General features: G+C 45.0%; 1 protein-coding gene across 2 annotated transcripts; it reads left to right on the top strand.

The window, feature by feature from the left end:
- Window positions 1-17248: 17248 nt before the first annotated feature.
- On the top strand, window positions 17249-105533 carry FIS1 (fission, mitochondrial 1). Of its 2 annotated transcripts, XM_029580348.1 has the most exons (6): window positions 17249-17389; window positions 54676-54808; window positions 62705-62779; window positions 64479-64555; window positions 65013-65118; window positions 102589-105533. In XM_029580348.1, exons 1-6 carry the CDS (start codon window positions 17345-17347, stop codon window positions 102681-102683), a joined length of 531 nt encoding a protein of 176 aa, XP_029436208.1. In that variant the 5' UTR covers window positions 17249-17344; the 3' UTR covers window positions 102684-105533. The 2 variants fall into 2 exon arrangements, with proteins under 2 accessions (XP_029436208.1, XP_029436209.1); XM_029580349.1 differs by lacking the exon at window positions 62705-62779 and having other exon boundaries at window positions 17250-17389.
- The last annotated feature ends 38646 nt before the right edge of the window (window positions 105534-144179 follow it).

Raw genomic sequence — 144179 nt, forward strand, 5'->3', positions numbered from 1 at the left:
GATTGGGCATTCAAATGGCAGATGAAATTTAATGTGGAGTGTACTTGGATTTTCAGAAGGCATTTGACAAAGTTCCTCATGAGAGGCTTCTAGGAAAAATAAAAAGTCATGGGATAGGTGGCGATGTCCTTTCATGGATTACAAACTGGCTAAAAGACAGGAAACAGATAGTAGGATTAAATGGACAATTTTCTCAGTGGAAGGGAGTGGGCAGTGGAGTGCCTCAGAGATCTGTATTAGGACCCTTACTTTTCAATATATTTATAAATGATCTGGAAAGAAGTACGACAAGTGAGGTAATCAAATTTGCAGATGATACAAAATTGTTCAGAGTAGTTAAATCACAAGCAGATTGTGATAAATTGCAGGAAGACCTTGTGAGGCTGGAAAATTGGGCATCAAAATGGCAGATGAAATTTAATGTGGACAAGTGCAAGGTGATGTATATAGGGAAAAATAACCCATGCTATAGTTGCACAATGTTAGGTTCCACATTAGGTGCTACTACCCAAGAAAGAGATCTAGGCGTCATAGTGGATAAAACACATTGAAATTGTCGGTTCAGTGTGCTGCGGCAGTCAAAAAAGCAAACAGAATGTTGGGAATTATTAGAAAGGGAATAGTGAATAAAACGGAAAATGTCATAATGCCTCTGTATCGCTCCATGGTGAGACCACACCTTGAATACTTTGTACAATTCTGGTTGCCGCATCTCAAAAAAGATATAATTGTGATGGAGAAGGTACAGAGAAGGGCTACCAAAATGATAAGGGGAATGGAACAGCTCCCCTATGAGGAAAGACTAAAGAGGTTAGGACTTTTCAGCTTGGAGAAGAGATGGCTGAGGGGGGATATGATAGAAGTGTTTAAAATCATGAGAGGTCTAGAACGGGTAGATGTGAATCAGTTTTTTACTCTTTCGGATAATAGAAAGACTAGGGGGCACTCCATGAAGTTAGCATGTGCCACATTTAAAACTAATCGGAGAAAGTTCTTTTTCACTCAACGCACAATTAAACACTGGAATTTGTTGCCAGAAGATGTGGTTAGTGCAGTTAGTATAGCTGTGTTTAAAAAAGGATTGGATAAGTTCTTGGAGGAGAAGTCCATTACCTGCTATTAATTGAGTTGACTTAGAAAATAGCCACTGCTATTACTAGCAATGGTAACATGGAATAGACTTAGTTTTTGGGTACTTACCAGGTTCTTATGGTCTGGATTGGCCACTGTTGGAAACAGAATGCTGGGCTTGATGGACCCTTGGTCTGACCCAGTAAGGCATGTTCTTATGTTCTTATCGGGACAGAGGTGTCACTGTCGAACTTGAATGAGAGCTGGCGGCAATTGGAAAGTGTAGTAAGCAACGTAGAACTCTAGACCAGTGGTTCTCAACCTTTTTTCGGTCGGGACACACCTCACAGATGGTTCTCACATGCGTGACACACTGAACATGTGACCAACACCAGGCTAAATGTAAACAAACACTCTGCATTCCAGGGGAACCCCCTCAACCCCCAACAATGGGTGCAGAGCAGATCTAGGACATTCCCCGTTCAATTTACCTTACAAAAAATGATATTTCTGGTGACATCTCAATAATACTCTCTCCTGCCAGGTGCAATAGCCCTACTTATGAAAAAACAGTAATTTACCACCAATGCATGTTCTATTGAGAAAACACTAAAAATAATATTGATACAAATGCCTACATGCTAGTAAAATACTTCACCTTGGTCACACACATAGAATCAACCTTCACCAAGTACAGAAAGACCACAAATTACAAATATGAAAACAGAAACTGGAATGGAAACCCTAAAAAGCCACTCTGCATTCTGTGCAAAACAGAAATATAGCACCTAACAGACTTCCAGGATCTGCAATAATGTACACAAACTAATGCGCACAAAGTTATACCTGCATTATGGAACTCAAACAGTAAGATCCCTACCTATGAAAAGGCAGCAGTGCAAAAGTTACACCAGGCCCTAAACACCAATACACCTCCTATTAAGAAAACAGAACAAGCCAAGCTGCTATAGATCCCTACCAAGAAACTACAAGCTTGCAGAACACAGACAGACCCTTACCAAATACAGAACAAAGTGACCATAAAGCTAATGTTTTTGTTTTTGCGTTGTTTTACTGCATACAGAGTTTGGCTTCTTGCTGTTTCCAGTTCAGTTTTTGTCTCCACATTTCTATTTATACATTCCTCGAGAAATATAAAATAATTCTAAAACTAGAATATAATAAATGTTTCAAAACAACTGATAAATGGAACATCCAATCATTAAAAATTTTCAAAATTATTAAAAATTCTCCAAACACCAATAAACTATTTCTAAAAGCAGACACATTACATAATACCTAATAATTAAAATGGCAGTCAATCAAGAAAGATAAACTTAAAAATCCACCTTTACTTACCCTCTCCAGTAACTCTTGTACTCCTTTCCATTTTAGGCCAATAGCACATACCAGAAGCAGCAAGGGCTGCTGAAGCTCTGTCCTCACGTTCTTCTTCCTTAGGGCCCATGACTAGTCTATCTCACACACACACACACACACACACACACACACCAGTCACCTGCCTGACCAATCTACCTTTCTCTCTCTCACACACACACACACACACACACACACACCAGTCATCTGCCTGACCAATCTCCCTTTCTCTCGCTCACACACACACACCCCAGTCACCTGCCTGACCAATCTCCCTTTCTCTCTCTCTCACTCACACACACACACGCACACACACGCACAACCAGTCACCTGCCTGACCAATTTCTTTTGCTCACACACACACCAGTCACCTGCCTGACCAATTTCTTTTGCTCACACACACACCAGTCACCTGCCTGACAAATTTCTCTTTCTCTCTCTCTCTCTCACACACACACACACCAGTCACCTGCCTGACCAATTTCTCTCTCTCTCTCACACACACACACCACCAGTCACCTACCTGACCAATTACTCTTGCTCACACACACACCAATCACCTGCCTGACAAATTTCTCTTTCTCTCTCACACACACACACATACACCAGTCACCTGCCTGACCAATCTCTCTCTCTCATGCTCACACACACACACACACACACACATACCAGTCACTGCATGACCAATCTCTCTCTCACACCAGTCATCTGCCTAACCAATCTCTCTCTCTCTCACACACACACACACATACACACACCAGTCACTTGCCTGACCAATCTTTCTCTCACACACACCAGTGACTTTCCTGAGCAGTCTCTTGCTCTCACACATTTCTCTTACTTACACACACATTCTCTCAAACACTTACACACATGCTGACTCACTCTGTCTCACTCACCCCCACCCACAGCACACATAGCAGCTACAGCACAAGGTAGGCGTTATGCTGCTATTAAAAGCAGAGTCCTGACAGGCTGGAAACTGCAGCAGGAGTGACCTCCCCAGTCCCACAGAGCTAAGAAGGCAACACTCAACTGTTTGCTTGTGCTGCAATCGATCGCGGCACAGAGCAATCAGCTGAGATTATAATTTTATTATTTTCACCCCACCCCAGCCTTTTTTTTTTTGCAGTTTGATTATTATAATTTAATATTTTCTTGCAGGTGTTGAGAGAAGGGAGGGCAGTGCCGTGCTCTTTCTGCAGCAGCAGCATGCATGGCATTTTCTACTTCCCGCGTGCCCGGTAGACATCACTTCCTCTTCCGGGCCACAGGGCGGGAAGAAAAAAAGGTTACGTTCCTGTTGCCGGCTTCCACAATCACTGCTGCCATTCCTGTCGGGGCTTGAATGTGCTGATAGCCCGGGCAGGAATGGCAGCAGTGTTCGTCTTGCTGAGGTGAAAGGGGGGAGGGAAGAGCAGCGAGTGCGCGACACACGAGTGTGCGCGACACACCGGTTGAGAACCGCTGCTCTAGACACAAAGGAGTCTATAGCGTAGTCATCTGTAGCAAGGATCAGGGCATGGAGAAAGCAGGCGTGGTCAGATGTATGGTCAAGGCACGGAGAAGGCAGGCGTGGTCAAGCATAGCAGTGGTCAAGGCACGGAGAAGGCAGGCGTGGTCAGGCGTAGCGCAGGTCAAGTCACGGAGAAGGCAGGCGAGGTCGGACGTAGCAGAGGTCAGGCTTGGAGAAGGCAGGCAAGGTCGGACGTAGCAGAAGTCGGCACCAGGAGTCAGTCAAAGTACAGACGAGACGAACGAGGACACAGGAACTTGAAGACATTCAGGAACACGGAACGAGGAAGCACGGAGGCAACGAGTACTCAGAACCAGACAGGGAACAGAGGAGACCTGTTGCAAAGGCAACCCTTCAGTGCGAGGCCTGAGTATATATATACTGAAGGATATGATGTCAGCATCCAAGTCCCAGCCAGGTTCCCACTGCGGGCCCTTTAAACGGTTTACTGATGTGTGGTGCTGCTGGCAGCATCTTTCTGCGAACCCCGTGGAGAGGCCCGACGGATGGAGGCATCCTAGCTGGAAATTCCAGGAAGTGAAGCAGGGCTAGAGGCCCACTGCTGCAAGCGACGGGGAGCTGGAACCTGGTGGTTGCTTAGAAAGGTGAGAGGGCCGCACCGCGGGGCTGCCTCGAGCGGCGAGCATAACAGTCGAGCAATGTAGAAGGGATGGTAGCCAGAAGAAATGCAAATAGTATCCAGACTTCACTTACTTGATGACCCAGCAGTCCTTGATAGCCTTGGATTCTGTCCCCATTGGGATGGAGGACCGTTGAGTGGATCAAAAACTGGGCCCAGGCTTATGCTGGACCGGTTGCATTGTCTTGGGTTGATTGAGCTCCCTCTGGTGAGGCCTGACAAGCACCAGTTATTGACGTTGTGCTGGAGGGGCTGGGAGGCAGCACTATTGATAAGGATGGAATGGGCGTCTCTGAAAGTTCAGTCTTTTTTATGAAAAGGAGTGTCTTCAAAATGAAGGCTACACAACAGTCATAGGGAGGGATTGAACGGCCACATTCTGTTCCTTTATTTGAGTGACTGTATCTCTGAGCTTTTTGCCAAAAAGGTTATCCTGCAGACAAGAGAGTTCTGCTAATTTTTTTGTGTATATCTTTCCTGATGCTACTGCCTCAAGCCACGCCATACATTGAGGTCTAATGGAGGCTGCTGAGGTATACAAGACGGAATCCAACAACTCATAGACCAAATGTAGAAGATGTCTTATACATTCCTGTGCATCCAACAGTGGTTGGGGTAATACAGTACAAATGGATTTATTACATATGTCAAAAGCTCAAGGTTATCAATATTGTTTGGTAACTATAGACCGTTTTAGCAAATAGGTTGAAGCCTATTCCACATGCACCAATACATCTGCCACAGTGGCAAATATTTTATTAAAAGAAATATATCCCTAGGTGGAGAGTACCGGAATGATGTGAGAATCAGAATTTCATAATAAGGCGCCGCTTCAGATTGTCCCGGTCCTCCGCTTACACTATTGCCGCCGTTGCTGCTGTGCTCCGAGGGAGTGAAGGCCTGCGCGATCGGCGCCCAGACCCGTCGGGGTAAGGCCTCCTTGTCTCCCCTCCCCCTGCGAGCCCAGACACCGATCGCGCCTCCAGCCAGCCGCGCCGCCCATCCTCGCGGCTCTGGGACCCGCCCACCACCCAGGGGACATCCAATCAGCAGCGGAGAGGGAGGTTTAAATTTTAATACCTGCAGGCGCCGCGCGCCGGCGTCGCGCGCCGAAGGAGCGCGACAAAGGGGCTTGCCCCTTTGTGCGCCCCTTCGTGCAGCCTCTGAGTCTCAAGAAAAAGTAGATAATAGAAAAAAAAAAAAAAAAAAAAAGTAACAGTAAGAAGGATATTCATCTCCTGACCTTAACCTCAGTCATCACCCCCTCTTTCGGCTGAGAATCTCCCGACTACAAAGGGAAAGTACCCGCCCTCCTTTTGACCAGAGACCCTCTCTGAATCACAATCCTCTTTCAGAAACCCATAATCAAACCTCCAGCATCCAGCAATCGGACTTCACTTAACCTCCAGCTCCCTTCACTCGGACTACACTCAATCTCTACCATCCATCACTCGGACTACACTCAATCTCCAGCTTACTTCACTTGGTCCTCTCTCAACCTCAACCTCCAGCATCCATCACTCGGACCCCACCCTTTGTGCAGCCTCTGAGAACAGAACCTGCTTCATTGGCCACGTCTTTCTCCTTTCATATCTTGAAAAGAACTCAGTTTTTCATCCTCAAAATTGTAGGTTTACATAGGCAACAAGATTCAAGACAGCTGAGTTAACATCAACAATCAACATGCTAACTGGTTTCCCAATCCCCTTACATCACCATTTTTGCCATGGTTCATATTCCATTCCAATCATCAGGAAATTACGCAATCATCAAACTAAACCTCTACCACAACATTACAACCGTCAACAAAGGCTAATTCCAATAATGATTTCACCAATCACACAATTCCTGGGCCTTTCTCTTCTATCCCTAACACTTTTCAATGCACAATCGCTTTCGAAAAAAACACACATCTTAAATGATTACCTTACAGAAGTAAACCCTGATATCTGTGCAATCACAGAAACATGGCTTAAACCCACAGATATAGCTCTATTAAACCAACTACCTACTCAACTTTACAATTTTTTCTCCATCCCTAGACTCAAAAGAAAGGGAGGAGGTCTTTTCCTAGCATCCAAGAAAGAGCTAGGTTTAACTTTACAATATTCAAACATCACATCGAACATAGAGTTTGCAGTTTTTAAATCCGAGCATCTACAAATTGGTCTATTCTATGCTCCTCCTGGAACTATAGACTCTGACCCCTCCCCGGTCATTGAACTTACCGCCAAATATTTCAACCCAGATAAACCTGCCATTTTATTGGGAGACTTTAACATACATGTCGACGCTTCACCACAAACAACAAACTGTGTTACCCTACTCTCATCACTCAGCTATATGGGTTTCACACAAATAATAAAAAGCCCAACCCACAAAGCAGGCCACACGTTGGACCTTATTTTCATTAATCAGTGTATCTTGCCCCCGGATTCACCCTCTTGTTTTCCTGTCCCTTGGACGGACCATCAAATTATTAACACGACACTCAAACTCTCAGGACATCCTCCCACTTCATTCCCAAAAACCACTATTCAATTCAGGAAACCCTGTTCCACAGACCTTCTCAGCAACCATCTCTCTAATGAATTATCTCAACTTGATCTCTCCAACGCTTCTACAGCCATATCTTCATGGTGCAACATCACCAATAAAATCGCTGATCTAACCTGTCCTTCAATCACCAAAGTAGTACAACCTTCGCCTGACAACAGGAAACCCTGGTTCACCACTGAACTGAAGCTGCTTAAACAAGAACTAAGAAATAAAGAACACACATGGAGAAAAAACCCATCCCCCACAACATTAGCTGTATACAAAACCACTCTCAATGCCTACAGGATCAACATTCTTAAAACAAAGAGAGATTTTTTCTCTAAAAAAATACATCATTTCATCTTTGATTCGAAAGCACTCTTCTCCTACGTTTCTGCCCTCACTAAACCATCCCCACCTACCATTCCAGATGATCAAGCTCTCAACAAAGCCTCCGAACTAGCTGATTACTTCAAGGAAAAAATTGATAAATTGACTGTCTCTTTCTCTTCATCTAGTTCTTCTACTCCATCTCCACCCAATACTCCACCCAAACTAAATACGACTCTAGAAACTTTCGAAACCACATCAGCTCTTGAGATTGAAAATATTCTCAAGAAAATGAAACCATCCTCTCATCCCTTAGACACAATTCCAAACAACCTCCTCATCGCTATAAGGAATACCATTTCAAAGCCAATTGCCAATATCATTAATTGCTCTCTTTCCCAAGGTCTAGTTCCTGACCAACTTAAACTAGCAATTCTTAAACCTCTTCTTAAAAAACCTAATCTTCCGGCCACAGATCCAGCTAACTTCCGCCCAATAGCCAATTTGCCAATGATCGCCAAAATTATGGAAAAGATAGTCAATAGACAACTATCAGAGTACCTTGAAGAAAACTACATTCTCGCACCTTCCCAGTACGGTTTTCGTAAATCGTTAAGCACTGAATCCCTACTTATCTCTCTCACCGACAATATTCTAACTAATATGGATAAAAAACAACCTCACCTCCTTATTCTTTTAGATCTCTCTGCGGCCTTTGACACTGTCAACCATTCATCCTTATTACAAGGTCTGATAGACATAGGCATTAAGGGAACAGTACTCAGCTGGTTCAAGTCCTTCCTGGTTAATAGACAATTCAAGGTAAAGATAAATAACAAAGAATCACACCCGGTCCCAGCAAATCAAGGAGTCCCTCAAGGTTCCTCCCTCTCTCCAACCCTTTTCAACATTTACCTTCTCCCTCTCTGTCGACTTCTTAAAAATCTAAACCTAACACACTACATTTACGCGGATGACATCCAAATAATCATCCCAATCTCAGAATCCCTTCACAAAACCTTGATTCACTGGAATAATTGCTTGCAACTAATCAATCATCTTCTATCCAGTCTCAGCCTCATTCTCAACAACAACAAAACAGAGATCTTAATTATCAATCATGACGTTAATAACAATCTAATATACCCAGCTGTCCCACTCAATTCTACCACTCCTATAATTAATCATTCACCATATGTACGTGATTTAGGCGTCATGATAGATAATCAGCTTAACTTCAAAAAATTTATAAGCACCACCACTAAAGACTGTTTCTATAAACTTCTTGTCCTGAGAAAATTGAAACCACTTCTCCACTTCAATGATTTTCGGATGGTTCTACAAGCCATTATACTAACAAAAATTGACTATTGCAACTCACTCCTTTTTGGCCTACCAACCTCATCCATCAAACCCCTCCAGATGATTCAAAACTCTGCAGCTAGAATCCTTACCAATACGAATAAAAGAGACCACATAACCCCCATACTAAAACTCCTCCACTGGCTGCCTATTAAGCAAAGGATTCTCTATAAAGTATACACAGCAATTCATAAATCTATTTACAATATATCCCCACTCCACTTAAGCACCCAACTACGTTTTCACTCTTCAACTAGACCTATCAGAGGAGCTTATAAAGGCACACTCTATGTTCCTTCAACAATATCCTTACATCAGAAACGTACCATTTCTTTAGCAGGACCTGTCCAATGGAACATGCTCCCACCAGACATCCGCCTTGAGATCTGCTTTGCTTCCTTCAAAAAGAAAATTAAAACCTGGCTCTTTAGCCAAGCTTTTCCAGAACTTTGATTATTTTTACCTCCAGCTATCAAGATTTTCTCACCATCGCAATCCCTTTTGCAGATCACATTTATCTTAGACAATTACGCCTTATTTTATGATTTGATTTCTCAGAGACTTTGCAAGTTTATCAGTGTTATTATTCGAATCTGTTTTCCAAGTTCTATAACCTTGTTATATGTACCGCCTCTTGGCATAATTTTTATGTTTCAATGTAAACCGATGTGATCTATATTTTAATACAGGAACACCGGTATATAAAAATCTAAAAATAAATAAATAAATAAGGTAATTGAGCAAGTAACTGATGTAAAGGATATGAAACATAGACTACACTGTCCGTACCATACACAGTCATCCGGAGAGGTGAAATGGATGAATCAAACTATTAAATGTAGACTAGGTAAAGCTGTAAATGAAACTGGGTTACCCTGGCCAGAGGTATTTCTAGCAGTTTTACTTAGTATCAAGGGTATAACAGCTCGAGCCACAAATCTAAGTCCATTTGAAGTATTTACTGAATACCCTATGCCAGTACCTCTAGCTCCAGGGATTAATTTAATTGAATGTGATTTATGTTGATTAACTGATTCAATGATCACATATTACAAAATACTAACAAACTATTTCTAGAACATCTCACCAAGTCAAAGAGGTCCTGCTAAATCCCAGAGTGGATATTGCACATGGAATACAATCTGGTGTTATCGTTCTCATTCAAATTTTACTTCGAGAAACAACTCTTGAACCTCAATGGGAAGGGCTTTGTTAAATTCTTCTCACCACATCCACAGCTGTAAAAGTCAAAGGGGTTATGCTGTTGGAGCCAGGTAATGCCGAGCACCACAGGATGAATGGCCTTTGGAATTACGTAGAAGGAGAGGCGTTCCAGATGATGTGGATCGATAGGGCATTCCACCGGGACAATGAGGTGCGTGATCCTTCCCAGAAGGGGGTCCCTGCGGATGGAGGAAAGGGACAGGGGACTCGGACATGGATAGGGAGGGATAAGCAGCTGCTCCATGATGTCCTGCATCAAAAAGTTCCCTCCTGCTCCAGAATCTAATAAGGCTAGATTCGGGAAATCACGTCCCTCCAGGGAGAGTGTCACAGGGAATATTAATGGGGGAACGGGCGTGGTCAAGCCCGGGAGTTTACCGGATGGATGGAACAGTGAGTGATTTGGTGACTGGAGCCTCCACAGTAAAGACAGAGGCCTACCTGATGATGCCTCTGCCGTTCTTCAGGAGACAAGGGCCCTCGACCCAACTGCATGGGCTCCTCAGAAGGTCCTTCCGAGGATGGGGGAGGCTGCGAGGTGAGGGGTGTCGAGAGCGGCTGGAAGCCACCGTATGCCTCCTCAGGCCCTGTAGATCATGTGCCCTCTCTTGCAGCGGCAGTCTATCCTACCAGCCATCTCAATGAGGGCATCCAGGGAGGTGGGGATTTCCTGGGCCGCCAAATCGTCCTTGATTTTCGGGGATAGTCTGTCCAGGAAGATAGATCTAAGGCAGGCCTCTTCCCAATGGAGTTCAGTAGCTAGTGTTCTGAATTCGATGGTGTAGTCCATCAGTGAATGTTCTCCCTGGCGGATATGCAGAAGTTCAGTGCCTGCAGCTGCCAGTCGTCCTGGGTTCTCATACACGGTCCGGAACAAGTCTAGGGACTAGGGAAGATCCTGCAGCATGGGATCAGGGTGCTCCCACAAAGGGGAAGCCCAGACCAGAGCCTTGCCCTCAAGTAAGAACAGGATAAATGTGGTTTTGCACTGATTAAGGAACTCCTGACACTGTCGGAGGTCACCAGCATAGCGAGGAGGAGCAGGCAGCGGAATGAAGATGGTAGCACCATCAGATGGCTCGGTGTGGATGGAGGTGCTGCAGTTGTTGCGACCACAGAGTCTAGGTGAGCATTGAGGCATTACATGGAGGCTACCAGTGTCTCCAGGACTCTCTGCTGTTCTAAGATCTTCTGAGCCAAGCCTGGAATGGCTTGCAGGGCGGAGGCCTCCGCTGGATCCATGGCCTTGGCTTACTGTTCCGGGTTGTGGACCCCTGGGCCGAGGGGGAGTTGGCACCACCTTAGCCCCACAGGTCCACACCATCGGCAGGCGAGGCCATAGAGGAGCAGAGACCCCGCTGGAGCTTCACCACTACCAGCCAACTATCCCCTCAGGTTGAGCCCTTGTGTGCAGGGGCCGGCTGGTTATGTGGAGTCTCTGGAAGTCCCGGTGGAGTGGTGACGCTAGCCAGAGCCAGGTGTGGGGTCCAGACACAGGAAAGGGAAGGAATTCAAGCAAGGGTAAATGCTGGTGGCGAATCTCGTGGTCGGTATATAGGCTATGGTTGTGGCAGGCGGTGAATCTCATGACGGTTATCCAAGCTGTGGTCATGGCAGACGCTGAATCTCATAGTCGTATCCAGGCGAAGGTCAGGGTCCAAAGGCCGTCCAATCAGAAAACGGGGCTCGGTAATACCCTCCAGGGAGGAACAAGAGGAAAAGCCAAGAAGCCAAGGCAAAGTCTGCAGGCCAGACCTTGCCTTAAATAGAAAAAGGTGCTGGTTAGCTGAAGGGAGGGGCCGTGGCAATTTCCTGCCACGGTCCCTTTAAATCACAGGAGGTGGTGCGTGCAAGTGCCTAAGGGGATTGTGGAGAGGGAGGAGCCCGAGGCCGTGAATTGGGAGACAGCAGAGCAGGGGGGCCGGCCGTGACTGCATGGCGAGGTGTCAGAAAATATGTTATTAAATATGAAAATGTGTAGTCAGTAAACATTAAATTAGTATTGAAATATATAAGCATTGATTCTCTTATGCCTTTCTTAGGCCCAGCATTAGACAGGGGCCTCTTTAGGGGGGGGGGGGGGGCGATGCTTTCCAAGTATGAACACCTGTGACCTGGAGGAGCTTACAGAGGAAATGCAGAAACCATCTTGTTATCTTTGCACTTAATTAGGAAAAAGCAGGAGCTTTCCCTGCCTGCCTCTGTCTGGGGGAAGCAGGAAAGGCAAATTTTAATGAACTTTGGAAACTTTCTAGCTTCAGACTCCTCTGTTTTAGGAAGGGGGGGGGGGGAAATGTGCTCTCTTTTGAAAGAGAAGGAGCAGGCTAGCCCCAACCTGGCTTTTGTGTTATTTAAATGACTGTTAACAAAGAGAAAGCAGACTGCAGGTGGAACTTATAACTGACCGAAGGAAATCTGGTGAGCAATATACATTTTCTGCATAATGAGAACCCTTTTAAGCTAAGTACTATTATTTCTAGCTAGTATTAACAAGATATGTATTAGAAATGCTTTGATTTTACAAAAGAAATGTCTTTGGTAGATGTCTATTTGATTTCTATAGTCTCTGTTACAGTTGTTTCAGTACTTACACTAATAGTTATGCACTGCCTAATTAGATTGAAATTTGAGCTCTGCTCCACCCCATAAAGTTATTTAGAGGTTTTTAAAGTTAAGATTGATATTTCTTTTTATCTGGAATAAAGAGAAATTATTTTTAAATACATTCATTCTGGTTTATTTCTCTGCATGTTACTTTATTTATCTGGTGCACTTCTCTAAAGTTAGGATCCACATTCCTGTATAAATAATAAACTTCTGTCTAAAGAGCAGAATGGTTAAATTGAATCAGGTAAGGTTGGAGCAGAGCAGGACCGTGCCTTATTCTTTTGACAGGGGAGCCCGAGAGGGTCCGCGTCGACAGCAGCTCCCTGCCGCCGCCAGAGTACCAGGGCCCACCTGAGCCACGGGTAAGTGTGAGAGGCCGGTTTGGGGGGGGGGGGTGTTTGCGACCGGCAAACGCAGCACATATTGATGTATGTTTAATCCTGGCAGCCTGAGACAGGAGAACTTGAGTTGCCAGCCTATAGTTCTGCTGCCAGGCAGGTTTTCCCTCTGTGCATCAAGGGGACCTAACTTAGCCCCTTCCATAGGCCCTCCCAGCCACTGTCAACCACCCAATGGTTCCCCTTGTAAAATATTTCTTCCTCTATGCCACCCCTCCCCTATCTATCGTCTCATATTCACAAGTTAAATGTTCTCTCTAAATTACTTTGTAAATTAACCTTCAAAGCTATTATGTACATTTAGCTTCCTAACATTAGCATTTAAGTTACTATGTTACAATATAAAATAAGCAGCCTTTGCATTATTTGTGTTCAGTTACCTGTAAACCGAGGTGATATCTTGATCAAATGTTGGTATATAAAAACTAACAAATAAATAAGTAACTCAGATATCTGAGTTACTTATTTAAAAAAAAAAACAAAAACAAAAAACAAACAAACAAAAAAATAAAAACAGGGGTGGGTAAGAGTATGGGGTAAGGGTGTGGCCTGCTTGTTACAGCGGTTGCTACCCCTAATTGAGCTGGACGTTCACTTGGATGCAGATACGGCGCTGCTCTCTAAATTGGTGGTGGGGTGGAGGGGAATTAGGGCTGGAGGGTACTGGAAGCCAATAGTAACAGATGGGAGAGAAAAAAAGGGGAAAAAAATGGATAAAGTGTGTAGCTTGCTGGGCAGACTGGATGGGCCGTTTGGTCTTCTTCTGCCGTCATTTCTATGTTTCTATGTTTCTAATTGTGTCCTATCATGAATATGTTTGTTCTTCTGGGTTTTTTCCTGGCCTCTTTCTGCCAGTACTCCTTGTTCGGGTTGTGTCTCCATTCTATTTTCTGGTGTGCTGGTTATCTTCCTTAGCCTCACTCTAGTTTGGCATCCCCCTTTCCCTTCAGAGTTTCCACTGTGGTTGTCAGCTGTTCCTGGATCTGCCCTGAAGGTAAAAACATCGGGAGCCAAGGATATCCCAGGCATCCGAAAGGAAGGAGACATTTCAGGTTCGGCTCCACAAATTCCTTGGAGTCTTTTCCCCTGGGGTGGGTCCCTGAAGTTCCCATCGCCAAGATGTCTTAATTTTCTTTTGGGGGGGGGGAGGGGAAGGGGGACTTTACCTACTGCCATGACATTATATTGTTTTGTCATGCCAGTTGAGAGTGGGTTGGAAGGGGGAGGTTCTGAATGAGCCTGGCTGAATCCTAATTTAAGCACCTGCATAATAAGGCAAACCCCTTCTTCCTCTTTCCTTATCCTTCTCATTTTGCTTTGTTCTGGGGTTCCTGGGCTAGTAACCCCTTCTTGAGGTTCCCCTTGTGATTTTCTAATTTGGGGTTCTGTTGTATAATCTCTTGATTCAGCGAGGAACTCTCTAACCTCTAAAACGCTATTCTCCGAGGATACCTCTAGATTACTGAGGCTTTCCTCTTCTCCTGAAGAAGGGTGAGACAGCTGGATATCTTCAGGGTTGTCAGTCTTAACTCCTCTCTCATTCTCCACTGCGTCTTCTAGTGCTGTGGAGAGGTCATTGGAAAGAATGGGAGGAGGTGGTGTCGCCACTCTGTGAGCTAGAAGTGGTCGCCTCCACTTCTTGTTGACTGACGGTTTCTAAGTTGTTTTTTCCTGAAGTTCTAGTGTTTGTAAAAAATCTTCACTTTGGGGATCAGGCACAGCCACATTGTGACTTCCTGAGGTATCCCTAATTTCCTCTTCTCCTCCTTCCTGGAGTGTGTGGGTCTCTAACCCTCATTCTTCCCAGGGCTTTCTCCCTTTTCTGTCTTTAGCTTCCTGCCATCAGACTAACAAAAATCAGAAGAGGGCCAGGTTTTCCTTTAAAGGCCTGGACTGGTGGTGCTACACCTTGTTGGAAGGTTTTGACTGTCCTAGTGATTTCTTTCCACTCTTCTTCAATTTGCCTGTAAGGCTTAAGGAAGGAAAGAGTTCCTTCACCCAGAACCTTTAGCTGCTGGCCATGTTATTATTTATTTTCTGACATTCGATCTGAGATATCACATTGGTTTACATTCAGGTACTGGAGGTATTTCTCTATCCCCAGAGGGCTTACAATCTAAGTTTTGTACCTGAGGCAATGGAGGGTAAAGTGACTTGCCCAAGGTCACAAGCAGTGACAGCAGGACTTGAACGCTGGTCTCCTGGTTCATAGCACATGGCTCTAACCACTAGGCTATTCCTCCTCCCCCATGTTTGGGGCGTGGGACTCTAGTTTGCCCCTTCATTAGTTTGTGAAGGGGGCTGAGGCACTATTGCCTGTGCCTCCTTTTTTTTCCATCTTTGGTATTTCCTTTCAATTTAGAAAGTATTTTTCTTGCTTCAAAATAACCTAGTTTTGCAGCCTAACAAAAGCCAAGCTCTGAAGGAACTTTAAAGGGATAAAGCAAACACAAAATGGGGGTTAAAAGAATGAGGAAGGAATCAAAAAACAAAACCAGGACAAGGATTACCGCTCCTAAACAAAGCCCTTGGCTTTTGCTGTTACTCTCCCCAGATTTGAGCCCCACCTGCAGCTCAAAAAAAGTAAATTCAACCCCTTACGTTCAGTTGTTTGAGAACTGCAGGAACTTTGCAGGTGAAAATGGTTTTCCGAGCAGAGCAGCAGCAAAAGCAGGGAGGGGCAGGAAAGGGAAGGAGGTTTGGTGGAGGGAAAGGCGAGCTGCTTTGCCAGGCAAGGGGGTCCAGCAAACTCCCTCTCTCAATTCCTGGAACACAGCATAGCCCTCAGCTCCCAGGGCCTCCACGGATTTCTGCAGCTATAGCCATCTGCAACTATGGCCCTTTAAATGTCTGGTTTTAGCGCATTAATATCGTCTTGACTGCCCGTATATAAAGAGCATTTAAAGAGCCTACAGAATTTCTGTAGGCTCTTTAAATGTCTGGTTTTAGCGCATTAATATCGTCTTGACTGCCCGCATATAACCCACATATACACCTTGCAGCATCTTTATTTGAGACCTCGGTCTGACTTCAGTTGTTTGTTGCCTCCCGCGATGTCCCTGGGGAGACAAAACCCTGGGGAGACAAATCCCGCCTGGGACTCCTTGCTTTAAAGCTTTCTTATTAAGATAATCATTGCTTCGCCGCAACTTGAGCTGCTGATTTATTCTTCCTAAGAATTTTTGGAATTGGTCCCCCTGACGCAGCCTGCCGCGAAACACGGTCGTGTCGGGGCTTCGTATGATTACTTGCCTTGTACTCCACAATTTAAGTTCTGTGCACTATTGTTGAGTGCACAAATTAAAATATTAGTGTTCTGGTTAAAGTGGTATTGTCCAGTTTAATTGTTTGCTGCACATTATTCTGCTGTGATTTAATTAAATGTGTGCCTTTTACTCCGCCCCTTCTATATATGTATGTAATGACAGGAGGGTGTGTGTATAAGACTGTGTGTGTATGGGGAAGTATATAGGTGAGTGTGTATTACAAAGGCTTTAGTTGTAATAGAGAGCAAAACTGCATGAGAGGCTGGAGTGTTTATGAGGATAGTTGAAATACATTTTCTAAAAAATATTTTATAAAACAAAGTATATTAAAGGGGTGTTTCAAAGCCAAGTAATGAGTGGATCGACAACTGACAGTAATCTGTAACCTCCATCTCCCCCTGCCTCCCCTCCCAAAGCATGAAGTTTAATGGGGTGTCCAGTCATGGTCCGTAGAAAAGTTGGCCACCCTACTGGATAACTCCTAATCTTGCATTAATTCACAGGCACACATAGCAAATGAAGGAGAGTTTATTTGTTGATTTATCCTTCATGCATGTACATTAAGTAGTATCATAACTGGCCAGGTCACCTGCCCGAGCATAGGACGCGCAAAGGATGGTCTAGGATGCCCTCCCACCAGCCACCATAATCGCATAGCTGCAAGGGCGACGGTCAGCTGTGTCTGCGTGCGCACAAGCATCTTGGAACGCACAGATTTCCCCGTCGCTGACGCAGTGACGTCACCCCCTCTCTCGCTTTGCTCCGTTTCCAGCAGCCGATGATTCACATAGCGGCAACGCTGAGACTGCCCCAATTTTCTTTTTTCCGTCAGCTGATAGAATCGCCATGGTAACGTCGCAACAACGCCTCTATTCTACCCCTGCATCCGGTAACTGGCTGAAATAACAGTGGCAGCAGGTGTTGGGGAGGGTAATGGATGTCACGTGGTTTGTGAGTGCTTCCGAATGGCGCATTGGCTGCTGGGAGTCGGCGCTTCCGGGGGTGGGGACAGAAGATGGAGGCTGTGCTGAGCGAGGTAGTGGCGGTGGAGGATCTGCTGGTGAGTGTATAAAAAGCAGTAGTGTTGCGCCCAAGGGAGGAAGATTGTTCAAAGTCGTGATTGCTTGTTAACATCTGCAACTGATAAATATTTGTCATAACTTTCCCCTAGCCCTTGATTCCCATCCGCTTACCTTTATGAGATAGCTCCCTGTTTGCAGGGGGAGGCTGGCTTAGTCCTGGTTTTGCTCTTGATGTAGGTTTTATTTCTTTAGAATAGGGATTACATGTCACTGTATGTAATAGGTGGAAAACCAGGATCAGCTATGTAGGTCTTATTTCTTTAGAACAGCGATTACATGTCATTGTATGCAATAGGAAAACCAGGATCGGTTTAGTTTATTCCTACAGACATGGAGCTGGACTATAACCCAATCCACCGGCTTGCTGTCCAGTTTTGCGCCGATACATCTATTGTTTGGGCAGTTTGTTTACAAGTTACGAACATCCGGTTGAGCTGAGCTTGCAGCTTCCACCTTTCCATGTCCCGAAACGATTGTGGGAGCGGAGAAAAAGTGAGATTCCTACAAAATCTATGGACCCTGGGTAGAGGGCCTGCCACAAAAGTCTTTTCTCAACTTCTGCCTTCTCAGCGCTGCTCCTATTCGTCTTCTCACACGTTTCTCTTGCCATCATCTTTGATGCTCGCCCATTTCTCTTGCCTGAGCACTATGCATTTCAAAGTGGAACCCTGAACTGTGTGGGAGAGGCACCACCAGGAGGAGCTTTTGAAGAAGGTTTGGAGTACAGAGCTGCTGGGGAGGGGAGGAGGGTAAACGTTGACTGATTAGATGAGGGAGGAGGAAGAAATGGTGATTCAGAGTAAGAGGGGCCTGGGGAAAATTAGAGGATCAGGCAGAGAAAAGGTTTAAGGACACACAGTCCAGTTGAGGGGAGGACACTTGAATGAGGTCTGCTGGTATTTGACCTATGGGGAGAGGGAAAGAATGTCAAATTATGGGGGAGTTACAGAGTCCTGAGGAAGTGAAGGAGCTTAGATTCAGATGGGGCAAAACTGAGAGCAAGTAAAGGAATGTTGGGGTAAAAGGACAACAGGTGATTGAGCTGATGGTGGAGGGACAGAAAACTACAATGAGGTGATGAGAATGGAAGGAGAAGATTTGGAGGGAAGGGTAGAGTTGGAAAGTGAAAAGGTAAACATTGGGAAGAGGCAGACTCGGTGAGAGGAGTGAAGAGAGGATTTGGAAGGAGGGGATTGTTTCTAGTTATGGTATGTGAAAGAGGTGGTAGTCCTAATAAGAACATAAGAAATTGCCATGCTGGGTCAGTCCAAGGGTCCATCAAGCCCAGCATCCTGTTTCCAACAGAGGCCAAAACCAGGCCACAAGAACCTGGCAATTACCCAAACACTAAGAAGATCCCATGCTACTGATGCACTTAATAGCACTGGCTATTCCCTAAGTAAACTTGATTAATAGCCATTAATGGACTTCTCCTCCAAGAACTTATCCAAACCTTTTTTGAACCCAGCTACATTAACTGCACTAACCACTTTTTTTTTTCATACTCTTTTTTTTTTATCCCAAAACCTCTCTTGACTCCAGTCCATTTTCCACATTTCTCTGTCTATTCTCAGCCTATTCTTCCACACCCTTTCCTCAACACCTACCCTATCCTCAGTGCTTTGCTTGCAGTTGTGTATAAAATATTTTTTACTTCAGAAAGTTGTAGGAAATTAAAATATAGAAACAGATACACAAGGACTACAAGGCTCAACTAATTTTCCCATCCTCTTTATCCAGCTAAACTAGTCCAGACATATGAATTATGCTCACCAACCATGAGATGGAGACAGAGAACAAAAGTTTTATGACATCAACCCTAATAGGGTCTCATGCTGCCCTCAGCCTGACAATATTTTCTGTCTCAAACAGATGGTAGGCAAACATCCTATTCTGTGTCTGAATCTGGTTTTAGGCTAGGAGAAGAAACTGATAGATAAGGACATTCCTGGGGTGATGCCCTCTCTCATCTGCTCCTGAGGTGAAAGTTGTGTGCTTCCTTTGCCAGGGGCTGCATTTTGGAACAGATTTTCTAACTTCGGTTGTGAAATTGCTCTTTTCTACTTATTTTTCTTTTTCTTCTTCTCCTTTGGATCTCTTATTCCACAGCCTCTCCTTCCTGCAAGAAAGAAAAGAATAGGATTTTTGGGTTCTTTATTTCTATTTTGGTTCCTTGTGCAAATTACTAAAGTTAAATAAAAAAGATGGACTATGAATTGTTTTTCAAGGAATTTGCTAGAGGTGAAGCAAAGCTTTGGGAGCTCTTGTAGAGCACAGGAAAAAGATCCTGCTATGCACCCTGTGTGGAGCATGGTGAGAAATACATTTTGTGAAAGTTGAGTGGGAGAGACTCGGGCACGAGTGATTTTGGTATGGGTGGGAGGAGCGCATCGGCGAGGTCAAATGGTCAGGCTGTTCCTGCCAGCATGTTGGGTGCTACAGCAGAAACAGCAATCATCTTGGAACCTCGGGAAAGAGGAAGCACAGAGTAAGGGCCTCTCTTGCTATTTCCCAGACTTCTGAAACATAGAAACATACATAGAAATGACAACAGAAAAAGGACCAGATGGCTCATCCAGTCTGCTCAGCAAGCTTCTTAAGGTAGTAACTGCCACTCTGTGTAGTTATCCCCAAGCCTTATAATAACCCATAAAAATTACAGCTAGCAACATTTTTTATTGGGTGATGAGCTTTCTTGAAAATTCAGACAGTACTGCGTGACGTCCTATGCTTATGGACTTGGCTGTAGCACAGTCCTTTGCTTTTCTCCTTATGTCTGCATATCAGTACCCCATTTTCCCCTGCCGTAAAAGTAGGGATCAATGTTGCAGTTGTTTAAGGATTTGTTTGGTGAAGATGGTGAGTTCCCCTGAAGCAGAGAGCAGTTGAGCACGCTCTCGAAACGCTGCCAGTGTCGGGTTGTCGGTAGAGTTTCCCACCTACAAAAAGAGCTATGTAGCTTTGAACATAACGAAATGAGAGATTAACTAAAATAAATTTTTATTTGCAATAAAAATATAAAAAATATTGGGCTTTAATAGACACCGTTCCCATGATACTGTTTCCCCGCAGTGGTTGTGGTGGTTGAGGTGCAATTATTTGAGGAATTGTTCTAACAATTTAAAATAAGACTTTACTTGCTGTTTATTTTTATTGCTAATTTTAGAGGTTATAGCTCATTCTTTGTGGGGTCTGGCAGCAGTCTCATTAAAAGCATCAAGGCATTTTGATTAAGGGTGATAATCTCCATGCCTTTTGCTAAGAGTAGCAACCGCCACACCAGCAAGTTACATCCCTGCATGCTTTTCTCATTTCTGTCCCCCAGCCTTTAGAGATCCACATTGTTTTCCAATGCCCCTTTGAATTCTGTGACTGTTTTAGTCTTCACTTCCTCCGGAAGGACATTCCAGGGATCCACTACCCTCTCCGTGAAGACATATTTCCTGATGTTGGTTCTGAGTCATCCCCCTGGAGTTTCATTTTGTTACCCCTAGTTCTATTGTTTTTCTTTCCAACGGAAAAGGTTCAAAGTTCATCCTTCATTAAAACATTTTAGATATCTGAAGGTCTGTATCCTATTTCCCCTGCATCTCCTCTCTTCCCGGGTATACATATTCAGATCCTTCAGCATCTCCTTGTAGGTCTTCCAATACAGACCCCACACCATTTTGGTCACCCTTTTTTGGACCACCTCCATCCTGTCTCTATCCTTTTTGAGATACGGGCTTCAGAAATGAACACAATATTCCAGGTGAGGCCTCACCAAGGACCTATACAAGGACATTATCACCTCTTTTTTTTTTTTTTTTTTTTTTTTCTTACTGGTTATTCCTCTCTATGCAGCCCAGCATTATTTTGGCTTTAGCTATTGCATTGTCACATTGACTCCCTATCTTGAGATCACCAGACACTATTACCCCAAGATCTCTCTCTTGGACCATGCACATCAGTCTTTCATCCCCCCCTTCCCCCCAATCACATACAGCTCTTTTGGATTACTGCATCCCAGATGTATGACCGCACTTCTTGCCATTGAATCTCAACTGCCAAATCTTCACCCATTCTTCAAAGCTTTCTTAAATCACTTTTCAATCTCTCTACTCCTTCAGGCTTGTCCACTCTGTTGCAGATCTTAGTATCATCTGCAAATGACAAACTTTACCTTCTATCCCTTCTACAATGTTGTTCACAAAGACGTTGAACAGAACCAATCCCAAAACCGATTCCTGCGGCACTCCACTTAACACCGATCTCCCTTTAGAATAGGTTCCATTTACCATTACAAGCTGTCTCCTATCAGTCAACCAGTTTGTAATCCACGCCACTACCTTGACGCTCACTCTCAAGCTTCTCATTTTATTTACAAGCCTCCTGTGCTGGATGTATCAAAAGCTTTGCTGAAATCCAAGTAAATCATATCGAGCGCTCTTCCTCGATCCAGTGCTCTAGTCACCCAATCAAAAACATTAATCCGATTTTTCTGACAGGATCTTCCACTGGTGAATCCATGCTGCCTTGGGTCCAGCAACCCACTGTATTCTAGATAGCTCACTATCCTTTCCTTCAGCAGAGTCTCCATTAATTTTCCCACTACCGAGGTGAGGCTAGCCAGCCTGTAGTTTCCAGCCTCCTTTTTGCTACCACTCTTGTGAAGCAGGACCACCACCGCTCTTCTCCAATCTCACGGAACTACTCCCATTTCCAGGGATCTATTGAACAGGTCTTTCACTGGTCCCGCTAGTACATCTCTGAGCTCCCTCAGTATCATGGGATGTATCTCATCTGGCCCCATGGCCTTGTGTATTTTCAGTTTGCTTAGCTCCTCCCATACGTTTTCTTCTATAAACGGAGTTCATCCCCATGCATGGTCTTGTCAACCAGCAAAGGTCTTTCTCCAGGTTCTTCTTTAGTGAACATTGAACTGAAATACTTGTTTAATATTTCTGCCATTTCTTCATTTTTCTCCACACATTGTCTCTAATGTAGCAGCCTAGTGTTGTGGCTGCATAACTAGCTGGCAGTATCTCTATCCAAGACACAGCTGCCTAAGTTTTCTTTTAAGAGGAATCTATTTGGTGAACATCTCAAGAAGTTTGTGAGGGCTTTGGAAGAGTCTAAGACTTCCAGGTTGCCAGAGGGTAAACCCAAAGGAAATTTTCTGACACTCGCCAACTAGAAGTAACAAGTGAAGATGTAAGGATGGAGACTCTGCCAGTGTTGCAGGCATTTGAAGCTCATAAGGAAGGTTTGAGATCCAGTCTTTGGTGCAGGAATAGGCAGACGTTAGGGTTTAACTTCCTTCAGGTCTGAGTGTAGTCAGAGAAGGCTATGCCTTGGAATCTACTTGACTTATTTCAGATGAATTTATGGGGTCCCCTTGTCATTCCACTCAGAAGCAATTGGCCATAACATTAGTGCTTGAGCATCTCCTTTACTTAGGGGCGATTGCCCCAGTTCCTGTATCCCAGAAAGATCTGGGAAGGTATTCTATGTATTTCATAGATCCAAAACAAGTGTTTTTTTTTGTTCTATTTTGGATTTGAAGACAGTTATGATAGCGGTACAGCAAAGGGAATTCCTCACATCCTTGGATTTGAAGAAGGAGTATCTTCATTTCCCAATAAGGTAGGGTCATCAGAAAGTTCTTCACTTTGTGGTACTGGGGACTTCACTTCCAGTTTTGGGCATTGCTCTTTGGTCTGGGCTTGATGTCCTGATTCAGCAGTGGCAGGTATGAGGCTTTCTCTAGGTGTTTCCATCTTGGCCCTTCGTGGGCAGAATTGTGCAGAAGATTTTAGTGGTTCCTGATCGACCAAGGTGCCCCTGGTATGCAGATCTGGTAGAGATGTTGGAAAGGAATCCACTGGGGTTCTGTCCTGGGTTCTGTTCTTCTAGGGACTGGTGGTACATTAAGACCTACTGTATCTCAGTTTTGTCTTATGGTTTTGTGCTTGAGAGAGTGTGTTTAGTTAAGAAGGCGTATTCCCAGGGGGGGTTGTGAATACTCTTGAAGAAGAAGGTTTCTGAGTCATTGGCTTATATGTATCTTGAGGATCTTTGAAGATTGGAATACAATTAGAAGAGTCTGCCAAAAAGCTTTGTTGCCATCAATTTTTTATTTTCTTTAGGAGGCTTGAGTAAGGGTTACCCCTTAATTCTCTGAAGGTACAGATAACTGCATTGTTTGTTGCAGAGAACATTGGCTTGGGTAGATATTTGTCTTCCATCCAGCTGTGTCTTGGTTTCTCCAAAAGGTGAAATATATTTGGCTCCTGTAAGATTTAGTCCCTGCCTGTAATCTGATTTTGATTTTCAGATTTCTAACTAGTCAGCTGTTTGACCAAATCCTCTCTAATAGGCTCAAACATATTACTCTTAAATCAGTATTGGTGTCTGTGTATGTTACTGATTTGTAATTTTTTTTTATAATTTAATGTATTTGATTATTGTAAATCACTTTCAGTTGTTGAAAAGCTGATCCATAAGTCAAAGCAAACTAATAAATATACCAATGGCATAGACTCACTTCTCCTGTTGGCACTAGTCCCATGGCTTGCTTCTTCCAGCAGTCTGGGCCTGCATTTGTTCCTCCTAATGGCCCATGCCTCCTCCCTGCGGCAGAGCATCAGGCCAGTACCACCTGCTGCTTCTGGTGTTCTAGGCCCACACCCATGCCTGCCTCTCATGCCGTCAGTGTGTGCTGAATGTTTTACTCCCCAGGGCCCATTACTAGGAAGTAACATCACTTGGTGCAGACTGCAGTCCAGAAGGCACCAACCAGGAAACTGTGGTTAACCAGGCACCTGGGATTTCTCCACCTCTGTATCAGGGCCTTTCCATAAAGACATTTTGTCTGAAATTTGGTGCGAGAATCTCTTATTGAGGTACCATCTCTTCTGCCAAGTTCAACTGGAGCAATATCTCCCAACAGGTAGAAAAGTATTTAGAAAAGTTAGGAACCTGCTAAAAGGTTTTGGGTGCCAGGGAAATTTTTGTTGGTTTTTGTCTTTCTTTTCCTTTTTGTTTTGCTTTTCTTTGCCCTTCTTTCTCCCTTGCACTCTTTTTCTCCCCCAACGTTTCCTCTCCAAGCACACATGCTTCCTCAGCTTCATCCCTTCCCTCCAGTTTTTCCCCTCATCTATCCAGCAACAGCAGTCATGATTCTGCCGAACACTACTGGCTGCAGCCAATGTGACTCCCTCACTCTATCGTTAGCCTAGCCAGTGGCAGCTGCCCCAATCTCTCATCGGCATGGACCCTGCTGACATCACTTCACTTCTCTTAAGCATCAGACTCTGAATTCTAGGTTTCCCTTTCTTCCTGCTAGACCAGTTCATTACCCTTGGGATTCCCCGTTCCTCAGCTGCTAAAGATGGATGTCACCCTCCCCCCATTATGAAGTCACTTTTTTACATAAAGGGGGGAATGGTTGGATGTCCTTGCCTATAGTCTCTGTCTCCTGCAACTGCGAACAAGGATAGACAGACTCAACGGATATTCCCAGAATCAGGATGTGGCCCTGGCCTGGGGGAGTGTGAAACTCCTCAGATAGCAAACTCTCAGGGGCAGATTTTCAAAGGCCCGTGCGCGCCTATTTTGTATAGGCCGCCGGCGCGCGTAAAGCCCCGGGACGCGCATAAGTCCCGGGGCTTCCTATCGGGGGCGTGTCGGGGGGGTGTGTCGGGATGACGCGGCGTTTAGGGGGCGGGGCATGGCATTTAGAGGGCGGTGACGTGGGCGTGGTTTCGGCCCGGGGGCATTCCGGGGGCGTGGCCGCGGTCTCCGGAACAGCCCCCGGGACCGGACCACGGAGTGGGGCAGCCGGCCGACGCGCGCAAAGTTACGCCTGCTTTCAGCAGGCGTAACTTTGCCGACAAAGGTAAGGAGGGGGTTTAGATAGGGCCGGGGGGGTGGGTAAGGGAGGGGAAGGTGGGGGGAGGGCGAAAGAAAGTTCCCTCCGAGGCCGCTCCGAAATCGGAGCGGCCTCGGAGGGAACAGGCAGCGCGCGCTGGGCTCCGCGCGCGCATGTTGCACAAATGTGCACCCCCTTGTGCGCGCCGACCCCGGATTTTATAAGATACGCGCGTATCTTATAAAATCCAGCGTACTTTTGTTCGCGCAAGTTTTTAAAATCTGCCCCTTAGGGTTGATTTTCACAGAGCAGCTTCCTCCCAGTGGCTTCTCCCTGGTCGTAGGCACCTAGGGCTTATATCCCTGCTGCTGAGAGACTGAGGATTCCCCCCTAGGAGGACTCCTCTCCCTTGGGAGTGGAGGATCTGGAGGGACCTGGCCTTTCCACAATTATTGGAGCTTGAGTTCTCTCCCCCATCTCAATATATCTCTCCTGTTCTCTTTCTCCAGATGGCTCCCTCCCCTTGAGCCTCTACCATTCCAAGAGGAAGAATAAAGCTAAGTTAAAAGAAGGGAGTGGCCAGACAAGTGAGAGGGGCCTCTGTTGGGCTGCACCCAGCAGCAGCTGTAGGTGGCCTGCAGTAGCACACTCCCTAGTGGTGGTAAATAACCTGGAGGAGGAAATGCAGTGCCCTGTCAAAAGATTGAATTGAGCTGCGTAGCAATTTTTAAAATTGTGGTATGCCTAAAAAAAAAAAATAAGCAACACAGTCATTTGAGTGGTTCACTCAGGGCCCAATACCAATGGGAGATCCTGCTCTATCTTGGCATAGGGCCTAGCCCTTGAGAAGGCACGGCTGTTGAAACAGGATACTCGTAGGTATTGGTGGGCACGATGTTCAAGTTATTCAAGAACTCAACCTCCTTGGCCTATGTCAGGGTCTGGAGGTTATTTGAGGCAGGCTGCAAGAGAATATGATTTACCTATGAATGGCGGATGCATTATGAATTCTTGACTTTCTACAGAAGGGCTTGGGCAATTCACTGACATAACTGGTGGTAGCCATATCACGCTTCAGGGGCTGCATTAAAGGCATCCCAGTTGCTTCGCACCTCAAATGTGGTGCGCTTTTTGAGAGGGATGAAGCAGATTCGGCCGCTTTTTAGGCTGATCTTCCTTCAATGGTATCTTAATCTGGTACTTAAAGCCCTGGCAGGAGCACCTTGCAAGCCCTAGAAGAGGGCTTATTTCAAGGATCTCTTGTTAAAATTGGCCTTCTGTTTGTCCAGATGCATTTCGGATTTGCAGGCTCTCTCAAAGGGAGTGTGAATTCTGTCTCTGGCAGCTAAAGAACGTGGAAATCTCAAAGGTAATGCATTGGTCTAGCAAAACTCAAGGAAAATTATCGAGCAAGAATAATTTCACCATCCTGCTACCCAAAATGTTTTCTGCCTTAGCCCCTATATTTATTTCTTTATTTATGTGCTTTTGCATATTGTCATTTTGTATTCAATCACTGCAGTTTACAAGAAATAAAATAATAAAATCAATACATCATAAAATTAAATTACAATAAATATTTTAGTAAAAAACTAATTACAATAATTAATATAATAAAAACACAAGTATGAGATGTAATTGGAGAGCAGGGCCATCAATGATTAGCAGGAGCATAAAATGCAAGCAAACTAGAAAACATGCCTGCCTTTGTTTATATAGTTAAAATAATTTATACACCACCTAGTCAGGAGTTCAAGGCGGTTAACAATAAAATCCATCTATAATAATATTACATAATTATAATTATAGACACAGAACTCAGCCTTAAGCAACACATATCAATAAAAGTAAGAGAAGGCTATGCCAAACTAATGGTACTTAGAAGACTAAAACCCTTGTTAACTCAAGAACACTTTCGTACAGTACTACAAGCACTAATATTTGCTAGCACAGACTACTGTAACACACTTTTACTAGGATTACCATATACCACAATCAGGCCACTGCAAATACTACAGAACTCAGCTGCCAGAATACTTACTGGAAAAGGCAGAAGAGATCATATCACCCAAACACTTGCGGATTTACAATGGCTCCCAATAGAATAAAGAGTGCAATTCAAAACACTATGCACAATTCATAAACTACTAAATGACAAAAATGCTGACTGGCTAAACACTGCACTACGATTACATGTCCTTCAAAGAAATCTCAGGTAGGCCAATAAAGCACTGCTAACCATACCCTCAGTCAAAACAGCAAAGTTGACCCAAGTTAGAGAGAGAGCACTATCTTTGGCAGGACCATTATTATGGAACACATTACCACTTGAGCTAAGACTAATGAAAGAATTAAAACTCTTCAAAAAAAAGCCTAAAAACTTGGCTTTTCAAAAAAGCATTTCATAGTGAAGGCGCTGAATAACAACAAATGAACACAGCTGAAAGTCACCTATATATATAAAAATAAAAATTGATTATTTTATTTTACTCATAATTAAATATTAAATTAAAAACAGTAAACACATACATGATTATCCCAACAATCATATAAATGGTAACCCCAACCCACTTCTCAATTAGGGTATATTACTGAACTATGTAACCATAAAATATTGGCACACTATGGATAACGTATAAACCAAACCTATTTCGTGCCTAAATGTAAACCGTTGTGATGGTACATTGCTAAACGACGGTATAGAAAAGTTTTTAAATAAATAAATAAACATAAAAACAGGAAATGGGATACACTAGAAGTGTACCTTTTTCCAAATTGTTTTATCTGGTAAATTTCATTGGCCTCCACCTCCTTCACTATTTGTTTATACTTTTAGAATGCTGGTTTTTTTCTGTTTTTACTTTTTCTTCTACTTTGGATCATAGTGGTCTCTTTCATGAACTCGCACTCACTACATGAGCAAGTTGAATCTTGCTTTAGTTACTGTCTGTGTTGTGCATCCCATGAGAACATGAATCTCACTCTTCACCTAAGCTTTATTGTGTACAATCTCAATCTCTCATATTTACTCTTAATGCTCTGCTTAATGGTGACTCTGCTCCCAACATAAGAGACTTGGGCATTGTTCTGGGGGAAGTAGATTCCATTGGTATGGTCCAGCAGTGGACCGGGCTCGTTTCTGAATAGAGGTGTGACTAGCAGATTTATTGGGGGGAGCTTGGAGAGATCCTTTGTATGCCGATCTGATCGGTCTTGTTGAAGCGTGAAGTTCAAGTGGTATTTTGAGTTGGAGTGTGGATTGATGGTAGATGGTTTTGTGGATGATGGACAGGGTCTTGAACAGTATTCTATAACTGATGGGTAACCAGTGTAAGTTTGTAAGGATTGGTGTGATGTTGTCCTTACGGCAAGAGTTTGTAAGGATCCTGGCTGCGGCATTTTGAAGCATCTGTAGTGGTTTGGTTGAGGAGGATGGGAGGCCTAGAAGAAGCGCGTTGCAGTAATCCATCTTTGAAAACAGTATGGCTTGTAGGACTGAGCAGTAATCGTGAAAGTGTAGGAGGGGTCTTAGCTGTTTTAGAACATGTAGCTTGTGGAAGCATTCCTTAGTGGTGGTGTTAATGAACTTTTTGAGGTTCATTCTGGTGTCAAGAGTAGCTCCGAGGTCTCTCACCTGGTTTACTAATGGTGAGAGTGGGTTACTGATAAGGGGGTTATTGTCATTCGGAGAGACGAATAGTAGTTCTGTTTTGGAAGTGTTAAGAACCAGATTGAGACTTGCGAGTAGACGATTGATGGAAAGAAGGCAGTTGTTCCAGAAGTTCAGGGTGCTGGAGGTGGGATCGGTGATAGGGATTAGGATCCTGCACATCGTCAGCGTATATAAAGTGAATTAGGTTAAGACTTTCTAGTAGCTGGCATAGGGGAAGCAGATAGATAGATATTAAACAGTGTGGGGGATAGCGAGGAACCCTGGGGTACGCCATGATTGGAAGGGATGGGCTGGGATTCTTTGTCATTTATTCTCACCTTGTAGTTCCTATTGTTGAGGAAAGATTTGAACCAATTGAGTGCTGAGCCTGTGATGCCGATTTCCGCCAGACGGTTGATGAGGATTGCATGGTGTCGAACGCTGCGGAGATGTTGAGAAGGGCCAGAAGGTAGGATTGGCCTTTGTCTAGGCCCATCAGGATGTTGTCTGTTAACGAGAGTAAAAGTGATTTCCTGGCGTGTAGCCAGATGGACTCAGAACAAATGGGATAGTATCCGCGTGCTAGCAGTTGGAGAAGGATCTGACGTCAGCACGGGGGTGTATATATCCCCACAGGAAGCGTAGCTATTCAGTAATTTCCGTCTCCAAAGCAGTTTGGAGTGCCTGCACGCTAGTTGAGCGTGCTTTCCAAGACTACATGGATTTACTGGCGGACAAGTCCAACGCTCAAGTACTCAGATACTTCAGCCGCAAGCGCGACCCGTGCTCACACGGAATCGATGCCCTGGTTCAGCCATGGCCTCCAGGGACCCTACTGTACGCCTTTCCTCCGTGGCCTCTGCTAGGCGCTGTCATCCGCAAGATTCAGAGACACCAGGGCCTAGTTCTTCTAGTGGCTCCAGACTGGCCAAGAAGACCCTGGTACGCGGACATGAGAAGACTACTGGCAGGGGAGCCCCTTCCCCTGCCTCCTCTCCGGGACCTTCTACATCAAGGTCCCATTCTTCACGAGGATCCGGCTCAATTCTCTCTTACGGTATGGCCCTTGAGAGGGCTAGATTAAAGAAGAGGGGTTACTCTGAGCCCGTGATTGATACCCTCCTCCGAGCTCGCAAGTTTTCCACATCCCTCACATACATCTGGATCTGGAGAGTATTTGAAGCATGGTGCGACACTCACGGCACCAATCCACATGCAACCACAATCCCTATTGTGTTGGATTTCCTGCAGGATGGACTTCAGAAGGGTCTCTCCCTCAGCTCCATCAAGGTTCAGGTGGCTGCGCTGTCTTGCTATGGTCCCAGGAGGGATGGCAAGACCATCGCCAAGCACCCGGATGTTTCTCGCTTCCTGCAGGGGGTCAAGCATATTCGGCCACCACTAAAGTGGCCTGTGCCTTTGTGGAACCTCAACCTTGTTTTGGATTTCCTCGTGGGATCCACCTTCAGACCCCTTCGGGGCCTGTCTCTTCGTTCTCTAACCTTGAAGATGGTGTTCTTGCTGGCTGTATGTTCAGCCCGCCGCATCTCAGAGCTGCAAGCATTATCCTGCCGTGATCCCTTTCTCAGAATCACTCCGGAGGCTATCCATCTTCGTACGGTTCCCTCCTTTCTACCTAAAGTGGTTTCACAGTTTCATCTTAATCAAACCATATCCTTGCCTACCACGGCGGGTCTGAAGAAATCTGAAGAAGGGCGTTTATTACGCCATCTCGACATTGGCAGATTGCTGCCCAGATATTTGGAACTTACACAAGACCTACGAAAGACGGACCATCTGTTCGTCCTGTACAGCGGGAAGAAGCTAGGTGAAGCGGCCTCTCGGCCCACCATCGCCCGCTGGATTAAAGAAGTTGTCAGAGCAGCGTACGTAGAGGCTGGGAAGTCTCCGCCTCTACAAGTCAAGGCTCATTCTACCAGAGCACAAGCAGCATCTTGGGCAGAATCCAGGATGCTATCGCCTGCGGAAATCTGTAAAGCGGCGACGTGGTCCTCCCTCCATACCTTCTCCAGGTTCTATCGGCTGGATGTCCAGGCCAGGGAGGACTCGGCATTTGCGAGGGCGGTACTACATGGGCCTCAGGCAGCCTCCCGCCCAGGCTGGGAGTAAAGCTTTTGTACATCCCATTTGTTCTGAGTCCATCTGGCTACACGCCAGGAAATGTTGGGATTACTACCTGATAATCCCCTTTTCCTTAGTGTAGACAGATGGACTCAGCATCCCGCCCAGCTGCCTGCGTACATGGGTATCACCGATTCAAGGTAAGCCATGTCATCTGTTTCCATAAGAGCGTACAGTCTACCAGGTGTCCACGCCTTCCGGTTGGGAATGCTGGCGGTCTCCAGCTACTATCAATCGGTCAGGGGAATCCTGTTTCACTTTTTAACTGAGCGTCAGTACACACATCTATAACAGCTTTTGCAAGGAAGATTACTGAATAGCTACGCTTCCTGTGGGGATATATACACCCCCGTGCTGACGTCAGATCCGTCTCCAACTGCTAGCATGCGGATACTATCCCATTTGTTCTGAGTCCATCTGTCTACACTAAGGAAAAGGGGATTATCAGGTAGTAATCCCAACATTCCGTGTTTAAGCGTTTCTAATCGCAATGTTTTATTTGATTTATATTCTGCTTTTTCAGGTGCTTCAAAACGAATTACATTCAGGTACTGTGGGTATTTCTCTGTCCCCAGAGGGCTGACAATTGAAGTACCTGATTCACTAAGGGGTAGATTTTCAAAGGGGTATGCACGTACGATACGCGCGTACCCCCCAAAAATCTACCCCAAACCCCTCCGCGCGCCGAGCCTATTTTGCATAGGCTCGGTGTTGCGAGCAAGTCCCGGGGCTTGCATGGAGGGGCGTGTTGGGGGCGTGCCGCGAGTGATGCGGCGTTTCGGGGGCGGGCCCGGGGGCGTGGTGCCGGCCCGGGGGCATGGTCGAGGCCTCCGGAACAGCCCCCGGGTTGAGTGATGGCGTGCCAGCAGCCCGCTGGCACGCGCAGATTTTTGCCTGCTTTCCGCAGGCGTAAATCTGCCAACAAAGGTGTGGGGGGGGGGGTAGATAGAGCCGGGGGGGTGGGTTAGGTAGGGGAAGGTGAGGGGAGGCGGAAGGAAAGTTCCCTCCGAGGCCGCTCCGATTTCAGAGCGGCCTCGGAGGGAACAGGCAGCTCGTGCTGGGCTCGGCGCGCGCAGGTTGCACAAATGTGCACCCCCTTGCGCGCGCCGACCCCGGATTTTATAAGATACGCGCGGCTACGTGCGTATCTTATAAAATCCAGCGTACTTTTGTTCGCGCGTGCGGAAATTTATAAAATCTACCCCTAAGGATTTTTCCCATATTTATTTATTTATTTATTTATTATCTCTTTTATACCGATATCCGTTCGCACATCGCATCGGTTCACAATAAACAAAAACTTTTGGGCGGGGCCCTTACATGTAACAGATAACTTAGTGAACTAGGAAAAATACAATTAACTTTTGGGAGGAGCCCTTACATATAACAAACATCAATGGGTAGATGCAATGCAATAGAACTGTAACTATAACTATATACATGAGAGTGCACAGTACAAAATCAGCGGACATAAGGCGTTCATAACAAAATAACATTGTAAAATTCACAGGGGGGTTTTATGTAATAGGGGGTGACATGGGGTAGGCTTGTTGAAAGAGCCAGGTTTTAAGTTTCTTTTTGAAAGTGGGGGTATATGTCTCCATGCGAATATCATGGGGCAGGGAGTTCCATATGGTGGGGCCGGCAAGAGAAAAGGCTCTGTTTATAGTAGAGGAGAGTTTAAAAGATTTGATAGATTGGGCACGAAGTGTTCCTTGGAGGGCTGGGCGGGTAGGTCTCTTGGAGGTGCGAGGTAGGAGGGGGGGATTAAGCCAGTTGAGGTTGGAATTTAATAGACTCTTGTGTATGATAGATAGTGTTTTATATAGAATTCGTGACTGTATAGGGAGCCAGTGTAGTTCGATAAGTGTGGGAGTGATGTGATCTCTTTTCTTTGTGTTTGACAGTATCCGAGCGGCGGCATTTTGTAGGAGTTGTAATGGCTTAGTGTGTGTTGCGGGAATGCCAAGGAAGAGTGCATTGCAATAGTCAATTTTCGATAAAATAATAGACTGGAGTACTGTACGGAAATCAGTGAAGTTTAATAGGGGTCTGAGTTTCTTTATCGTTTGTAGCTTAAAATAGCAATCCTTTATGATGGATTTAATGAATGGTTTAAAAGAAAGGTGATTATCAATAATGACTCCTAAATTACGAGTGTGTGATGGGAAATTGGTAGACGAGTAAGCAAGTGGGATGTCTGGGAGCGGTTGCCTATTAGATATGATTAATAGCTCAGTCTTGTTGGAATTTAGAGCTAGGTGCATGTCCTTTAGGAGTTGGTTGATGGAGGAAAGACAGGATTCCCAGTTTTGTAAAGCAGTTTGGATAGAGTCAGAGAAAGGGAAGATGAGTTGCACATCGTCAGCATAAATAAAATGCTTGATGTGCAGGTTAGTGAGAAGCGTGGTAAGGGGAATCATGTATATATTAAATAGCGTCGAGGAGAGTGAAGAACCTTGGGGCACACCTTGGGGAAGACTGATGGGATCAGATTCATAGTTGTCCACTATGAATCTGATGAATCTAGTTGTCCACTATGTTGTCCACTATGAATCTAGTTGTCCACATAGGCACAAACAGGCCGATGCAATATCTAGCAGGAAAAACAGGCGCTCATGATTGACCTCCTGCTTCCCTAAAGCGCACCCATCCACCTCTCCCAGGCACGCAGTGCAGTAGGCTAATGAGCCGCTGCGTTACAAAGTAAGCACTAGGGGAAATTGTGTGTCCCTAGCACCTCCTCGGGATCGGGCGGATGCCCAGGAGAAGTGGCTATGTGCAGGTTAAAAAATGGATGCTCAATTTTACGAACTCTTCCTAACCTGTGCACAGCCATGGGTTAGGAAAATGGACTCTCGGAAATTGATCATTCATTTTCCTAACTTGCACACTATCAAGACACCTTTTTTTTAAATTTTTTTTTCATGTTGCTGCTTTCTGAAAAGCAATATTTTCTGCTTTTTTGTTAAACTTTTGGGGCTCCTCAAAACTTAACGCTAGCCCTGGGGCTGACGTTTTGTTTTGGGGGTTAAAATGTGCACATCATTTGCATGGTTATTTTTTACATAAGGGGGTATAGCAAATAGCTTCATTAACATGAACAACTTCCGTCCAATCGCCAACCTACCATTCATAGCTAAGATTATGGAAAAATTAGTCAACACGCAAATCTCAGATTACCTCGAAGACAACAAAATCCTCTTCCCCTCACAATATGGATTCCGCAAAGCGTCCAGCACAGAATCCCTCCTGGTATCACTGACAGACTACCTGATCCTGGGTCTTGACAAAGGTCATTCATTCCTACTGATCCTGTTGGACCTCTCAGCCGCCTTCGATATCGTTAACCACGCAAGCCTCATAAACCAACTCACATCCATTGGAATTGCAGGTACTGCCCTTACATGGCTCAAAACTTTCCTCAACAACAGAGGCTACAAAGTGAAAATCCACAATAAAGAATCCTCCCGTCATGACGCACCTATAGGAGTCCCACAGGGATCCTCCTTATCACCCACCTTGTTCAACATATACCTACTCCTGTTGTGCCAGCTCCTAACAGATCTTAAACTCAAACACCTTATCTATGCAGATGATGTTCAGATAGTAATTCCTCTCAAAGAATCCCTCGCCAAAACCCTCGAATATTGGGAATCTTGCAGAACAAAAATCAATGACCTACTCTCCAGCCTGAATCTCATTCTAAACGCCTCAAAAAGCGAACTAATACTTATTGCACCAGAAAACAATAACTATTCCAGCCACTCATCAAACATCCCTTTATCTTCTCAAGTCAGAGACCTAGGAGCCATAATTGACAATAAAATGAACCTGAAAGCTTTTGAAAACCGCACCACGAAGGACTGCTTTCACAAACTCCAAGTATTGAAAAGGATAAAACCACTCTTCCATTTTCAGGAAACATAAGAAACATAAGAAAATGCCATACTGGGTCAGACCAAGGGTCCATCAAGCCCAGCATCCTGTTTCCAACAGTGGCCAATCCAGGCCATAAGAACCTGGCAAGTACCCAAAAACTAAGTCTATTCCATGTAACCATTGCTAATGGCAGTGGCTATTCTCTAAGTGAACTTAATAGCAGATAATGGACTTCTCCTCCAAGAACTTATCCAATCCTTTTTTAAACACAGCTATACTAACTGCACGAACCACATTCTCTGGCAACAAATTCCAGAGTTTAAGTGTGCGTTGAGTAAAAAAGAACTTTCTCCGATTAGTTTTAAATGTGCCCCATGCTAACTTCATGGAGTGCCCCCTAGTCTTTCTACTATCCGAAAGAGTAAATAACCGATTCACATCTACCCGTTCTAGACCTCTCATGATTTTAAACACCTCTATCATATCCCCCCTCAGTCGTGTCTTCTCCAAGCTGAAAAGTCCTAACCTCTTTAGTCTTTCCTCATAGGGGAGTTGTTCCATTCCCCTTATCATTTTGGTAGCCCTTCTCTGTACCTTCTCCATCGCAATTATATCTTTTTTGAGATGCGGCGACCAGAATTGTACACAGTATTCAAGGTGCGGTCTCACCATGGAGCGATACAGAGGCATTATGACATTTTCCGTTTTATTCATCATTCCTTTTCTAATAATTCCCAACATTCTGTTTGCTTTTTTGACTGCCGCAGCACACTGAACCGACGATTTCAATGTGTTATCCACTATGACACCTAGATCTCTTTCTTGGGTTGTAGCACCTAATATGGAACCCAACATCGTGTAATTATAGCATGGGTTATTTTTCCCTATATGCATCACCTTGCACTTATCCACATTAAATTTCATCTGCCATTTGGATGCCCAATTTTCCAGTCTCACAAAGTCTCCCTGCAATTTATCACAATCTGCTTGTGATTTAACTACTCTGAACAATTTTGTGTCATCTGCAAATTTGATTATCTCACTCGTCGTATTTCTTTCCAGATCATTTATAAATATAGGGGCGGATTTTCAGAGCCCTGCTCGCCTAAATCCGCCCAAAACCGGGCGGATTTAGGCGAGCAGGGCCCTGCGCGCCGGTAAGCCTATTTTACATAGGCCTACCGGCGTGCGCAGAGCCCCGGGACTCGCGTAAGTCCCGGGGTTTTCGGAGGGGGCGTGTCGGGGGGCGGGCCCGAACCGCGCAGCATTTTCGGGGCATGTCGGGAGCGTTCCGGGGGCGGGCCCGGGGGCGTGGCTACGGCCCGGGGCGGCCTGGGGGCGTGGCCGCGCCCTCCGGACCCGCCCCCAGGTCGCGTCCCAAGCGCGCAGGAGGCCCGCTGACGCGCGGGGATTTACGCCTCCCTCTGGGAGGCGTAAATCCCCCGACAAAGGTAAGGGGGGGGCTTAGACAGGGCCGGGTGGGTGGGTGGGTTAGGTAAGGGGAAGGGAGGGGAAGGTGAGGGGAGGGCAAAAGGAAGTTCCCTCCGAGGCCGCTTCGAAATCGGAGCGGCCTCGGAGGGAACGGGGGTAGGCTGTGCGGCTCGGCGCGCGCCGGCTATACAAAATCGATAGCCTTGCGCGCGCCGATCCAGGTTTTTAGCAGATAAGCGCGGCTCCGCGCGTATCTACTAAAATCCAGCATACTTTTGTTTGCGCCTGGAGCGCAAACAAAAGTAGGCCTATTCGCGGAGTATGAAAATCCGCCCCATTTTGAACAGTAAGGGTCCCAATACAGATCCCTGAGGCACTCCACTGTCCACTCTCTTCCACTGAGAAAATTGCCCATTTAATCCTACTCTCTGTTTCCTGTCTTTTAGCCAGTTTGCAATCCACGAAAGGACATCGCCACCTATCCCATTACTTTTTACTTTTCCTAGAAGCCTCTCATGAGGAACTTTGTCAAACGCCTTCTGAAAATCCAAGTATACTATATCTACCGGTTCACCTTTATCCACATGTTTACTAACTCCTTCAAAAAAGTGAAGCAGATTTGTGAGGCAAGACTTGCCCTGGGTAAAGCCATGCTGACTTTGTTCCATTAAACCATGTCTTTCTATATGTTCTGTGATTTTGATGTTTAGAACACTTTCCACTATTTTTCCTGGCACTGAAGTCAGGCTAACCGGTCTGTAGTTTCCCGGATCGCCCCTGGAGCCCTTTTTAAATATTGGGGTTACATTTGCTATCCTCCAATCTTCAGGTACAATGGATGATTTTAATGATAAGTTACAAATTTTTACTAATAGGTCTGAAATTTCATTTTTTAGTTCCTTCAGAACTCTGGGGTGTATACCATCCGGTCCAGGTGATTTACTACTCTTCAGTTTGTCAATCAGGCCTACCACATCTTCTAGGTTCACCGTGATTTGATTCAGTCCATCTGAATCATTACCCATGAAAACCTTCTCCATTACGGGTACCTCCCCACATCCTCTTCAGTAAACACCGAAGCAAAGAAATCATTTAATCTTTCCGCGATGGCCTTATCTTCTCTAAGTGCCCCTTTAACCCCTCGATCATCTAACGGTCCAACTGACTCCCTCACAGGCTTTCTGCTTCGGATATATTTAAAAAAGTTTTTACTGTGAGTTTTTGCCTCTACAGCCAACTTCTTTTCAAATTCTCTCTTAGCCTGTCTTATCAATGTCTTACATTTAACTTGCCAATGTTTATGCTTTATCCTATTTTCTTCTGTTGGATCCTTCTTCCATTTTTGAATGAAGATCTTTTGGCTAAAATAGCTTCTTTCACCTCCCCTTTTAACCATGCCGGTAATCGTTTTGCCTTCTTTCCACCTTTCTTAATGTGTGGAATACATCTGGACTGTGCTTCTAGAATGGTATTTTTTAACAATGACCACGCCTCTTGGACATTTTTTACTTTTGTAGCTGCTCCTTTCAGTTTTTTTCTAACAATTTTTCTCATTTTATCAAAGTTTCCCTTTTGAAAGTTTAGCACGAGAGCCTTGGATTTGCACACTGTTCCTTTTCCAGTCATTAAATCAAATTTGATCATATTATGATCACTATTGCCAAGCGGCCCCACCACCGTTACCTCTCTCACCAAGTCCTGTGCTCCACTGAGAATTAGATCTAAAATTGCTCCCTCTCTCGTCTGTTCCTGAACCAATTGCTCCATAAAGCTATCATTTATTCCATCCAGGAACGTTATCTCTCTAGCGTGACCCGATGATACATTTACCCAGTCTATATTGGGGTAATTGAAGTCTCCCATTATTACTGCACTACCAATTTGGTTAGCTTCCCTAATTTCTCTTAGCATTTCACTGTCCATCTCACTATCTTGACCAGGTGGACGGTAGTATACCCCTATCACTGTAGTCTTCCCTGACACACAAGGGATTTCTACCCATAAAGATTCAATTTTGTATTTAGTCTCATGCAGGATGTTTATCCTGTTGGACTCTATGCCATCCCGGATGTAAAGCGCCCCACATCCTCCCGACTGCTCCTCTCTGTCATTGCGATATAATTTGTACCCCGGTATAGCACTGTCCCATTGGTTATCCTCTTTCCACCATGTCTCTGAGATGCCAATTAAGTCTATGTCATCATTTACTGCTATACATTCTAATTCTCCCATCTTACTTCTTAGACTTCTGGCATTAGCATACAACATTTCAAAGTTTGTTTTTTGTTTGTATTTTTATACTGCTTTTTAATTGATAGGGATAAGTTAGAATTTTTTAGCTCAGGTGAGTTTTTAGTTACAGGCACTTGGACTACTTTTCTAATTATTGGAACCTCACTGTCGGGATGCCCTAATTCTAATGTATCATTAGTATCCTTTAAAGATACCTCTCTCCGAACCATGCGCTGCTGAGCGACTGTCGGCTTTCCCCTTTGTTCTAGTTTAAAAGCTGCTCTATCTCCTTTTTAAAGGTTAGCGCCAGCAGTCTGGTTCCACCCTGGTTAAGGTGGAGCCCATCCCTTCGGAAGAGACTCCCCCTTCCCCAAAAGGTTCCCCAGTTCCTAACAAAACTGAATCCCTCTTCCTTGCACCATCGTCTCATCCACGCATTGAGACTCCGGAGCTCTGCCTGCCTCTGGTGACCTGCGTGTGGAACAGGGAGCATTTCAGAGAATGCTACCCTGGAGGTTCTGGATTTAATCTTTCTACCTAAGAGCCTAAATTTGGCTTCCAGAACCTCCCTCCCACATTTTCCTATGTCGTTGGTGCCCACGTGTACCACGACAGCCGGCTCCTCCCCAGCACTGTCTAAAATCCTATCTAGGTGACGCGTGAGGTCCGCCACCTTCGCACCAGGTAGGCATGTTACCAGGCGATCCTCACGCCCACCTGCCACCCACTATCTACATTCCTAATAATCGAATCACCAACTATGACGGCCGACCTAACCCTTCCCTCCTGGGCAGTAGGCCTTGGGGAGATATCCTCAGTGCGAAAGGACAATGCATCACCTAGAGAGCAGGTCCTTGCTACAGGATCCTTTCCTGCTACACCTGGTTGGTGCTCTCCCATTATGAGACCTTCTTCCTCCAAGGCAGCACCAGGGCTGCCAGTCTGAAGTTGGGACTTGACTACTATGTCCCTGAAGGTCTCATCTATATACCTCTCTGTCTCCCTCAGCTCCTCCAGGTCTGCCACTCTAGCCTCCAGAGATCGGACTCGTTCTCTGAGAGCCAGGAGCTCTTTGCATCGCATGCACATGTACAACTTCTCACCGGTGGGTAAAAAATCATACATGTGACACTCGATGCAAAAGACTGGGAAGCCCCCCTCTTGCTGCTGGACTGCTGCCTTCATCTCAATTTTGATCAGTTCCTAGTTAAGTTTTAGGTTGCTATGGGAGTAGGAATGTGTCTAAGTTCCTTTAAATGTATTAGTGAATTCACTATATGTCTGGTAGTGGCCTACTGGGGTCTGATCGAATTCTCAATAAAGTTTTTGTTGATGGTTTTTTTTTTTTTTTTTTTTGTGCAAGTGGCACCTGCCTATAAATTAAGGGATGAGCTTGGGGTGGGTGGGGGAGGGTTGGGAAATACAAACAGTCTAACTTTAGTTAGTCAGCCTGAGTGACTCAAAGCTCCCTTGATTAACAAATTTTGTTCCCTATTCAAACCTAATCACACTACCTCAACACCTTTCCAAGGTGAGTAACTGAGCTGAACTATTCAATTTTTTACTTTGGTATATACTGCTCCTAGCTTATTTCTAGCTTCTGGCTACTTTTTTGTGGGGGTTTTTTTTTTGTGGGTTTTTTTTTGTTTTTCAATACAATGCACTCAGTTATTATTAAATAAAACACTTAGCTCTTTAAAAGTCTGGAGGACACTTTAATAGGACTTTAGAACTATTCTACAAGCAATAATCTTCGCAACATTAGATTACTGCAATGCCATCCTTCTGGGCCTTCCATCTTCATACACCAAACCCCTACAGATGGTGCAAAACACGGCTGCAGGAATTCTCACAAACTCCAAAAGAAGAGACCACATCACACCAATCTTAAAAAATCTTCACTGGCTCCCCATTCACTTCAGAACCATCTACAAGTCCATCCATTACCTTACAGCTCTGGACCTTCAATATCCATTTAGCCTACATATCTCCCACAGACCAACCAGAGAAGCCTACAGAGGATCCCTCCAGGTACAGAACACAAAATCCACCCGGCACACAACTTCAAGAGACCGGGCTTTCTCGACTGCAGGGCCCTCACTCTGGAACTCCATCCCCACGAATCTGCGCCAGGAACCCTGCTTACCAACGTTCCGGAAGAGATTGAAGACTTGGTTATTTAAGCAAGCCTTCCCAGACAACTCTTAACCACCTCCAGTTCCACCCAAACAATGCAGCCTCCTGGCAATGTAAATAATTAACTTATGTTAACCTATACTGCTCTCCTCTTCTTCTCCCAGTTTTATTACCTTGTTTCATTGTAACTGCAACCCTGATGCACCAGTTTATAGTTTTTATTGTTCTATGCACCCCTTGTTCAAATGTAAACCGGCATGATGTGATCTGTTCATGAATGCCGGTATGGAAGAAACCTAAATAAATAAAATAAATAAACATGGCATTTATATGTGATGAGCGCTATTAGCTATGCGCTGCTTTGCATGCGCGTTTTGGACGTGTTGATCCCCTTATTGCATCAGGGGTTATAACGCGCATCCAACAGCTGGTTAAGCTGTGCGCTAGCCTGAGTGCATGGAATTGCATCGGCCTGAAAATGGGAGAAAAGCCTTAATGAATCTGGCCCTAAGTTTGAATCAGAGGCAATAGAATGACATGACTTATCCAAGGTCACAAGGAGCGGCAGCAGGATTTGAACCCTGGCTTACTTGATTTGCAACCCGCTACACTAACCACTAGTTGGAGGCATTTCACACTATACTGAGAATGCCATTCAGTAGTGAGTTAAAATAATTTGACTGGTGATTAGTGCATGAATTATGGTAGCTAGGTTGTATTGATCAAGGTTGTTGGTGAATTTGGTATAGGTGTACTACCTTTTGAGATGTGGGATTGCATTGAGAGATTTTGGGTGAGTTAAATCCCAGAGCTTCATACTGATTCTTTGGGCTGAAGTGGGGAGGGGATTTCTGATAGATAAAGTAGAGATAGAGGATGACCTGTGGCTTAGCCATAGGAAATCAGATTTGGAGGGGATTGATTTTGTGATTTCGGAGCTATTAGGCTACTGTCATAATACAGTTATTGAGATAGGATCCAATCAAATCTTTTTCCTTTGCCAGTTTGGACACAGATATGTAACATTCAATTTTGAAGGACTAAATAAGATGACTGGATGAATGTAAATATTGAAAAGCATCAGGGAGAGAATAGAGCCCTCTGGCACTCTACAAGTGAGGGTTTGTTGGCTCACAAGATGGATTGTGTTTTGTTGGACAGAAAAGATTCAGATCTTTTCAGGGTAGTACCTTCAATGCCAATATTTCCTAAATGCAGACCCAGAAGTCTGTGATCGACTGTGTCAAAGACTGCAGAAAGATCTAATAAGACTAGGATGGAGTCACCCTCTTGGTCTGCATGTTGTTGTATTCAGTTCTGTGGAATTCCCTGAAGCCGGATAGGTGAGGATGCAAAATATCCTCTTTGAGGAGGTTGAGTTGGAAGTAAACGACTTTTTCTAATTTGGATAGAAAAGGAGGTTTGAAATAGGATGATAAGTGATTCATTATTTTGAGATCAGAGCCTGGTTTCTTCAGAATAGTTTTGATTCTGAAGAAACCCTTCTGAAGGTAGGGAGCTTTGAAATGACGTTAATTATGGTGGATAGCCATGGGGCTAGGTCCTGTTTTAGGCTGCAGATTAATCTGGGAGGAATTGGATCTAATAGGCTCATGGATTGACTGATTCTTGGAGGATCTTCTCTACTTCTTGTGGGGTGATGGTTCTGAAGTCAGACAGAGTGGGGCTGTCAGGGAAGAAGAGAGGGTGATTATGTTAATTGAGGTAGAGGGAGAAGTATCAGAGGAGGAACATATAGTCTGGATTTTATCCATGAAGACTTAACAAACTTTCCTGCTTTGTGGCCTGCTGTAATATAGTGGTGGTTTGAGGTACTAGTTTGAAAAGTTTACCCATATGGTGCATAGATAATTCTAGTTGATTGGAGATGTAGTGGGTTGTTTTGTTTTTTTTGGCTTGTCAAATGGCTGTGTTGCTGATACAAAGGTTGGTGTCTATTTTGTGTTTTTCGCCCCATGCTCATTAAAGTTTATAAGTTTGGCACTGTTCCGTTTTACAGCCTCTTGTTTTGAGGCTTTGAAGGAAATACCCACAAGATGGCACCAAAAGCTTACAGTTTAGCTCCCTGCGTCAATATTTCTCTGTGCCCAGTGACTGTCTCATGATCGGGTTCTGGTATCAGGTGTCCCAGGGCTGTTAACTATTACACTCGTTTCAGTTTTAATTATTGTGCGCTTGGCTAAGGGCACATTTTTCACTAAAGTCTGGTGCCAACATGTCTCTTTCTTGCTCTACTTGTATCCTTGTCATATATTGGTAAAAAAAAAAAAAAAAATGTTTGTAGCAGAATCTACAGATTTGAAGGAATCTGACAAGGACCTTTGAAATTAGATTGCGACTTTTAACTCGTTTTGCATAAGACACTTGTTTTTATGTCCCGTGGGAAATTCCCAGGAGCTAGCTTGTCTGGGCATCTAAAGATTGGCCTGGGCGCAAGAGGACCCACTGCTGATGTGGCAGACCCAGTCTTGAAGGGAGCCACTGAAGCCTGGGCCTTCTCTCTGCCCTGTGAAAGGGCCTGAAAGGAGATTTATTTATTTATTTATTTATTTATTTTTAATTTTTATATACCGATGTTCCTGTAAAGAATACATATCGCACCGGTTTACAAGGAACTGAACAGTCGCCTCCAGGGCGGAAATACATTAAAACAGTCGCCTCAAGGCAGAATACATTAACACAAGTATACAGGAAAACTATTAAAAGAGAATACAAATAAACCTAAAATGGAGGGAGGGGGGGGGGGGCCTAGAGCAAAACAGAAAAAAATGTTTAAACAGAGACAAAACAAATTGAGCAAAATAAAGGAACAACATAATAATTTTTCTTGCTTTATCTCCTAAAATGTTAACTGGCACCAAAGTTTTGTAAGTGCTCTTAGCTGGATTTCAGCTGATAAGACTCCATCAAGGCATCGGTGCCAGATCAGCATTGAAAAACTAATCATTGTAAGTACCATCTGCTGCTGAGAAATACTCCTCTGACTATGTTATACAAGAGCTCTGAGTTTATCTAAGCCCATTCAAGTGGCTTTCAAGCCCCTGAGGCAGCTCTTCGAGCAAAACTCGGCCAGAGTTGGGCAAGATTCAATAAAGTCTATTTTGATATCGATCCAACCATTTGTGTTTGTTGCTGTCAGCCATCTTGGATCGATTACCGATTTGCTTTCTTGGACTATAATACTTTTAGAAAATTTCCTCTATAGTTTTTCATTGGAAATTTGAGGGGGGAGGGGAAAGAAGAAATAACAAAGGAGAATTTAAGGCAATACTATTACAACTATTATGGTCTTTTAACACTCTGCTTTCTATTTTACTCCGATTAAACATGGTCTATGTCCCCCCTATCTAAGAACAGTCTCAGTTGTTCGGGCATAAAGGAAATATATGTATTTCCAGCTGATTTTTACAAAACATTTACAAGGAAAACGTAATAGGAAACTCGCTCCCTTGGCCAAGACCTCGGGGCGCATATCTAGAAACATTTTTCTTCGTTGTTCAGTAGACCTCGAAAGGTCTGGATAACCTTTACCACCCCACCCATAAAGACATTATTAATATTTTTGAAATACGCTTTCATCAACTGTCCCATTTCCGATTCTGTGAAAAAGGAACTAAAGAGTCGCCCTTTCTGAGACTTCCATTTTTGAATTTTTCAAATATTGTCTTAAATTTCCAAGCTCATCCTTAGTTTCCCCCGATGATATTTTGGGGTTGTTCTTTCTAGGTGGCAGAAAAAGTATTTTCTTTACAGGCGGCACCATCTCTCTTGGTATCTTTAGGGTCTCCATCACATATCGCTTGAAAGTCACCAGAACTGGTTCTCCTAATACTTTAGGAAAATTAACCATCCTTTTTTTTTTTTTCTTTTTAATTTTCTTTTTAATGAATTTTCAACAATAATGACATTTATTACAATGTTCTCAGAAAAATACAGAGATCAAGAAAGGAAAATATCCATGTCAATAAACATTATCATGTTTAAAAAAAAAATAATTTTTCATCTCTGAAAATCATAGGAAAAAGGGGAGTAAAAAATGTTAAGCAGATATTACAGGAAATAACCATTTATATATTAGGTTAGCATAAGACACCCGCTGCTATCTCTTTATATTACCTAACCTCCCCTGGAGAGCAAATTAGGAGTGAGAGTCCAGATATTCTCGGAGATGTGATGGTTCTGAGAAGATATATTTAGTATTTTGAAATACAAGTATACACTTGCAAGGAAATCGTAAATTAAACTTTGCTCCTCTGGTTACAACCTCGTTTCTCATGAGAAGAACTTTTTTCCTTCTCTCCTGAGTTATTTTTACAACATCAGGAAAAACCCGCACTTGCTGACCATGCAATTGCTGATCTGAATTACGAAAGAAAAGTCTAAGTACGGAGTCTCTTTCTGATGTAAAAGTCACCAATAAAGTTGCTCTTGATGTGATAGGAGTCTCTGATGATTTTTTTCAATAACTCTTTTAAGTTTAAGGATGACACCTCCTCAATTCCTTGCAAGTTCCTTTTCCTTTCGATCATTAGGCGATGATATGTAATATACTTTAGAAATAGTTGGAATAGCAGTCTCTTGAAACTTCAGAATCTTTATGAAGTAGCTTTTAAGCAATTCTTTAGGTGGTGTAAAACGAGACTTAGGGAAATTCAGAAACCTCAAGTTAGATCTCCTCATGACATTTTCCATCACTTCCATTTTATTTGAATGTAAGGTTTCAGATTTAATCAAGTTAACTTGAATTTCTTTAACTTTCTTTATTTCTTGTTCCATTTCTGTCATTGATACTTCCATAAGAGTTGTCTTGTTTTCAAGGCTTTGCACTTTATTAACCTGTTCTTTTAACATTGTAGTAATAGATTTAATAGATTTATCCATACCTAATAGCAATTTCCATACCTCTTGCAGAGTTATTTTTTCTGGCACAGTCATCGTACACATCTCACTTGTATCCGAAATTGTCACTCCTACCTCCCAGGAGATCTCTCTCGTCAGCTTCTGGGTTCCTTCCCTTCTGATCCTTGACTCCTCGGCCCTTGAAGCCCTGCCCTGGGCTCTCCGAGTCGGTTAGCGTTCCGCTACCAACTCTCTGGGCCGGTAGGGTCAGTGGGATGGCTGGGATAGATGGTTTCCCAAAATATTCCTCCGGTCTTTTTGGAGGCCCAGACGGTGGACTGGGAGTTCTAGGTGCTCCGGGGCTGAGGGATGTTTCCTCTGCCATTGCGGTCAGCTTCTGCTTCTCGTCGAGCACGCAAGCATCCCCTCCCTCCGGTCTCACTGCAACGGGCCTCGCAAAGACCTCCTCAATCCACGGTTGTCTTCTGTTTGATGTCATTGTAGAAGTAAGTAACTCACAAACCCGAGCCTTTCTTTTAGTATGTGGCATCTTGGTGTAGAAAAGATTTTAGCTCAGGAAAAAGTATGGAAAAGGCTCAGGAAGAAATTTTACCGTGGAACAGAGGTGTCTGCGTGTGCTTATGCAGGCGCCATCTTGGACCCCCCAACCATCCTAACATTCAGATGTCGAAGGTAATTTTCTATAGACTCAAGTCTCCTTTGTGATGTTATGCAATCCTTCATAAGGGTTGTATTAAGCACTTGAGTGTGATTTAATTTACCAGATATATCTTGTATAAGGTTTGCATGATCTTGCAATTTCTGCGTGTGCTCTTTATCCACTGAATCCAATTTCTTCTCAAAATTGCCCAATTTATGAGACTGAACTTTAAGGGTACGAGCCATAACTGCCATTAGATCCCAAATGGATTCTAATGTAATCTCCGGATTCTCAACTCCAAGGAATCCAAGATGTTTTCTCCTACCTCCTCCTATCGTGGTCTTTCTCTCGCTGTTTCCAGAGAATCAACTCCTGCTCCAACAACCCCTCTCATTGGAGTTTCTCGACCAGCTATCAGGAATGGCGGGACTGTCCCAGCTACCGCCTGGTCAACGGAACCACCACACTGTGCTTGCCCAGCTGCAATTTCATCAGGAAGCCCAGCTCCATTGAGAACGTGGAGGGGAGAGCTGCACAGCGGTCCTCTGGGATCTGGCAGGCTTAAGGTGATTTCGCCAGGTGAGAGAACCGCTCCTCTCGGTTCTTCCGCAGCGGTGCTCAATGCCCCCACTACAGAGCCAGGAATCGCAAAGTCAGTGATGTAACACTGTCCCACAGGACCGGGTGAGTCTGGTGCGTAGACTCTCGCCTTGTCCTTCCGCTTATGAGATATTCTTGAAGGAATTTGCAGGGAATACAAGATCCGGGGAAACAGAGAGTGGAGCAGTATTGACTTGGCATCCTCAAGCCGCGGCCATCTTGACTCCTTCCATCCTTACCTCCTATTTCAAGTGTGATTTCCCTGTTGAGGTATTTGAGCAGGGCCTTTGACTGGAGACACAAGATTCAATCTGCTTTGTGGTGCCCTTAATATCTAACTTCCCCTTGAATACATATTGTAAAGTCCAGAGGGTTTTCAAGAAGACTATTTTGGTCTGGCTAGAGAGCACAATAGCTCTTGGACCAAGTGGCAGAGTTAATGAAAACATGTTTTTGTTTCCTTGGTGCCTAAGGACAAGGAAGGCATTTTTCATAAGAACAAAAGAAGTTGCCATACTGGGTCAGACCGAGGGTCCATCAAGGCCAGCATCCTGTTTCCAGCAGTGGCCAATCCAGGTTACAAGTACCTGGCAAGTACTCAAACATTAAATAGATCCCATGCTACTAATGCCAGTAATAGCATGGATATTCCCTTAATCTACTTGATTAACAGCAATTTATGGACTTCATCAGGAATGTATCAAAACCTTTTTTAAACCCAGCTACACTAACTGCACTAACCACATCCTCTGGCAACGAATTCCAGAGCTTAATTGTGCGTCGAGTGAGAGAAAAGTTTCTCCTGTTTATTTTAAATTGGCTACTTGCTAACTTCATGGAGTGCCCCCTAATCCTTCTAGTATCCGAAAGAGTTAATAATCGATTCATCATGATCTTATAGACCTCTATCATATCCCACCTCAGCTGTGTCTTCTGCAGTCTGAACAGCCCTAACCTCTTCAGCCTTTCCTCATAGGAGCCGTTCCATCCCCTTTATCATTTTGATCGCCCTTCTCTGTACCTTCTCCAGTGCAACTATATCTTTTTTGAGCTGCGGCGATCAGAATTGCACACAGCACTCAAGGTGCAATGTCACCGTGGAGCGATACAGAGGCATTATGACATTCTCCATTTTATTCAGTATTTCCTTCCTGATAATTCCCAACATTCTGTTTGCTTTTTTGATCGCTATAGCACACTGAGGGCCTGATTCACTAAGGCTTTTTTCCCATTCTGTGTTTGAGAAAACAGCTTAGAGAATCTGGCCTTCTACTATGACACGTAGATCTCTTTCCTGGGTGGTAATTCAAAATGTGGAACCTAACATCGTGTAACTACAGCATGGGTTGTTATTCCCTATATGCATCACCTTGCACTTGTCCACAGTAAATTTCATTTTCCATTTGCATGTCCAGTCTCCCAGTTTTGCAAGGTCTTCTTCCAATTTCTCACAATCCTCATGTGAGGATTCTTTGAAGTTTCTCAAATGGAAAGTAGTATTCCTTGTTGTGATCATGTCAGCCTGAAGAGTCAGTGAGCCTCAGGCATTGCTTCATTACTCTCCTTGTATACAATCCTTCCACAATAGAATGGTACTCTGCACCAACCCAAACTTCTTAGCAGCTTTTTGTATAAATCAATCCTTTGTGTTACCCACATTCTTTCCAAGACTACATGCACATAAAGGTGAGAGCCATTCATTCCTTACACTGTAAGACCTCTGGCCTGCTACCAAATGAAAATTTGGCCACATCGGCAAGCCTTGCAAGTAGTCGTCTCTTATGATTCTAATCAACTGGGCATAGCAAATGCCAGTCATACATTTTCCAATTGACTAGCAGACTGTATCATGCATTTTTACACATTTGCTGGCCTTCAGATTACAGATTTGACTAAGGCTCATCAATTGAGAGCCATGGCTGCATCTGTGGTTCATCTATGAGCCATGTCAATCAAAGATATCTGCAAATCTGAAACTTGGTCATCAGTGCACATCTTCACATTGCATTATTGTCTGGACAATCTATCACAAAGTGACAGTAAATTTGGATAACCAGTTTGTGTAGTCTGTTCACCCAGGAGTCTACTCTTTATTATTGTTATTAAGTAAGTGTTCTACTGCAGTCTTCAGCTTGGGTCATCCCTCATGTCATGGTATTCAGCCCTGCTTTTCAACAGAGAAAGCAAGTTGCTCACCATAAGCAGTGTTTTCGGTAAACTGCAGGATAAATTAGCTATGCTAAATACCCACTATTTCCCTGGAGAGTCGACTATGTAACTAAAATCTTAGCTCTAAAATCGACCGTGGAACTCACAAGGCAACACCCACATGGGAATCTGGGCACATGCTCAGTAGAGCAAAAACTCTATGAGCTAAAAGAGAGGAGTCCGCTTGGCATTGTTGGATGACATCATCCACATGTAATGGCTAATTCATTCTGCTGTCTATGGAGAACACCATTTGCAGTAAGAAAACTTGCTTACCCTGTAGTAATAAAGCTAAGGGGTAACTTGCATGCATCAGCGATTAAGCCAAAACAGCATTGAAAAGACTGCATTGTGGTTCCAAGAAGATGTGGAGGTAACCTGTATGGAGTAGCAGTTATAAACTTTAGTTACAACCCTAAACACCTTGCTGGGCAGACTGGATGGAGTGTTTTTTATTTATTTATTTTTATTTTAAGTTTTTCTATACCGGCATTCACAATAGATATCGCATCATGTCGGTTTACAATTAACAAGTGGATAGGTAACAAAAAAGGTAAAAACTAATATTTATCTTAATAATAATAATAATCGTAGTAATAATAATAATAAAACATTAAACAAGAGAAGGCTAAGGTATGCAGTTACAATAAAACAAGGGAGTAATACAACTTGGAGCATAGAAAAGAAGCAGGGGATTAAATCGAAAGAACGTAAATGCCAGTCAATGTACTTAAGGCATTAATGAATTGTGTTTATGATATAGGAATATTAATTATAAGGTAGGGATATTAGTTGCCGTGAATAAGGCAAAGTCTGAGTGCATAGTCTGTCAATAAGCTGGGCTGAATTAGCTATGACTTCTGGGTGACATCATTAAGCAACATTCAACGGAGTTGCCTCTCTAACAGGCCGATACAGTACAGTGAGCTCTGGTGGAGCGCACTGTTAACCCGCATTTGGATGCACGTTTTCGACGCGCTAACTTTACTTCTTATTCAGTCAAAAACGTGCGTCCAACCCCCCCCCCCACCCCCGAAACTAATAGCGCCCGCAGCATGCAAATGCATGTTGATGGCCCTATTAGTCATTCCCACGCGATACAGAAAGCAAAATGTGCAGCAAAGCCGCACATTTTACTTTCAGAAATTAGCGCCTACCCAAAGGTAGGCGTTCATTTCTGCCAGCACTGGGAAAGTGCGATATTAAGTCTTGTTGTTAGGGATAGGCACATGAACTACGTTTTGCTTTTATTGGAACCTCTCTGTTGGGATGCCCTAACTCTCCTCTTTCATTAGTATCCTTCAAGGATACATTTCTCCGAACCATGCACTGCTGAGTGACTGTCAGTTTTCCCCCTTGTTCTAGTTTAAAAGCTGCTCTATCTCCTTTTTGAAAGTTAGTGCCAGCAGCTTGGTTCCACTCTGGTTAAGGTGGAGCCCATCCTTTCAAAAAAAAAAGTCTCCCCCTTCCCCAAAGGTTTCCCCAGTTCCTTACAAAACGGAATCCCTCTTCCCTGCACCATCGTCTCATCCACGCCTTATTGAAACTCTGGAGCTCTGCCTGCCTCTGGGGAACCTGCATGTGGAAAGAAACCTGGATAAAGGTGAACCAGGGGAAAGAAACCTGGATAAAGGTGAATCGGTAGATGTAGTGTTTTTGTATTTTCAGAAGGCGTTTGACAAAGGCCCTCATGAGAGGCTTCTAAGAAAACTAAAAAGTCATAAGATAGGAGGTGATGTCCTTTCGTGGATTACAAACTGGTTAAAAGACAGGAAACATAGAATAAGATTAAATGGTCAATTTTCTCTGTGGAAAAGGTAAATAGTGGAGTGCCTCAGGGATCTGTACTCGGTCTGGTCCTTTTCAATATATTTATAAATAATCTGGAAACGGATTTGTCAAGTTAGGTTTCGAGTTTGCAGATGACACAAAATTTATTCAGAGTAGTTAAATCTCAAGCTGATTGTAATAAATTGCAGGATAATTTTGCAAGACTGGAAGATTGGGCATTGAAATGGCAGGTAAAATTTAATTTTGATAAGTGCAAAGTGATGCATGTAGGGAAAAATAACCCATGCTGTAGTTACACAATGTTAGGTTCCATATTAGCAGCTACCACCCAGGAAAGAGATCTAGGCGTCATAGTGGATAACACATTGAAATCTTCATCTTGCTGTGCTGCAGCAGTCAAAAAAGCAAACAGAATGTTGGGAATTATTAGAAAGGGAATGGTGAATAAAACGGAAAATGTCATAATGTCTCTGTATCGCTCCATGGTGAGACCGCACCTTGAATACTGTGTACAATTCTGGTCGCCCCCTCTCTATACAGATATAGTTGCACTGGAGAAGATAACAGAGAAGGGCTACCAAAATGATAAGGGGTCTGGAACAGCTCCCCTATTAGGAAAGGCTAAAGAGGTTAGTTAGGGCTGTTCAGTTTAGAGGAGACAGTTGAGGGGGGATATGTTAGAGGTCTAGAATGGGTAAATGTGAATGTGAAGTAGAACATTTAAAAGAAATCAGAGAACATTATTTTTCACTTAACGCACAATTAAGCTCTGGAATTTGTTGCCAGAAGATGTGGTTAGGGCTATTAGTATAAATGGCTTTAAAAAAGGTTTAGAAAAGTACTTGGAGGAGAAGTCCATTACCTGCTATTAAGTTCACTTAGAGAATAGCCACTGACATTAGCAATGGTAACATGGAATAGACTTAGTTTTTGGGTACTTGCCAGGTTCTTATGGCCTGGATTGCCCACTGTTGGAAACAGGATGCTGGGCTTGATGGACCCCTGGTCTGACCAAGTATGGCAACTTCTTATGTTCTTAAAATCATGAGTGGAATAGAATTGGTAAATGTAAGTTGGTTATTTACTCTTTCAAAAAAAAATACCAAGACTAGGGGCACTATGCAGTTAGTAAGTAGCACTTTCAAAACAAATCGGAGAAAATATTTTTCACTCTGCGCACAATTAAGCTTTGAAATTCATTACCGGAGAATGTGGTGAAGACAGTTAGCATTGCTGGGTTTAAAAAGTAGACTTAAGAAATATTTACTACTTATCATTGCATGATAGTAGCAGGGGATTTATTTACTGTTTGGGATCCTGCCAGGTACTTGTGACCTGGAATGACCACTGTTGGAAACAGGATACTGGGTTTAATGGTCCCCTGCTCTGACCCAGTGTGGCATGTCCTTATCAAAAGTGCAGGTTGTGGTTACCTGTGCTGTGGATGAGGATGTATACACATGGCTGCTAAGAGAAGCCTTTGTCTTTGTCTCCTCTTTGAGAAAATCTTTCTCTTATGGCAGAACCCTTTGGACAGTTCAGGTTTCACGGCTGATCTGGTTAATCTGCTGTCTACAAATCACATATTTTTGTTCAATCAAATTTTAACTCTGAAAGTGCCTGAAAGGCGACATAGAAATCAAATAAATAATAGCCTAATTTGATTTGTGTGTGCTTCTGACAGTGTGACAAGATCATTCACTATATAATGTGCAGTATTTGAGTTGTGTGTGCTTCTGACAGTGTGACAAGATCATTCACTATATAATGTGCAGTATTTGAGTTGTGTGTGCTTCTGACATAGTGTGACAAGATCATTCACTATATAATGTGCAGGATTTGAGTTGTGTGTGCTTCTGACATAGTGTGACAAGATCATTCACTATATAATGTGCAGTATTTGAGTTGTGTGTGCTTCTGACATAGTGTGACAAGATCATTCACTATATAATGTGCAGTATTTGAGTTGTGTGTGCTTCTGACATAGTGTGACAAGATCATTCACTATATAATGTGCAGGATTTGAGTTGTGTGTGCTTCTGACATAGTGTGACAAGATCATTCACTATATAATGTGCAGTATTTGAGTTGTGTGTGCTTCTGACATAGTGTGACAAGATCATTCACTATATAATGTGCAGTATTTGAGTTGTGTGTGCTTCTGACATAGTGTGACAAGATCATTCACTATATAATGTGCAGTATTTGAGTTGTGTGTGCTTCTGACATAGTGTGACAAGATCATTCACTATATAATGTGCAGTATTTGAGTTGTGTGTGCTTCTGACATAGTGTGACAAGATCATTCACTATATAATGTGCAGTATTTGAGTTGTGTGTGCTTCTGACAGTGTGACAAGATCATTCACTATATAATGTGCAGTATTTCTGGTTTCTAAGAATTGACTTTCTCTCCTGTTCAACCTTCTTCCATCCCCTTTATAAACCTCCATCGATTGTGGTCAGGGTAGTCCCATTGAATTGGGTTCTTTATTCCCTCAACATTAAGGCCACACAAAGACTTCATAGGACAGGAGTGTTGAAGATCTTCTTTCTTCTGATATGACAACATCTGTAGAAGGGGGGCCTGTGAGGTTTTGAAATGTCATGGTCAGTGCCAGCTTTAGCTAATTCTTATATTTGTGGCACAGCCTGCAAAGCCACCAGTATTTTGTAAGGCCAATAAGCTCTCTGCCACACAATCATGTGAGGGGAAGAGTTTTGCTTTGAAACCATCTGTGCCAAGTGAGAGCTATTACACACAAGCTAATTAGTGTTGTTTGCTGGCTTGGCCTGACTGGAGAGTTGTGCAACCTGTATCTTCTGGAAGTCACTGAGCATTTATTTCTAATCCGGTCCTGCTGTACTTTTCCATCGCTTGCTTTGGCACATGTTCCCTCTGTCTTGCACGTGCATTGTTTTTTGTTTGTTTTTTTTTTGCTTTCTTCCGTTTAAAGTAGTGATTGTCTCATCAGGTTGGACATTGATCCTCTTGTTTATCAGTGAGAGAGCTCAATTGTTCGCCACAGGCAAAGTATCGGGCAGTATAGGGTTCACAGGCACACAAGATGGTGTAGCCTTGTGGTAAAATTAGGTGTGGAATGTGAGTTAGGTTCGGTACAGATCCCTTAGACTGCCCTGGATTTCTGAATTATTTTTTTTTAACTAAGGCATTGTGGTCCCTGTACGCTGCTTGTATGTGGATATAGCAGAGACTACAAATCCCATTGTTCACTTACTTGGTGATGCTGTATAAAGGGAGACCCACCTTGTACATGGGCTGTGAGCCTGTGCATTATAAAGACCTGCCTCCTACTTAGGCTTTGATTCTGTGCATTGTATAAAAGAATCCTGCTTCGTACTTGGTCTGTGCTCAAGTTGTTATTTTGTGCATTTGTGAAGGAGATCTACCTTCTGCTCAGCATGTTAGCTTTTGTTCATAGCGCAGCATGTTACCTGTCAGCAGATAAGGCCCTGGTTGGCCCTGCCTTTAGTATTGCCACAGACCCTGCTTGATCTTTGGTCCTTACCCTTCCTCTTGTACCCCAAGTAGGCTTGAGGTCTCTTGCTAGTTTGGTTGCTCTCACCTGTGCTAGTAGGTGCTTCCAGGTAGCCCCTAGCCTCTCAGTAAAGAATTGTTTCCTCACATTGTCTCTGAGCTTCCCTTATCATCTTTTGTTTTAATTTCCTTCATTATCCCTTTTACTCCCATGGTTTTCTTTTCTCCTGATTGTTATAGTGATGACTCCCAGGAGCGTCTTCACTCCTGAATTCACCAAATCTTACCATCTTTTGTCTCCTCTACTTTCTTTGGCAGAAGTTTGAAAAGAAATACAACGCTGAGGTTGGCAAAGGCACTGTCTCTAAGAGCACCCAGTTTGAATATGCCTGGTGCCTGATCCGCAGCAAGTACGGTGATGATATCCGGAAAGGAATCCTCCTACTAGAAGGTGAGGGACACAACCTTGCTGACAGCTTGGAAGGGAGGGGGAGCATGGGAGGCTCAGCAGCAGTAGAAAATGGATTTACTGCATGGGGGATGGCTGATAGTGTGGGCTATAAATAAAACTGAGACCAAGGGAGTAAAGGCCACGCACAGTGGGATGAATTTTCAGAATGTTGTGCATAAAAATTAGCATATATGCACATAAGTAGCTACTACTTCCGTATTCTCTGTTTTATAAAAGTCGAAAATATGCGCATATATGTGCATAAAAGAGCAGTCTGGGGCATTCTGGGGTGGGGCCAACACTTGCACATGTTGCTATTTTAAAAGACGCATGCATTTGTCAATTTAACTTAATTACATTTACACCTGCTTATTATCTGGTGTAAGTGAAATTAAATGTTTATTGTGTAATACTGACTGAGTGACCTTGGAAGGTAGTTAAGGCTGAAGAACCAGGAAGGTCTTGATGACCTATAGAAGGATTGGACAAACTAGTAGACTAATTGGTAAATTGGTTAATTTCATTTACATGTGCATGTTTTAAAATTGGCTGACTTATGCAAGTAAGTCCTACTTTACTTTCAAGTGTAAAATATATGTGCACATATTTTTCAAATAGGCACTGAAAGTACACGCATTAAGAGGTGGATTTTAAAAGCATTGCTCTCACAAAAATGCCCACATACTCACAATGTGGATTTTAAAAACCACGAAGTACACGCATATATACCGCTGCGTGTGACAAATATAGGGCGGAATGGGTGTTTCAGGGTGGTTCCAACAGTTTCCTAGCACCTAGACAGATGGGTTCAAGACCAGTGGGTTATGCACCTCTGCCTGCAGATGGAGATAGAGCAAACTGATGTCGGAGTATAGATACTCCTGCAGCGACATCAGCCTGCCAGTATTCTCCGTCTCCAGTAGATGGTGGATGTGCATTTCCCTACTAGGGATTGCTGTAGATTTTGGAAAAAGAAATAAAAGGAAGATTAATTCGCCCCACTCTTCTGCAGTGATACCAAATTGTCCATCCCCCAGTTGAGAATTCTTGAGGTGATTTCTGTGGTCCCTCAGATAAGTCCCTCAGATAAGTCCCTCAGATAAGTCCCTCAGATAAGTCCCTCAGATAAGTCCCTCAAACCTCTTCTCTACTTCTCTGATTTCCGCACAGTACTTCAATCTATAATTTTCTCAAAAATTGATTACTGTAATGCACTCCTACTTGGTCTCCCTGCTACCCACGTCAAACCTCTACAACTCCTTCAAAACGCCACTGCACGCATCCTAACCAATGCCAATAAGAAAGACCATATTACTCCCACCCTCATTAATCTCCATTGGCTTCCCATTCACTCACGAATTATTTACAAGACCCTTACCCTCATCCACAAAAGTATTACTAACGAACATTACAATTGGCTAAACCCACCTTTCCTCCCTCGTACCTCCACAAGACCCACCCGCTCCTCTCTCCGTGGTACCCTCATTCCTCCTTCCATAAAATCCACAAGACTCATCTCCACCACCAATAGGGCCCTCTCCCTCGCAGGCCCTTCCCTCTGGAACTCCATGCCTCCTGACCTACGTACCGAAACCTCCACACCCACATTCAAAAAGAAACTCAAAACCTGGCTCTTCCTCCAAGCTTACCCCCAATCATCTTCATCTCTCACTAACACCCTAACCGGATCACCACCTCTCACCAGTACTCCCCCTCAGGACCTACACCCGACACCCACCCCCTCCAAGGACCCTCAAACCTAAACAAAAAAAAAAAAAAAAAAAAAAACAAACCTTGTATATAACCTATGTATATATTAATTGTCCCTTGAACCCTGTACATATCTTTTCCTTCAGTTTTCCTTTTTCACCCCTCCCCCCCTCCTTTTTGTCCCGTATATCCCTACCCTTCCCTCCCCTACTTATTTATCTAGTTAATTGCCATGTTACTGCATTATGTTAAAAACTGTTCCTTGTAAAGGCCTTGCCTATATATTACTTGTTATAAGTTATCTGTAAACCGGCACGATGTGCAAACGGTTGTCGGTATATAAAATCAAATAAATAAAATAAATAAATAAGTGCCTTGGTCTGGTAGCTGGTTTTTCAACTGGTGTGGACTTAGCTGCTTGGACAGCTGAAAGGCAGCAGGTGCAGGAAGCTGAATGAGGCAGTCCCCCCACAGCTGGAGACTGTCTCTGTACTCAGCCGGGAAAGGCTGAGCTCAGGTAAGATTCAAAAAAAGAAAGTGTGTGTGTGTGTGTGTGTACAGAGATGCATAAGGAGGAGGGGGGGGGTTTTGTGTGTAGGACTTCCTTCTTACCCAGTGTCAGTGCTCGGTGTGCCATTCCGACATTCGTCCCGATCCCAGGGAGGTTTAAGGGACATGGGCAGCCTGGCGGGTTGAGCAACCTCTATCGGCCAGACCCTGCTTTGAAGTTTTTCTCCTATGCGCCGCGTGGTAGGCCATGGCAGTGTTTTGTGCGCTTTGCCTTTGTGCTTCATTTGCCCTCTTCAGGAGCATCGTTTCGGGCAATGTATCTGTCTGTGCATCCAGTTTTTGGACGCTTACCAACCAACATCATCAATTCGTCCATGAGCTCTGGTTATGTACCTGACTCGCTTAAACAGGCAATTGTCAAACCAATATTAAAGAAGCCAAAACTCAACCCCACCGACCTGTCCAACTACCGCCCCATCTCAAACCTTCCTTTTATTTCTCAGCTCCTTGAAAAAACTGTAAATAAACAACTTACTGATACCTCAAGGACAATCAAATCCTTGCCTCCTCGCAGTACGGCTTCCGGAAATACCATAGTACAGAGACCTTACTACTCTCCCTAGCCGACCACCTTATCAAAAGTTTCGACAAAGGGCAATCGTATATCCTAGCCTTTCTAGACATCTCATCAGCATTTGACACTATCAGTCATAATATTCTTTTACAACGCCTAACTGAAATCGGCATAACAGGTGTTGCCCTCAACTGGTTCAAATGTTATCTCAGTAACAGAAACTTCAAAATTAAAGTAGGAAATCACGAGTCCAAAGCTATCCCCCTCAATCAAGGAGTCCCACAAGGCTCCTCCCTCTCTTCAACACTCTTCAATATATACATCCTTCCGCTGTGTCACCTTCTATCCAGTCTCAAGCTTCCACCTTACGTCTAAGCTGATGATGTTCAAATACTCATTCCCATTACTGACTCACTCCCAAGCGCTTTGAACATCTGGAATTCCACTCTACTATCAATTAAAAAGCTTCTCACCACCATCCACCTTTCATTGAACACTGCAAAAACGGAAATCATGCTCATGTCACCCCAAAATCACCCTATCTCATCCCTCCTTCCTCACCCACCTATTTCATTCTCCCAACAAGTCCGGGATCTAGGGGTCACCCTTGTCGCTCACCTTACTCTGAAGAAATTTATCAATAATACTCTGAGAGAGGGATTCTTCAAACTACATACCCTCAAAAAACTTAAACCATTACTCCACTCTGTTGATTTTCGCACAGTACTTCAAACTACTATTTTCTCCAAACTTGACTATTGTAACTCCCTTCTCCTAGGTCTGCCGAAAAGCTCTATTCATCCGCTTCAAATTCTACAAAACTCAACTGCCCGGATCATAACCAACACACTCAGAAACGAACACATAACTCCCACTCTAAAGGAATTACATTGGCTCCCGATTGCTTCACGCATCCAATATAAGACCCTCTCTCTCTTACACAAGGCCTTACACAACCCTGAAATGAATTGGTTCAACGACTCCATTCACCTCCACCAGTCTACGAAGCCCACTAGACACCAACATCTCGCAACCATGCAGACTCCCTCACCCAAATGCACCAAACTGACCTCTACCAGTGCTCGTGCGCTCTCAGTAGCCGGGCCTGCCCTCTGGAATACAATGCCCCTAGAGTTACGCCAGGAAGACTGCTTTAAAACATTTAAACAAAATCCTAAGACTTGGCTCTTCACAAAAGCATACATCTAGTACTCAGCAAATTTCGCCCACCCTCTACACACCCTCAGCCCACCTTCAGGTAGTCTCAGAAAAATACAATGCTATTGTACTGTTCCTTATGTCATACTGTTTATTGTATCTTGTTGTATTTGTATCATAATGTATATAACTGTTACTATCTGTTCTCATAACCCTTATTATTATTCATCCCCCCCATGTACCATTGTTGCTAAGTTACTAATATTTGTTCGATGTAAAACGCCCTCCAGGCGTCTTACATCGATATCACCTCGGTTTTCACTGTAAACTGAGGTGATATCCCTGATGAACGTCGGTATATAAAATTTCTAAATAAATAAATAAATTTCAGCTGATAATTGATCGCTGGGGCCTTCTGTTCCTAGACCTGCTGGTGACTTCTCGCAATGGAAAGGTTCCTAGATTCTTCAGTCGCGGGAGAGATCTGAAGTTCTTGGGTATCAATGCTCTTGTGCAGGTGTGGTTAGAGGACAAGCTGATGTATGCCTTTCTTCCATGGCTCATGTTGGGTAGAGTAGTTTGGAGGGTTGAAGGCCTCAGAGGGGTGGTGCTTTTGCTGGCATCGGATTGGCCCAGGAGGCCATGGTATGCAGATCTGCAAAGACTCCTGGTAGACTCCCCCCTTTGTCTTCCAGTGCACAGGAATCTGTCGCAGCAGAACCCAGTCCTTCATGAAGATCCGACTTGGTTTTGGGTTACGGTATGGCCCTTGAGAGGGCTCGCTTGTTGAAGCGTGGATATTCTACTGCGGTAAATGCCACCTTGCTACGAGCATGAAAATTCTCCACTTCCTTAGTCTATGTACGAGTTTGGCGAGGTTTTGAGGCTTGGTGTGAGGATCGAGGAGTGCTTCCTCGTTCAGTTAGGATCCCGCTCATTTTGGAATTTTTGCAGGGTGAGTTGAATAAACGGTTGACCCTTAATTCCTTGAAGGTATAGGTATTGGCCCTTGCCTGTTTCAGGGGTCAAGTGAATGGTGAATCCTTATTGTCTCATCCTGATGTGGCCCTTTCTTGAGGGGGTGAAACATCTTCGTCCTCCCTTGTGGTTACTGGTACCCTTGTAGAGTCTTAATCTGGTTTTGGACTTTTTGGCGGGTCCTATATTTCAAGTGATGCGCTCCCTTTCCTTGAGCTTTACTGACTTTGAAAATGGTGTTTCTGGTGGCAATATGTTCTGTGCTTCGAATTTCCAAGCTGCAGGCCTTGTCTTGTCAGGAACCGTTCCTTTGGGTGACTCCAGGAGCGATTCAACTGTGTTCTCTTCCTTCTTTCTTGCCTAAAATGGTCTCAGATTTTCATTTGAATCAGTCCATTTCCTTACCGTCTCTGAATAAGGAAAGAGATGCAGAGGAATATCACCTTTATGTCCCTTGGATGTCAAGAGATGTCCTAAGGTATCTGGAGGTTTCTAAATCTTTCCAAAAGACAGATCACCTGTTTGTCCTTCATGGTGGAGGTAAACAGGGCAAGCCAGCTTTGCATGCTACAACAGCTCGCTGGATTAAGGAGGTAGTCACGGCTGCGTATGTGGCTGCTGAAAATCCATTGTCTACTCAGGTTAGGGCTCATTTCACTAGGGCTCAGGCAGTGTCATGGACGGAGGTTAGATTGTTGTCTCCTGTCGACATTTGCCGAGCTGTGATGTGGTCCTCCTTACTCACCTTTTCCAGGTATTATTGTCTGGATGTGCAGTCCCGGGAGGATGCAGCCTTTTGCACATGCGGTTTTGACTGGACCATGGGCAGCCTCCCACCTTTTTCAGGAGTAGCTTTGGTACATACCATCCTGAACCCTGGGTGCTAGGAAATGAGAAATTATTACTTACCTGATAATTTCCTTTTCCTTAATCTAGACAGATGGGTTCAGCTTCCCAGCCTTGGCTGCCATATGTTTGTATTATAATCTTCCTGTATGGCTACGTGTAACTAAGTGTTACTCCAGTCCTTAAACTATTGTTAATGTATTTCTTGTCTGAGCTCAGTGTTTCATGTTGGCTGAGTATTGAAATGATTATCTGATTTTAATCAAGTTTTTGCTAAACATAAGAACATAAGAAAATGCCATACTGGGTCAGACCAAGGGTCCATCAAGCCCAGCATCCTGTTTCCAACAGTGGCCAATCCAGGCCATAAGAACCTGGCAAGTACCCAAAAACTAAGTCTATTCCATGTAACCATTGCTAATGGCAGTGGCTATTCTCTAAATGAACTTAATAGCAGGTAATGGACTTCTCCTCCAAGAACTTATCCAATCCTTTTTTAAACACAGCTATATTAACTGCACTAACCACATCCTCTGGCAACAAATTCCAGAGTTTAATTGTGCATTGAGTAAAAAAGAACTTTCTCTGATTAGTTTTAAATGTGCCCCATGCTAACTTCATGGAGTGCCCCCTAGTCTTTCTACTATCCGAAAGAGTAAATAACCGATTCACATCTACCCGTTCTAGACCTCTCATGATTTTAAACACCTCTATCATATCCCCCCTCAGTCGTCTCTTCTCCAAGCTGAAAAGTCCTAACCTCTTTAGTCTTTCCTCATAGGAGAGTTGTTCCATTCCCCTTATCATTTTGGTAGCCCTTCTCTGTACCTTCTCCATCGCAATTATATCTTTTTTGAGATACGGCGACCAGAATTGTACACAGTATTCAAGGTGCGGTCTCACCATGGAGCGATACAGAGGCATTATGACCTTTTCCGTTTTATTCACCATTCCCTTTCAAATAATTCCCAACATTCTGTTTGCTTTTTTGACTGCCGCAGCACACTGTACCGACGATTTCAATGTGTTATCCACTATGACACCAGATCTCTTTCTTGGGTTGTAGCACCTAATAAGGAACCCAACATTGTGTAATTATAGCATGGGTTATTTTTCCCTATATGCATCACATTGCACTTATCCACATTAAATTTCATCTGCCATTTGGATGCCCAATTTTCCAGTCTCACAAGGTCTTCCTGCAATTTATCACAATCTGCTTGTGATTTAACTACTCTGAACAATTTTGTGTCATCTGCAAATTTGATTATCTCACTCGTCGTATTTCTTTCCAGATCATTTATAAATATATTGAAAAGTAAGGGTTCCAATACAGATCCCTGAGGCACTCCACTGTCCACTCCCTTCCACTGAGAAAATTGCTAGTCTGTCCACAGTTGCTTTTGAAGAGAATACTGGCAGGCTGATGTTGCTGCAGGGGTAGATATACTGTGACATCAGTTTACTCCGTCTCTATCTGCTGGTAGAGGTGCATAACCCACTGGTCCTGAACCCATCTGTCTAGATTAAGGAAAAGGAAATTATCAGGTAAGTAGTAATTTCTCATTATGCACACAGCTCCGTATTTTAAAACCGGAGACTGTGGCACACATCAACTTGTTATCTACGTAAATTTACTGCTGCTCCAGATGAGGAACAAGTCTATAGATCTCGAGTTTTAGGGCTTACTCAACAAGGTGAGGAGTCTGGGTCAACTGGGAGTTGTGCAGGATCAAGGACCAGAGGAGTCTGGAAGACCTAGATTTTAACTGGGCAAACTGGTGGACTAATTGGAAAAATTGGGTTGTGCTTCATATTTTAAAACCCAAAAACGTCCTATGGAAGACACGCACTAGCTGTTTTGAGTAACCTCTTAAAATTAGGAGCATGCTTACGCGTGGTGGGTGTATTTTAAAGCATACACGCACGATTTAAAATTTCAGCATATCTTTGCTCACGCACAGATACGCGCGTGTATGGGTGCACAAGCATTCATTTTAAAATTAGCCTGTAAATGCATTGATATATGTGGTTTCAATGCAGTGCATATAAGCCTACATATGCATGAAGATTGCAGGGTAAAGATACACATTTTTTTTTATTTATCATTTTTTAAGCAGTTAACAAGTCAAATCACTTGACAAGAAATGATATACAGGGAGTCATACAACTGAAAGAAGAAAACAACCAACAAGGTATATATAATCCCAATAATACCTTTTTAGACCACTACTACAGAGAGTGTTCCAATTGAAATTCAGTGAAGAAAATTTTGATACACAAGCATAAGTAAACAGCCACCTCTTGCTGTTTACTATCTATTGTCGGAACAAAATATTAGGAACCAGTTACAATGGGAGCTGGATCCTGTCCAATTCTATCATTCAGAAAAGTATTCAGCTGAGACGGGTCAAAGAAAACATATTTAACCCCAGCGTGCTTAACACATTTGCTTGGGAAATATAGCCAAAACATTGCACCCAAACTGAGTACTGCAGGGCGCATTATCAGGAAACGCCTTCTTTTTAACTGTTACTTTAGCAACATCCGGGAACATTCTAATTTTATATCCTAGAAACATTATATCTCTATTTTGAAAAAATATTTTTAACACAAAGACCCGGTCTGAATCCAAAACAGAAGTGGCAATTAAAGTTGAAGATGTTATTACTTCTTCCTTTGAGCTCTCTAAAAAAGAGGATAGATGAGATAAATTAACTGGAGCAGTATCCGCAGGCCTGTTGTCGTCTTGTAGTGATATTTTATTCGGCAGATAATATGCTTTAGAAATCAGTGGGAGAAGTATCAACGAAGCATCTCAACGGGTGTTGTAAACTTTTTAGGAAAATTTAATATCCTAAGATTACACCGTTGTACTCTATTCTCCAAATTTTCCATTTTGTTCTGCAAGAACAAATGTCCAGCTGATATGGTATCTACAGATTTCTGCATAACTGTCCCCTTAGACTCCAAAACTTCCACCTGCATTTTAACATCAGACACTTGACTCTTCGAAGTATTAACCAGGTCATGTTTCTGAGAAACAAATTGAGAAACTTGATTTGAAAGTTTTGTAATTGCTTCCCAAATTATATCTAAAGTTATATTTGGAGGTTTTGTTAAGGAAACTATTGTTACCTCCAAAACCGGTACAGTAACTCGTCCAGCCGTTGTTGATGTTGGCGATTTATATTCGACAAGGAACAGTCTGCTCCCTCTGCATGCACCTCCATGCCGGCCCATCCCGACGCCGCCACTGCCAATCGGTCTTGCTCATCTCCGCGTGACAGGAGCAGGCTGTTGACGTCAGCCTCACTCGCGGGGGGCTGGGTTGAGGAGGAGCCCGACTTGGTTCCGGCGAAAAAAATGACTCCAATTCCGGACTGGTAGCGGTGGAGCACCGATTCGCTGCCCTCCCAAGGATAACTCCACAGGGCCCTGCGATAGCTCCTGGTTCCGAACGACATGGTGGTTCATTGGGCCTGAAAACGGCGAACCCTCCGAAGCTTCAGGGACTGCTCTGGCCTTTCCTTTTCTTTTCCCCATATAGTAAGTATTTCAAAAACGTTTGCAGCAAAATTGTAAAGGGAAGAAAATCCTCTTGGAGCATAGCAGGTTAGTGTGCGGCCATCTTGGAAACACCCCCAAGATACACATTTTTTAAAACAGGCTATGTGCAGGTTGTAAAATAGTGTGGTAAAACTATGTATTGCCATATGCGTGCATATATGTTGCCATATGCAGTGGTTTTGAAAGTTATCCTCCCTGTATTTATTGTATTGAAATTCAAATTCATCTCTTTATATTTTGTGACTCCTTGTTCCTGATCTGGACTCTTTCAGTTTCCTGCACAGTGCATAGCAAGAACTAACTATTCTCTTGTGTTATTCTTAGAGCTGTTACCCAAAGGGAACAAAGAAGAACAAAGGGACTATGTATTTTATTTGTCCGTGGCCAATTACAGACAGAAGGTGAGTTCTAGGTTGTAACATTGCTTAGTTATTGAAATATTATCCTCTACGCCTCAGATGGAAATCAGCTACAAGATAGTGGGGACCCTTGTGTACAGCCTTCCCTCTGAGCTGCCTCTCATCATTCTTTTCTGTCTCCTACACTTGCTTGTCCTCGGATAAACCCTTCCCTTCTCTCCCTGCTGCACCCTTTTGCCCTGGCTGCCTTTCACCTTCTTGCTACCATGCACAGTACCTCATCAGATCATCTTTAACTACAGTCAAGGAATGTGACTCGTGGTATTTCTTGAGTTCCTGACTTTCCCAGATTTATGGTCATAGGACTCCCAGCTTCTGGAGCCAGCTTTTTGTCTGCTGCTGGCTATCTTGGCAATTGGTACCTTGTGGTCAAGCCAGGAAATGGTAGCTTGAAGATTCCAACTCCAGTAAGAATCTGTTCTTTCTCTCTTTCCTGCAGGAATATGAAAAAGCACTAAAGTATGTCCGGAATCTTCTAAAGACAGAGCCAAAGAACACACAGGCACTAGAGCTGGAGAAACTAATTGAGAAAGCCATGCAGAAAGGTCTGATAAATGTTGTTAACGTACCATGTATATCCTGACCACACAGGGACAGGTTGAGAGTCTCAGCACTGTGTGGCTTTATATAAGCACTATCCTGAGTCCAAAAGACAAATGATCAATCCTAGGCTATTAAACTTGAGATGTTGCCATGACTGTTAGAAACTGGCAGGTATGACAGCAGAGAAACAGGTCAATACTTGCCTTGTTTCTTAAACACATCTGCCAAGCACCCACTCCGAGGACAAACCTATTGGCAGCCCTCACACATAGGTGGCATCAGATGGAGCCTGGCACGGAAGTTTGATTTCAAAGTTTCCAGAAATTTTGAGCATGTCCTATTGGGCATTTACAGCATGCTATATTTCCACATGACCACATTGGGACCCCTTCAATCACATCTTTTTCACAGAACTCGCAGGTTGTGGACTTTTCTGCTCATCAGGAAAATTTTGCTTTCCAGCAATGCAGGAATTATACTTTGTGGGGCCCCACCCTCTCTCCTTATCCCTTAGTCATCTTTAGGAAGGTTTTTGAGCATGTGGTTTTGTTCATTTTCATTGGCCACATGGTGCACCATAGCCAGTGTATCAAGGCAGCATTGGTCGCAGTTTTTCTGCCAGAGTTGTTTGAGTGTGTTAATTTTTTAATTGATTCTCCAAATGAGGAAGAAAGCCAGTGAATTAAAGTAACCCCTGGGTGAATGGATCATTTCTCTCATATGGAGCCTCATGATAGATAAATTATTTCTCACAGGACAAGCAGGATGGTTGTCCTCACAAATGGGTGACATCGAGGATGGAGCCCACCACGGAAAACTTCTGTCAAAGTTTAACAGAACTTTGACTGGCCCCTACTGGGCATGCCCAGCAAGGCACTGACCCTGCAGCCAGCAGGGGTCTCCCTTCAGTCTTTTTTCCGCGCAGCAGTTGCCACGCGGTGAAAGGAGCTCTCTACCACGTTCCTGACAGGAATTCGGTTTTTCTTTCCGAAGAAAATTTTGCCCCTCAGGGGTCTCCCTTCGACAACTTTTTCTCACCTTCGCGGAAACCGGTAAGTTTTTTGCCGTTTTTTCATCGACTGCCGTCGATTTTGGCCCTTGAGGCCTATTGGCACTTACCGATCCCGCGGCTAAATTTGGCCTTAGGCCATGGCGACGGGGTTCCGTCGTTGTCCGGACTGTACCCGGACTATGTCAATCACAGACCCCCATAGGGTTTGTGTATTGTGTTTGGGTAGTGAGCATGATGTCCTGACTTGCACCAAATGTGCCTTAATGGCACCTAAGGGTCGCAAAGCCAGGATGGAGAAGATGGGGCTCCTCTTCCATGCACCCACCCCAACGCCATCGATAGCATCGACGTCATCGGAACCGGCACCGTCGAAGTTGCACCACCATCGTCAACCCTCCGGTGACCGTCCACCATCGATGACTTCTCGGCCGTCGACTCCTGTTCCCTCCCCGGATGGGCGAGGAGATCGAAAGGACAAGCATCGCCATCGACGGCACAAGTCTCGGCCCGTCGAGGATCCACAGTCATCGACCTCTGAACTGGCCGAGCCACCGACTAAGAGGCCTCGATCAGACTTGGCACCGTCCACGTCTCGTTCGCAGGCATCGAGGAAACCCTCACCCTCTCGGGGTGTGGGAGCCGTGATCCCACCGGTTACGGTGGTCCCTCCGGCTCTTCCTCAGCCTCCCTCTCCCGTCGAGCCGGGTATTGTTACCCCTGGTCTCCGGGCAGAACTGGACCGGCTGGTCCAGGAGGCCATCGAGAAAGCGATGCAAAGGTTCCAACCTCCACCGGCACCGATTCCGGCACCGATTCCGGCACCGACTCCGCCACCGAGGAGGGAACCGGCCACCGAGCCTCTGGTGGAAGCGCTGGCACCGCTACTACACCGTATGGAAGCACTTGTACAAGCCCTTCCATCGATGATCCAAGTAGCACCGATAACTCCACCGTCTCCGACAGGATTCTCATCGGCAGAAGAAACACCGTTTCTGATTCCCCCTTCCGGGGTGGTCCCATCGGTGCCTTCTCGCATATCTCCACCGATTTATCCTTCGGCTCCATCGATTCCAAAACCGGCACCGATTCCATCGGCAACCCCGAAACCCTCGATGCCATTCCCAGTACCGATTGCAGCACCGGTTCCTTCAAGGTTTCATTCGATGCCTTCGGATCCTCAACCAGGTCCTTCAGGGCTTCAACCCCCACATGATCCCTACGATACCTGGGGTGATGATACATCTTCTGACACAGATCTACCTTCTCCACCATCTCCTACAGAGAGTAGAAAAAGATATCCTCCAGAGGATCTCTCCTTTATAAATTTTGTAAAGGAGATGTCAGAACTTGTACCCTTTCAGCTGCAATCTGAGACCGATGACAGACACCAGATGATGGAACTGCTTCAATTTTTGGATGCTCCAAAAATCATCGCTTCCATCCCCATTCACCAGGTCTTTCTGGATCTTTTAAAGAAAAACTGGGAGTCTCCTTCATCTGTCTCACCAGTGAACAAGAAAGCTGACTCCACATACCTCGTCCAGTCAGCACCAGGCTTTCAAAAGCCTCAACTGGATCATCGCTCTGTTGTGGTTGAGTCCGCACAAAGAAAGGCCAAGCGTCTAAAGCCACACTCTTCCACCCCACCTGTCAAGGACAATAAATTCCTGGATAGTGTGGGCCGGAAAGTGTACCATGGAGCTATGTTGATTTCACGCATAGCTTCATATCAACTTTACATGACTCAATACAACAGAGCCATCCTTAAACAGATGCAAGACTACGCTGATACATTACCTGACCAATACCAGCCACAGCTTCAGGCCCTTCTTAACAAAGGGTTTGAAGCTGGGAAGCACGAGATCAGAACAGCTTACGACATCTTCGATGCTTCCACAAAAGTTTCAGCTACTGCTATCTCGGTCAGACGTTGGGCTTGGTTAAAGTCATCCAACCTTCGCCCAGAGGTCCAGGATCGTTTAGCGGATTTACCCTGCTTAGGGGACAATTTGTTTGGAGAACAAATTCAGCAAATTGTAGCTGAGTTAAAAGATCACCACGAGACGCTGAAACAACTTTCTTCTGTTCCGTCTGAGGTTTCCTCCAAACAACCACTTAAGAAAGACTCTAAAAAGTCGTTCTTTCGGCCACGTCGTTACTATCCTCCATCGGCCAGGCCTCGTCCAGCTCGATCCTCTACCAGACCTCAGCCACGTCAGCCTAGGAAACAAAGGCCTACTGTAGCCCCTCCTCCTGGGCCTGCGGCTGGCCTTTGACTCCCCTGTAGGGAGCACATGCCAAACCCCTCTTCCAGACATCCCTGTAGGAGGTCGACTGTACCATTTTTTACAAGCTTGGCTGCAGATCACCTCAGATCAGTGGGTGCTAGCAATTATTGCACAGGGTTACCACCTCAACTTCATAACTCTTCCGGCAGACTCCCCGCCTCTTCAAGCGTGGAGTCTAACCACCCATTTGGCTCAATTACAACAGGAAGTATCTCTTCTTCTACAATCAAATGCTATAGAACCCGTCCCTCCCTCTCAGCGAGGGAAGGGATTCTATTCCAGATACTTCCTACTACCAAAGAAATCAGGGGGACTACGTCCCATTTTGGACCTTCGAGCCCTCAACAAATACCTTCAAAAAGAAAAATTCAAGATGGTAACCCTGGGCGCACTGCTCCCTCTGCTACAAAAGGGGGATTGGCTGTGCTCTCTCTACCTAAAGGACGCTTATACTCACATAGCGATCGCACAATCCCATCGCAAGTATCTGCGATTTCTGGTAGGCCGCGACCATTATCAATACCGTGTATTGCCTTTCGGTCTGGCATCTGCTCCATGAGTCTTTACCAAATGTCTCGTAGTGGTAGCAGCATTCCTACGGAAGGAAGGTGTCCACGTCTACCCCTACCTGGACGATTGGCTAATCAGGGCCTCCACCCAACAGATTGCTCAATCCTCCCTCAAATTGACAATTCAAACACTCCTTTCCTTAGGGTTTCTTGTCAGTTACGAGAAATCTTGCTTAGTCCCATCTCAAACCTTATCCTTCATTGGGGCAGACTTGGACACCTTACAGGCAAAGGCTTACCTTCCTCATCAGAGGGTTCATACCCTAATATCCCTGGCTCGCCAGCTCCAGTCTCAACACACTGCCACGGCTCGCGAATTCCTCATTCTCCTAGGACACATGGCATCCTCGGTTCAAGTCACTCCCATGACCCGACTAGCCATGAGAGTAACACAATGGACTCTACGACACCAATGGATTCAAGCTTTTCAGCCTCTGTCCTCCATAGTCACTGTTACACAAGCGCTGCGCCTGTCTTTAACCTGGTGGACGACTCAGGTCAACCTCCTTCAGGGCTTACCTTTTCTCCCACCGGATCCGCAAGTAATCCTAACCACCGATGCTTCTCACATCGGTTGGGGAGCCCATGTGGACAACTTCCAAACCCAAGGGTTATGGTCAAAAGAGGAAGCCGAACACCAGATAAATTTCCTGGAATTTCGAGCAATCCGCTATGCGCTCAGAACTTTCAGAGATCATCTATTCCATCAGATAATCTTAATCCAGACGGACAACCAAGTGGCCATGTGGTACATAAACAAGCAGGGAGGCACAGGATCCTTCCTTCTGTGTCAGGAGGCTGCGCAGATTTGGGCAGAAGCCCTCTCCCACTCTATGTACCTCAGGGCCACTTACCTGCCGGGAGTAGACAATGTATTGGCAGACCAGCTGAGCCGTGTCTTCCAACCACACGAGTGGTCACTCAACCCTCTCGTAGCGACCTCTCTGTTTCGAAAGTGGGGTTTTCCCCGCATAGACCTCTTTGCGTCCCCTCAGAACCACAAAGTGGACAATTATTGCTCTCTCATTCGGAGCCAGCACTCTCAGCCGAGAGATGCATTCTCCCTCAAGTGGACGACCGGTCTGCTCTAAGCATTCCCTCCACTTCCTCTTGTGTCAAAGACTCTCGTGAAGCTACGCCAGGACGGAGGAACCATGATCCTGATAGTACCTTACTGGCCACGCCAAGTATGGTTTCCCATACTCCACGATCTCTCCATCCGCAGGCACATTCCTCTGGGAAAGGACCCGCATCTGCTCACTCAAAACGACGGATGCCTCCTCCATCCCAACCTCCAAGCCTTGTCCCTGACGGCATGGATGTTGAAAGGTTAGTTCTTCAACCATTTAACCTTTCAGATTCCGTTTCTCGTGTCCTGATAGCTTCACGAAAGCCTTCCACAAGAAGATCTTACTCATACAAATGGAAAAGGTACACATCATGGTGCACTTCTCAGTCCCTTGATCCCCTTTCCTGTCCAATCTCTAAATTCTTGGACTATTTATGGCATCTCTCTGAATCAGGTCTTAAAACCTCTTCTATAAGAATGCATGTCAGTGCGGTAGCCGCCTTCCATAAAGGTATTGGGGGTAGTCCTATTTCAGTACAACCCCTGGTCACACGTTTCCTTAAGGGCTTGCTCCATCTCAAGCCACCCTTGCGTCCTCCGGCCCCATCCTGGGACCTTAACCTAGTTCTTGGTCGTCTCATGAAACCACCTTTCGAACCTCTGCACTCCTGTGACTTGAAATATCTCACTTGGAAAGTGTTATTCCTTTTGGCTGTTACTTCAGCTCGCAGGGTTAGTGAATTACAGGCCCTAGTTACCTATCCGCCTTACACTAAGCTCCTGCAGGACCGGGCGGTACTCCGCACTCACCCTAAATTTTTGCCTAAGGTAGTTTCGGAGTTTCATATCAATCAATCTATCGTACTACCTATCTTTTTTCCTAGGCCCCACTCCAACTCTGGAGAACAGACTCTGCATACCCTGGACTGTAAACGGGCTCTAGCTTTTTACCTAGACCGTACAGTTTCTCACAGGAAGAGCACTCAATTATTCGTCTCTTTCCATCCTAACAAGTTAGGACAACCTGTGGGTAAGCAGGCTCTTTCCTCCTGGTTGGCGGACTGCATCTCTTTCTGCTATCAGCAAGCTGGCATTCCCTTTCAAGACCGTGTTAAAGCACACTCTGTGAGGGCCATGGCGACGTCAGTGGCACACCTTCGATCGGTGCCGCTTCCGGACATCTGCAAAGCTGCAACCTGGAGTTCTCTCCATACCTTTGCAGCCCACTATTATTTGGACAAAGCTGGAAGACAGGACTCCATCTTCGGCCAATCTGTCTTGCGTAACCTTTTTCCAACCTGACGTACCAACACCCTTCCACCTGCCCGGTAGGGTGCGGATGCCCTTTCCCAAATTAAACCCCAGTTGTTGTGCCTGTTGCACGCCGTTGGGTACATTTGGTGCAAGTCAGGTCATCCTCAGCTCGGTACTCACCCATTTGTGAGGACAACCATCCTGCTTGTCCTGTGAGAAAGCAAATGTTGCTTACCTGATGTAACAGGTGTTCTCACAGGACAGCAGGATGTTAGTCCTCACGAAACCCGCCCGCCACCCCGCGGTGTTGGGTTCGTTTTATTTTTACTTTTTAGGCACTGCCTGTAGCTTTGAAAATCAGACTGAAGGGAGACCCCTGCTGGCTGCAGGGTCAGTGCCTTGCTGGGCATGCCCAGTAGGGGCCAGTCAAAGTTCTGTTAAACTTTGACAGAAGTTTTCCGTGGTGGGCTCCATCCTCGATGTCACCCATTTGTGAGGACTAACATCCTGCTGTCCTGTGAGAACACCTGTTACATCAGGTAAGCAACATTTGCTTTCTTTTGCCTGGGGGCTAACCATGAAATTCATGGATGTCCTGTCTGCATGTCTACTAGAGGGCAGTGTCCTGGTTTGACCTCATGGAAAAGGCTTTGGTTTTGTAAGTCTATGCTATTGGCATCTCAGATATCTACGTTGAGGGTCGAAAGAGCTGCACTGACTGCGTATTGACATCCGGAGGGGGGGGGGGGGGGCGGCAAGTCACTCTCTTTCAGTATCAAGGACCAGGGAGACAGGCTGCTGCCTGGCTTCTCCCACCTGAAGAGAGCAAAGGGTTCAACCTCTTTGGTACCAGCCTTGTGGAGCTCTGATGATGATCATAGAGTGAAGACCAAGAAGCCTCAACATCAGTCTTTGATATGCATTGCTGGACGTGGGGACATTCGGGTGGCTTGAAAACCCCCCTCCCCCCCCTGTGGGAGGAGACTCATTCTCCATTCATTCCTGGAAATCCCATCGGTCTCCAAGGGTACAAGTAAGTGTGTGTGTGTGTGTGTGTGTGTGTGTATATATATATATATATATATATATATATATTACACATACACTGAATCCTCCTGGGCGTACAACTAAGGCTCTGAGGACTTCTCCGATTAGGAAGAGTCTATAAGTCTCTTCTTGGACCCTTTTCCTTCACAGGAAAGGAGACAGTCTCCCCCAGATTCTCTCCTTTTCCACTTTTGTTAAGAGAGTGGCAGATGCTATTCCATTTACATTGCAAAAGGAGGAAGTGACCAGGGCAATGATACTTGATATCCTCCAGTTTGTGGAACCTCCAAAGGATATTTTAAGGCTTTGCCCATCCATGAGATGCTTCAGGAGGCACAGATGAGAATATGGGAGAATCCCTTCTATGGGTCCCATTAATAAGAAAACAGATGTGATATATCAAGTTCAGAAGGCTCCCAGATTCAAGAAGCAGCAACTGCTTCACCAGTCAACAATGGTTGAATCTGCTCTCAAGAAGACCAAGAGGTCAAGAGCCAATGGATATTGTGCTCTCCTGATAGCAGATGGGACAACGGAGTCAGATTTCAAAGCTGATGTCACTCTACATATATCTGTGCAGTAAGCTTAGCTCTTCAGTATTTCTCCGTCTCCACAGCAGATGCAGCCACTATCCCACACACTAGAATAGTGTTAGTAATTAGAACAAAGAAGAAAGAAAATCTACCTTCAAGAAGATCGAGCCCCGCTCTCCTGCGGTGAAACCTAAGGGTCCCTCCCCCAGTTGAGAATTCCTGAGGTGATCTCAGATATCCCTCAGAGGTATGCCTTGGTCCCGGCATGGACTTAGCCCCCAGAGTGGCTTAAAGGCAGCGGATGCACATCTGAGCGTGGCAGTGAAGGTAAAACCCTCCCGGTAAGCGACGAGACCAGGTAAGAAGGAAACTTTACATTTAGGTCTCCGGTCTCCAGAACTCGGATCGCCGTACTGACTCTGCTTCCAGCGAGTTAAAAGGGAGCACCGATCAGGTTGAGCAGCCTTGGTTAGGCTAGGCCCGGTGCAAGGGTGCACACACGTGGAGACCCTTGTGGGGGGGGGGGGGGTCGTCAGCGCCATTTTCCTTTCCCCTCAGCGGTGCGCGCAGGACATTCTGGCAACTGATGCGCATAAGTTGTGCGCATCCCATAGTTGCACGCATACCTGCGCGCGCAACGGTGCACACAACTCGGGGCCGAGCGCACTACGAGCCGCACGCACACCGGAGCGCACTTGGTGCGCATAACTACGGCCGCGCACAAATTCTCGCACGCAGTGAAACTTGTGCGCCTAGACAAAGATTCAATGGCACCGGCGTCTAAGAAGACCAGAAGGCACTCTCTTGCACAGCCTGCCACATAAGAGCCGCGCAGACTGAATTGGAGTCCTGCCTGTGCCCGCAGTGTGAAGAAGCCCAGGGGGAACGGACCCCTGCTGTCGGAGGGGTCAGGAACTACTGACGAATGCTCCCCAGACCTATGTATCTCCGACACGACCTCCCCACAGGAGGACACCTCTGGGGCCCCTACTCCACCTCCCACTGGGATCAACATGGACGCAGGGACCTTCTCCTGGGTGGAATTCTTCAAAGGGCTGCAAACAGTCGCCGGAAGCACAAGATCCTCCAGGCACTGTTCGGATGCCTCGAGACAGGCCTCGCCTGACCAAGAATTTCCCTGTTAGGGTCCAGACACCTCAGCGATGAGTGACTCCCTGGAAGAAGGAGAAAATCCTCCAGGGATGGAACCATACCGAACCATGCTTCGCATCTTCCACAAGGACGAATTATCAGCCCTTGTTTCTCATGTGGATAAAGGTGAACCGGTAGATATAGTATACTTGGATTTTCAGAAGGCGTTTGACAAAGTTCCTCATGAGAGGCTTCTAGGAAAAGTAAAAAGTCATGGGATAGGTGGTGATGTCCTTTCGTGGATTGCAAACTGGCTAAAAGACAGGAAACAGAGAGTAGGATTAAATAGGCAATTTTCTCAGTGGAAGGGAGTGGACAGTGGAGTGCCTCAGGGATCTGTATTGGGACCCTTACTGTTCAATATATTTAGAAATGATCTGGAAAGAAATACGACGAGTGAAATAATCAAATTTGCAGATGACACAAAATTGTGCAGAGTAGTTAAATCACAAGCAGATTGTGATAAATTGCAGGAAGACCTTGTGAGACTGGAAAATTGGGCATCCAAATGGCAGATGAAATTTAATGTGGATAAGTGCAAGGTGATGCATATAGGGAAAAATAACCCATGCTATAATTACACCATGTTGGGTTCCATATTAGGTGCTACAACCCAAGAAAGAGATCTAGGTGTCATAGTGGATAACACATTGAAATCGTCGGTTCAGTGTGCTGCGGCAGTCAAAAAAGCAAACAGAATGTTGGGAATTATTAGAAAAGGAATGATGAATAAAACGGAAAATGTCATAATGCTTCTGTATCGCTCCATGGTGAGACCGCACCTTGAATACTGTGTACAATTCTGGTCGCCGCATCTCAAAAAAGATATAATTGCGATGGAGAAGGTACAGAGAAGGGCTACCAAAATGATAAGGGGAATGGAACATCTCCCCTATGAGGAAAGACTAAAGAGGTTAGGACTTTTCAGCTTGGAGAAGAGACGACTGAGGGGGGATATGATAGAGGTGTTTAAAATCATGAGAGGTCTAGAACGGGTAGATGTGAATCGGTTATTTACTCTTTCGGATAGTAGAAGGACTAGGGGACACTCCATGAAGTTAGCATGGGGCACATTTAAAACTAATCGGAGAAAGTTCTTTTTTACTCAACGCACAATTAAACTCTGGAATTTGTTGCCAGAGAATGTGGTTCGTGCAGTTAGTATAGCTGTGTTTAAAAAAGGATTGGATAAGTTCTTGGAGGAGAAGTCCATTACCTGCTATTAAGTTCACTTAGAGAATAGCCACTGCTATTAGCAATGGTTACATGGAATAGACTTAGTTTTTGGGTACTTGCCAGGTTCTTATGGCCTGGACTGGCCACTGTTGGAAACAGGATGCTGGGCTTGATGGACCCTTGGTCTGACCCAGTATGGCATTTTCTTATGTTCTTATGTTCTCAGAATCTGAAGACACTGGGCATTCTGGGCACTGACCCTATGGCGGAACCAAAGAAGAACTCTATCTTGGTGTCCCTTCGCAAGGCCTCATGCTACTTTCCTATGTTGAAAGTTATCCAGGAACTGATTGACCAGGAATGGAATGCCCCGGAGGTCAGCTTCAAAGGGGGGGCAGTCCTTGGAAGCCCTATACCCCCTGGAACCTGCGGCCAAGAAGCGCCTGCGTTCCCGATAGTGGACGCTATGGTCTGTGCAGTCTCAAAGCGAACAATTATTCCCGTTGAGGGAGGAACAGCACTGAAGGACAGATGATTGGAGTCCATCCTTAAGCAGGCCTTCACAATAGCAAGGACACTGCAGATTGCTTCCTGCTGCGCACTGGTGGCACATGCTTGTTTACTCCTCTCGAGAGACGCAAATACAGCCGAAGAGATGATGAAATCTGCTGCATCCTCTCTCACTGATGCAAGCTCAGACCTAGTGCGCACCTCAGCCAGAGGCGTTGCCTTGGTAGTAATAGCCAGAAGACAACTATGGCTACAAAATTGGTCTGCGGACGCAACATCTAAAGCAAATCTCACAAGAACCCCCTTAAAGGATCTCTCTTGTTCAGGAGCAAATTGGAGAAGTTAGCCAACAAATGGGGCGAATATCTAGTGCCCCGACTACCAGAAGATAGAGGAAGAAAGACCCCAGCATTCCTCCCCCAGAAGAACCAAGGGCAGAGGATCGCAGCGCTTTAGACCCTACAGGAATGCACAGTTCCAGGTACCTCGCCCCTCCGGAAGGACCCAGTCCTTTCGGAACAGACACACCAAGAGGGGAGCAGGACTGGGGGGCAGGCTCCAGCCATACCCCACAATGAGACGAGACTGGCCCATCCACAGGATGAAGCCATAGGGGGTCGACTTGCCCTCTTCTACCAAAGGTGGGTCAAGATAACGTCTGACAAATGGATCCTAAACATCATTCGAGAAGGGTACTCTCTGGAGTTCTGCAGCATCCCTCGAGACAAATTTGAGACTCACCCTGCCACTCCCACTCCAAGAGACTCAGTCTGAAGGCAATAACTCCGTTGCCCATGCCCCAGCAAACTAATGGGTGCTATTCCACCTATTTTATCGTTCCCAAGAAGGAAGGGTCATTCCGACACATCTTGGATCTCAAGAATGTCAACCGTCATCTACGGATGCCACACTTCCGCATGGAAACTCTGCACGTTGTGATACTGGGTCACCATTACCAGTTCCGGGCACTACCCTCCAGTTTAGCAGCTGCCCCCAGGATCTTCACCAAAATTATGGTGGTCGTAGCAGCATCACTGAGGAAGGAAAGGATCCTGGTACATCCTTACCTGGACGATTGGTTGATCAGGGCAAAGTCTTCAGAGGAGAGCAGGCAGGAGAGTCAAGAGCTTACTGCAGGAGCTCGGATGGGTCGTGAACACGAGTGAAAGCGGTCTACAGCCCTTTCAGCCCCTAGAGTACCTGGGGGGGGCCTGGTCCGACACCAAACAGAACAAAGTCTTCCTTCCCCTTCCGAGGAGAAGGAAACTGATTGAACAATTACAACAATTGATGACCAATGCATGCCCCAAGGTATGGGACTACCTTCAAGTCTTCGCCTTCATGGTATGAACCCTGGAGGTCGTCCTGTGGGCAAGGGCCCATATATTTTTTATTTTATTTTTTATTTAAAACATTTCTATACCGGCCTTCATGAATGGGATTCATATCAGGCCGGTTTACATGGAACAGGGGAAACCAGAAGTAAAAATAAAACCAACTAAACATAAATAAGAAAGGTCGAAAATTCAAAGTTACAATAAACAGGGGTATTGAACTTGGGAGCTAGTGTAGCTAGGAATAAGTGAAGTAGGAGTAAGAGCGATAGAGATTAACTAGGTAATTATCAATTAATATGTTATGAAATTATTAGATATTAAGTTCCTTGATCTGGGTATGACGAGTTAATTTGTGTTAGGGGAAGGCTTGGAGGAAAAGCCACGTCTTAAGTTTCCTTCGGAAGGTGTGGAGGCATGGTTCCAGTCTTAGATCAGTCAGTAGTTTGTTTCAGAGGACTGGTCCTGCTGTAGAGAAGGAACGTTCTTTGGTGGTTGTTAGCCGGGTGGATTTGGTAGGTGGGACTTGCAGCATTCCTTTATATGCCTCTCTGATGGGCCTGTCTGAGGCATGGAGTTTGAGTGGAGCCTGTAGGTCTAGGGTGCGTTGTTTGTGGATGGTTTTGTGTATTATGGTGAGTGCTTTATGTTGAATTCTGTATTTTATTGGCAGCCAGTGTAGGTTACGGAGGATAGGGGTAATGTGGGCGCTTCGGTTAGTGTTAGTTAAGATTCTGGCTGCTACATTCTGGAGCATTTGTAGCGGTTTTGTTGCCGAGATGGGGAGCCCCAGGAGCAATGCATTGCAGTAGTCCGTCTTTGAAAATAGTGTAGATTGGAGGACAGTTCTGAAGTCCTGGAAGTGGAGGAGAGGTTTAATTCTTTTCAACACTTGAAGCTTGTAGAAGCATTCTTTGGTGATATTATTGATTGATTTTTTTAGGTTTAGATGATTGTCTAGTATGACTCCTAAATCTCTTGTGTGAGAAATATGTGTGTCCGGGGAAGTAGAATCGGTGTTAGTCCAGTGTTCAGGAGAGATGAGCAGGATTTCTGTCTTGGATGCGTTGAGCACCAGGTTCAGGCTGGAAAGGAGACTTTTTATGGATTTCAAACAATTTTCCCAGTAATCGAGTGTTTTTGTCAGGGTTTCTTTTATGGGGATCAATATCTGAACGTCATCTGCGTAGAGGTAGTATGTTAATTGTAGGTTAGTGAGTAGTTGGCAGAGGGGTAGTAAGTAGATATTGAAAAGGGTTGGAGATAATGATGAGCCTTGTGGAACGCCTAGGGTTGATATATAACTTGGTGATTCTATGTTGTTGACTCTCACCTTGTAGCTTCTATTGTTGAGGAATGAGTTGAACCAATTGAGGGCAAGACCCGTGATTCCAATTTCTGAAAGACGATTTAGGAGGATGGCATGGTTTACCGTATCGAATGCCGATGAGATATCTAGAAGGACCAGTAGGTATGCAAGCCCTTTGTCTAGTCCCATGAGGATGTGGTCTGATAGTGAGATGAGGAGGGTTTCTGTGCTGGCTGATTTTCGGAAGCCATACTGTGCAGGGTAAAGAATTTTATTTTCCTCAAGGAAGTCAGAGAGTTGTGTGTTAACAACTTTCTCTGTGAGCTTCGCTAGAAACGGCAGGTTCGATATGGGTCTGAAGTTGGCGAGTTCTTTTGTGTCTAGATTGGGTTTCTTTAGGAGGGGTTTGAGAGATGCTGTTTTTAGCTCGTCGGGGTAGATTCCTTGGGCCAGGGAGCAGTTTATGATATTGGTAAGTGAACTGGAGATGGTGCTGGGGATGAGAAGCAGAAGTTTTGTAGGGATGTGGTCTGTCGGATGGCTGGAGGGTTTCATTTTTTTGAGAACGGATTCTATCTCCATGGTGGTAGTAGGTTCGAAGGAGTCAAATGTGTTTCTGGGGTGATAGATGGTGTTGGAGTTGAAAACTGGGGTTATTGTATTAGTGGGGAGAAGTGCCAATGTGTTTGCAATTTTATCCTGAAAGAAGCGTGCAAGATCATTGGCTTTAGATTGAGCCTGTTCATCAGGGATGGTGGGGGCAGAGGGTTTTGTGAGTTGTGAAACAAAAGAAAACAGAGCCTTGGCATCATATTGTATATCATGGATTCTGTTTGCGTAGAATTCCTTTTTAGTCTGTAGCAGAGAGGTCTTGTAGAGATGGAGGAAGCGTTTGTAGTCTGATAGAGTTTTGGTGTTAGGGTTTTTACGCCATGTGCCTTCTTTATGTCTGAGGTCTAGCTTCATTTGTTTAAGTTCTGGGGAGAACCATGGTTGTTTCATTTTTTGTGACCAATTGATGATTTTTGTCATTTTCGGACATAGTTTGTTGGCAATTGTTTCCGTGATACTGCTCCAAGTGAAAAGCGCAGAGTTGGGGTTGGAGCAGTCCAAATTAGGGAGATCTTTAGTTAGCTGTTCGCTAAGAGTGTCAGAAGGGCATAATTTCCGGAAATGAATGGTAGATTGAGGCTGAGTTTTTGCAGGATTTACTTTGGTAGTGAGAGTAGTTGATATCAGGGAGTGGTCTGACCAGGGTACAGGGGTGCAGACTGGAGCATTCTTGTGAGACAGGTTTGAGTTGATGAATATGAGGTCCAGTGTGTGACCAGCTTTGTGGGTAGGTTTGTTGATGATTTGTTCAAAACCCATTGCTCTAAGAGTGGAGAGGAAGGTATCGCAGATAGGAGAGAGTGGTGAGGCATCGACATGGAGATTGAAATCCCCCAATATCATAGCCGGTAAGTCTGTATTTATGTATTTGGCAATCGTTTCTATGAGAGGGGTGACTTCAGTGTCCAATATTCCTGGTGGGGCGTAGACTAGGAGAATTTGGATGTGTTTTGACTTGAATAAACCTAGTTCCAGTTTTTTTGAGGAAGATTTGACAGGTTGCTGTGTTAGATGGAGTTCTTTCTTAGTAGCTAGTAAAAGTCGTCCTCCTCTTTTTTTGGGTCTTGGGATTGAGAAGAAGTCGTAGAGGTGTATCGGTAGTTGGTTTATAAGGGGGATGTCGGAGCTTTTTAACCAGGTTTCTGTGATGGCACAGATGTCTGGTTTGGAATCCAGCAGAAAATCATTGAGGATGTGGGTTTTCTTAGTGAGGGATTGGGCATTGAAAAGTGTCAGAGAAAATAACGTGAATCCTAAAAGTTGGGTGAGAGGTGAAATCATGATAGGGATGAGAGATCTCTTAGCTTGGTTCACGGGTCGTAGTAGAGGTCTCAAGTTAAGAGAGACGTGTCGATGAATAATCGGGATGGGGTAGGTTAGCATATTGGCTCGGTGGATTGACTCCGCTGTAGATGTAAGGAATAGTAGAGGGTTGATTATGAGTTTGAGCTGCTTGATTCTTTCGCTGGTTGAGTGTTGGCAGGGTGAAAGCTGTGAAGGACGATTGCTGCTCCAATGGTTGAGTGCTGGAGGGGTGAGTGCTGTGAAGGATGATTGTTTCTTTCACTGGTTGAGTGCTATCGGGGTGAATGCTGTGATGGATGATTGTTGTATCTGCTGAAGGTCTTCCGCTGTATGGTCCTCCGCTGGTTGAGTGCTGGAGGGGTGAGTGCTGTGAAGGATGATTGTTGTGTCTGCTGAGGTCCTCCTCTGTATGGTCCTCCGCTGGTTGAATGCTGGAGGGGTGAGTGCTGTGAAGGGTGATTGTTGTATCTGCTGAGGTCCTCCGCTGTATGGTCCTCCGCTGGTTGAGTGCTGGAGGGGTGAGTGCTGTGAAGGATGATTGTTGTATCTGCTGAGGTCCTCCGCTGTATGGTCCTCCGCTGGTTGAGTGCTGGAGGGGTGAGTGCTGTGAAGGATGATTGTTGTATCTGCTGAAGGTCCTCAAATAAGATTAGGGAGTGAGTAGTTGTGAGGGCTGGCTAGGCAAGGGGTGTGAGTAGTTGGAAGATCTGTGGGCTCAAACTCCGTTGGAGCACTGAGATTAAAGTTTAAGGTGCTTCAGTATGCTATCCATATGGTCTGGTACTTTACAGTGTCTGTGTTTGACGCTCGCAGATTGCTTGTAGATTGGAGCTGGAGACTGTCATATTTATATAAAGTGTATACACCTAGAGGGTAGTCGGTGCCGTTTGCGTGAGGCTTTGCTATTGTTTATTTTTATTTTATTTATTTAAGTTTTTTATATACCAACATTCAAGACAATAGTCCCATCATGCTGGTTCACATGAAACAGGAGTGCAAAATAAACTTAAACTTGAACAATAGTGCGGAAATAGCAGTTACATGTAACAAGGAAAATTGAACTTGGAATGAGAAGGAAAAAGGAAAACCAGCTAATTACATATAATTACATTGTAAGAGGTAGCTAATAGTGATGTTGATGGTGATGTGATGATTGTTAGGAGTTAAATGATATTGGAGTTAGGAAAAGCCTGCCTGAACAGCCAGGTCTTGAGTCTTTTCTTGAAGGTTGAGAGGCTGGGTTGTTGATTGATTGCCGTGGTTATAGTTGCTTCGCTGCAGGTTGGAGTATATAGGATCCGCTGTAAGTTATTAGGATTTATTTGGCCACTCCAGAGCTCCCTACTGTCACGATGGAACACACTGTCCCAGATCTACTCAATTCACCTTCAACTACCAGCAGAGGTTCGGGCTCATATCCAATGGTGGCCACAAGAAGACCACCTAAACAGAGGAGTAAGCTTAATCCCACCGAACTGGATCTGGCTCACCACGGATGCGAGCCTGCGAGGATTGGGGGGGGACACTGCCAGGAACTGATGGCTCTGGGACAATGGAATAAGAAAGAGGTGGAATGGAACATAAACCGCCTGGAAGCTCGAGCACTCAGACTAGTGTGCCTGCATTTCAGCCACAGACTCCAGGGCGAGTCAATCAGAATAATGTCGGTTACATAATGTTGATGTAAGCAACAGTTGCTTACATCAACCGCCAGGGAGGAACCAAGAGCCAGCAGGTGTCTCTGGAGATAGTCCCCCCTCATGGCATGGACGGAGATAAACGTACAAGGGATCTCGGCCTCCCACATCGCGGGAAAAGACAACTTCTCACAGGGCAAGCAGGATGGTAGTCCTCACATATGGGGGACATCATCAGGATGGAGCCCAATCGCGGAACACTTTTGTCAAAGTTTCTAGAACTAACCCTGCAGTCCCCCTTCAGTCTCTTTTTTCCACACAGCAGTAGCCACGCGAGTTAAGGAGCTTTCTAGAGATTCCTGACAGGAATTTTCCTCACGGAACTTCTTTCAAAATTTTCAAAAGATTCTACCCCATAGGGTCCCCCTATCGATATCCGTACTCCGCGGTTGAAAGCTAAGGCTTTACCCTTGTTTGCGGTCCATTCCCGTCAAGTTTTCCCTTCGGGGCCTACTGGCCATCGACCGCACCGCGGCTAAAGTTTTGTAGAAGCCATGGCGTCTGGTTTTCGTTGGTGCCCCGATTGTCCTCGGACAATGTCCATCCCAGACCCGCAAAGAATTTGTGAATTATGCTTGGGGTCCGACCATGACATCCTAACTTGCACCAAATGTGCCTAAATGACGCCGAAGGGCCGTAAGGCCCGCTTAGAAAAGATGGTGTTTCTTTTTCATTCAAAACCCCGACTCCATCGACCGCTTTGACTTCATCTGAGCCGGTGCCACCGACCTCTCGCCAGCAGCAGGACACCGGTGTTGCCCGACCGGCATCGACCACTCCAAAGGTGTCGACTTCTTCCTCTTCGCCTCAGGAGATGGATCGAGGAGAACATCGTGAAAAGCATTGACACCATCATCGGAAGGCTCATTCTGCTGATCCAGGCAAGCCCTTGGCATTGGCGTTGACAGAGCCACCGACAAAGAAATCCTCCTCTGCGATGGATCACCAAGGTGTTCCCCACCTTCATCATGCAGGGAACCGCGACACCACTTTTACCGGTGGACCCCTCCAGCTACCCTCTGTTGCCTCCCACTCCGGAGCTAGGGTTACATGCCCCAGGCTTCCATGAGGAATTGGATCGGATGATCTAAGAGGCCATCGGTAAGGCACTTCAGGGCTTCCAAACTCTATCGACACTGATGCCTGCCCCAGTCACCGACCCGATACCTACGGTGCTTGCACCGCTCCTAGGTAGATTGGATGTGCTGATCGGTGCTCTTCCACCGGTGGAACAGAGAGTACCGGTACCTCCACTACCTTCCACGCCAATATCCTTGTCGGAAGATGAAGAAATACAGATACCCATACTGCCGTCTGGAATCTTGCCACGACTCACCCGTCGATGTCACCGGTTCCATCAGTACCTTTATTGCCATCTGTACCGCATCGTCCTCAATCGGTGCTGCCATCAATGCCATCTGTGCCTTCTCCGGTACCATCGATGCCTAGGCCTGATCCTTCAGGACTTAACACCATTTCTTCCCTCTGGTGATCCTATGGGAGCCGGGGATCAATCTTACGATCCTTGGACCGCTGACTCTTCCTAGGATTCTAATGATTTGCTGTCAGAGCCCTCTCCGCCTGAGGAAAGACTACGCGCTCCTCCAGAGGATCTTTCCTTTATTAATTTCATAAAGGAAATGTCTGAAACGATTCCATTTCAGCTTCAGACAGAAGAGGACTTGAGGCACAAGATGCTGGAAGTACTCCAGTTTCTGAATGCCCCAAAGGAAATCATGTCTGTTCCTATTCAGGAAATCCTAATTGACCTGCTGAAAAGGAATTGGGAGCACCCAGGCTCGGTACCACCTGTCAACCGAAAGACAGATGCCACCTACCTTGTCCAGACAACCCCTTGTTTTCAAAGAACACAGCTGGATCACCATTCTGTGGTTGTGGAGTCAGCCCAGAAGAAGGCACGACGTTCTAAGCCTCATTCCTCCATACGTCCAGGGAAAGAACAGAGGTCCCTGGATGTTTTTGGTAAGCGAGTCTTCCATGGCTCAATGCTCATTTATCGCATTGCTTCCTACCTGTTCAAGAAGATCCAAGATTTCTCTGAATCTTTACCAGAACAATTCCAGGATCCACTCAATGCTCTAGCTCAAAAAGGCCTAGATGCTGGCAAGCATGAGGTCCGCGCTGCCTATGATATTTTTGATACTGCCTCCAGAGTGTCTGCAAGCGGGGGTTAGTGCAAGAAGGTGGGCCTGGCTGAAGTCCTCAGACATACGACCAGAGGTGCACGACCGATTAGCATATCTACCCTGCGCTGGAGATAATCTCTTCGGGGACAAAATCCAGGAAACAGTGGCACAGCTAAAGGACCACCATCAAACACTGCGCCAGCTTTCCTCAGTACCCTCTGATTTCCTGTTCACATCTAAGAGAACATTCCGAAGGAACTCTAAGCGACCATCTTTCAAGCCACGGAGATATTATCCTCCTGCCGCTCGAGGTCGTCCTTCCAGGCCTTACCAGAAGGGTCAGCCCAGGCAAGCCCGACCTCAGAAGACCAGCCAGCCCCTGCTGGATTTTGACTCCTCGTTGGAGAGCATAAGCCAGCCTCCTCTACTGTCCGTACCAGTCAGTGGTCGGCTGTGCCATTTCAACAACAATATGGCACACGGTCACTTCAGACCAGTGGGTACTTGCTGTACTGACTCAGGGCTACCACCTCAACTTCCTATCAGTACCAGCAGACTCCCCACCTCGGCCGACGTGGGATTCATCCGAGCACTCCTCTCTTCTGGAAGAGGAGGTATCAACCCTCCTGAAATCCCGGGCAATAGAACCAGTGCCTCTCTCGCAGCAGGGGCAAGGGTTCTATTCCAGGTATTTCCTCATCCCAAAAAAGTCAGGCAGCATTCGTCCAATACTGGCCATGCGTGCCTTAAACAAATATCTACAGAGGGAGAAGTTCAGGATGGTGACCTTGGGTTCTCTACTGCTTCTTCTACACAGAGGAGATTGGCTTTGCTCTCTAGATCTTCAGGACGCGTATACACACATCTCGATCACTCCGTCCCACCACAAATTCCTTCATTTCCTGGTCTGCCCCCGGCATTCAGTACCGAGTACTGCTGTTCGGCCTATCATCCGCTCCTCGAGTCTTCACCAAGTGCCTCATAGTGGTAGCAGCCTATCTGAAATGTCAGGGCGTCCATGTCTACCCTTATCTCGATGACTGGCTGATAAAGGCTCCAACTCAGACGGATGCATTAGCCTCCTTACATCTAACTATCCATATGTTGCTGTCTCTTGGGTTTCTGATCAACTACCCCAAGTCCAGCCTAGTTCCATCTCAAACCCTATCCTAGATAGGAGCCGACCTGGACACTATGCAGGCAAGAGCATTCCTCCCTCAGGATCGAGCTCGTACTCTCAGATCCCTCGCACAATGCCTCCAGAGTCGGCGTTATTCGACCAGCTCGTCGTTTTTCTCATTTTGCTGGATCATGTCACTGTACATGTCACTCCAATGACACGCCATGGCATGAGAGTCATGCAGTGGACTCCAAAGTCCCAGTGGACTCAGGCTTACCAGCCAATGTCCAGCATTGTCCACGTTACCAAGCAGCTCCGCCTCTCTCTGGCCTGGTGGATGCAGCTCTCCAACCTTCTTCAAGGCCTTCCCTTTCAGGTTCCAGAGCCTCAAATTGTCCTAACGACAGACGCCTCCAATCTAGGTTGGGGTGCTCATGTCAACGACCTACAGACTCAGGGTCCCTGGTCTCCAGAGGAAGCCAAACATCAGATAAATTTCTTGGAACTTCGAGCAATCAGATATGCCCTCAGAGTCTTTCAGGATTGCCTCTCAAACAAGACCATCCTGATTCAAACCGGCAACCAGGTAGCGATGTGGTACATCAACAAGCAAGGGGGAACGGGCTTCTACCTTCTGTGTCAGGAAGCTGCTCAGATATGGGCATGGGCTCTTTTCCACTGAATGTACCTCAGAGCAACCTACTTGGCGGGCATGGACAATGTTCTGGCAGACAAGTTGAGTCTGACCTTCCATCTGCACAAATGGTCTCTCAACCCTGCGGTAGCGGATACAATCTTCCAAAGTTGGGGGTATCCACACACAGACCTCTTTGCGTCCTTCCACAACCGCAAAGTAGATAACTCTGCTCGTTCACTCGCAGCTGCCACTCACAGCCGAGGGACGCTTTCGCCCTCTAGTGGTCCAGCGGTCTCCTCTATGCGTACCTCCCACTTCCACTCATATCAAAGACTCTCGTGAAGTTACGAAGGGACAAGGGCTTAATGACTGATAGGCCCTCACTGACCACGCCAGGTCTGTTTCCCAATTCTCGAGGATCTATCAGTTCGGGGCATCCCTCTAGGGAAGGATCCGCTTCTGATAACTCAGAGCAACGGGTGCCTGCGCCAACCCAATCTCCAGGCATTGTCGCTGACGGCCTGGATGTTGAAAGGTTAATACTTCAACTTCTTAACCTTTCGGAGTCAGTATCCTGAGTCCTGGTAGCTTCACGAAAGCCTTCTAAGAGACGCTCTTTATCGATCCAAGTGGAAAAGGTTTACGGTCTGGTGCACGTCTATGTCCATAGACCCCTTCACTTGTTCCACTGCGGTTTCTGGACTATCTCTGGCATCTGTCAGAATCAGGTCTGAAAACTTCCTCTATAAGAGTGCATGTCAGTGCGGTAGCCGCCTTCCACAACGGAATAGGAAATGTCTCTATTTCGACGCAGCCTTTAGTCACACGCTTCATGAGAGGGTTGCTCCACCTGAAACCTCCATTAAGCCCTCCGGCTCCCGCTTGGGACCTTAACGTGGTCTTAGGGCGGCTCATGAAACCTCCGTTTGAGCCTCTCCACTCCTGTGAGCTCCGCTATCTCACCTGGAAAGTAATTTTTCTTCTCGCTATAACATCCGCTCGTAGAGTTAGTGCGTCACAGGCATTAGTCACATACCCGCCTTACACTAAAATTCTACATAACAGAGTGGTCCTCCGTACACACCCTAAGATTTTACCAAAGGTAGTGTCGGAATTTCATCTTAATGAATCCATCATCTTACCTACTTTCTTCCCAAGGCCCCATTCAAATCCAGGAGAAAAGGCTCTACATTTCCTGGACTGCAAACATGCCCTAGCCTTTTATCTGGAGCGCACATCAGCCCACAGAAAGTCCACTCAATTATTTGTTTCTTTCGATAACATCAAATTGGGAAATCCAGTGGGAAAACAGACCCTTTCCTCCTGGTTGGCAGACTGTATCTCTTTTTGCTACCAACAAGCAGGCATTCTGCTACAAGACAGTGTGAAAGCACACTCTGTTAGGGCCGTGGCTACCTCTGTGGCTCACCTTCGGTCGGTGCCACTTGTTAATATTTGTAAGGCTGCGACCTGAAGCTCTCTCCATACCTTCGCAGCCCATTATTGCTTAGATAAGGCTAGCCGGCAAGATTCTGTTTTTTGGCCAGTCTGTTCTACGCAACTTATTCTCAGCTTAACTACCCAACATCCTACCAACGACCCGTTCAGGGTTTTCAGGATGCCCTCCTACCCAAATTCACCCCTGTTGTTGTGCCTGTTGCATGTCTTTGGGTGAATTTGCTGCATTGCTCGGGCATTCTCAGCCCGCTACTCACCCATATGTGAGGACTACCATCCTGCTTGTCCTGTGAGAAAGCAGAGTTGCTTACCTGTAACAAGTGTTCTCACAGGACAGCAGGATGTTAGTCCTCACAAAACCCACCTGCCACCCCACGGAGTTGGGTTCGCTTGCGATTTGTTGTTTTATTTTTCGCACGTACTTTTTGCTATACACAAGACTGAAGGAGGACCCCTGCTGGTTGCAGGGTTAGTGCCATGCTGGGCATGCCCAATGGGTGCCAGTCAAAGTAATAGAAACTTTGACAAAAGTGTTCTGTGAATGGGCTCCATCCTGATAATGTCACCCACATGTGAGGACTAACATCCTGCTGTCCTGTGAGAGCACCTATTACAGGCAAGCAACTCTGCTGTCCCAGCAGACTACCTCAGCAGAGAGAACCTAAATCCGGGGAAATGGATACTGTCGACCATCCCAACTGATAGTAAATCTCTGGGACCTCCCAGCCATAGATCTGCTGGCAACCTGTCTCAATGCCCAAGTTCCCAGGTTCTTCAGCCGCAGACGAGAACCACAATCCCAGGGAATTGATGCTTTCATCCAGACCTGGCCACAGGAAGACTTACTGTACGCCTTCCCACCATGGCCACTACTGGGCAGGGTCATCCGCAAGATAGAGCATCACAGGGGCCTAGTTCTACTAGTCGCCCTGGGCTGGCCAAGGGAACCATAGTATGCAGACATGTGAAGACTACTGGCGGGGAACCCTCTGTGCCTACCTCCACACAAGGACCTTCTCCGGCAGGGCCCGATCCTCCATGAAGATCTGGCTCGATTCTCTCTTACGGTCTGGCCATGGAAAGGACTAGCCTGAAGAAGCTCAGTTACTCAAAGGCAGTGATTGACACCCTGCTTCGAGCACGCAAGTTCTTCACCCCAGTCTTACATATGGATCTGGAGAGCATTCGAGGCCTGGTGTGAGGACTGTGGGACTCTATCGCGGACAGCCAAAATTCCCATGGTCCTGGAGTTCCTGCAGTACGGTATGAAGAAGGGGTTGTTGCTCAACTCCCTCAAGATCCAAGTTGCTGAGCTGGCCTGCTTCAAAGCCGAAGCAGACGGTATCAAGCTATCAACCCATCCAGATGTGTCCTGCTTTCTGAAAGGGATTAAACAACTCCAACCACCCTAAAGTGGCCGGTGCTTCTATGGAATCTCAATCTAGTATTAGACTTCCTAGTGGGGGCTTCCTTCAGACCATCACGTGGTCTGTCACTACGTACATAAGAACATGCCATACTGGGTCAGACCGAGTCCATCAAGCCCAGCATCCTGTTTCCAACAGTGGCCAATCCAGGCCATAAGAAACTGGCAAGGTTCTTATGGCCTCCTCTTGGAGGCCATAAGAACCTCTTGGCTCTCCTCTTGGAGGAGAAGTCCATTACCTGCTATTAAGTTCACTTAGAGAATAGCCACTGCCATTAGCAATGATTACATGGAATAGACTTAGTTTTTGGGTACTTGCCAGGTTCTTATGGCCTGGATTGGCCACTGTTGGAAACAGGATGCTGGGCTTGATGGACCCTTGGTCTGACCCAGTATGGCATTTTCTTATGTTCTTTTCTTATGTTCTTAAGTACCCAAAAACTAAGTCTATTCCATGTTACCGTTGCTAATGGCAGTGGCTATTCTCTAAGTGAACTTAATAGCAGGTAATGGACTTTTCCTCCAAGAACTTATCCAATCCTTTTTTCAACACAGCTATACTAACTGCACTAACCACATTCTCTGGCAACAAATTCCAAAGTTTAATTGTGCGTTGAGTAAAAAAGAACTTTCTCCGATTTGTGCCCCATGCTAACTTCATGGAGTGCCTCCTAGTCTTTCTATTATCCGAAAGAGTAAATAACCGATTCACATCTACCCATTCTAGACCTCTCATGATTTTAAACATCTCTATCATATCCCCCCTCAGCTGTCTCTTCTCCAAGCTGAAAAGTCCTAACCTCTTTAGTCTTTCCTCATAGGGGAGCTGTTCCATTCCCCTTATCATTTTGGTAGCCCTTCTCTGTAACTTCTCCATCGCAATTATATCTTTTTTGAGATGCGGCGACCAGAATTGTACACAGTATTCAAGGTGCGGTCTCACTATGGAGCGAGATACAGAGGCATTATGATATTTTCCGTTTTATTCACCATTCCCTTTCTAATAATTCCCAACATTGTTTGCTTTTTTGACTGCCGCAGCACACTGAACCGACGATTTCAATGTGTTATCCACTTGTAGTACTTGTAGTACTTAATATGGAACCCAACATTGTGTAATTATAGCATGGGTTATTTTTCCCTATATGCATCACCTTGCACTTATCCACATTAAATTTCATCTGCCATTTGGATGCCCAGTTTTCCAGTTCCACAAGGTCTTCCTGCAATTCATCACAATCTGCTTGTGATTTAACTACTGTGAACAATTTAGTGTCATCTGCAAATTTGATTATCTCACTCGTCTTATTTCTTTCCAGATCATTTATAAATATATTGAAAAGTAAGGGTCCCACTACAGATCCCTGAGGCACTCCACTGCCCACTCCCTTCCACTGAGAAAATTGTCCATTTAATCCTACTCTCTGATTCCTGTCTTTTGGCCAATTTGCAATCCACGAAAGGACATCACCACTTATTCCATGACTTTTTACTTTTCCTAGAAGCCTCTCATGAGGAACTTTGTCAAACGCCTTCTGAAAATCCAAGTATACTACATCTACTGGTTCACCTTTATCCACATGTTTATTAAATCCTTCAAAAAAGTGAAGCAGATTTGTGAGGCAAGACTTGCCTTGGGTAAATCCATGCTGACTTTGTTCCATTAAACCATGTCTTTTTATATGTTCTGTGATTTTGATGTTTAGAACACTTTCCACTATTTTTCCTGGCACTGAAGTCAGGCTAACCGGTGTGTAGTTTCCCGGATCACCCCTGGAGCCCTTTTTAAATATTGGGGTTACATTTGCTATCCTCCAGTCTTCAAGTACAATGGATGATTTTAATGATAGGTTACAAATTTTTACTAATAGGTCTGAAATTTCATTTTTTAGTTACTTCAGAACTCTGGGGTGTATACCATTCGGTCCAGGTGATTTACTACTCTTCACTTTGTCAATCAGGTCTACCACATCTTCTAGGTTCACCGTGATTTGATTCAGTCCATCTGAATCATTACCCATGAAGACCTTCTCCATTACGGGTACCTCCCCAACATCCTCTTCAGTAAATACTGAAGGAAAGAAATCGTTTAATGTTTCCGTGATGGCCTTATCTTCTCTAAGTGCCCCTTTAACCCCTCGATCATCTAACGGTCCAACTGACTCCCTCACAGGCGTTCTGCTTCGGATATATTTAAAAAAGTTTTTACTGTGAGTTTTTGCCTCTACGACCAACTTCTTTTTAAATTCTCTGTTAGCCTGTCTTATCAATGTCTTACATTTAACTTGCCAACGTTTATGCTTTATCCTATTTTCTTCTGTTGGATCCTTCTTCCATTGAAGACTACATTCTTGGTGGCAATATGTTTATCTTGTCGCATCTTCGAACTTCAGGCACTATCCTGTCGGGAATCATTCCTTAGATTCACGCCTAGAACCATACAACTGTGCACTGTCCCCTCCTTCTTACCGAAAGTGGTTTCCCAGTTTCACTTAAACCAAACCATCTCGTTACCATCTCCAGATGAACATAACAACTCAGAAGACTCACGACTTCTTCGCCAGCTAAACATCAGCAGACTCCTATTCCGATACCTGGAATGATCGGAACCTGTGCGCAGAACGGACCACCTGTTCGTTCTTCACAGCGGGAAGAAACAAGGGGAAGCGGCCTCGCCGGCGACCATAGTCCGCTGGATCAAAGAAGTAATCAAGGCGGCCTACACAGAGGCAGGAAAGCTCTTACCTCTACAAGTTAAAGCTCATTCTACGAGGGCCCAGGCAGTATCCTGGGCAGAAACCAAGCTGCTGTTGCCCGCCAAGATCTGTCAAGCGGTGACGTGGTCCTCCATACACACCTTTTCCAGGTTCTACCACCTGGATGTTCAAGCCCGGGAGGACACAGCCTTTGCAAGGGCAGTACTAAGTGGGCCACGGGCAGCCTCTCACCCTGTCAGGGAGTAGCTTTTGTACATCCCATTGGTCCTGAGTCCATCTGGCTACACGCTAGGTAATGGAGAAATTACTTACCTGATAATTTTGTTTTCCTTAGTGTAGACAGATGGACTCAGCATCCCACCCACGGTTGCCCCAGAAAACGAGAACCTCGGATAAGAAACCTCGAGATTAAGCAAATACGGGTAAGCCATGGCCTACGCCTAGTTCAAGACACCCATAGTTTGATTGATGTCGGTGTTAATTGGTTGAGTACACTGGCGGTCTCTAGTTTGGAAATCAGTTGAACCAGTTCAAGTTTAATCAAGTTATTTAAGCAAACATATATCCACAATGGCTTTTCAAGGAGAATACTGAAGAGCTAAGCTTACTACACGGGTATATATATAAAGTGACGTCCGCTTTGAAATCTGACTCCGTCTCCCATCTGTTATCAGGAGAGCACAATACCCATTGGTCCTGAGTCCATCAGTCTACACTAAGGAAAACGAAATTATCAGGTAAGTAATTTCTCCATTTTATAAACTTTATTTGACAAGGCCCCAAATTGTCTATATCCAGGCTTTGCCTGAAACAAAGAACTCTGATGCTGATTGGACATTACTTATCTTTAAGCATCCCTAAGACCATGCAGTCAGATATGTAAACATTTCATTTCATAAAATTTATTGATTGCCTAACACAAAGTAGGCCTAGGCGATGAACAGAAACATACACTTTAGACAAAAATGTTTGTTTCACAAATTTTGTCCCCAGATCAAGTTGTTTATTCGTCAGTTGACATTAACGAGAACTCCATAGCAATTACTCTACTCACATTATTCTCATTTTTCTAATAACCATGTTCTCACATTCTTTTCTCTGATAATGGAATTACACATACTTCAGGCTATTACATATTATAAGCATGATGGAGTAAAAACTCTTTAAATTCTAATTTAAATCTTTTAACATCATCCAAAGACCTCAATTCCATGGGGATGAGATTCCACTGCGTTGGAGCTGCTATGGAAAAAGAGGTCTCCCTCGTACTAAACAACTGAGCATGTCGAACTGAAGGGATCTCTAAAAGATTCAATTGAGAAGATTTCAAACATCTTACAGGTTTATAAATCTGTAATAATGCATTAAGCCAGTATGAAGAATCTGAGGCAAGAAGCTTATAGACTATCATGCCAATTTTAAACACAATCCGCTCAGTAACTGGCAGCCAATTAAGCCTACATAAAGTAGGAGTGATCCGCTCGAAACGCTTAGAATGAGAAACTAACCTGGCGGTTGATTTCAATAAAAGCTGTATTGAATGAATCAAACCTTTAGGTAAACCAATATAAAGACTATTGCAATAGTTGATATGTGGGAATATGATCGCCCGTACCACTGTCAAGAAATCACTGTCATAAAGTAAGTGTCGTAAACTTGCTAACAACCGGAGTTTAAAAAAAACGATTTTAATAAGAGACCTAATCTGAGGTTTGAATGAAAAGGTAGAATCAAACACACCAAGGCTCCTTATAGGTTTACCGAGAGAAAATGAGATCTTATCTATAGACACTGTATCATGAGAAGTTATCGAATGTGGTCGATGAATGAGGAGAATAGTTGTCTTTCTTGTATTCAACAAGAGTTTATTTTGTCTCAACCATTGTTTAATGGTGTCCATACATAAAAGTAAAGAATCAACTATTTCTTGCCACATGAACTCGTCACTTTAATGAAAAAAAATGGAGAATCGTCCAGTCAAGATGAATGCTTGGCTCTCATCCCTATGCATCTACTATACCTATTCACTGACTTGTAGACTAAAGTGAAAACCCAGGATAAAAGCTCACTGTCATCGGGGCTGCCATTACCAACCGCCATTGGCACTCTAAAGATCAGCCTTTCCATTGCTGAGATTCTGACACAGAAGCTGCTTGCATCCCTGTTTATGTGTGAAGATATCCCTTCTCTTTCATCATACTACCAGTATGATGAAAGAAACAAACTTTGACTCCTAATTCTGGGTTTAGTTGGCCTGTAATATTTGTGAATTTTAAAAATTATAAAGGTGCATCTGTCTTGAATCACTAAAGCAATTGCTATATATCTTGTAACCCCTAATCAATTATGTTTTGATAAAACTCTTAATTATTTGAAATCTTCACAAATCAGAGTCCTTGTTTTAAGTATGAAATGATGAAAAAAAATACTCTAGGAAATAACCCCTTAGAGAGAGAGAGAGTTTCCCTATAGTTCACCTTATTGCAAATGACGCTTACCACCACCATGTAGAAGATAAACTCCTTTCTCTTTAGCCATTTGTCCATTTCATTTAGGGTTTGCTTCACTTGAAGCCTCCCTTGAGCTTCCTGCTATATCTTGGGACTTCAGCTTGGTATTGACCCAATTGCTGAAAAGTTCCTTAGTGCTGATAGACTTCTGTGAGCTGAAGATCCCTGACCTGGAAGGTCATATTTTTGGAGGCAGTCACTCTTCGGCTCACAGTGAGCTCCTGGCCCTAGTGACTTATCCAACTTATACCAAGATTTTGCACAGCAGAGTGGTTCTGTGCAAACATCCTAAGGTAGTATTTGGTTTCCTCCACCTTAACCAGTCAATTAATCCTTCTAATGTATTTTCCCAGGCCACTTGTCCACAGAGGTGAACAAGGCTACACAGTTTGGCCTGCAGTAGAGTCTTAGCTTTCTACCTGGCACGGACTGAAGCCTTTAGAAAGTCCTTCCAATTTTTTGCTTCTTTTGACATCAAGAAACCTGGAATTTTGCCATTGCCAAGCTGTTCTTTTTAAATTGGCTGGCAGATTGTATCTGTTTTCCTGTTATGCCCAAGCAGGGCCTGAAATCTGGTGAATCACATCAAGGAGCATAGTGTCAGAGCCATGGCAGAATCAGTAGCCCACTTAAGATCGCTTTCATGAGCGCTTCAAGGCTGCAATATGGGCATTTCTCCTCTCTCTAGACATTCCTATTGCACGATTTGCTGGAGCAGGGTACTCCCAATGGACAGTAGTTTTGGGCCAGTCTGCCTGAGGCATCTCTTTGAGGTGTAGACCCCAATTCCATCCTCTCCCAGAGTCCTATTTTGGTTCCAAACTGCTCCTAGTTTCAAAAAAAAAATAAATTAGAAATTTCAGATATGAAACAATAGTTATATAATGCAGAAAAGACCATATTATGGCCCATCTAGTCTGCCCATCCACCCAATTTAGTTTTAGAATTCCCATCACTCCCTTTGAGTTCCCCTGTATTTATCCCATACTTTCTTGAATTCAGACACTTTTTTTTGTCTCCAACATCTTCACTCGAAGGGTATTTCTTGCATCCACTATCCTCTCTGTAAAGAAATAATTCCTAAGATTATTCCTCAATATACTCCTTTTCACCCTCATTCTAGAGCCTTTTCTGTTGAGAGGCTCACCTCCCATGCATGGATATCTGAGATATGTGAATGTCTCTATCTTGCCTTTCTTATAGGGTATACATTTTTTAGATATTTGTCTATCCCCATATACTTTAGAACGAAGACTACTGACCATTGTAGTACTCTCCCTCTGGACCGATTCCATCCTGTTTATATTCTTTTGAAGGTGTGGACTCCAGAATTGTACATGATATTCCAAATGAGGTCTCACCAGGGATTTATAAGGGGCAATATCACCACCATAAACAATTTCTGCCCATTGGCACTATGTTGGGTTTTTCCTTTTTTTCATTCAGGGCAGTTAGGGGCTTTTCATGTGTCAGTACTGCCATCCTACTTGTCCACAGAGAAGAAGTTGCATACCTATAACAGGATGCTGGTCCTCACAAAACCCATCCGCTTCTCCTTGGAGTTGATTTTCCAAGTCTAAGCTGTAATTATGGACTGAAGGGGCCCTGTGTAGACATTTATTTATTTTATTTATTTAAGTTTTTTATATACCGGCATTCATGAGCAAGTCACATCATGCTGGTTTACATAGTAACAGGGGAGCATAGAACAGTAGAACTAAACTAGTGCAAGGGGAAGCAGTTACAAAAACCAGGGGTAAGATAACTGGGAGAGAGAAAGAAAGGAACGGTGGGGGCTTAAAGATTTGTACAGGGATAATTGCTTAATAACTTAATAATAATAACTTAGTGAATATTTACAGTAGCAAGTGATGGTTATAAGTTATCCGGGAAGGCTTGTTTAAAAAGCCAGGTGGCGCTATAGCATGCTCAAAGTTTCTGAAAACTTTAAAGTCAAACTTCTATGCTGGGCTCCATCTTATGATGTCACCTGACATCCTGCTGGCCTCAGAAGTTCTCACAGGACAAGCAGGATGGTTGTCCTCACAAATGGGTGACATCGAGGATGGAGCCCAACCACGGAAAACTTCTGTCAAAGTTTCAGGAACTTTGACTGGCCCCTACCGGCATGCCCAGCACGGCACCAACCCTGCAGCCAGCAGGGGTCTCCCTTCAGTCTTCTTTTTTCCACGCGGTGAAAGAGCTCTTTTTTCCACGCGGTGAAAGAGCTCTTAACCACGTTCCTGACAGGAATTTCAAACTCTTAGTTTTGAAGAAAATTTGCCCCACAGGGGTCTCCCTTCATCAAATTTTCGGTCCGCGGAACTTCGGTAAGTTTTTGCCGTTGTTTGGTTGACTTCCGTCAAATTTGGCCCTCGAGGCCTGTTGTCAGTCGACCGTCCCGCGGCTAAATTTTTGGCTTTTCGCCATGGCGTCGGGGTTTCGTCGGTGTCCGGACTGTACCCGAACTATGTCAATCACAGACCCCCATGGAGTCTGTGTTTTATGTTTGGGAAGCGAGCATGATGTTCTGACTTGCACTAAATGTGCTCTAATGACTCCAAAGGGTTGCAAAGCCAGAATGGAGAAGATGGGGCTCCTCTTCCACGCTCGTACCCCAACGCCATCGATTGCATCGACGTCATCGGAACCGGCACCGACGAGGTCGCATCATCGACACCCCTTCGGTGACCGTCCGCCTTCGGTGACTTCCCGGCCATCGACTCTCGTTCCTTCCCCTGATGCTCGTGGGGATCGAAAGGAGAAAAATCGCCATCGACGTCATAAGTCTCGGCCTGTCGAGGAATCGACGTCATCGACCTCCGTCCAGACCGAGCCACCGCCAAAAAAGCCTCGATCAGAGGTGGCACCGTCCACTCCTGTTTCGCAGGCACAGAGGCAACCCTCACCCCCTCGGGGTTTGGGAGCCGCGATTCCACCGGTGACGGTGGTCCCTCCGGCTCAGCCTCAGCCTCCCTCTCCCGTCGAGCCGGGTCTTGTTACCCCTGGTCTCCGGGCAGAACTGGACCGGCTGGTCCAGGAGGCCATCGACAAGGCGATGCAACGATTCCAACCTCCTCCGGCACCGAGGGTGGAACCGACCACCGAGCCGATTGCAGCAGCACTGGCTCCGTTGCTAAACCGGATGGAAGCGCTCATGACAGCCCTTCCACCGGTCATGCCTGCGTCACCGGCAAGACCGCTGTCACCGACAGGTTTTTCATCGGGTGGAGAAACACCGTATCAGATTCCCCCTTCGGGGATAGTTCCATCGGTGCCATGTCGTCCCTCGCCACAGACCACCTCCTCGGGGGCGATACGCACCTCTGCTCCACCGAGGTTTCCGATGCCTGCACCGATTCCATCGAGACCGACACTGATTCCTTCGGTGCCCACACCGGCACCGATACCAGCACCGATTCCATTGAGGATTTTCTCGATGCCCCCCGGTGACTCCAACCAATATTTCGGAGCCTCAACCTGGACCCTCAGGGGTTCAACCCCCTCGAGGTCCTACAAGTCATCACCAAGATCCATATGACACTTGGGGTGATGATACCTCTACTGACACCGATGATTTGCCTTCACCACCCTCTCCTGCAGAGAGTAGAAAGCGTTCTCCCCCTGAGGACCTCTTTCATAAATTTTGTGAAGGAAATGTCAGAGTTGGTTCCTTTCCAACTCCAATCTGAACAAGATGAAAGGCACCAGATGATGGAATTACTCCAATTCCTGGATGCCCCTAAAATCATCACTTCTATTCCCATTCATCAGGTTTTTCTAGACCTCCTTAAAAAGAATTGGGAATCTCCTGGCATTGTTTCCCCGGTCAACAAAAAAGCTGACTCTCCATATCTTGTACAATCAGCTCCTGGTTTTCAAAAACCTCAATTAGACCATCATTCCGTAGTCGTAGAATCAGCTCAAAAGAAAGCTAAACGACTGAAGCCACACTCTTCCGTGCCTCCTACTAAGGAAAACAAATTCCTAGATAATATAGGTAGGAAGGTGTATCAAGGAGCTATGCTGATTTCCAGAATAGCTTCTTATCAGCTTTATATGACTCAATATAATAGAGTCCTCCTGAAACAGATGCAGGAATACACGGATGCCTTGCCTGAACAATTCCAGCCACAGCTTCAATCCCTCCTACATAAAGGATTTGAAGCTGGGAAGCACGAAGTAAGAACAGCTTATGACATCTTCGATGCTTCCACTAGAATTTCAGCCACAGCCATCTCAGCCAGACGCTGGGCTTGGCTTAAGTCATCTGACCTGCGACTAGAAGTTCAGGACAGGCTATCTGATTTACCCTGCCTAGGGGATAATTTGTTTGGCGAGCAAATTCAACAAATTGTTGCTGAATTAAAGGATCATCATGAGACACTTAAACAGCTCTCATCTATTCCTCCTGACTTGCCTTCTAAGCAAACGTTTAGGAAGGACTCCAAAAAGTCTTTCTTCCGTACACGGAAGTATTATCCCCCTTCAACCAAGTCTAGGCCTGCAAGGTCTTATCGTAAGACTCAACCTCGCCAGACACACAAACAAAAGCCATCAGCAGCTCCACCACCTGGCCCTGCTGCAGGTTTTTGACTTTCACCTGGAGAGCATTTACCAAACCCCTCTTCCAACTATACCAGTAGGGGGACGGCTGTGCCACTTCCTAGGAAGGTGGCAGCACATCACCACAGATCAATGGGTGATAGCAATCATTGCACAGGGTTACCACCTCAATTTCCAGTCTCTCCCTCCAGACTCCCCACCTCTGCCGGCGTGGAGACATACCGATCACTCTGCTCTTTTAGAGCAAGAAGTTTCTCTTCTCCTACTTTCGAAAGCTATAGAACCCATTCCTCCCTTACAACAAGGGCTAGGGTTCTACTCCAGGTACTTCCTGATCCCAAAAAAGTCAGGAGGACTTCGTCCAATCCTAGACCTACGGGCCCTCAACAAGTACCTTTACAAGGAGAAGTTCAAGATGGTAACCCTGGGCTCGCTGCTCCCTCTCCTACAAAGAGAGGGGATTGGCTATGCTCTCTAGACCTAAAAGACGCATATACTCACATTGCGATCACACAATCTCATCGCAAATACCTGCGTTTTCTGGTAGGCCGAAACCACTACCAATACAAAGTATTACCTTTCGGCCTGGCATCTGCACCACGAGTCTTTACCAAATATCTCGTGGTGGTAGCAGCATTCCTCAGACAAGAAGGTGTCCACGTCTACCCCTACCTGGACGATTGGTTAGTCAGGGCCCCAACCCAGCAACTGGCTCGGTCCTCCCTGACCCTAACAATTCAAACCTTACTTTCTCTAGGGTTTCTAGTCAATTACGAGAAATCCTATGTAGTCCCATCTCAAACCTTATCCTTCATTGGGGCAGACTTGGACACCTTACAAGCAAAGGCCTACCTTCCTCATCAAAGAGCAATAGCTCTTGTGTCCCTAGCTCGCCAACTGCAGTCTCAACGCACAGCCACTGCTCGCCAATTCCTCGTTCTCCTGGGACACATGGCCTCCTCCGTCCATGTAACTCCCATGGCTCGTCTCGCCATGAGAGTCACACAATGGACTCTAAGACAATGGACTCAGGCTCTTCAGCCTCTGACCTCCCTTGTTACAATCACAAATGCACTCCGTCTGTCTCTTGTCTGGTGGACAAATCAATTCAACCTCCTACAGGGCTTGCCCTTTCTTCCACCAGATCCCCAGATAATCCTCACCACCGACGCTTCCAACATCGGTTGGGGAGCCCATGTAAACACTCTACAAACTCAAGGATTATGGTCACCAGAGGAAGCCAAACACCAGATAAATTTCCTGGAGCTGCGAGCAATTCGCTATGCTCTCAGGACCTTTCAAGATTGCCTATCAAACCACGCAATCTTAATTCAGACAGACAACCAGGTGGCCATGTGGTACATAAACAAGCAGGGAGGCACAGGCTCCTTCCTTCTGTGTCAGGAAGCTGCGCAGATTTGGGCGGAAGCCCTCTCCCGCTCCATGTACCTCAAGGCCATCTACTTGCCGGGAGTACACAATGTCTTGGCAGACCAGCTCAGCCGAGTCTTCCAACCACACGAGTGGTCACTCAATCCTCTGGTAGCGACCTCTCTGTTTCACAAGTGGGGTTATCCCCACATAGACCTTTTTGCGTCCCCTCAGAACCACAAAGTGGACAATTACTGCTCTCTCATTCAGAGCCAACACTCTCGGCCCAGGGATACATTCTCCCTCACCTGGACAACAGGTCTGCTCTATGCATTCCCTCCACTTCCTCTTCTGTCGAGGACTCTCGTGAAGCTACGCCAGGACGGAGGAACCATGATCCTGATAGCACCGCACTGGCCACGCCAAGTGTGGTTTCCCATACTCCAGGATCTCTCCATCCGCAGGCACATTCGTCTGGGAAAGGACCCGCATCTGCTCACTCAAAACAACGGATGCCTCCTCCATCCCAACCTCCAGACCTTGTCCCTGACGGCATGGATGTTGAAAGGTTAGTCCTTCAGCCATTTAACCTTTCGGAATCGGTTTCTCGTGTCCTGATAGCTTCATGAAAGCCTTCAACAAGAAGATCTTACTCATACAAATGGAAAAGGTACACATCATGGTGCACTTCTCAGTCCCTTGATCCCCTTTCCTGTCCAATCTCTAAATTTTTGGACTATTTGTGGCATCTATCAGAATCAGGACTTAAAACCTCTTCTATAAGAATGCATGTCAGTGCGGTAGCCGCCTTCCATAAAGGTATCGGGGGTGTCCCTATTTCCGTACAACCCCTGGTAACACGCTTTCTTAAAGGCTTGCTCCATTTGAAGCCACCTTTACGTCCTCCGGCCCCATCTTGGGACCTTAATCTGGTTCTTGGTCGTCTAATGAAACCACCTTTCGAACCTCTGCACTCCTGTGATCTAAAATATCTCACATGGAAAGTGCTATTCCTTTTAGCTATCACTTCAGCTCACAGGGTTAGTGAATTACAGGCCCTAGTTACCTATCTGCCTTACACTAAACTCCTGCAGGACCGGGCGGTACTCCGCACTCACCCTAAATTTTTACCTAAGGTAGTTTCGGAGTTTCACATCAATCAATCCATCATACTACCTATCTTCTTTCCCAGGCCCCACTCCAACTCCGGGGAACAGACTCTGCATACCTTGGACTGTAAACGTGCTCTAGCTTTTTATCTAGACCGTACAGTTGCCCACAGGAAGAGCACTCAATTATTCGTCTCTTTCCATCCTAACAAGTTAGGACAACCTGTGGGTAAGCAGGCTCTTTCCTCCTGGTTGGCGGACTGCATCTCCTTTTGCTATCAGCAAGCTGGCATTCCTTTTCAAGACCGTGTTAAAGCACACTCTGTGAGGGCCATGGCGACTTCAGTAGCACACCTTCAATCGGTGCCGCTTCCTGACATCTGCAAAGCTGCAACCTGGAGTTCCCTCCATACCTTTGCAGCCCACTATTGTTTGGATAAAGCTGGAAGACAAGATTCCATCTTCGGCCAATCTGTCTTGCGTAACCTTTTTCCAACATAATGTACCAACACCCTTCCACCTTCCCGGTAGGGTGCGGATGTCCTTTACCAAATTCCACCCCAGTTATTGTGCCTGTTGCACGCCGTTGGGTACATTTGGTGCAAGTCAGGACATCCTCAGCTCGGTACTCACCCATTTGTGAGGACAACCATCCTGCTTGTCCTGTGAGAAAGCAAATGTTGCTTACCTGATGTAACAGGTGTTCTCACAGGACAGCAGGATGTTAGTCCTCACGAAACCTGCCCGCCGCCCCGCGGTGTTGGGTTCGTTTATTTATTTTTCGGCACTGCCTGTAGCTATAAAAACAAGACTGAAGGGAGACCCCTGCTGGCTGCAGGGTTGGTGCCGTGCTGGGCATGCCCAGTAGGGGCCAGTCAAAGTTCCTGAAACTTTGACAGAAGTTTTCCGTGGTTGGGCTCCATCCTCGATGTCACCCATTTGTGAGGACTAACATCCTGCTGTCCTGTGAGAACACCTGTTACATCAGGTAAGCAACATTTGCTTTCTGCTTGCCATTGTCATAGACAGGGAGTTGGGCTATGCTTATAGGGGGCAATACTCCAAGTTTTTATGTTTGAAAATTGCCCACCTCCTCCCATGGGCAAATAGTGCATCTGCAGAAAAAAAGGGACAGGGACAGGTGGTCAGGGAGTGAAAGTGCGTGTGGTACAACTGTAAAGTACCTGGGTACAAAGGTACCTATTATGTACTGCCCACATTTTCAAAGGGAAATTCCACTGGATGTTTCCTTTTGAAAATGGGCTTGCCAATACCCACAGCAAATCGAAAATTGTCAATCTGGTTTTGAGTAGTGTGGTATAAAATTGTAACAACAATAATTGGCCTGACCCGATGAAAGAGCAGGTATTGTTTTCTTCTGCTTGTTTAAATAGTTATTCCACCTCTTAGACCTGATTTACTAAGCTTTTTTTTCCCCATAGATACCAAATGAGGATTAGATCATGCCCCATGTGTTTCACCAATTCTTCCATCTGTTTTTTCTTTTTCCCACTGACTCTTTCTCTCTTTCTCTGTTTCTGCAGATGGTCTTGTCGGTATGGCCATCATTGGTGGCATGGCACTAGGAGTCGCAGGGCTTGCAGGCCTGATTGGGTTGGCAGTTGCCAAATCAAAGTAAATGGGAATCTGCCACAAACCAAAGCTTCTCCCAGTCCCCTGCGCTGGGATTCAGCCTTGCTTCAGAGCTGAGGACATGAAGGAAGAAAGAGAACTTGCTGCTTACTTTTGCAACACTTTCTAACAATGCACATCCTGTAAGGGGGGTGGAGAGGGTAATAGGTGGAGAGGGAGCATGGGGGGAATGACAGTTTTATTTTGGAAAATGCCTAATAACTTAAACAATAGATTTGCTTAGTAATAATAACTGTGTGTATTTCATTAGTTTACTTTGTTAGTTTTCTAGTATCTGTATCATTCTTGAAGAAAACTGAGTTATCAGTCTGCAATAACATTTATTGGACTAACATAAAAATTATCCGGTGAAGATGCTGTACAGGAGTTTTGGAAACTAGGCAGGCCTTTTCTCCAAACTTACAACAAAGAGTTTTAGAAGGGGACAGCATAGTCTGGAAAGCTTTTGGAAGCCAAAAACAACAAAGGAGCATTGCTGCACGCAGATAATCAAATCAGCAAGGAGAATGTGCAGAATGAATTCAATGTCCAAGCATGATTCAGATAAAGAGAGTATATTTTTTCAAAATGGCAACTCCACAGTGTTGTTATAACAGGAATCAGTACAAAGCGGGTCACATTCTCCTTGCTGAAGCTTTTGGAAGCCTCCATCTTTGGATAAGTTTTACATCGATCTCATAACAGGTGTTGCAGACTGCAGAGAATGCTGATTTCACACTTTGAGTGGAAATGCTTCTATTGGAGACCTTACATATTAAGGACTTATCTGTCTGTATTCAGGATATGATTTCTGGTTCCCAAAATACTCCGTCTTGGAGATGATGCTTTCCAGGGTGGTTTTCTGTGTTTCTGGCCTCTGGAACTTTTTGTACCTTTAGAGTGTTTTAAGGATATGCCTTGTAGTCATACAGATAGGATTACATGACCCATTGTAGCCTAGGCAGAAAAGGAGATTCTCCCAAACTTAGGAACTTTCTAGAAGTTTTCATAGTGAAGCTGGAGCTGTTGAAATACAATTTTCAGTTTCTTTTTAATAATGATGTGAAAGAAGAGAGAACTTTGACTGTCTGGTCACCTTTTCAAGAACCAGCTGTGAACCAGTCCAGGAATTACCCCCATGTCATCTCTGGGACTTGTAGGAGAAGCTCCTCCTAGGCTGGCACATAACATGTATGTTGCCCCCAGTAAACAATTACAGGCTAACGTTTACCTACTTCTCACCAGCTGAATTCCAAGGTGACCATGACCTCTTTCTTTAGCAACCTCAGGGCTTTTCCGCTTCATGCTCATTTCTCCAGTGGGTAACTGGTGTTTCACAGCTCTGAAAAAAAGAGGCCATATCTCTAGATAGGCCATACTTTAAGCTGACTTCTGAAATTATCACAAACAGTGGAATGGCTTACTGAGCCCAAGGACGAGAGGCTTGTGGTGGTAATTGCTCTTTTTGGAACCTTAATTATCTTCAGAATATCCCATATAACTTCATATTAAAATGTTCTCTTCACCTAAGTAAACCCTCAAAGTAAAGAAGCAGATGGTCTGCTATCATTTTACTGTTGATTTGGAGAACCTGCAGTGATTACTTACTGTATTCATGCACTTCCTTTTTCATATCTGTCCACATTTTAGCAATAGGAATGGCACGTTAGACATTTTCAGCAGAGTATTTGCTTTTCTGTATTTAGGAACCAAAAGTGCTGTTCCCTCCCTGTCTTCAATACCTACATCTTTGAGCCTGGCCTCATGTCTTCTTTGGTAAAAGGGATGATTATACCTAAATGCTAGGTTGATATATTAACAACTGTTTTAACACTACTTCTATGACACCACACTTAAATGTTTGTCTGGCTTTTGGTTTATTACATCCGTGTCTTATGACATCCTTTGCATGAGTCATTAAGCGGAAGTGCTGTTTACACAGTGTACATTGAAGATCCCAGAATTCTTGCAAGAGTAGGAGTGGTAATCTTGATGTAATGGCTAAATTCCGCCAGAGATTGCAAAAGTTTGTACAATTTCCTCTCAATAATTAACCTAATTAGGATTTGGAATGACTCTGTGTGTTTAACTGTTAAAGGTGGTTAAGCATTGGAATGAGTAAAATCTCTGTCAGAGATTGTTTAAGAGCAAATATCAGGCTGGGTTGCTACAGGAGCTATGAATATTACAAGATGCAGGACCAGATGCCCAGTAGAAGTGGCTTCCACACTGTATTTGAGGGAAAAATCCCTTGTACAAATTCACTAATCAATCATCAACATTCTTGCCACTAGACTCAGAGGATAAGGAATATTTAGATTAGTAACTTGGCTCTGAGATGTTCACATGCCATGAGGTTGCCTTCTCTTTGGCACTGAATATGGAGCTTATTGGCCTTTAATGTCCGAGCTGGCTGCGTTCATTTTACTAATAAAACAAAAGATGCAAAGCATTGTGCCTTTATTCCTTTTGGAGAGAGGAGGCAAGTGAAACCAGTTAATAATATGGGGGAAAGGATTTGACATGACACCTTCTAGTTATCCCTGTGCTCCAGTGTTTAGTAAAGTCTTGTGCCAGAATCTGTCCTGGGACACCAGAGCTACCCAGCTTAGAGAAATGAATGTATAATGAGCTTCCCAACTCTTCTGCAGTTATCTAAAGTGCATTGCATTGACTGAATTTCTAAATGCTTTTTTGGTTTGCTTGTTTTAATCAAGCCCATTTCCATTTAAACTGCATCTCTGTTTTGTATATCCTCAAACTTTTACCAATAGTTTGTCTCCATGCTAATGCTGTAATATTTCACTCTTCTGCATTGATACTTTGATAGCCCATTTAACACTCCAGTCTTCAGCCACTGATGTAAATATTATTCTTTATGGCAAGATTATTCAATGAAGATCACCACTAATAACTGGTATCTGACTTCACAGCTCTACCATATGGCTGTGAACATCCATCCACCTCAGTATGATTGCTGTCCTAACCACAGACGATCAGGACCTCTGATCAAAAGAGTTAAAGGACCTACAAGCCTCCCCCCCAGCTTATGCAAGCTAATGCCATGCGTTCCAAGGATTGATCTTTCTGTATAGGTGAATGCTATCATTGTGAGCATCTACATTAATGTAGCCGCAGTACTGCATTGCTGCCTAAAGAGTTGAAGATATTCACCCTCACGTTGGGCCTGTGGCGCCTCTGAATTTAAACTGCTGTCCTTACCCCTCCCCCAGTCTTTGCCTTTCCATGGTTGATGGGTTGCCATTCACACCAATAGCTTTTACTAAAGTGATAACTTCTCACTTATTTTGATCACAGCCATCACTATTTAGTAGCTAAACCCAAAGTAACAGAAAAAATCAATTGGCCCACCCATGCCAGCTGTTGAAACTTGACCACTTGTAAGAGATTGCTCCTTAATCACATTAGTTTTTGTTTACTTCCTAATTGGTTCTCTTTCATACTGTATAGATGACCATAAAAGGTATCATACTTAATCTAATACCCAGATCCCCTTCCTCAGTGACTTACCACCAAGCTTTATAATAATCTAGACCAGTAATCTTCACTCCCTGCCTTCAATGGTCACAGCCAGGTTGAGTTTTTCAGGATATTCCTAATGAATATGCATAATATAATTTACAAGTACACTGCCTAAATTGTGTGCAAATCTATCTGATGCATATTCATTAGAGATATCTTTTAACTGTGACCTGTTTGTGGTCCTTGAAGACTGGGAGTGGATACCACTGATCTAGACCAGGGAGGCCAAACTTTTTTTCTTTTGGTGGGCCACATTACTGGGGCTTATCAAAGCCGAGGGCCGGAGTCCCCCTTACAACTTTGTGAGCTGGGAGGAGAACTCCATGAACAGCAAACATAACAATACAAGAATTCAACACAATTAACAAATAGAATAACATCAAACAGTTAAAAACTCATATAAAAATGTTCCAAACACCCATAAAATATTTCAAAATAGACATATCAAATAATACCCAATAATTAATTTAGTAAGGATTTTTAAAAAGTTCCCCTCTCTCCATTCCTGGGAACTTTTGATTTCCAGATGCCCCAAGATTGTCATAGATTGCAGGGAAACTAGAAGGTAGTAGGGGGTTGTTGCACAGACATGTACTTTCTCTCACCCATCCACATGCTTTCCCTCACACATACACAGAATGCTCTCTCATCCACCCATATACACATGCTCTCTCTCACCCATATACACAATGTGCTCTGACTCACCCACACACATTGCTTTCTCACCCACTCATATATACACACACACATGCACTCACTCTCACTGGCTGCCTCATATATACCCCAGGCAAGCTCCTATTCATTCTTTCAGAAACACACAGACTCCCTGGTAAGCTCCCATTCATTCACACACACAAAGACCCCCAGGCAGGCACTTATTCATTCTTACAAACACACACATACACACAAACACACGCAGACTCCCCATTCATTCTCACACAGACCACCCAGGCAGACTCCCATTCATTTTCTCTCACACACATAAACACAGCAGCCTCAGAGCCTCTCTTGCTCCTCCAATACCATTGTACCACTGCTGCTGTGTGTTGGGAAGGAGACAATCCATTGTCTAAGCTGCTCTACAGCCCAAATGGAATTGAAACATCATGGTTACAGTACTTCCTCCATGTTATTCTTGTATATTGCAAGATCAGCACAGAGAAAGTGCTGCCCTCGTGCTTTTAACACTGCGAGTCCCATTTAGACGACAGATGGGCTCAGTTTGCCCAGCAGTGCAGATATACAGCTTCTGCACTGCCAGGCAAACCGAAGATATGAGCCTCTTCACTGCCGGTGGTATGGGGTCCACTGGTGGCCACATGGGCCTCTTTATAGCTGCGTGATAATCCTCTTCTTCCTGCCATGATACGCCCTCTGAGGGAGACTCCAGCAACATCCAGGTGGAAGTCATCAAAAAAAAACCTGCGATATCAGGCCATTGTTGATGACATTGAAGGTGCCGATGGGCCGGATCTAATGGAGAAATATGAGGAGGAGAAGGGCCAGAAAATAATCTGTCGTCAGGCCGGGTTTAGCCCATGGGCTGTAGTTTGCCCACCCCGATCTAGACAACTAAAAAACTAGTGAGGGTTTGCCTGAACATATGAGCTCTTGGGCCCATGGCTTTGCTGGACAGTACCCTACAAACACCAGCCTACTGGCAGTGATCTGGTTTGTTTTTAGGGAGTTGTTCACATAATTGATATAGCCAACTGGTTAACCACAGAACTAAGGTATTGGTTGCTCTCTTTATCCTGGATGGAGAAGTTAAAGGATCCCATATTCAGCCCTTCAAAATTCAGCCAATGCGAGGATAGATAATGCTACAGCAGGCCACAACTTAATGGTCATCCACAGTGTAGGTATCGATCTCCATCATAACACTACTGATGAACACATGTGGTATATCTCTTCATAGGAGGAAAGTACAAGTAATTGCCATCCCAAGATCACATCACTATAAATATCACCTGCAGAGACTCAGGCTGTTTATCCATGGTTCATACTGCTTAAATTGTAATTCCAAACACATTTTTCTAAAAATAATAAAACATAAATCATTAAAATCTACAAAGGGCTTGAAGTCAGGTTAATCTGTTCATTTTATACAGAGTTTGGGTTTAAAATTATCGGGCATACTTCTAGTAGCTGGATCCTTACAGGGCTCTAATAGCTTTTATTGGACCAATATAAGAATTTTCCATGAGCTTTCAAGAAGACACTTATACAGTCTCCTTCCCTTCCTTTTTGTACATATATAAAACATTTTGATAGGTCTTTTTTTTTTTTTTTTTTCTTATAACAAATTCCCCCCCCCCCCCCCCCCAATGTACCACTGTCTACAACTTACATAAAAATGTTTTGATGTTTTCTTCACAACCATATCAGAATCAACTCATTTCTACAGAACTTTCCAACCAAGTAGTAAATGTGTGGCAGCGAGTCAAACAAAAGGAAGAAAAAGCTCGGCTCTAGATGTTTTCAGAAATAACCATTTTGCTCATCACAGGACTAAAAGAGAGGTGGCAGGAAAAGGGACAGTATTGTGGAAACCCTAAAATCCTTCTGACAGCGTTTAGAAAATGAATCTCATATTAGCTGTTGCCAAAATATACAGATGTTTGTGAGTTTGATAATCTGATAAATGAATACAAACTACAAATACTTGTTTATTGTCTTTTTTTGTGTGTTTAAGGTTCTTATCATTGATCATTAATTGTCTTCTAATCCATACATACTTTTCAAAGATTTTTGTCTATGCAAATAAAAAGCATAATTGAAAACTTATCTTAAAGAATATCTTCAACTTCTGTACTTGTTAAACAAACCACATGACACCATTCAGTGTTTCAATAGTGTCCTCATTGCTTATAATTGGATACAGAGCTTCACTATCACAAATAGTGGATTGGAAATTGCACTGATCACAAAATAGCCACAATTCCACTCCATTAGCCTACTGTGTTTAACTAGAAGCAATGTGGACACTAGAAACACTGAGTCGGTGTTGGGTGGTTTGTTTATCTTCAACCTCTGTACTTGTTATTCTTTGAAGATGTTTTCAATTGTGCTTTTTATTTTCATGGACAAAATCTTTAAAAATTATACATGGATTAGAAAACATTTAATAGCAAATGATTAGAAGCTTAAAATGCACAAAAAAAGACATTAGACATAAGTAAGGCCTTTTAAATCCCTTCCCCCCGACGAGCCTGGACTGCCATCGCACAACCAGCGCTACTCACCATCCGACGCTCGGCCCGAGGACACGCCCCACGCTATCGCCACCCTATCAGGAAGGGAGAGGGACTTTTAAACTCTAACCCCCTCCGGCGCCGCTCCTCTTCATCTGTGACCGCCGCTATCGCTGCTGCCGCTGCTGCTGCTGCTTGCTGGAAGGAGGCCTGCGCGATCGGCGCCCAGACCCGTCGGGGTAAGGCCTTTTAAATCCCTTCCCCCCGACGAGCCTGGACTGCCATCGCACAACCAGCGCTACTCACCATCCGACGCTCGGCCCGAGGACACGCCCCACGCTATCGCCACCCTATCAGGAAGGGAGAGGGACTTTTAAACTCTAACCCCCTCCGGCGCCGCTCCTCTTCATCTGTGACCGCCGCTATCGCTGCTGCCGCTGCTGCTGCTGCTTGCTGGAAGGAGGCCTGCGCGATCGGCGCCCAGACCCGTCGGGGTAAGGCCTTTTAAATTTCTTCCGACGAGCCTGGACTGCCATCGCACAACCAGCGCTACTCACCATCCGACGCTCGGCCCGAGGACACGCCCCACGCTATCGCCACATTCTCCCTCCTCAGCCGGGGCTCACGTGACCCAATCGGGGCCGGAACCCGCTCGCACAACACCGGGCCGTGCTGAGGAGGCCGACCGCAACAACCAGAAGAGTCGCAGTCAACCACGCCCCTGAGAGGCACTAAGCCTATCAGAGAGCCCGAAAAATATCTTTAAATTACCACGCCTTCCTCTGGCGTCGCGCGCCCGAAGGAGCGCGCTAAGGGCTTAGCGCGCCCCTTGGAGCGTCCCTGAGCCAGAGCCGCTACTTTCACACATTCTGCCTTGTAAGTTCCTCACCAGGTGCCAAGATCAAGTTGAAACAGCCAAAGGCAAACAAATATTCCACAGCCTACAATTAACGGATTCGTATTTATTACTACAAACGCCTGCAGTCACTGATATACACTCTTACTAATAAAATCGCAGGTCCAAGTAAGCTCTCCACCGCCTCACGGAAACCACCCTTTTATTCGTCACCCAGCAGCCACTAATTCTTCTACCTCCCGCAGCCAATCATTCATCGTCATCCAACAACCACCTAATCACCTGTCTTCCAGCAACGTCACGTAGCCACTCTTTCGTCCTTCATCAAACAGCCATAATCTAGCTCTTTTCAAACAAGCCACCCAATCCTCCTTAATCTGGCAACCTCTCATTCATATTCCATCCAGCAACCACGCAGCCATCTTTGATCAGGCACCTACCTTACCCATTCTCTTCATGCTACATTCCTACTAATGTTATAGCTAACAAACTTGCCTACAGGCCCCTAAGCCGTAACATACCAGACACTACCTTACCTTCATCATCCACTGAACACAAGGATTCTATATCACTCACTAACAACGCATCATGCCCCCTTTCTCTATACCTACTATCCTATACAATCACCAACATATACCCAATAAACCCAGGACTCTAGGCATCCGGCAACAGAGATTGATTCCAATCATGATCTCTCCCATCTCCCAAACACTGGGACTAGCCCTTTTTACACTCACATTGTTCAACGCACAGTCAATCACAAAAAAAATCCACCTCCTCAACGATCACCTGTCTGATGACAACCCCGACATTTGTGCCATTACGGAAACATGGCTGAGACCCACTGACTCAGTCCTATTGAACCAACTCCCTAACAACCTCTATGACTTACATTCTATCCCCAGAATCAAAAAAAAAAGGTGGAGGGATCCTGCTTGCCTCCAAAAAGAGCCTAGGGATCTCACTACAATTTTCCACCACAATAAACAATACTGAAATCGCCTTTTTCAACTCAGACTATCTACAAATAGCTCTAGTATATTCACCTCCAGGTACTTTAGATACTGACCCCTCACCATTAATTGAACTCACTACCAAACACTTCAAACAGGGCAAACCAGCTATACTTATGGGTGACTTCAACCTACATGTAAACAGCACTAGTTTAACCCATAATTGCGACATCCTCCTCACAGCACTTAATCACCTTGGCTTTAACCAGATCATCAAAGATCCCACGCACAAAGCAGGTCACACGCTAGACCTTATCTTTCTCAACAATGGCATAACTTCGACAAACAAACCCCACTTGTGTCCCAGTCCCTTGGTCTGACCATTATTTCATCTCTGCGGAACTTCAAATCAAAGATCTGCCTCGTCTTAGCTTCCCAGCAACTACTATTCACTACAGGAAACCTTGCACCATTGACATTCTTAACAAAGTGCTCTCTAAAGAACTTGACCGCCTGGACCTTTCAGACGCCTCATCAGCGATCAACTCCTGGCTTAAGATAACAAAGGAGGTCGCAGATCTATCCTGCCCTACCATCACCAAAACTCTGAAACCACCGCAAGCCAATAGACACCCGTGGTACACTCCGACTCTAAAAACTCTTAAACAAGAACTTAGGAAAAAGGAAAACACCTGGCGCAAATCTCCAACCACCAACACGTGTCTAATCTACAAATCCCTCCTCAACACATACAGACTAGCAATTCTCAAGGCAAAAAAAAGACTTTTTTGCAAAAAAAAAATCCACAACTTCGTATTCGACTCTAAAGCCTTATTCTCATTTGTATCATCCCTTACAAAACCCTCTCCTCCAACCATCCCGGACGAACAAGCAGCTGACAAAGCATTGGAATTAGCAATCTACTTCGACAACAAGATCACAAATCTCCTCAAACCAATCACCACCCAACAGCTGAACAACAAACTCCCCATAGCACCGCTAGGTCAATTTCTTCCCAACTCGGACTTTTACACCCACCAGCACTCGGACTCACAACAAAAAATGTAGCTTATCATCATTCGAGACCCCATCATCCCTGGAAATTGAAATCATCCTCAATAAACTTAAACCATCTTCTCACCCACTGGACACTATTCTTCCAATTATATATCGACTCCCAACACCATCTCCAAAGCATTAGCAAACATCATTAATTGTTCTTTAACCCAAGGAAAGGTCCCAGAACAACTGAAAATAGCCATTCTTAAACCATTACTAAAAAAACCTAACTTGCCAACAACAGACCCTGCTAACTTCCGCCCGATAGCCAACCTGCCTCTAATCTCAGAGTAATGGAGAGATTTGTCAACAAACAACTGTCTGATTACCTAGAGGAGAATAACATCCTCTCCCCCTTACAGTTTGGATTCAGGAAATCACAAAACACAGAAGCTCTATTAACTTCACTATCTGACACTATCCTCCTCAACCTTGAAAGAAAACAATCGTACCTCCTCGCTCTTCTTGACTTATCCGCCGCATTTGACACCGTAAATCATGAAATCCTCCTCGAGCGGCTTTCGGACATAGGAATCCAAGGAGAAGCTCACAGTTGGTTTCAATCATTCCTAGAAAATAGAATACTACAAAGTCAAGATAAGATAACGTAGAATCACCTCCTATCAAATCAATCAGAGGAGTACCTCAAGGTTCTTCACTCTCCCCTACCCTTTTTAACATCTACCTGCTTCCGCTCTGCCACCTACTCTCCAGCCTCAAGCTAAAACACTATATCTTCGCCGACGACATTCAGATACTTCTTCCCATCACAGAATTCTCTCCAAAAAAACCTGGCGCATTGGAACAATTGCCTACTATCCATCAATTCCTTGTATCCAGCCTCAACCTTATACTCAACACAAATAAAACAGAAATCCTCATCATCTCGCCCCGACGAAAACCACACACTCTTCACGTCCAAAGCTCACACAATCCATAAATCCACCTTCATCAACCACTCACTTCTCAGGTCAGAGACTTAGGGGGGCGCTTTGGACAATCAATTCAACCTTAAATCTTTCATCCAAAACACAACTAAGGAATGTTACTTCAATCAATTACAAGTATTAAAAATCTTAAACCACTCCTTCACTTCTATGACTTCCGCTTAGTAGTCCAGTCTTTAATATTGTCCAAGTTAGACTACTGCAATTCCCTCCTGTTAGGTCTTCCGCTATCATCCATAAAACCTTTACAGATGGTACAAAATGCTGCGGCGAGGCTACTCACCAACTCCAACAGAAGAGACCACATCACTCCAATTCTGCACTACCTTCACTAGCTTCCAATAAAAGCTAGAATCGCCTTCAAGACACTATCAATGATCCACAAAGATATTTTGGGAATCGCCCACCTAAATCTTACCTCGCAACTCCGCCTTCGCACATCAAAAAGACCTATCAGATATAACTACAAAGGTTCTCTACACACTCCCCCGATTAAAACCTCGCTAGCCAAACGAGCACTCTCCACAGCCGGGCCCACCCTTTGGAACTCACTTCCGCCAGATCTTCGACTCGAAACTTGCCATTTAACCTTTAAGAAAAACCTTAAAACATGGCTCTTCCGGCAAGCCTCTCCGGAATCACAGGAACACTTTCGAACACAGGACAAAGAACAAAATAGCACAATATAAAGTCCACCGCCAACCTAATACCCTCAGGACCTTATTGATTGTTTAAAGTAACCCTACACGTTCTCTGTTCAATACTATGTTATTGTTTAATATAACAACTTTTTGATTGTTTAATGTAACACTACACGTTCTCTGTTCAATACTATGTTTATTGTTTAATGTAACGCCTCCCGGCGATAGTTGTGTTATATGGAAACCGACTTGATTTGACATATATATATCAAGAAAGTCGGTATATAAAAACCCTAAATAAATAAATAAATAAATAAGTTATTTGCACAGAGGGTTTTCTTTTCTATGATGGCTTGCAAAATATTTGACTCCCCTAAAAAGTCAGCAGATTTGTGTGGATTACAAATGACATTTTGCACATTTTGTTCCAGACAGTATATTGATTGCAAACCAGTATGCTGTTTAAAGTAAATTTTCAAAGTCACAATTCATGATTTGCATTTTTTGTAAAATTAAAAACTGAAAAATACTGCTTGCATAAGTTTTCAACCCTTTCAGACTAGTACGTGGTTGAACCACCTTTTACTGCAATAACAGCTTTGTTGGGATACGTTTCTACCAGCTTTGCATATTGGGGGAGTGATTTTTGCCCATTCTTCATGGCAGATTTGCTCCAGGTTGTTCAGGTTGGTTGGATGATATTTATGAGCTGCTATTTTCAAATAGTGCCATAGACTCGATTGGATTGAGATCTGGACTTTGACATGGCTGCTGTAGAACATTCACCTTTTGTTGTTCAACCATTCCTGTATTGCTTTGCCCTTGTGCTTGGAATCATTGTCCTGCTGAAAGGTGAACTTTCTCCCAAGTTTGTTTTTCAGCAGACTGAAGCAGGTTGTCTTGCAATATGTCCCTGTATGTTGCACCATCCATCCGTCCTTCAGTTTTAACAAGATGCCTAGTTCCCGCTGAGGAAAAGCATCCCCACAACATGATGCTGCCATCCCAATGCTTTACTGTTGGGATGGTGTTTGCTGAGCGATGGGCAGTGTTAGGTTTATGCCACCCATAGCATTTTGAATTTTGGCCAAAAAGCTCCATTTTTGTCTCATCTGACCACAAAACCTTATCCCACATTTTAGCTGGGTCACTCTGATGCTTCCTGGCAAACTCCAGATGAGCTTTGATATGGTTTTCCTTCAGTAATGGCTTCTTGCTAACCACCCTTGCAAGCAGGCCAGTTGTATACAGAGCTCTTGATATGTTGACTGGTGCACCTCCACTCCAGTCTCAGCCACTGAACGCTGGAGCTCCTTCAAAGTGATTCTTGGCCTCTCCATAACTTCCCTTAAAAGTTTTGAGGAACGGCCTTGTCTAGGCAGTGTCTGGGTGATATGATGCAGCTTCCATTTCTTCGTATTTGTTCCAACAGTGCTCACTGGCATATCTAAGCACTGGAAATTATTTTGCAGCCTTTTCCTATCATGTGCATCTCTGTAATTGTATCTTTAATTGCTATGGAATCTTTGGTCTTCATTTTCACAGTTTTCCTTCAGATTCAAAGTCTGACCAATGGTACTGGAATTTGGTGGGGTCGTTTATCCAGAAAAGCTGACCTTTTTTAAATGACTCATAGGTAAAGGCCAATTGTTAGAGCAATATCTTTCCTTTGGGGGGTTGAATACTTTTTAGGGGGTTGAATACTTTTGCAAGCCACTATATATACTGCCTTAATTTGTGCTGTATAAAGAAATGGCTTTGGGCAGCAAAAACAGAAACATGTTACCATACTTCAGTAATAAGTACAGCTTTGTTATTTTGTAAGAACAAAGAAATTGCTCTTGAGAAGGCAGCAGGTGAAGATAAGGTGCTAAAAATGATCCTGATCCTGATTGTCTAGTAAGATACACACTTTGCCCGCTGACTGATTTGCCTTGTGGAAGAAGGACTCTGCCCCCTAACATCAGCGGGCAGAGTCCTTATGAACATGAACCCTTGTCTCTGTCTTTACGTGTCCCACTGCCTTTAAGAAGTCAAGCAAGCCCAAGCACTGAATTCTTATGTCACATATAAGCCTGAGCCACACACAAGGCTGAAGATGGTCAGCGGTTTGGATTCTGTCACTCAACAATATCTAAACACAATGAAAACTAATCTTACTCTATATATATGTATATATATCACCCATAGTATTTCAGAAATAACCTCTGACCCATTGCTCAGCCCCAGGCCTGCTTAAGCTTACAGCGTTGTTGCATTATGTATGGGATACTGAATCACTGCTCTACTTCCACAACCCAAAGTGGCCTTTCTGTTGTTTTATGGAATCTAGTGCTCTCACAGTAAGGATTTGATAAAATAGATTTTAAGTTAGCATTAGACCAATATAGTTTCATGGGACATGATTCCTAGAGAGAGCCTGGGGTTTTGACTCCTCCCATAGTATGCATTTGAATCCCTGTAGTACTGATTTTCAGTGGAGAATGGAAAGGCTACACATCCAATGCACACTGGGATTTAAGTTAAAAGAAAAAGAACATTCAAGCATTTACTCCCACAGTATGCATGAAGATGTGCTGCAGATGTGTAATTTTATTTAATCTGTATTGATTGTGGATATCCTAAAAACCTAGCTGACTATGGGCTGAATAGCACAGGTTTGGAAACCACTGTTCTAGGGTAACAAGATACTTCTAGGTCCTCAAAACCTGAGGCAGTCCAATTCTATCTCTCCTGCATTACATCTATGAATGTCTAGTTTCTGCTTTTCTTAGAGTCATGGGAACTACAAGGCCATAGATGCATGGGGGTAAAACCAGGACTGGTTCAGGCTTCTCTTTATTACCTCTGTCATTTACCCTATAGGGAATGTATGAATAAAAGCAGTGAACTGCTCTTTATGTGCTTCCCACATCTATCATAGCAATTTCCTGTCCTACTTTCCTTTCTTTTGTAAACTTTCCTAGGGGCTGGGTCCTTGCATTGCACGCTCTCAAGCCATCCATGCCAGAAGTGGCTGTGTGCCCATTGTAGCTGTGAAGCAAATTTATGTCCCTGTTTAAATGAAAAAAAAACAGGCTCTATAAATCCTAATGATATGGATGTGAACTGGATAACAAAATGTTTACAGAGTAAGCAGATCTACAGAGCCAGGTTCATAAATCAGCTGCATTCCAACATATGTCAACTATGGTTACTGTGAGGAGCAGCACTAGCAGAGAGACTCCTACACTGGCAGATTGCAGTAGGAGGGAAAGCCAACTGTCTGAAATGCCCAAGAACCTGACCAGAAAGTGTTCATGCTTTCTCTCTGCTTCCTAACCTAATTTAATCTCTTGCACCTACAGCCTCAACTGCACAGAATATATTTTTTTAAACTTTGTTCAGTGAATATTGGCCTTTAAATCTGTCTGCCATCATAGTCTATCTGGTCTGTACCCTATTGGTCCTTTCTGATGCAATAGCAGAGAGCCTACTTAATCACTGGGTTTCCTTCTCCCTCTCATCACTGGGTTTTCTATGGACACAGATGAAATGATAAATAGGATGGATTGATCCCCCTATAAGGAAAGACCAGCTTAGAAATGAGATGGCTGAGGGGAGATATCTATAAAATGAGTGGAGTGTAACGGGTCGATGTGAATGGGTTTACTCTTAAAAAGTACAAAGATTAGGGGACACTGAAAGTTACTAGGTGATACATTTAAGACAAATAGAAAACTTTTTTTTTTTTACTAAACTCAATTCAACTCTGGAATTTGTTGCCAGAGGATGTGGTAATACCTGTTAGTGTAGCTGGGTTTAAAAAAGGTTTGGACAAGTTCTTGAAAAAAAAAGTCCATAAACCATAATTAAAGTCGACTTGGGAAAATCCACTGGTTATGTGTGGGATAAGGCAGCATGGAAGCTAAAGACTTTTTGGGATCCTGCCAGGTACTTATAGGATACTGGACTTGATGGAACTTTAATTTGACCCAGTATAGCAAATCTATTGCCTGTCCAGGCCTTACCCTCGCTTCTCCCCTGCTAAGGATATTGTGGGTAATTACAAAAACCAGTCACTCTCACACAAGAAGGTAAAATGGTAGAGAAGATAACAGACCTCAAAACTTGCACCTCAGCAGCCAGAGTACTGCGGGGAAACCATATCATCACACAACTCTGTTATCACCTAAAGTGCACATTTTAGTATATATTTTTTTTGTTTTGCAAATAAAACCAAACTTTTGAAAGTCTCACTGTGGATTAATAAGATAAAAGGATATTTTTCATATGAATGAGACTGTTTCAAAAGTTTGTTTTTATTTACAAAACAAAAAACCCCAAACTTTAAAATTTGCACTTTAGGTGATAGCAGAGTTGTGTGATGATATGGTTTCCCCGCAGAACTCTGGCTGCTGAGGTGCAAGTTTTGATGCCTCTGTTATCTTCATTACTATTTTGCCTTCTTTTGTGAGAGTGACTGGTTTTTGTAATTAGTGGCAGTTGCAGCTCAATTGTGGGTTGTCTTTTAAAGATAGTGTGGGACCATCCCTGTCTTTCTCCCTCTTGCAAAGCTGAGTATCCTCTGGGATCATCTCAGGCTTTATATCTTGCTCCCCACAGCCACACGTCCTCTGTACCACTCCTAGGCTTTACCCTTTGCTCCTCCTAAATGCTGATAATCCTCTGCATGTTACAGGCATTATGTATTACTTCCCCCTTACTGAGGATTCTATGCGCTTTTCCCAAGCTTTCTTGAATTCCATTACTGTTAAATGTACCATCACATTTTAACGATGTACTATGCACCTACCACTCTTTGTTTAAAAAAGAAAAAAAAAGTTTCTTTGGAGGAGAAGGCCATTACCTGCTATTAATTAAGTTGACTTAGAAAATAGCTATTGCTATTACTAGCAACAGTAACAGGGAATAGACTTAGTTCTTGGGAACTTGCCAGGTTCTTGTGGCCTGGATTGGCCACTGTTGGAGACAGGATGCTGGGCTTGATGGACCCTTGGTCTGACCCAGTATAGCATGTTCTTATGTTGAGTAAACCCACATTTAGGCCTAGATTTTCTAAGACACCAAGGCAACGTGAATTGCGCGGTACGGGGGGGGGGGCGGAGGGGCAAAGTGGGGGGAGGGCCTGCGACAGCTAGCAGCGATCGCACCTCTGCGGTGCGATTGCTGCCGGCTTTTGCACCCAATAGCGTCATCATAAAAGCTGGTGCTATTGGGCGCGAAATAGGCAGCGAAAAGGCTCCTTACCTTTTTGCCGTCCACGCTGTCTTCGCGGCGTCTGCCCCGGTGCCACCCCGACTCCTCCTGTTCCGGTCAAATGGTTCGCCTCCTTTTTATCTAGTAGATCATTCCAAGTGAAATTAGGCAATAACATATCTGTTACTTTTCATATCAATACAGGTGTCTCAAGGCTCAGCACTCTGCAACACGATTCAATATTTATATGATCCTACTGTGCAAACTACTGGCGAATCTAGGAATTACATTCTTCCTGTATGCTGACGACATACAGTTTTACATTCCTTTCTCCAAATCAGTAGAAAATACAGTATCAACACTTTCAACCTTTATGAAAGCAATAGAGAAGAAACTAATGCGTTAAAGACTGTCCATTAAACTATGTAAACCACATGAGGTGGTATACACGGGGCTCAAATCGGGGAAACTCACAAAAATCCGGCTCTCCAGTCCCCAGCAGCTCCGAAACGGGAGCAGCAGAAAAACTTAAGCTAACATTAACTCTAAAAAGACTGAAATCATCTGGTTAAGTAGAAACTCTTCGAAAGTGAAAGCACTGGCTCTAAACCTAGGTAACTTCAAAATTACTCCTTCAAAACAAATATGGGATTAGATATCCAGCTAGATACATGTTAAGGATGTGGACCCTTGAGCCGAGACAAGGTTGACACTACCACCAGGAGGGGACCCCTGTTGGTCCTCATCGTTGGGGAGGCGATGCAGGCAGAGAAGACCAAACTGGAGCTTCACCTATACCAGCCCTCATTCCCGCAGGTTGAGCCCTTGGGTGCCAGGGCCGACAGGACTTAGGCGAGGGTCTCTCAAGACATGGAACCAGAGGAGGAGACTGAAATGGTGTCGGGCGGGCAGGCAGGTGGCAGACAGACAGATCCAGGAACAGGCCAGAGGTCAGAAAGGGCAGCGAACAGGTGAAGATGCAGAAACAGGCTGAAGGAGGTCAACCAGAGTCTGATTACCAGGCAGATTCAAAACCAGGAGGTCAGTCTAGGGGGGTGAGGAGCAGGAGGCACGGAACAGGAGGCAAGGAACAAAGCAGGAACGCAGGATCAGGAATCAAGGCTGGAATGCAGGATCACGAGTTTAAGGCTGGAATGCAGGATCAGGAGATGATGCATTACTCGCATTCTGATGCAGAGTAGGACCCGTTTACTGAGGCAAAGTGCAGGAATTAGGGCCGGATATATATATACCCACCCTGCATGATGTCATCTTCACGGGCCTTGGGGAACTTTCCCACTGTGGGCCCTTTAAATTATGAGAGACAGTGCACGCGCATGCTTAGGGAGGCAGGCGCAGAGGCCGGGACAGCGGGAGCCGAGCCACGAGGGGCAGGGCCACAACAGCAGTGGTCAGCGTTTGCCATGGCGAGTGGTGCCGGGGAAGAGCCTGGCCTGGAAGATTTACCAGGATGGGTCGAGTGGAACTGCTGGAGGAGCGTTTTGTCTAATATGTTAGAAGCAGGTTCTCAGGTGATCACTAAAAAAGGGGCGGCGTCAAGACCGGAACAGGAGGAGTCAGGGCGGCGAAAAGGTAAGGAGCCTTTTCGCTGCCTATTTCACGCCCAATAGCACCACCTTTTATGATGGCGCTATTGGGTGCGAAAGCCGGCAGCGATCACACCTCAGGGCCGAACCCTTCCCAGGCGATCAAGTACGCCCAGTGCTCATGGTGGCATCTTACATCCAGGACCTCCTTCACTTGGTATATCTGTTCTTCGTACCGCCACATCTTGTGGTTCGGGTAGGTCACGTTGAGGCCAGGACAAGACTAGTGGTTTCAAGAGGGAGACGTGGAATGTGTTGTGAATCTTCAGTGAAGAAGGTAGTCTTAGACGGTAAGTGACTGGTCCCACATGTTCGGTGATGGAGAAGGGACCAATGTATTTGGGAGCCAACCTCATTGGGGTACCCAGAGGTGGATGAGGTGGGTACTCAGCCATACTCGGTCCCCCTATCTTGAAGAGGGAGAAGGCTGGCAGTGTCTATTGCCCCCCCCCCCCTTAGCTGCTTCGGCTGCCCGTAGAAGATTGTTCTGGGTGCTGGTTTCAGAGGGATCGTAGTTGCGCAGTGAGTTGAGCCTCGGGAGAGGGCACTGAGAGGAGTGGGTAGCGGCGGAGCTGGCTGCCATCCATATACCAACTGGAAAGGCGAAGAGCCAGTTACGGAGTGAGTATGGGAATTGTGTGAAAACTCTGCCCAGGGCAGCAGGGATAACAAGTCGTCTTGTCTGCTGTTGACAAAGGAGTGGAGGAAGGTTTTTAGGGTTCAATTGGTGTGCTTGGCTTGCCCATTCCCCTGTGGGTGGTATGCGGAAGTAAAGGTGAGTTGCACCCCGAATTTCTTACACAGAGAACGCCAGTAATTTGCTGTGAACTGGGCTCCTCGCTCAGAGGCTATGTGCTGTGGCAGTCCATGAAGGTGAAAGATGTGCAGCATAAAAAGTTGGGCCAGTTCTGGGGCTGAAGGGAGTTTGGGGAGAGCGATGAAGTGGGCCATTTTAGAAAATCTGTCGACGACTAACCAGATGACGTGGTTGTCACTTCATGGGGGTAGCTCCACAATGAAGTCCATTGAGAAGTGAGTCCATGGTTCCCTGGGCACAGACAAAGGTTGCAGAAGGCCCCAGGGATGCCTGAGCAATGGTTTTCTGTTGGGTGCACATTGGGCAGGAGTCGATGTAGGCCCTGACATCTTGTTCCATCTGTGGCCACCAGTAGTACCACTGTAGTAACTCCAGCTTACGAGCTCTTCTGGGGTACTCGGCGGTTAGGGAGTCGTAGGACCATGCCAGGACTTTCTGTCGAAGACGGTGGGGGTACCACCATCTTCCCCAGTGGAACGGTCTGGGTGGTGGCCAGGAGGACCTTTGCTGGGTCAATGATGTATTGAGGAGTTGCTGGGGTGTCACCTTTCTCAAAGGCCCTGGATAAGGCAGAAGCCCTGGCATTCTTGGATACTGGTCTATAGCGGAGTGTAAAGCTAAACTGGCTGAAAAATAGCGACCAGCAGGCTTGGTGAGGGTTCAGCCACTGGGCTCAGCTGAGAAATTCGAGGTTCTTGTGGTCTGTGAGGACTGTGATGGAGTGCTGTGCTCCCTCAATCCATTGTCACCATTCCTCAAATGTCATTTTGATGGCAAGTGGCTCCTTGTCCCCGATGCTGTAGTTCTTTTTGGATGGGGTGAATTTTCGTGAGAAGTACGAGCAGGGCAACAAGGTGCCCTTTTCGGAGTGCTGGCTGAGGATGGCTCCTACTGTTGTGTATCAGAGGTGTCCACTTCTACCACAAATGGACTTGAGGGGTCAAGATGTCTGAGGCAAGTGGCTTGGAGAAAGGCATTCTTCAAACTATTGAAGGCTGCAATTGCCTCAGGCAGTCATTGTTTGGAATTGGCCCCTTTCCTGGTAAGATCGGTGAGGGACACCTCCAGGCGGGAATACTGGGGAATCAAGTGCCTGTAGAAATTGACGAAGCCCAGGAAGCGTTATAGAGCATGGAGCCCAGAGGGTCGGGGCCAATTCCGAGTACTGGCAACTTTCTCCGGGTCCATGTGGAAGCCCGTGGTTGAGACGATAAACCCCAAAAAGGGAAGGGACTCCCGTTCGAACAGGCACTTCTCCAATTTAGCAAATGGCTTGTGCTCGCACAGGCATTGCAGGACACGCCTGATCTCCAGGCGATGGGACGGTAGGTCCTTGGAGTATATCAGCACGTATTCCGAGTAGATGATGACGCTAGAATGAAGCATGTCTCGAAAGACTTCATTCATGAGGTTTTAGAAAACCTCTGGGGCATTGCATAGGCCGAAAGGCATCACCAGGTATTCATAGTGGCCATTTTGGGTGTTGAAGGTGGTTTTTCACTCATCGCCGGGCTTGATATGTACAAGGTTGTAGGCCCCTCAGAGATCCAACTTAGTGAACACTTTGGCCCCCTGTTGACGGTCTAGCAATTCTGGGATGAGCGGAAGTGGATACCTGTGCCTGAGGGTGATGGCATTTAATCCATGGTAGTCAATACAGGGTCTCAGTGTACCATCCTTCTTTGCCATGAAGAAGAAGCCGGCATCAGCGGGCGAGGTGGATGGGTGGATGAATCCCCTATCGAGATTTTCCTGGATATACCGGGACATGGCCTGGGTTTCTGGTAGCGATAGGGGGTATACTCGTCCCCATGGTGGCATGGAGTCCGGAAGGAGGTCTATGGCGCAGTCGAACACATGATATTCTGGTAGTTTCTCAGCCTTCTCCTTAAAGAACACGTCTGCAAATTCTGCATACTCCATAGGCAGAGCCAGTGATGTGGTGGCTAGAAGAAGCCTGGGGCGAGGCACTTAGCGGAGACAGGAAGTGTGGCAATAGGTTCCTCACGAGGCCAGCTGCAAGGCCTCCCAGTTGAAAAGTGGGGAGTGCCTCTGAAGCCAGGGAAGGCCTAGGACCACCGGGTGTATGGCCTTCTCCAGGACAAAATAGAGATCTCCTACTCATGGAGAATACCAGTGCGTAGCTTCACTGGGGTGGTCACTCGGGTAATCCGGCCCGGCAGGGGCCCCCTCGGATGGAAGAAATCACTAGGGGTGGTGCCCAGGGCAATATGGAGAGGCCCAGCTGCCTGAACAAATCCGATAGGATAATGTTCCATCCAGCTCCGGAGTCAATCAGTGCCTGAGTGGAGAATGTACCCTCAGAATGGGTAATAGTCATGGAAGTGGTGCATTGGGGAGCAGGATTAGTATAGCCTAGGGTCATCTCCCCAATGACACCTAGGCTTTAGAGTTTCCCGGCCTTTCAGGACATTGGGCCAGCATGTGCCCCTTGCTGGCGTAGTAGAGGCATAAGCCTAAGGTCTGCCGTCGTAGCTTCTCTTCTGAGGTGAGATGGCTCTGACCGAGTTGCATAGGCTCCTCTCCTCAAGACTGGGTTGATTTGGTCAGCGGGGATGGAGCCAAAGGCTGGGAGAAGAATGGAGCCAGGGGGACTGGCTTATGGCCCGGTTTCAGCTCCCGCAGGTGTTGGAGATGGCGATCGATACATCCAGAGAGGCCATTGAGAGCCTACAAGTCCTCTGGTAATTCCCGAGTGGCCAGTTCATCTTTGATCCCTAGTTCAGAGGCTAGTGTATGGAACTCCACAGCGTACTTCGCCAGAGGGCATGAGCCTTGGCAGAGATGGAGAAGGTTGGAAGCGGCCGTGGACTGTCACCCTGGTTTGTTGAATACCTGTTTGAAGGTCCGCACGAAGTAGGGAAGATCCTGAAGCAGAGGATCTCTGCGCTCCTACAAGGGGGAGGCCCAGGCCAGGGCTTTGCCATCTAGAAGCGACAAAATGAAGGTGGTCTTGTTCTGATCACTGGGCTGGTTGTAGGCATGAAGCAGTGGTTTAGGAATCCACAGCACTGTCTTGGGTCTCCAACATAACGAGGAGGTGCCAGAAGGTGAAGGGCTGCTGTGGAGATAGGAGCTCTGGGCATTAGAGTAGCATAAGGGCGGTTCGCCATGCGCTCCACAGTAGTGGCTAGCACATCTAGGCACTGTTGTTGCTACTGGAGCCTCTGAGCTAATCCAGGGATTGCCTGAAGGCCGCTCAGGTCCGCCGGGTCCATGGCCTCAGCAACCTGTTAAGGATGTGGACCCTTGAGCCGAGATGAGGTTGGCACTACCACCAGGAGGGGATCCCTGTTGGTCCTTGTTGTTGGGAGGCGATGCAGACAGAGAAGACCCAACTGGAGCTTCAGCTTTACCAGCCCTCGTTCCCTGCAGGTTGAGCCCTTGGGTGCCGGGGCCGGCAGGACTTAGGCAGGGGTCTCTTGAGGCATGGAACCAGAGGAGGAGACTGAAGCAATGTCAGGCAGGCAGAAGTCAAGGCAGGTGCCAGACAGACAGATCCAGAAACAGGCCAGAGGTCAGAACAGGCAGCGAACAGGCGAAGACGGAGAAACAGGCTGAAGGTCAGAACATAAGAACATAAAAAAATGCCATACTGGGTCAGACCAAGGGTCCATCAAGCCCAGCATCCTGTTTCCAACAGTGGCCAATCCAGGCCATAAGAACCTGGCAAGTACCCAAAAACTAAGTCTATTCCATGTAACCATTGCTAATGGCAGTGGCTATTCTCTAAGTCAGGGCAGGTGGAGGTCAACCAGAGTCAGATTACCAGGCGGATTCAAAATCAGTAGGGCAGTTCAGAGGGGTGAGGAGCAGGAGGGCACGGTACAGGAGGCAAGGAGCAAGGCAGAAACGCAGGATCAGGAATCAAGGCTGGAACGTAGGATCAGGAGTCAAGGCTGGAACGCAGGATCAGGAGACAACACAGAACTCGCACTCTGAAGCAGAGTAGGACCCATTGCTGTGGCGAAGTGCAGGAGTCAGGGCCAGGTATATATACCCACCCTGCATGACGTCATCGTCACGGGCCATGGGGAACTTTCCTACCGCGGGCACTTTAAATTGTGAGCAATGGCAACCGTGCGTGCCTAGGGATGCAGGCTCAGAGGCCAAGATGGCGGCATGCCGAGCCCCGCGGGTAGGCAGCAACAATGGCAGTCAGCGTTGGCCACAGCAAGTGGTGCCGGGGAAGAGTCCGGCCTGGAAGCCTCCCAGCATAGGTAAGGGACCCCGGCCACGGGCGGCCACAGCTCGGGATCCTAACAATAAGAACCTTACAATGAAAAAGCACATCAACAAATTCATTAATACTGGTCACTCCAAGTTGTGAATATTACATCGGTTGAAACCTCTATTAACTTTTTTTTTTGAATTTGAAATGTTTTATTGCGTAATATTGCAACATTACAAATGTCAATTCTGCATAGAAATGCACAACTTATTATGTACTTGAATAAAGTAATAATCAGCACAATAAAGACCTAGCGTAAAACAACAAACGCCTTGTCAAATGTCAATTAACTCACTTATGCACGGTATCAAAAATGAACACTGTAAGACAGCAACAGGTACCTATAGTGCATAGATACAAGATTCAAATCCCTCTTCCCTCCCCCCTCCCTCTCTGTTTAACATGAGTATTATATAGTATACAAGAATGAAAGCGCATAATAGTAAGAAAAAGAAAAGAGAATTGTCTGTCCCATCCATTACCAAGTCCTGGGCCTGGTTTTCCCTTTGAGACTCTTCCCTCGCTCACGGCGCCGAGGCGCCCGCTAATGAGTCGTGGTGTCGTTTCCAGATAGAAAACAGTCTCCAGGTACTCCTGAAGTGGATCTCAGTATGGCGAAGATAAGCTGTAATTTCAGCCAGTCTATAGATTTGCTCCACTTTGTGTAGAATATCCGACATCGGGGGAAGTCATGATGATCTCCATCGCCTTGCTATTTCAATCCTTGCTGCTGTAAAAATAAAGTTGACCATGGTATTGGTGTGTTCTTTTCCTGGATGTAAAGGGAAACCCAGTAGGGCCTGTTGAGGAAGGACCGTAATGGGAAATTGATGTAATTGGGTTAACCAAGCTTCCAGTTGTGACCATAGAGGGTGAATGTGCTTGCAATCCCACCACATGTGAAAGAAGCTACCCTTTGTCGGACATCCCCTCCAACAACTATTTGAAAAAGAAGGATACATGTGATGTAGCCTCTCTGGAGAATAGTACCAGCGAAATACCATTTTCCAACAGTTTTCAACAATATGTGAGGCTATAAGTCCCTTTCCCATTCTGGAAAAAAGATCTTCCCAAGCACCCTGGGAAAATGTTCTATGTAGATCAGTTTCCCAAGCCTGGATATAGTTGGGTGTGTGGTAGCATTCCTTCCCAAAAATACATAAACATTCGAAAGTAATTTTGTGGTTTGGTGAGAATTTAAACACAAATGTTCAAAATCAGATTGCCCTTTTGCGAAGTGTATGGGTAAATGATGAGAATGAGCAAAGTGGCGCAACTGTAAATACAAATACACATCAGACGGTCCTAATCCAAATTTCTGCTGCAGTTCCGGAAAACCTATCATATGTTGCGCCTCCCATAGCTGTCCCCAAGTACAAATACCCTTCTTTTCCCAAACCTTAAATGCTGGATTTTCAAAGCCCGGAGTAAATAATGAGTTAGCATATAAATAAGTGCTAGAATAATATTATTGGGTCCCCACCAACTGGGATTTCCTGGTATCCCACAGCTGCAAAGATAACAGCATAGAAGGTGGCAAGACCTTCCAAGGGTGTGCAGTCCAGGTTTTTTTCGGTTGCCATAATAGACTATGTAGTGGAACATGAGCCAACAACTGTTGGCTAAACACTACCCACGGTTTTTGTAGAGCAGGCCTATGCCACTCTATTAAGGTCTTTAACCGAGCTGCCAGGTAATATTGCTCTAAATGAGGTACACTCAGGCCCCCCTGTATTTTGGATCGGTACAAAGTCTTACAGGCAATTCTAGACCTCCGTCCCCCCCAAATATAAGATAACAAGTGTTTCTGCCATTTAACAAGCCTGGGTTTTGGAATGGCTAAGGGAAGCGTCTGGAATAAATACAGAAATTTAGGTAAAATTGACATCTTCACAGCAGCTATTCTCCCAAACCAGGATATCCGATAACGGTTCCATTCCTCTAAATCTCTCGTAATCTGAGCCCACAGTCTGTCATAGTTAAGATGAACCATATCTTGCGTGACACTTAGATATACCCCTAAATATTTAATATATGATTTTGCCCAACGAAATCGGTATTTCTCCCTTAACGATTTTTCCAAATCAGTAGAGATATTGATATTAAGGATTTCAGATTTTTCCCAATTTATGCGGAAACCCGAGACTTTACCAAAGGCCTCCAAATCCTGAGATACCAGCGGGAGAGATCTCTCCGGGTCTGTAACCAACAACAAAATATCATCGGCAAAGAGAGATAATTTTGTCTCAAAGGCCCCCTCCTTTATTCCCTTAATCCCTGGGTTATGCCGAATTTTATTTGCTAGAGGTTCGAGAAAAATAGCAAATAGCAATGGCGATAGGGGGCAGCCCTGTCTGGTTCCCCTCTGTACTGCAAAAGTAAACGAATAGCCCCCATTGACCTTTATGCACGCTAATGGATGTTGATACAGCTGGTGTAGCCATTGAAGAAAGTTAGTGCCAAAATTTAGGCGTTGTAGAAGTGCAAATAAGTAAGGCCAATGAACTACATCAAAAGCCTTTTCAGCGTCTACCGAGAGGGCCACCGCTGGCATCTTATGTTGCTGGACCCACCAAATCATATCCATTATTTTATGCACATTGTCACTAGCTTGTCTACCCGGTATAAACCCAGCTTGGTCTGGATGAATAATATGTGCCAAAAACCCATTCAGCCTGTTGGCCAGTATCTTTGCCAAAATCTTCAAATCAATATTAATAAGGGAGATTGCCACACGCTGTAGGATCCCTGCCTGGTTTGGCCAAAATCGTAATACCAGCCGTATTAGCTGTAGAAGAGAGTGAATTACCTTCCCTTAAGGATTTAAAGAACTTAGCCAAGACAGGAGCCAACAAAGGAGCAAATTGTTTATAAAATCTCCCTGTATAGCCATCTATACCTGGGGATTTGCCGGGTTTCAATTCTTGAATAACTTTCCGTATCTCTAATTCTGAAATATCTTTATCCAAGATAAGCCTCTGAGAGGGATCTAAAGATTTCAAATCTGAATTATCCAGATAACTATCTATCCCCTCCTGTGATATCGTTGCATTAGCAGAATATAATTCAGCAAAATATTGCTGAAACCGCTGTCTAATTTCTTTACCGTCCACTAGCATAGATCTGTCTGGGCTTTTAATTTTTACAATAGACGCTTGGTCCTGTTTACGCTTCAATTTGTGTGCCAACAACTTCCCTGCCTTGTTGCCTCCTTCAAAGTATTTTTGCTGAATCCGTTCTAACTGGTACGCTATGGCTGCGTTATCAATAGCGGATATTTTAGAACGGACCTCCTCAATAGCTCGAAGTGAGCCCCTCCGAGTAGGATGTAATTTGTGATGTTTCTCTAATGTTGTTAACTGCTGTACTAATTGTGAGCGCTCATAAGCTCTTTGCCGCTTTACATAAGAAGCTCGAGCTATAATTGTACCTCTGAGTGTCACTTTTAAACATTCCCAGACCGTCCCCGCCGTTACTTCACCAGTATCATTAAGCAATAAGAATTCCTGAATATCATTTTCCAACTGGGACACAAACCGGGGATCATTGAGAAGGGAGTCATTTAGTTTCCAAAATCTTATCCCTCTATCATAATCCTGGAGATGCAGAGTAAACCAAACAGGAGCATGATCTGACCACACCATGGCCTCGATCTCAACCTGGTTTATCCTAGGGAGTATACTCCTACTACCCAGAAACATATCAATCCTCGAATAACTATTATGTGGGGTGGAATAAAAGGTATAATTCCTGGATCTGGGAAAACGTGTGCGCCACACATCCACTAGTCCCATTCCTTTAATTAAATGTTTAAGGGCTTGTCGAGCCGCCTTAGGGTCCGAGCTAGTCCCAGAAGAGGTATCTTTACTGGGATCCAAAGTGAGATTAAAATCCCCTCCAATAATTACAGAGCCTTCTGTTTTGGACAACAGGGAGCTGCTCATTTGATTAAAGAAGTCAGCCTTATGCTCAGTAGGCCCATACACCGAGATCAAAGATAGGGTTTCCCCGCCCAGCAATAATTTCAACATTACCCACCTGCCCGAGGCATCTACAAACCGGTCTTTAAATTCAAAATGCGTATCCTTATGGATAAGAATGCCGGTACCCGCATATTTTGCAGTGGGAGTAGCTGCGGCCCAGTATTGATAGGGAAATTTAGGGTGCCTCATTAAACCCAAATAGCGTTTTCGCAAATGGGTTTCTTGGAGGAAAACCACATCCGCTCGGACGCGATCCAACTCCTTGAACAATAATCGACGCTTACCTGGGCTATTAAGCCCTTTAACATTAAGAGAATAAAATTTAAGCGTCGCCATGGTAATAAGAACCCCCCTTCTGTTTGCTGTAGATTGCCCCTGGAAATCCTTCCAGGTACCAAGCTCTGCGCCACATCCATAGTAACCCCTGCATGTTAAACAGGAACAATCCCAACCCCATCCCCCTCCCCCCTCCTTCTGTGAACCCTGAAGCACAAACCCTGTGCTTCTATTAATCATGGAGGAAGTCTGCCGTCTCTCCTCATGGCCCCTGTCGGGTAATGAATGCAAAAATCACCGCCAGAATCACTCTGAAGACAGTCAAACAGGGCCAAACTTCAAGCATGCTTAGTAGAAATACTCAGTCATTCCGGTAGGTCGTTCCGAGGCTCCTTCTCGGGATTCCTCTGAAGCCTCTTGCATCCCTTCATGGCCCGCTGCCAGCGGGGTTGCGCCTGAAGCGTAGTCGCGATGTGCGCCAGGGCGGTACCAGCTCCTTTTTGCGCCTGCGGAACATCCACTGTAATGCCCATCTCTTTCAGGATCCCACAAGCTTCCAATACTGTTTTTGCCTTATGGGTTGTGCCCTGGAACTGAAACGATAAGCCTCCCGGATAGAGCCATCTGTATCTAATATTGGCCTCTACCAGCTTTGCTGTGATGCAGCGAAATTCCTGGCGCTTTTTTAAAGTGGCTGAGGATAAATCCGCAAAAATAGCAATTTCATGCCCCTCCCAGGTCCAGGAACGCTGACGCCTGGAGATATGGTATATCTGTTCTTTAAGAGCAAAAGAGTGGAAGCACACCACAATGTCTCTAGCTCTGTTGCCTATCCTGGGGCCCAGAGTCCGATGGGCCCTGTCAATGAGGATGTTAGGAGAGGCGGCATCTGACTCAATCCCAGGAGATTCCAACAAAAATGTAGCTATTTTCTCCGCCACAGTAACACAGTCCTTATATTCTTCCGATTCCGGAACTCCTCTTATCCGGAGATTGCTTCTCTGACTGTGGTTTTCCAAATCTTCTACCTTATCCGTTAGGGCTAGGCATGTGGCTGATAAATCCTGAAAGCTTGTTTGCATCTGCAGCCAGCCCTCCCCCTGGGTGTCTGCCTCTTCCACTCTCCTGCCGAGTGCAGCAGTCTCTGCTTTCATTCCTTCAATTAGTGAGGTAATCTCTGCTTTATACCCCTTGATATCTTGCCTGATTTCGATGAACCAGCTTCTAAGTTCTTCTCTGGTTGGGAAATCAGGTGCAGGGGCAGGCAGATCGATCACGTCCTCCTCTCCCTCCATGCTGTCAGCACTCTGCTCCTCCGGCACCATTTTGTGGGTCCCTGCCTCGGAATCGCCGTTGCCTCTCACGTAGGAGAACTTTTTAAAATCGGTTGTTTTCCGTTTTGCCGCCATTCCCCCAGTCTCAGGACTTTTTCCCCTCTCTAACTCGCGTTTTTTCCAGCGAAAACGAGCGGTTTTTAGCGTTTTTTGACGGGCTTAAACCCGCGGGGCTCACGGAGCACTAAAATTTCACTGCTCCCATGAGGGGTGACGTCACTTCCTCCTAAACCTCTATTAACTTTTGAAGTCTTCTGAACTTTATTACAAACTTTAATTTTCTCAAACAACTACTACTGTAACTCCTTATTTCTTGGTCTTCCTACACGCATCTTAAAACCATTACAAATACTTCAAAATGCCTCAGCAAGGCTCTTGCTAGGATCCAGGAAATTCGATCACATTACACCATCGCTAATTTCTCTACACTGGCTGCCAGTACAATCCCAAATCTATTTTAAACTATTAATGCTAATATTCAAAATCATCCACACTAGTAACACCAGTGTGATAGGTGTGACATTACAACCATACACACTGCAGAGAACACTAAGATTTTAAAATAAAGGACCTACTGACTTCCAACAATATGGAGCACACACCTGACGCATATAAGAGATCGAGTGTTTTCCATAGCGGGCCCAAAACTTTGGAATTCCTTACTTGAAATGCTACGTATGATAACAGAAAGAGATTTAAACGTGAACTAAAGACATGGTTATTTAAAAATGCATTCAACCTAATTTAAAACATCATAATGTAGAGAACTAAAATAACAAGAAGGACAAGAGATACTAATCGATATGATAAAGAAATTAATGAGAGTTTGTACTGCATACAATATATGTGAAATTTATTTTATTTTTGTACTTCACATCTCATGTCCTGATCTTTAATTAATATGTATTTGAGAATTCAGTTGCTAGATGTTAAGGTCTGTTTATGAATACTTCCTATGTAATCCATCATTCTCTGCTGATTTATACCTATGAATGTCATTATTGTAAACCGCTGTGATCTTTACATGGACTGACAGTTTATAAAATGTCTTAATAAATAAAATAAATACATTTTCTCTGCACATTACCAAAACTCACACAAGATACTCGAATGGGGTGTTCCAAAACAAAACTTTAACAAATCTTCAAAACCAATCAGATTCTTAGTTAATCTCCAAAGTCAGATCCCCATGTTAAAGCAGTCTCAGTCCAGCTCCTTAAGCTGGCATTCACTAGGGAGGATCCTTCCAAGTGGTGGAAAGCCAGAATCCTAGTGGTGGTACTGGGGGTCTCCTGTCTCTTCTTTGATATATCTCCAAGTGATCTATGGTAGAAAGTCCCACAAACAGCAAAAATGTAATCCTCAACACTTTCTCCTGGGCAGGAATCGTGGGTAAAAATCTCTACACCATTCTTTCCTCTGAAACAATCCCTGTTGGATAATAGATAGAGATATGCCTCTTCCTCATTCCACGGTATCAGGATGTGGGGGGTCTAATTTTGGAGGCTGGTGGAACTCCCACAAATATACTCCTCTTTCTAAATCTAACTTAAAACTCCTGCTCTGATTTTCTGTTCTGCCTGCTTTTATATGGATGGAGCAGACCAAACACACTTTATAGTGGGTTCTCTACACGCTTCCCCTCCCACAAAAAAAATAAATAAATCTGGATACAGGATGCTGATACAGATTTTTTCTAAACCTTTTACATTTAACAGTAACAATGGAAAAGTGAGATGACAATAATACTATTGACCACCTGGGGAAGCTCTAACTCAGATGGAGTCTGCATCCAGCACAGACTTTCAACTCGATGCTTTTCACATTCTACACACAAAATATGAATACAGACAATTCTTCACAAAATATATACCATCACAATATTCTTTTTTCTTTTTAATTTCTTTTAGGCTCTCTGGGGTGGAGGACTTATCTAACTTTGATTGCTATCAATCCTTTTGGGTACTAGAATAGACACTGGTGCACTGGCTGGTAATCTCACAGAACCTTGGGCATACTCCAGTGACGCTATGCCCTTCGCCAATAACCAGTACATGAAATAATATAGCCTAAAGGGAGGCATATGGGTCCCCTTGGCATCCCCACCCATGTCTGCTTATTTTACTGAACAATATCAAAAAGCACTAAACCACATTTTTCCTGCTCTCTTGAGAAGTACTGCAGTTCCCCCCCCCCCCCCCCCCCCTCTCTCTCATAGGATCCTGGAGCTAGGGAATAATGGCCCTCCGGTTTCTATAGCACTGCCTCCCATAAGGCCTGTGGAAGCAAAAAGCTAGTAAGATACCTTACTAAGGTGGACCCAGGGGAGGTGGACCCGGGACAAGCCTCCCGCGAGGCCCCCGAGGTGGCTCCTCCTAAAAACTAAGCGCCTTAGAAATAAGGCAGACGGAACAACTTAAAAAAAAAAAAAGTCAGGAAGAGAGCCGCAAAGCCGCATAGCCCGATAAGCCTGCCCCCGGAAACCCTGATGTCACTTTCGGCTCCCCAGAGCCCTTTAAAGGGCTGAGACGGCTCCAGGCATCGTGCGCCTGGCGTTGCGCGCCTAAGGAGAATGACAAAGGGGCCTGCCTCTTTGTGCGTCCCTTCGTGCGCACCAGAACAGAGAAGTAGAATCTACCCACTCTGACACCTTCTGGAATTCCTCTCCTAACCTAAGCGCTCCTACAACAGCTCTCCTCAAGCATTCATCCAGCCACTCCAGCATTCGTCCAGCCACTCCAGCTTTCATCCAGCCACTCCAGCATTTACAGCAGTACCTCTACTCCCTCACGACATATTTCCCATCAACTTCGCCACAAAGATGCACCTTTGCACCATACCCACAATCTGGAACAAAATCAGAATACACACAAAACCTGCATATCATCACGTTGCACGTCAACAAAGGCTAATCCTAATAATGATATCGCCAATTACACAACTTCTAGGTCTCTCTTTGTTTACTCTAACTCTATTCAACACTCAGTCGCTCTCCAAAAAAACACACATCCTCAATGATTATCTTATAGAAGTCAACCCTGACATCTGTGCAATCACAGAAACCTGGTTAAAACATACAGATATTGTCCTAACAAACCAGCTTCCCACGCAATCTTACGACCTCTTCTCAGTCCCCAGACCCAAAAAAAGAGGTGGCGGGCTCCTCCTGGCAGCAAAAAAAGAACTAGGCATAACTTTACAACAAACAAACACCTCCACCAAACTAGAATTCTCCCTCTTTAAATCTGAACAAATTCAACTAGCCCTCATCTACACCCCACCAGGAACCTTAGAATCAGACCCCTCTCCTTTGATTGAGCTTATAGCCAAACAGCAAACACATTAACACCGACAAACCCGCAATAATCCTAGGAGACTTTAACCTGCATGTAGATGCTTCTCCTCAATCCATCAACTGTGTAACAGTTCTCTCCTCACTCAGTCACTTGGGCTTCACTCAAATTGTCAACGGCCCCACCCACAAGGCAGGCCATACATTGGACCTCATCTTCATTAATGATAGCTTTACCATCTACTCCAATCCCACCTGCTCGCCAGTTCCCTGGTCAGACCACCGGGTCATCTACACGACCCTTAAGATCAAAAATCCACCACCTCAAGTCTCCAACAAATCCACCATCCATTTCAGGAAACCATGTTCACTAGACCTACTTAGCGAAAAGATATCCAAAGCTCTAAACCAACTAGACCTCACAGATGCAACCACAGCAACCACCTCATGGATCAATCTCACCAGTAAAATTGCGGATCAAATCTGCCCAACTTCAACCAAAACCATACAACCTGTTGCGATTCCGGGTCGCCCCCGGAATCGCCACCCACCTCGTCGGGAGTCTGCACGGGCCCCGCGCTCCCGGGTCTCCAGGGACCTCTGCCGCCGCAGGCCCAGCGTCTCCCCACCTCGCCCGGGCCTGCAGCTCCTTCAGCTCCTGCCTCTTCGCCGCGCCGGAGCAGCCGGCGTCTCTCGGCTGTAGGCCCCGCCCCCTAGACGCGCGCGTGCGTCTCAGCTCAGAATTTAAAGGGGCCAGCGCGGGAAACTTCGGGGACACTTCCTGATGACATCAGACGCTGCAGGGTACTTAAGCCCTGCAGCTGGACTAGGACATCGCCTTGCAACGAGGTTCCCAGGTATTCCTGTCTCCAGTTGCTGCGTTCCTGCTTCAGTGTCTTCTACTTGGCTCCTGACCCCAGATTGGCTTGCAGTGATTCTTGGCTTTTGACCCCGGACTGGTTTACGGTGATTCTTGGCTTCTGACCCCGGACTGGCTTGTGGTATTCTCTGGCTTCTGATCCCGGACCGGCTTACGTTGACTCTCTGGCTTCTGACCCCGGTCTGGCTTACGGTGATCCTTTGGTTCCTGACTCTGGACTGGCGAGTGACGACCCTTCGGCACACAACTTTGGACTTCATCTGACCAGGTCCCCGCGGGCCCTCCTAAGTCCCAGCGGCCGGGTCCCTATGGGCTCCTCCTGGGGGGACTCCGGCTTCCAGGGTGAATCTCCTAAGTCCCAGTGGCCGAACTCCTATGAGCTCCTCTCGGGGGAGGATCGGCTTCCAGGGCGAAGATCTTCTCACCACAGTGCCAGCGCCACCATCTCCTTCTTCCTCGCCAAAGCTCTTGGTCGCATAGGGCTCCCAGAGTTCCACCTTTGGCCAGCCACCAGTCTGTCCTTGCCGTCTCCCGGTCGGGACCTCTGCTGTAACCACCTTCAGCAACTCTTCCCCTGGTTCCGATCGGCCCAAGGGTCCACGAATCCAACACAACCCGCATTGGACAATAGAAAACCTTGGTTTACCCCTGAACTTAAATCCCTCAAGCAAACTCTAAGAAATAAAGAACAAAGCAGGAGAAAAAAACCCGACCACTTCGTCACACACTATCTACAAATCCCTTCTCAACACATACAGGAACACCATCCTTAGAACCAAAAAAGACTTCTACGCAAAAAAAATCCACAACTTCATTTTCGACTCAAAGGCACTTTTCTCCTACGTCTCTTCACTTACCAAATCATCTCCTCCCACCATTCCAGACCACCAAGCACTCAACAAAGCCAACGAACTCGCCAATTATTTCAAGACAAAAATCTCCAATCTTACCTATTCTCTCACAACCAACAGCCTCCCCCCAATACACCATCTCATAACCCTACCTCAACACAACGCTAGTCTAGAGTCATTTGAGCCCACCTCTTCTCTTGAGATAGAAAATACCCTCAAGAAACTCAAACCATCCTCCCACCCATCAGACCCATTACCAACAAACCTGCTCATCGCCATCCCAAACACCATCTCAAAACCAATTTCTGAAATTATTAATACATCTCTATCTCAAGGCCTAGTACCTAACCAGTTAAAATTGGCAATCCTCAAACCTCTGCTAAAAAAACCTAATGCCTCTCCATCGAACCCAGCTAACATCCAACCAATCGCAAACTTACCTCTCATTGCCAAATTGATGGAAAAAATTGTCAACAAGCAACTGTCAGAATATCTGGAAGATCATAGCATCCTGTCTCCAGCTCAGTACGGCTTTCGCAAATCCCTAAACACCGAGTCTCTCCTACTATCACTCACGGACACCATCCTCGTAAGCCTGGAGAAAAAACAATCCTATCTGCTTGTTCTCTTAGATTTGTCTGCAGCTTTTGACACGGTAAAACACACAATACTTTTAGACCAACTAGCCAACATAGGCATCAAAGGCTCAGCTCTCAATTGGTTTCAGTCCTTCCTGAGCTACAGATGCTATAAAGTCAGGATAAACAATAAGGAATCCCATCCCGTCCTTACAGACCAAGAAGTCCCTCAAGGATCTTCACTTTCACCCACTCTCTTCAATATCTACCTCCTCCTTCTCTGCCATCTACTCGCAAACCTTAAGCTTACCCATTACCTCTATGCAGATGACATACAAATCCTTATCCCGATCACAGAATCCCTTCAAAAAACTATCACCTATTGGAATGACTGCCTTCAGCCAATCAAAGACCTACTCTCTAGCCTTAACTTAGTATTGAATGCCAATAAAACGGAAATGCTCATTATCTCCCATGACGAACCCCCCCCCCCCCCCCCCCACCATCTCATCAAGCTCCTCTCAAATAGCAAGTTCTCTCCTGACGTCAGGGATCTAGGAGCCTGGATAGACAACAATTTAAACCTAAAAAAATGTATAAACACCACCACAAAGGACTGCTTTTACAAACTGCAAGTCCTCAGAAAGCTAAAACCCCTCCTTCACTTCAATGACTTCTGGATAGTACTCCAATCCATCATACTAACTAAGCTTGATTATTGCAACTCCCTTCTACTCGGACTCCCCACAAACACTATCAAACCCTTACAGATGGTTCAGAACGCCGCCGCCAGAATCCTCACAAACTCCAACAAAAGAGATCGTATCACCCCAATCCTCCGTAACCTTCACTGGCTTCCATTAAACACAGGATCCTCTTTAAAGTTCTCACAATCGTTCACAAAGCGACACACAAACTCGCTCCTATCATGTTAAGCACACAACTTCAACCTCATACATCTTCCAGACCCATCAGAAGCGCATACAAAGGCACACTGTATACACTGCCTGCAAAAACATCACTAAGGAAACGAGCACTATCGTCAGCAGGCCCCCACCAATGGAACGCGCTCCCCCCAGATCTAAGACTTGAATCAGGAGTTAAAAAAAAAGCTAAAAACCTGGCTCTTCTGCCAAGCCTTCCCAGACACTTAATGCTGACTAAATGCTGTGATAAACTCAATCATGGGCCACCTCATTGAGTTTCCTATTCTGACTTTTTAATTGTACTATGTTCCTGAGTTCAAACGTTTCTTGTAACTATACTTTAATATGTTCAATTTGCTCTTTGTTCGATTGTTCTATGTAAAGCCCCCCCCCCCCTTTTTTTGGGGGGGGGGCATTTTCACTGTTTTAAGTAAACCGGAGTGATTTGTATTTCATTTAAGAACCTCGGTATATAAAAATTAAAAAGAAATAAAATAAAATAAATACCTCCACCCAGCCATTCAGACAGTAGACCTGAGTATTCTTCATATCTATAAATGAAATAAATGATTGAGTTGGATGGATCCTGGATATACATAGGATGCCTCCTAGCCAAAAATAATTAATGGGTTAAAGTCATGATTATAAAACAAATGCAAAAAAAAAATTGGCCTTGTTTCAACCATTTTGTGAATTTCCATAGAAGGGTTTCCTCCCTCCCACCCCCCAAAACATATAACTTTTGCAAGGTAAATAGTAAACCGATTTCATCCCTTCTTTCATTGAGACCAGCAATAAATAAATAATACATAGTTCATCTCTTGCCAAAACATAAACAAAGTTGATATGAAATTTCCAGTCTTCTAGGTCTCTTGCCAGGCCAGGCTTTCTAGTTGCTTGAAAAATAGTTCTTTAATCTTTTCTTTCTATCCTCCCCCTTCAGAAAGGATTTCACCCATAAACTTGGGGTCCAGGAACAGCTCAAAACCCTTACACCAAAACATTGACAATAACATCCCCCCCCCCCCCCCCCGAAAGGCTTGGGCCCTGGAGCTTCAGCCTCCTCACCCCTCCGCTTGAAAACTCCATGACCAGGGTTGAAAGTACTGGTAACCATGAACTGGAGCTCAGCCTTGGGACTGAGTGCATCTCGTGCATCTAATTCAGTTGTAACAGCTGAAGCAGGGGTTACATTATTTATAACTTTGAAGTATTTGAAAGTCTTAGCAGATCGCCCTCCCCAGTATACATATTTAGGTCTTTAAATCTCACTTCATGGAGTTTATGATGTTTGTTCATTTTGATTTATATCATGCCTTTCCATTGGTAGCTCATTTCTCTGTACCTAGAAGGCTTACAATCTCAATGTACCTGAGGCAAAGGAGGGTGATGTGACTTGCCCAAGGTCACAAGAAACAGCGTTTGGTTCTTAACCTGCTGTTCTAGCAATTAGAATACTCCATGCTCTTCTGTAAAGAATTAGGGCAAAGAGAATTGGAAAGAAATGTCCTTTCTGATTAGGCAAGAAGGACTTGCACCTGAGAAATGCAGATGCAATTTGTAAAGCTGCCACAAGATGGTAGCAGCAGGTCCTAAGATGAAACTATACCCGATCTGGAAAACTCATGTAAAACAGCATCTCTGGTTAATTCTTGCAATGGTCTGACACAATGTTTCATTGCTTGCAAAGACTCCTTATCTCTAGGGTTGATATTAGAGATGTGCTTCGTTTTTAGGAATCGGGTCTTGCTTCGGTCGACCGATTCGTTTAAAAGTTTAGTTTTTCACGTGTGTTTTGTTTTTTTTTACGAACGGAGTTAGTGCGCACTAACGGGGTTAGTGCGCTCAATGTTACTGTTAGTGCGCATTAACTAATGTTAGTGCGCACTGCCAAAAATTGCAACTTTTAAGTAAAACGTATCAATTTTTAAGGAGTTCGTTAGCTAAATGTACGGTTCCCTGCTCCCACTGGTTCGCACCACCTGGAAAACAGGCAATGGGAATGTAGAATCAGTATTTTAAATCATCCGTAGTTAGTGCGCACTAACGAGGTTAGTGCGCTCACTGTTACCGTTAGTGCGCATTAACTAATGTTAGTGCGCACTGCCAAAAATTGCAACTTTTAAGTAAAACGTATCAATTTTTAAGGAGTTCGTTAGCTAAATGTACGGTTCCCTGCTCCCACTGGTTCGCACCACCTGGAAAACAGGCAATGGGAATGTAGAATCAGTATTTTAAATCATCCGTAGTTAGTGCGCACTATCGCTGGCGAGTGCGCACTACCTAGGGTTAGTGCGCACTACCTTGAGCATGCTCTGTGAGGTCCCCGGAGGCCATTTTGCTTAAAATACACGCACTAATAATTATATTCTTACTACGTGCTGTCTCTGAGACAGAGCAGTGAGCTGAGCAGTGCTGCACACACAGTACAGTTCAACAGAACAAGAACACAACATTATCGTTGATTATTATCATCAACTCTACCACTGTAAGTGTATAATATAATAAAAACATATAAGATTTTGTTTTAGTTTTTATACAGTATTACTTTAGTTAACTACTTAGTTGGTTAAGTTAAATAGTTAATGCACTTTTTTTTTCGGTGAAGTAGCATAAAATAATATTAAAATAATATTAAATGAAGTTACTTACATTAGGGGAAATTAAAAGTTTAACACACAAAAGTACTTCATTAAATTTTATGCTAATTTAGTGAAAAAAAAGTTTAACAGAGATTGTCAGTGTCAGACAGCTCCCTCCCTGCATGAGAGGCTGGCTGGCTTCACAGACAGGGGGGGGGGGGAGCTCAGCTGCCTGACCCTCACTGAACTGAATAGTGTATAGGCCAGCAAGCCTCTCACTACGTAATGCAGGCAGGGAGGGAGCTGTCTCAGCCCTCACTGTGAGGGTGAGGGCTGAGACAGCTCCCTCCCTCCCTGTCTCAGCCCTCACCCTCACAGTGACAGTACACTATTCAGTTGTGGCAGGGACATGGGGGGAGGGGAGGAGTGAGGGTCAGGCAGCTGAGCTCCCCCCCCCCCTGTCTGTGAAGCCAGCAAGCCTCTCACTACGTAATGCAGGCAGGGAGGGAGCTGTCTCAGCCCTCACTGTGAGGGTGAGGGCTGAGACAGCTCCCTCCCTGCCTGCATTACGTAGGGGGGGGGGGGGGGAGCTCAGCTGCCTGACCCTCACTGAACTGAATAGTGTATAGGCCAGCAAGCCTCTCACTACGTAATGCAGGCAGGGAGGGAGCTGTCTCAGCCCTCACCCTCACAGTGACTACACTATGCAGTTCAGTGGCAGGGACATGGGGGGAGGGGAGGAGTGAGGGTCAGGCAGCTGAGCTCCCCCCCCCCCTACGTAATGCAGGCAGGGAGGGAGCTGTCTCAGCCCTCACCCTCACAGTGAGGGCTGAGACAGCTCCCTCCCTGCCTGCATTACGTAGTGAGAGGCTGGCTGGCTTCACAGACAGGGGGGGGGGGGGAAGAGCTCAGCTGCCTGACCCTCACTCCTCCCCTCCCCCCATGTCCCTGCCACTGAACTGAATAGTGTACTGTCACTGTGAGGGTGAGGGCTGAGGGCTGGCTTCACAGACAGGGGGGAGCTGCCTAGCCCCTCCCTGCATTAGTGTGTGAGCTTCTGAACAAACAGCTGTCCTATAGCACATACTTTTTTTCATCTCCTTTTTTATTTTCTCATGGTAGGATGGAACGTGAAAGGGAGTCTGGTGGTGACAGGGGGAGGGAGTCTGACTCCTCCCCACCGTCCTCCTCCAAGGTGGCAGCAAGGTCCAGGAAGCCCCGCTTTACCCAGGCCGACGTGGACCTCCTAGCCCGGCTCATGCTCCTGGATGAGGGGAACCTTTACACCCCCCCAGGCAGCAGGCCTAACCTGCAAAGGGAGACTGCTGCCTGGGCCTCTCTCCAGGAGGAGTTTTGCCGGCGGGCCTCCTACCCTCGTGAGGTGGAAGACCTGAAAAAGAAAGGTGAAAATAATAATGTTGATCATAATATTCAATTATAAATTATGTATATTATTTTGTCATTGAAAATTAAATAGAGTATGATAGTAATACTAGCTACAGTAGCTACTAGTAGCATACATTGAGTTATATAATTATAATGTAATAATTAACTACTATAAGTAATAAAAGTTATAATGTTAAGTAAATATATTTTAAAAAAACAGAAATACTAGTAGCTAGCTACTAGCTAGCTAGCTACTAGTGTACCACCCTTACCCTATACTATACTAGTATTAATACTTAATAACTAGACTACAAAGGAAATAAAATTATCTGTGGTATATTATTGATATTTATATATTAATCGTTTTGAAATGGTGGTATTTGGGATTTTTTTGAAAGCCACATTGAAATATAAATAAAATAGTATTTATGTATAACTAACTTTTGTATGTTGCATAAAAAATAATCTAGTAGGTCAAGGCAAAACATGGGCATGTTGTAAAAATTAATCAATGTTATTCTTTTTCCTGTATATCCCTCTAATTTTCAGGTCGCCATCTGCGATTGCACGAGGGTAGGTGGCTCGAGGAGGTCTGCCGAACCGTGGCCCATTCCGTGCCTGGTAAGTTGTTTTCAGAATACTACACAAGAACAACACACATTACACAAGTATTCAATTAATTGTAATGGAATTTGTGTTTAAAAATGTTTTCTTTACTATAACAGTGAATGAATCATTGTGTCTGATCTCATTCTTGTTTTTAAAATTCTAACTGTTCTCTGAATTTTGATTTGTCTTGTACAGAACCACACCCAGGCAGGGACGAGGCGGGGCTTCCTGGGCCTAGTGGGAGGCAGAGCTGTCACCAGAGGAGGACGGAGGCAGCAACCAGTAGTGGTCTAGGTAGGAAATAATATATCTCTTGGCACGGCCAGTAAAGTAGTATATATTATCTGAGGCTGAAAAACAAAATCTTTTTTTTTTTATATCAATCAGTTTTAGTGGCTGGGGATTGGGAATGGGGGGAAGTGTGTATTTATTTATTTGTATATATTAAATGACACTGAGTGGCTATGATAGTAAACTAAAGAATTGAAGGTGAAAAAAAAGAAGAGGTTTGTAGTGTATCTCCTACCATCATATTCTGTGTAACCTGAGATTGACTATTATTTCTCCTTCCAATCCTTCAAATTATGTATTCTCTCTAATCTATGTTGATAGATTTGATATCCCTCCACTCTCCCCCTCACTCCTTCTCCCCTGCAATGGACTCCTCATTTTTCTATAATCCTCAAGGTCAATAAACTAAATAAGGGGTAGATTATTTTATAAACTTGCTCGCACGCATCCAGTATTTGCTTTTTTATTTGTCATATCTGACTATGTGTAATGTATGTATAATGTATAGTTCTGTGTCTCATGTTGAATTATTATTTTTTTTTAATTTCTTTACAGGCCAAGATAAAGCTGCCAGCAGCCAGCGGCCCACCACTGCAACCAGCACCACCACCAGCGCCAGCGCCAGTGCCAGCACCAGCACCAGCACTGCCGTACTTCCTCCAGGATCTCCTCCAACCTGTAAGTGCTGCTGTGCACAATATTCAAAGTTGGAGGAGATCCTGCAGGAAGTACGGCAGTTCAAGGCGAAATATGATGCCGACTTCATGATGTTGCAGCAGAGGGTCGGAGAGGTGCAGGCCAGTGTCAGCAATGTGGAGAGGAGGTTGTTAGCCCTGGAGGAGGCCCCTCAGGAGCAGAGGGAAATGGCTTCTCCTCCTCATGAGATGCCTCATGAGGAGGAGGTGCCAGTTCCCTCTGCTTCAGAGCAGGTTTCTCCAGTGGCGGCACCCTCCTCTCCACATGAGCCTGACCCTGCTGCAACATCATGAAGTCAAGGCATCATATTTCGCCTTGACCTGGGCTGCTGGGCTGGTTTTTTTTTATTTTAATTTATTTTTTTTGACAAAAATGTTTGTCTACTATTGTTAATGTCTATGTCTAATAGTTAAATATATGTAAAAAAAAATAAATGTTTTAACATTGTGCAAAATGTTTGTTTGTTCTTTTTTATATATTATTTTATTAGTCATTTAACTAATAATAATTATTCAAAAATAATATAGTATGGTACTACTAAATTACAAAGAGCAGACATGTACGGATGTATGTCTATTATAATCCAACATATTTCATTGTTTTAGTAGTAACTAAGTTAGTCATACACTTCCATACAACATTCAGTCTGGCTGAATTAGCACAAGTTGTATACTTGTGAGCAGTAGCGCCAACGTCAAGGCTTCAACCGTGGCTACTGACCATTCACACATCTTTCAACCTGGCCAATACA

This window comes from Rhinatrema bivittatum, chromosome 16 (genome assembly GCF_901001135.1).
Source record: "Rhinatrema bivittatum chromosome 16, aRhiBiv1.1, whole genome shotgun sequence".
In the NCBI taxonomy this organism is placed as follows: Eukaryota; Metazoa; Chordata; class Amphibia; order Gymnophiona; family Rhinatrematidae; genus Rhinatrema; species Rhinatrema bivittatum.

Bases quoted from the DNA above. Each gene is read 5' to 3' on its own strand.
- FIS1 (XM_029580348.1), top strand. From the start codon at position 17,345: ATGGAGGCTGTGCTGAGCGAGGTAGTGGCGGTGGAGGATCTGCTG. The intron at 64,556-65,012 runs GTGAGTTCTAGG...TCTTTCCTGCAG, and splicing joins TGGCCAATTACAGACAGAAG to GAATATGAAAAAGCACTAAA. The intron at 65,119-102,588 runs GTCTGATAAATG...CTGTTTCTGCAG, and splicing joins TGAGAAAGCCATGCAGAAAG to ATGGTCTTGTCGGTATGGCC.